We start from the raw sequence: 144,179 nt of genomic DNA on the forward strand, positions 1-144,179 counted from the left end.
TTGTGCTCTATCTCTGTGTCAAATAAATAAAATCTTTGAAAAAGCCGGGGAGGGGGTGGGGAAGTCTGCAAGATAGGACCTGTGTTCCAATCACAAAGAAATTTGAAGGTTTTCAGAGGGATGTAGATTTAAATGGAGTGAGCTTGTCGTTTAGAAAAGCAGTTTAGGGATCCCTGGGTGGTGCAGCGGTTTGGCGCCTGCCTTTGGCCCAGGGCGCGATCCTGAAGACCCGGGATCCAATCCCACGTCGGGCTCCCGGTGCATGGAGCCTGCTTCTCCCACTGCATGTGTCTCTGCCTCTGTCTCTGTCTCTGTCTCTGTCTCTCTCTCTCTCTGTGACTATCATAAATTAATAAAAATTAAAAAAAAAAAAGAAAAGAAAAGCAGTTTAGTGCCCTTGTCATGATGAGCCCCATGTGATGTATGGAAGTGTTGAATCACTATATTGTACATCTGAAATTAATATAACATTGTATGTTCACTATACTGGAATTTAAAATAAAAGAAAATCAGATTAGGACTTTGAACATGGTAATGGTGAGACAGTTGCTCTAAAAAGAACCATCTGGTACCAGCGTGTGGTGTAGACTGATTCTCACTGCACTTTTCTCACGGTGCCCACAGACCCGTGTGTCTCTAGTGGATAAAATTGCCTGTGCTCTCTCCTCACAGCTCCCCCTGCCCCATCTGCGTATAAAAGCACCAGTAGAGAAAGGCAATAAGGAAGAATTTTATCTGACAGCATTCTTACCAAAACTTGGGTGTTCCCCTAAGGGAAAAAAAAATTTGAAATCCACTATTTTACACAAACGGAATATAGAAGAGATCAACTTGCAGATCAGACTAGCTATTAATTAACTTAAAAATAACTGAATAACTGCAAGCAGCTTGTGCTGGGATGAGATTTGGGGGGTTTCATCAGCTTTAAGGAAGACTATGAGCACCTCAGTCAGGGTGGGGTTCTGAAGCCCCACCTGCTCTACAAGGAAAACACTTTGAAGCACCCCAGTAAACCTATCTCCTGATCTCACTCCCTCTCCTCCACCCCCAGCTATTATGATGGGGGTCTATTAAACAGACAAACACAGGAGGAAGTAGAGGGGAGAATGTGTAATAAGATCATAAAAGCACAATTACTATGGATCATTGGCTAGGGCTTGGAAATACTTTCATTATGGTGAATTGCATCTATCAGTTCAAAGACATTTTAGAAGTAAACAAATGAGTTAGCAGTTTACAGCTTAGGATCCTCCAAGTGAGGGTTTATCCCACCACAAGTTATTTTCCAAAACCCTCCACCCCCAAGCCTATGCTATCCTGTTTGCTAATTCACAGACCAAATGTTGATAATACTTATATATACATTGAACAAACCCAAACGCTGCCAAACCATGTGAAGGGCAAATGACAGACCAAGGGTGCTTTCACATCGAATGCACAATGTATTGGTGGTCATCTCTCACTGTAGGGACAGTGGAACCAACAGCTGTAATGGCTCAACATGTAGGGCAGGAAGCTCCACAAAGTAGTTTCCTTTCTTTTTTTTTTTTTTTTTTTGAAAATGTATTTATAACTGTTTTGTAAATGGAGGCCCATACCTCAAAGAGGTGCATGTATAGTCGGAAAACATTTGAATTAGAAAGTAGGAGAACTATGATCTGCCCCCAGCTGTCTCCTAGTTTCTATGAGATGAGGTCTTCTGGATTCTCAGTTTCCTCATCTGTAAAACAAGTTAGATGAATCAGAATATCTCAGCATTCCTAGTATTTGATTGATGAGTTCATCTAAGACTCATGATATTTGCAAAGCACTTATTCTAAATTTAGTGGGGGCTTTTTGTTAAAGCTAGTATGTGGTCAAGATAGGGGATTTAGATTTGCCTAACATTTTATCCCCAACACATGCAAAAGGTGCTCTATTACCAATTGGTTTGGAAATCCTAGGTTGCACCAAGTTAGGCTGATTTCTTTTTGCAGGACTTCTCAGGGTGTATAATGTGTTGATAGAAATGGGGACTTCTTAAAAGATCTCTTCCTACCTAAAAAAGCAAGCAGCATGCCTTTGGCAGGATAGTTACCTTATGAGCAGAGGTACCAGTCTTCTCTTCGAACCCTAACAAATGAACCTGAAGAACAGAAATATTGATCACCTGTTTCCTTACCAAAAAAAAAAAAAAAAAAAAAAAAGATAATAATAGCTCTTCTGAAACTTCCCTGCTTTAAAATCCCAGGGAATCCCTCTGGACAAAGCCTCAAACAAAAAAATCTAGAAATGTACCTGCTCTCTGACATTTTGTTCTTGAGTTTGATCTCTGAGTTGAAAGAGAGAGAGGGAGGGAGGAAGGCTTATAGATGAGTGTGAGGAAAATTCATACCATAATGATAGTTTCTTGCTTCTGGTTATTGGCTAGCTAAATTTTGTATGGCAATATTTATGTAAACCATATAAATAGGAGCCAAAGCTATAATATTGAAGTATTTGGCATTAGACTGATTGGGTTGAAACCCAGCTTTCCCACTTACAAATTGTTACAATTCTGTGCAACGTAGTTCATCTCTCTGAATCACACTTTTCTTGTCTATAAAATGGGGGTAGTGATGGTAGCTACCCCCATAGAGCAACTGGTACTCTTATACAAGATGTATTTTTTAAAGATTTTATTTATTTATTTATGAGAGATAGAGAGACAGAGACACAACACAGGCAGAGGGAGAAGCAGGCTCTAGGCAGGGAGCCCGACGTGGGACTTGATCCTAGGTCTCCAGGATCAGGCCCTGGGCTGAAGGCGGCACTAAAGCACTGAGCCACCTGGGCTGCCCTCTTATACAAGATGTATTGAAATTTATTTACCATGTGAAAAGCATAGAAATAGTCAGCCTTTACGTTTAGAAATGGAGGCTCTGTTTGGATCCTGGAGTCCTGGGATCGAGTCCCACGTCAGGCTCCCTGCGTGGAACCTGCTTCTCCCTCTGCCTGTGTCTCTGCCTCTTTTTCTCTGTGTTTCTCATGAATAAATAAATAAAATATTTATTTTAAAAAAAGAAATGGAGGCTATGTTAACTGGTTTGTGCCTTAAATCCCTATACCCAGAAGCCTTATTATTCCAAGTCATTTCACTCAGTAGAAAAATAAATATGATCCAAATTTAGGGGTGAAAGACAAATTGCTAAGTGAAATTTATTGGTGTGGGATAGCTAATAAATGTTGATCTAAAATAATAAAGTAATTACCTAGCCCTGGTTTTTATCTTAAAACTCTTTACTATGTGAGCTTTCTCTCTTTCTCTGTGGAAAGTTACTAAATATACTACAGATTTGCATAACAATCTCTTCCTTTTAGTGAAGTACATGATATATAAACCTTAGCCTTACGGCCCATCTTCAATGCTAAAAATGAATATTAAATACATTCAGCATTAAAATGAATAAAACCTAAATCTTTTAGAAACAACTATTCATCCTGACCCCTCAAATTCTTCCAGATGAATTTTATACTAATTGTTTTAAGAAAACTCTTTCTCCTGGATTATATTTCAAATACTTAAAAATAAAATAGGTAAACTTTATTGTACATTATCACTTGAATAGACTAAATAATTTTGGTGCCTCCATAGACAATTGGCTTTCAAATGGAAGCACAGTGATTTATTTTTAAAAATAAAGAGAAATCATCAGCATTGAAATGATTAAAATAGATGTCTTATTTAGAATTATAAAAGCAGTTCATTTTTCATATGTCACATTTAAAGCCTGGTTATTATTTGTAAAAAAGTATTTCAGACTGATAATATGGGTTTGCTAACAAAAAAAGCCACCATGTAATAATATACAGTGATAAAAGATGGAGTGAAAAAACAAGCATAATATGTATTTTACTTTGTCTGTTTGCTTTAAAGAGAGAGCACATGCACAAGCAAGAGGGGCAGAGGGAGAGGGAGAGAGAATCTTTTTTTTTAATATTTATTTATTCATGAGAGAGAGAGGGAGAGAGAGAGAGAGGCAGAGACACAGGCAGAGGGAGAAGCAGGCTCCATGCAGGGAGCCCGACATGGGACTCGATCCCATGTCTCCAGGATCAGGCCCCGGGTTGAAGGCGGTGCTAAACTGCAGAGCCACTGGGGCTGCCGGGGATAGAGAATCTTAAGCAGACTCCATGCTGAGCACGGATCCTGACTTGGGGCTCCATCTCACAACCCTTAGATCATGACCTGGGCAGAAACCAAGAGTCAGATGGTTAACTGACTACACCACCCAGGCGCCCCTATTTTACTTTTTTAAAACCCATCTAAATGAAAATCATTTATTAAGACGAATGGGACCAGCTATGAAGTTAACAGGGCCACCTATTATGCTATAATAATCAGAAGTCACATGAAGAAGACACACACGAAAGTAAGTTCTCAAGCGAGCTGGAATCATTTTTAAAACTAGAGTTTCATATACAAGAATATTAAAAGTTTCCTCGATGTATATGGTTGAAAAAAATATTTCAGATTTTTAGTTCAGCATGGCAGACCAAACAAATGTATTGTCCTTCTTCCTCCAGTTCTACCAAAAAACATTTATTGAGCATCTACTATGTAACAAGCAGTTGAAGTGGAAGTACATATAACAAGGTGAATATGCTAGGGGTCCAACAGGATACTAGAATTTAAGGTAACTTCCCAAACTTGGAAAGCTGATAAATTAACTGATAAACCAAGGGTTTTCCTAGCCTATCTTAGGCCCAGGGAAATTTTATGGTAACAAATTTTCCCTGAGGAACAATAGAAAAAAATCCATATATGTCTATGATATAGACAAATGAAAAGATTTTGAAGGAAACAGGCCAGAATTTTATACCCAGCCCAGCCTCTTCTCTGTACCCTAGTCCTGTCTGATGGCCTGTCCCCACACCAGGGTATATTTCCTGCATCCCTAGCATTGCTGCTGTTGATATGAGGTGAATCCTGGGAATAAATCTTGATTTTTTTTTTCTTCTCCACTCTTATCTTGACCAACAGTGAACTCCACCTGTTTCACTTAAGTGATTCAATTGACTATTGTCCCTCTTTACTGCCAATGATGTTAGCAGAAGCCCCCTGGACCTGCCATCAGATCCATCTTCATTCACCCTATCCTACCTGCAACTTCTTCTCCACATTCCCAGTAATTTGTTCAGCAAATACTTGTTGAGTACCTACTATGTGTCAGGCACTCTTTCAGATGCTGGAGATAAATTGGTAAACAAAAGACATTAAAAAAATTTCTTGACCTCATAGAGCATATATTCTGGACTATGTGTAGGCTATGTGTAGGTGAGACACAATGGGACAAAGCAATGAACCTATAAGTAAGTAATAGAGTATGCTAGAAGATGGTCAGTGCTATAGGAGAAAACCAAATATGCAAAGTAGAGTAAGGGACTCTGGATTGCTGGGGCAGTTGCAAATTTAATTAGAGTGATCAGGAGAAGCCTCTTTGAGAAGGTAAGATTTGAGCAAAAGGGAGTCAGTTGCATTCTTGTCTATTTGGTGGAAGAGCAGTCCTGACAAAGGAAGTTTCAGGTCAAAGTTCCCATGGTGGGAATATGCCTGTGTGTTCCAGGAGGCCAAGACAACTGAGCCAGCAGTAAGACAAGTGGTAGTCACAGTGGATGAAGCTGAAGATCTCAAGTTTCTGCAAGGGAAATGGGAAACCACTGCATGGTTTTGAGCAAAAGTTCTGAGATATAGATAGATAGATAGATAGATAGATAGATAGATAGATAGATAGATAGATATAACATATTATATATATTTATATATATAGCTGAGATAATATTTAAGATTTATCCATTTATGACTGAGACATCCAGGCACGCCCTGACTTATATTGTAAAAGAGCTCAGGCAGCTGGGGTGATGATAGGATGTAGAAGGCAGGAGTGAAACCAGGGCACCAGGCAGGAGCTGATGGCAGCAATCCAGGCTGGAGATGGTGGTGGCTCAGAACAAGAAATGTGGCCATAAGAGAGGGCAAAGTGGTCAGATTCTAGAAATATTTTGAAGGAAAGGTCCACAAGATTCTAGGTAGATTGGACATGAGGTGTGAGAGGAAGAGACAGTCAAGGATGTCTCCAAGGTCATTCTCAGAAGGATGGAGTTGCCTTCAGCAAAAGAGGTTTGGGTGGGGGCCAGAAGGAGTTTGGCTCCGGACATGTTGCATCACACTGCAGTGAGTCTTCTTTACAGAAGCTCTTCTCATCATGCCTGGTTCATCTCCCTGGCCATATAAAGATGGAATTCCTCAAAGCGACCCTCCATTGGATCCCTACCACCTCTATTGCCTCATATTTGTACTAGATTTCTCTTTAGCTCATTCTTCCAGCCACTCTGATCTCTCTTCAGCTCCTTGAACACGGATGGTCTTTCCAGTCTCCAACATAAGCTGATTCCCCTGCCTGGAGTGCCCAGCCACCCTCCACTCATGCTGTTCCCCCTCTTCATCCCAGTTAAATCCTGTTCAAGCTTCAGAGCTCAGCTTAAGCTTTGCTACTTTAAGGAAATCTTCAGGTCTCTCCCTATGCCATGTCCTAATGCACTACATTTGTTTCCTGTAATTACGTAATTGTATGATTATTTGATTCATGGCCTTCCCACTAGACTGTACGCTCCCAGGGGGCTGGATTCACATCTGTTTTGCTCACCATTATACCTCCAGTGCCTCACACAATATCTGGCATATAGTAAGTATTTAGTAAATGTCTGTTGAATGAATGAATGATGGCTTATTACCCACCTCAAAGAAAATATCAGCTTATACATTTACGCTCTTGCAGAGTCTTTGTATAATTATAGCATAAGGAATACTGAACTAGAAAAAAAAACACAAAGGAAATAACACATTATCATTTATAATCATCCAGAGTTCAATATGCTCATTCAGGAATCCAAGCCACGGCAGATCCCTTTCCTATAACAGATGGCCTTGCTCACCAGATTTCTGGTTCCCCTCAGATTTACATTGTCCATCCCTTTGAAGACAGGCTGTCATGTGACTTGCTTTGGCTATTTCAATGTGAGGAAAAGTGATAGGTGTCAATTCGAAGCAGAGGCATTTGAAAGCTGGCAGGCAACCCTCCAGTTCCACCCACCTGTATTAGTTTCCAGTGGCTGCCAGAAGAATGTATCACAACTCAGTGGCTTAAAACAACAAAAACCTATTCTGTCACAGTTGGGGAGGCTAACAGTCCAACATCAAGATGTCAACAAGGCCATGCTTCCTCAGAAGTCTCTAGGGAGGAATCTTTCTTTTGACTCTTCCAGGGTTGGGGGGCTGGGGGCAATTCGTGGCATTCCTTGCCTTGTAGATGCATCATCACTGCAATCTCTGCCCGTCTTCACATGGCTGTCTTCCTGTGTGTCTCCTCGGTGTCTCTGCGTCAAGATCTCCCTTCTCCATTCTCTTATAAGGATACCATTCACTAGATTTGGAGCCCACCCTAGTCCAGGATGGCCTCATCTTAAATTGATTACCTCTGCAAAGACCCTACTTAGAAACAAGGCCACACTGACAGGTACGGAGGGTGGGAATGTGAACACAGCTTTTGGCAGGGACACAGTGGAACCATTCTATTCATGAAGCACATGTTGAGGTGGAGCCTTCATCAGCCCGGTTCCCTGGGTCATGCAGTGAGACAGGTTTGTGTCTCCCAGTTCACCTCGGTCAGTTCCATGTCCCCTGAGTTAGAGTGGTGGGCTGAATCACCCGCACCGGGCCAAGTATTTATCCCTACGGCTGTTTGGTGAGTACATTGCACTGATTCATACAAATTAAATGTGTCTGTGCTGTCTTTTTCTTGTGACCGGTCTCCAGACTGTGTTCCATATGATATATTCCTGTTGATCATTAATTATGCCTATCATTATGCTATGTGCCAAGAGGAATGTGTGGGAAATTAGACACAAGGAGCCCAATTATAAGGTTTATATAATCTAATCTGGTGGACAGAACAGAAGAAACTATCAGTGTTGGCATTTGAAACTATCACAAGGACACCAAATAATATCATGGAATAAGAGATCATACTAACAGGACTTCTGGTTTGTTCTAAGTACTATGGTAAGCAATTTACAAGTATTATACTCTTTCAACCCCATGGAGGTGTATCCCATTGGATGATGTTTTATAACTATTTTACAGGTGAGGAAACAAGCTTAGAAGTCTCAAGCAGCTTGCCCGATGGTCATTCAGGATTCCAGTGCAGGTTGGTCTGATTCACAAATTTGGGGTCCTATGGACTTTACTGCCCATTTAATTCAGCTCAGCCTTGATAGCCTGCTAGTATATGGTAGTCGACACTCTGAGCTACACCAAGTTTGGTTCTCCTTATGCAGTTAACCCTGGGCTGATTGATGGTTCGATCTCAGTTTTAAGTTGGCCTTCCCACCTGATTTTTATGAAGTAATCCAAACTCAACCTCCATCTTTCTCTAACTTTTTAATTTTAATTCTCTAAGCTGGCAACAGATACAATGATTTGTTATATCGGGGCCTTCATTTCTCCTCTAAAGCATTAAAAACAATTAAAAGAAACAAAACGATCAAAGGAAATGACATGAAACCAAACCAACCCTATTTTTAAGTGTTTCCAACCTTGTTTCAAAACAGCCTTATGAGGATTGTTTTCCCAACAGCCATGTATGAAGCCGTCCACTTTTGAAATCTGATTTTCCTATGTAGACATATCCTGTTTTCTATGCTTGGAGAAGCAGGGAATACCCAAGCTGGCATTCAATCGCAGCAAATATGAAATAGACCATTTTAAAAAAATTGTAGGAATGTTAAAATCCATGTTGACTGGTTTTTACATTTACCCGGCAGCATTCCCATGCTAGCGTTGGCATAGAAACTGGAAAAGGAAACTTTCCACCAATCTGTCACTTGCTACTGTTTCCACTTACTTTGCTGTAAGTCCAATTTTAACAAATTTCTTTTAAGTTAAAAAAGTTTACTTTTTTTTTCCTGTTTCAGGATGTTTCCCCAAACATAAAAACACGAGCAAAAAGAAAGATTTTAAAACTCAGTCAAAAATTTGGTTTTCCAAATATTCAGCTGTTTAAAATTCAGATAATTGCCTTGCTTTTTTTTTTTTTTTCTTTTTCCACATTTAGTCTGAATGCTTTGGCATGGGGAACCCCGCAGTCTGAAAGTAACTTTGTCCCGACTCTCCTCACTGCATTTATTAAAGAGACCAAAAGAGGCATCTGCTTTTCAACAGTTTGTGGTCCGAAGGCCACCAGGGAAAGCCAGAGAGGTTCTGACGATTCAGGAACAAATTCGGGTTTCCCCAAAACTTCGATGCAAGCAAGGTTGGCAGCGGTCACAGCTAGGTATTCCTGAGATCGTTTTCATTGGAGAGAAACAGGCTGGGATTCTCGGAACCAGGCTTGGGTCAGGGAGGGAGGGAGGGAGGGCAAATCTGCCACTCGTCCTCTCGTGCGTAGCCTAGAACCCAGTAGGCACTCAAGTCATGCCTCACGTGAACGAATGAATCCCAGTGATGCTGTCTGGCATCTCCCAAGACTGAAGGGTGATCTTCCCGGGGCTGGAGCGTGAAACAAGAGGGAGCTGCCTACCTGGGGCTCAAGGGGCCTCAGCCTGGCACCCCAAGCCAGGCGTCCTCATTTCCCTTTGGCACCATCCTGAAGTGCTCTGGAGCTGGCGCGATGTTCCAGAAGGGAGGAAATGCATGTGAGGAGGATCAGGGAGGAGAGCAGATGTGAGCATAAAGGGAAAGCATTAGAAATGAAAGAAAAGAACTTGGACTCCCACAGCTGGAAGGACAAACCTCACAATGTCGTCAGGGATGTGGGATTAGGGGTGATTCCGCCTGCCCTTTGTTCTTGTTTTCCCCCCTCCTGTCTTCCACGTTTCCCGGTTTATTTGTTTGATGCGTGCCTTTTCTGCTCGGTTATTGGACCACGAGGCCAGACCCCCCTCCCCCCAGGTGGCCGGTACCTGGCACGCAGCGGGCGCCCCAATGCAGGCGGCCCGAGGCTCCCGTGCCTCCCGTGCCTCCCGCGCCGGCTCCCCGGGGGGCGTCTAAGCGCCTGGCACGTAGTAGGCGCTCCCTAAACATCTGCGCAGCAAATGAGCTGCAAGTTTTCGGCGCCGAGCACGTGGAGCCCTGGCAAGCAGGAGCAGGACACGGCACGAGCGCGTCTCCCTGCGACCACAAAGCGGCTGCGGCGCGTGCTGGAGGCGGAGGCGAGGGGCGGGCGGCTGCAGACGAGGCGCGGGCCGGGAGCGGGGCGCCCCGTGGGGGGCGCTGCCTGCGTGGCGCCCGGGGCGGGGGCGCGGGCGCGGGCGGGGGCGCGGGGAGCCGCGCGCGGCACGTGCTCGTCCCGGGGCCGCCGGGCCGGGCCGGCCGGGGTGGGCGCGCGTGTGCGTGTGTGCGCGCGTGTGTGTGTGTGAGTGTGCCCCCCGCGCGTGCTGCCGGGCGGGCGCCGGCGTGAGTCACGGCGGGGCTCGCCTTTATAACGGCCCGGAGGCTCGCGCCAGCCGCCCGCCAGCCGCCCGCCAGTCCGCCCGCCGCGCGCCGCGCTCCAGCGAGCGCGCCCCGGCCCCGCGCCCCGCGCCCCCAACCGCCCCGCAACCGCCGCGCCGTCCCGAGGGCGCCATGAGGGGCCCGCGCTGCGCCCCGCTGCTCCTGCTGCTGCTGCTGCCGCCGCTGCTGCTCACGCCCCCCGCCGGGGACGCCGCCGTCATCACAGGGGTAAGCGGCCCCGGGCGCACCTGTCCGCCGCCGCCGCCGGGGAGGCGCGCCCGCGCTGCGCCCCTGGGGCTCGGGGAGGGCAGCGGCTCGGGGAGCGGCGCCCCCGGGCGGGGACGCCCGCCCCAGGCGCCCCGTGGGGCTCGGGGAGAGGTGCCGGGACCCGAGGGCGGCGCACGGCCCGCCGCCCTGGGCGCACCGTGGAAGAGACGGTGACCCGCGTGCCAGCCGCCGTCCCCCGCTCGCGCCCCTCTTAACCCGCCGCCAGCTCCCTCCGCGAGCCCGGTCTGCGTTTGTGTTAGCGCTGCAGGAAGTTCGCGTTCACATCTCCTCCGGCACTTCTTGGAGACTTCCAGCCTTGAACCTTAAGATTTGGGGAGGCCCTGCCTGACGCGCGCAGCGGCCAGAGAACCCCCCCCCCCCACACACACACACCCCAATCCTGAGACTTTAATCCTCTGCTCAAGGACCTTACCCCCCCCCTTGCACCCTCCACGGAAAACCCCTTGAAATAACTTGCTCTGAGGCCCTGTGTGCGCTTGGAAAAGCAATGGGGGTGCTTCCTTTTGGTTTCCACGGCTTTTTGCTTGCTTCTTTTTTTTTTTTTTTCTTTCTTTCTCTCTCTTTTTTTTTTTTTTTTTTTTTTTCTTTAGCGTCTTGAGGTTTTCCTCGTAAAAGTTTTTTTTTCCATTTGCAATTCCCTGATAAAGCACCTCCAGAGCTCGGGCATAATTATGGAGTTAGGTTACAATGTTGATGTTTGTTTCAACTTAGAGAAGTTGTCCTCCTCATTTTCGGAAGTGGGAACTGACTCAGTCCTCTCCTACTCCCACCAACAGTCCTGTGTGTGTGGACCTGCAGGACGAGTTTAGAGTACAAAATTTAAAACTCTGGTCGACATCCACAGTGCAAAATCGCTTACCATTGCCCGGCTCCTCGACTGCTTTACTCTTTTATCTTTTTTTCTTTTTTTTAAGTCTGAAATTTTTTTACACCTCCATTACATTATTTCAGTTATCCATGTGCGCATTATGGGATTTAAATAAAACCTCTCTGTTTGAACTGGTAATAGATAATGAAATAGTTAAATGTGAGGGAAGTCGGCCCTTGTCTTGAGAAAATAAAGCTCCGTAGTCTCCAAGTTAGTTAATAGGTCCATAGCATCTTGAAAGCCCTTGTACAATAACAGTATTTGGTTATATCCTATAGGTATAATAAACATTGTGGTACTTATTAAAATACAGATTTTTTAAAAGTGTATTTGAATAGCTTTGTCAGTGTGGTTGGAAAAAAGAAAAGTTTTTACAGGTCTTTCTAATATATGTGTTGGAACATGATTGGGCTTTTCCCCCCTCTTCCCCTGCTGGCTCATTTTAAATTTCTCCTAATCCTCTGAGCCCAGAATTCCTTTGCAATATAAGTATCTTTTTGTTCCATTCACAGGACAACACTATTTGAATAGGTCTGCAATGGGTTAAGGATGAAGGGCGTTAGGAAACAGCAGTCTAATTAAAATTATATAAACCCATGCATTTCTTTGTAAATATTTCCAAGAAGTGAAGCTTTCTGTTACAGAAGTGAAATTTTATCACATTGGTTGTTTGTCTGTTAGAGACATTCAGGGTGAACTTACATGGGATGTTTTTGTTGTTGTTGTTGTTTTAACTCAATGTTACAAAAAGAGAATTTTTTAAAATTTCTCTAAGCAACGTGGCAATAAAGAAATGTAGTTATGTCTTCATGACAGGAACCATCTGGAGCCAAATGAAAAACTTAGTAACTTATAGTCTTCAGGATGTTAAACATCCAAGTTGATTGATTGAATTTTTGAAAGATTTTGGCTGGATTTTGATTGTCTTATAAAAAGAGTTAGTGGAGCTTCAGAATTCCAGATCTTGAGCATCTGTTGACAGAAAATACTGCCTGAAACCTCCACCTTAAATATTTACATTTTTTGGTAGTAGGTGTAGTTATTTTGATGTTGATTTATATTCCGCATAGATTTGTTAAAATGGAAAAGATCATGTACTGAACCTCTCATTTATGGAATGTAATGGCCACGTATACATGATTTCTGGCGTACAGATAAAAATTGGAAAATGGAAATGTTTGGATGTTTTCCTGTGTATGTCCTAAGACCCCAAGGTGAAAATTGTTGCTTTTGTCCATATAGTTTTAAAGAGGCTGAGAAAAAAATTCTAATGAAGGAAATAAGCCAACTCTAAAGTAGGATGTTAGTAATTTTTAACAAAAAATAGTGAATAAGGGTATGCCCATATATTTATATTTTGAGAACTTGTGGCTGGCCCCAAAACTTTGAAGGAGAAGAACCTTGAAGGAGCGTTTCAGTTGTTTCCAATAAATGTAAAAAATTTAAATTTTTATCTAAACTATAGACTTTTTAGTTTCTTACTTATATAGTACAGGGTGTTTTTGCCTTATTGCTAGCAAAACATTATTACACACTACTTAAGCAAAGCATCCTATTTTTTGTTAGCTCTAGGAAGGAACAATTGTTTTTCAGATCTATTTTCATGCAAATAAATTTAGACTGTGTTATTTATTTCTACTTAGAGTATGAAAATTCCTCCATAGTTGATTCTTTAATTATTTATATTTACAATTTTTATATTGGGAACAGATGCCTTCGGTAATCATTGACGAAAATTGCATCTGCCATTTGCATTTCTAAATCTGATTAATCTTAAGTGTTCAACTGACTTTGTAATATACACATATGTACACTCTGAGCCAATAATTTCCTTTTTTGCATGTTACCTGAAAAAAAGTAACATAAGACAAAAGTCTTGGTTTGTCCATTCCCAACCTATGAAATTTCTTTCTTTAAAGAGGAAATGTGAAAATCAAGCCAGTGGTGTGAGAAACATCAAGTCTCATGAACCAAAATGCAAATATTTGAAAGGGAAAATGAGCACTTTTAAAATTTACATCAGTGCCTTTATGGGTCTGGAGCATTTCATGCCAGATTTAGAGACCATTTAAATCCCTTCTTAAATTTGGGCCCAATGTATTCTGCAGTTAATAGTCATAAAATCTCATGATTCAATTTATGTAGTTCCTAATGGCCATGTATGGTATAAGTCTAACGCAGACTCGTTTTTCAAATTCAAAGCCAATTCAGCCACAAAACACTAGAAAAATAGAGGTGATTTTCTGTGTGTGTTTATTTAAGATTTTCATAATGTGTAGGCCATTCTTCAGGCCATTTTTTATAAAACTAGGAAAATCTCTTCTCATCAGATTTTATGGTAAATATGTGCAAGCAAATGAAGATTACAGTTTTTTTTATATGTGTCTGATTATTAAAATCCTAGTGGTTGGTGATTTAAAGAGCATTTTTACTGCTAATTTTAGATTTCCTTAGCTTGAGTCTTCCCCACCATCTATATTTATCTGTTTGTTTGTTACATTTCAGGCCTGCGACAAGGACCCCCAGTGTGGTGGAGGCATGTGCTGTGCTGTTAGTATCTGGGTTAAGAGCATAAGGATTTGCACACCTATGGGCAAAGTGGGAGACAGCTGCCATCCGCTGACTCGTAAAGTTAGTATATATATTTGGATTTATGGTGGTTCTCGTATGTTGCAGTAACTCAGTAACTCAACTCCCAACAAGGCCTGTCTGACATGAAACCCAGGGTAATGTGCTTGAAATTATAAGTTAGAGAAGATGACAATGGAAAACCCCTCCTCTCCCCCTCCCCTCCTATTTTAAAGAACTGGATCCTCTATCATCCTTACTCTAGTGAATCATTTTTCATGTCATTACTCTCATGACAAGAGAAACATTTCATAATGATAATTTCAAATGCATGAATTTGCCTAAAATTATTTAGGACAGAAAAATGTATGCTGCTTTGCAGAAATCAGAGTACAGAAGTTCTGGAAAAGCCTTTTGATATCAGACCTACTGATAAGGCAAAAAGTAAATAACTTTGTGTTTTGTTTCTTGCAGAAAATCATCAATGGTACAGTTATCCTTGTATCTTTAAAGGTCCTTTATTTTCACTCTGTCTACTCAGTACACTGTTCATAATCCTAGAGGTTAAAGACATTTAAGTTTTCAGTTTATTCTGTATCCTAAAGACCTAAACAACACTTTTGAACAGTTTTGGTGGTAAGTGGCATGACCGTATATCGGCAGGATTGGATGGCACTTTCCAGGTTGTGTTGCAGACGCTCCTGTCTCCAAGAGCCAATCAGTGACATTACTTCAGGAAGCGGAATGGGGATGGGTTAGGGACAGGAGGGAGCAGAAAAGTGTGTGGAGCCTCAAGAGTCTTGGCCCTTCTGAATCAAAACTTGAAAGAGTGGGATGTCAGTAAGATCCCCCAGAGAGGCCAGGTAGCAAGCAATACCTTGCTCCCCTAGCGCCATCTCCTGGTTTCACCCAGTAGCAAAGTGAAGTCCGGGCCAGCAGAGGCCTTGTCCCAGGCCAGGTGGCTTGACTGGAGGCAGAACTCAGTCTCTCTGCCACTTTTTCTCTAGGCCACCGTTGTATACTCCTGTTTTGAAATAGATAGAAGGCTTTCAAAGCAAACTGGACGTACCTTCTACCTTTTTTTTTTTTTTTTTTTTTTTTTTACCCCACCTGTGGTTTAGGGTTGAAAGCAGCAGTAGAGCCCCTCATCTTCCCTATGCTGGACAATTGCAGATAACAGTTACTATTTTGACTTTCTTAGAGTGAAGGTAATGAAAGAAATTGGTGTATGTTTAGCTCTGTGAGCTGTAATAGGGACTCCACTTGTTTGAGTCTCTCTGAAGACAGAGCTTGTCTCTCCTGTGGTTTCCTTGAGAAATACTTCCTGTTCCGTTTAGACCATTGGTCCCCATGGCTTCAGTGTCATAAAACATGACATGCACCTTTTATTCTTAGCCACTTGAAGACAGAAAAGGTTGTAAACGGTTAGTTGTCTGTCTCAATGCCAAACTCCCAGGGAGGAGATGACACCAGCCCAGCCACCTTTGGCATTGATGTCAGTTTTGTCATCACCCTTATCGAGTGTGTCTCAACTTTTGTACATTTGAGCCACTGTCATTGCAAGGTTTGCTCTTAATCTTTTCCTTTAAGAATGTTTTTGTTTTTGTCCAGTCTTACCATACCCTTACACCCCCTGCATACCAGAATCATGCAGCCTGTTTGCTAAAACAAGCAAAGAGCAACACATTCTATGCAAGTGTTCTTTGTAATTGTGGCAAAGCCCAGTTGCCACTGGTTGAAGGCTCTGATGCACCAGACACTCTGTATGAAATGTTGTATATGCATTTCATATTTAACACAACAAGCCCGTGAAACGCATTTGTTTCCAGCATGTTCTGCATACAAACACACTAAGCCTTAGAGGGACTCGGTATCTGGCTGAGGTCACGAGGTGAGAGGTCTCAGAGCAGCACTGGACTTTTCATTTCTGTCTGATGCTCCATTGGTTGTGCGGTCTTGATCACCATACCCTTGTGCCACCTTGAAAGTGGTTTCATCTGAGCACTTTGGACTCCAGTTAACCAAAACTGGGTTGTGTAGGATAAGATAATGGTCCTCCAGGGGAATTTGTCACGACCTGTATTTCTGATGAGTTTTCCGAATCCGAGGGATTTTAATAAGAGAACCCAGTTCTGTTTCCCTGGGTGCCTGGACAGCTTCCAGTTCAGGTGTAGTGCAAGGTTATTTCTGAGAGTAAACAAAATCATTTTTCTCCCAGAAATCCAGATACATCTCTACAGCTTCGTTTTTAATCACAGTTTGAGTAATGAAGTCTTTAATAACAAATTATGCTTTTCATAGCAGAATTAAGTGATAAAAGAGCGAAAGGACTAAAAATAAAATAAAGGTTTTATGTCAGATCTTGACTCTTCCCCCATTCAGTTGCCCACTTGAAAAGTGTTACTAGAACTCATGCTTTACAGCTTTTCCTACTGGATACTTTTCTGTCTTGAAAATACATTTTCATATGTCATTTCTATTTTTAAAGTAGGTCCTGGAGTTGTTACTTATTCTAGGTGATATTAATTTATCCTGGTAAAAATCTAGTTACTTTCAGATCTTCTCTCCACTATATTCTATTCAAAACAACTTGAGAAGAATATTTTTTGCAAATATATCCTGGTGAATGTAATACACAGTGTTCAACTTCAAATTACAGTTTTAATGGCTCATTAGTATGTGGCAAAAGTATACACGCTGCATAGAAAATTTTCTTTTAATGTGATGTGATCATTCCTTTCTATTTTCTTCCTTTTTTTTGGTAAAGGGATTAACTGGTTGTGGTCACAGAGATTGGTGTTTTAAAAACACAAGACGGTTAATAAGTGGGGATTACACCTGTTTAAATTTTAAACTTTCCGTTCTGGCTCGGCTTAGACATTAGCCACAAATGTCTGTTTATTTTGATAAAGCGAGTAGTATTTGATGAATGAAATTGTGAACTTCAAGTAGGAATTGATAGTCACAGAATTCAGTCTACTATTTTATTTCAGATACATCAACTAATGTGTGGAGTTTATAGTAACTGCTAGGCTATAATTTTATAATTGTACAATTTTTAACTTTATATTTGATAATTGAAAAATAGAATGAAATATCAGTTCACCTAAGAAGAATAGTAAGTTTTCCAAACACACTTTTAGTCATAAGTTTTAACATGTATTCATTCTTAGCAATTTTTAAAGTTAGGGATGAATTATTGAATCATATGTCTACAAGGAATATTTTGCAATTTAAAAAAACAACACTATTTTGGGGTGCCAGGGTGGTTCATTTGGTTAAGTGTCTGCCTTTGGCTCTGGTCATGATCCCAGGGTCCTGGGATGGACTCCCACAGCGGGCACTCTGCTAAACAGGAAGCCTGCTTCTCCCTCTTCCTCTGCCTGCCACTCTGCCTGCTTGTACTCGCTTGCTCTCTCTCTGTTAAATAAATAAATATTTTTTAAAACCCCCCACTATTTTAGTATTTTTATTAATACCTAAACTTTTCAGAGTTTAAAAGATTGGCTATCTCCATCCCATTCTGATTACTGCTTGGCTTTGAAAGTTTATGTGATTAATACTTTCATTTTTATTACTTATCATTTTATAAATTATTCAATTTAAATGACTGTTTCCTCCCCCAAAATTGTTTTTGCTTCACTTTTTATGTTAACATTTTTAGTACCCGTTTTGCCTTTTGTTTTCTGGTAGTTTTTTTTTTTTTTTTTTTTTTTTTTTTTTTTTTTAGCTACACTTTAAAATTTGACCAATACATTTTCCTTTTCTGAAAAAAAAAATTTTTAAATTAAAACCTGGGGCTTGTCTGTCTTTTTTTTAAAAAAAGGAAGATTTAAAATTTATTAGTTTCTGTTTCAGAACTAACCTATGATGAAACATTGTAAACGTACTTTCAGGATAGAGTTTACCTTTAAAAAATATTTAAAAATATATAAAATATATAAAAATATATTTAACTAAAATGTAACTACAGAATTTAGTGGAAGATGGGTGGATGAAAGCTTAATACATTAATTTCCTCATCTTTCCTATCACAGATGTCAGGAGCCACTATCTACATTTTCTCTCTCTGGGCAGCATCATTGGTGTGAATACAAGTTCATTGTCAGACTCAGAGGAGGTAGATATACAGAGTTTCTCAGCCTGGGCACTGTTGACAGGATGGGCCCGATAGCTCTTTGTTGTTGGGACCACTCAATGCATCATAGGATCTTTAGCAGCTTCCCTGGCTTCTATCCACTAGATGCCAGTAGTCTCCCTCTCTCAGTTGTGACAACCAAATATGTCTCCAGACTGTGACATTTCCCCTGTGACAGTTGGGGAGATGGACGTTGCACTGCTTGAGCACCACTGGCCTAACACTACATTTACCTAGCCCCACAGGACACAGTGTAAGAGATACAGCAGCATCATTGCATTGTGAGCTCACAACTTCGCTTGCCCTCTCTTCCACATGGGGTACTTGTGGTTGCCCCAAATGAGAGCCCGAGTGTGTGTGGGGTAGGGTGTGGGGGGTAGGTCCCCTTGACTCACAGGAGCTACCATCCTTACTTCTTGCAAGTATTTGCCCAGGCTTGCATGCCAACAGCTTCCGCAGCCCAGATGAAGTTCCACACAACCCACGAGCCTGACTCCCCTATTCCTTCCTTTCTGTTATTCTTTCCAAGGACACAGTGAGATGGGAGATGAGATCTCATGTTAACCCTCTACTCACAAGGAGATAAATCCTTGCATTGTTTTGGGTTACATGGATATATACTTTGAAAGAATTTGAAGAGACCTCTTAAGACTTGACCAAATTAAAGTATGTTGACAATCTTCCTAATTACTAAAGCTGGAAACTTGTGGGAATGGGACAGGTACTGTGAGACTTTTAGTTTCTATTTTATGTGCTATTACACTATCTGAAATTTTTTGAACTGTGTAACTTTATTGACAAAAGTTATAACAAAACTGGCTTCATTAAAAATTGCACATTGTTTTGATGAAGTAAAATTGGTGTCTAAATTATATAAGTTTCAGGTATACAACCTGAATCAATCACAGTCACAACATTGTGCTTTGACGTCTGTCTGAAGTACAAAATGATCCTCATCCATCACTATTCAAGTTGACTCCCTTCACCCATTTTGCCTACCCCAAACCTCCGTCCCACAGTAGACCCGTGCGTGCTCTTCATGTGACACAACCAGGGTTTCCTCCATCAATCCTTTGTTATATTTTTTTCTTTAAAATTGACTGTTTTGAGAGAAGTCACAAACAATACTTTGCTTTGTTTCTGTGCTATTTTCCCTTTAAAAGTGCTGCAAATGGATCACATTGGATTGAGTTTATTCTAAAATAAACCCTCAGGTTGGGACTGAATGGTTAGCTCCTGGGCCATATTTATTTGTGCCTTTGAATATGCACCTTCTGTATGCTTTTTCATGTACCTGTGACTATAAGACACCTCTTAAGTTTGTCACACAAAATGTGTAGAGCTAGTGAGCAGGCCAGTGGAGGAGTTCCCAAGCATCTACTAAGTGTATAACGTCAGAAATGATGTTCTTTGTCATTAGCTCACAGATGGAAGGGGAAGGAGGAAAACCACTATGTGCAGGTGCAGATAACAGGACCTGGGAAGGCTACCCCTCTGCCTTTGGGCAGCGCACAGTCTTGGGGTTGGGGGCGTTGGAAGGATACCAGCTTTTAACTTGTATTTGCTTAAGTGCCTCCTGTGTACCAGGCTAAGTATCATGTGTTTACAAATAAGATGTCCTTTCTTCAAAGAGCTTGGCATTGGAGGGAATGGTGGTGTTTGAGAAAAGAGCAAAATCTGGAAGAAAGCGGGACTGCGTTTGATTGTAATATGTTCCCTTTTAGCTGGGTGACTGCAGTTAGCCGAGTAATTTCACCTCAAGAGGAAGCCACTTAGCTTGTGTCAAAACAAGGCAAAAATCTGGCACACAGGTTGGGTGTGACATTGACATGCAGTGCCTTATGAAGCCTGGGCATTGCAGGCTGCCACCATTATTTTTCTTTGCTCCTGTTTTCAAGGCACTGGGAGCCCACATGAAGGCCAGAGGCCTGGCCATGGTGTCTTGATGCACACAAATCACAGGACTGCAAGCTCCATGGGGGTGCCTATTCAGAGCTTAAACTATCTTACTGGTTATCTGTCTTCCATCATTAAAATTTACACCCCATGAGGGGCTGAGGCCTTTCCTGTTTTGTTCATCACTCTATCTGTAGCATCTCAACTATGGAGTGCTGTGTCAGTGGCACTCAGTATATATTAGCTGAATGGGTGAATAAAAGAAACATGCTTGGTGTTGTCCATGTGTAATGGTTTGACATGTTCATTATAGTTACATTTCACTTATCTCAGGCTTCTTTACCTTGGGTGTTGCTGTTGTATTTGTTTTTCTCAACGTTGGCACCGTTGGCACTTTGGGCCAGAGAGTCTCATTGTTGAGGTGCTGTCCTGTGCATTGGAGGCTGTCCAGCAGCATCCCTGGCCTCTACCCACTACTAACACTCCCTCCCCCAAGTTGTGACAATCAAAAACGTCTCTGGATATTGCCAGATGTCCCCTTGGGGACAGAAGCACCCTCATCTGAGAACCACATGCCCACATAGTGACATATGTGACAAAATGAGGCTCTCCACGTCTCAGGGCTAGAATAGATCATAAAGGTCAGGGATTATAACTTCTCGTACTGTCCACTTGTAATTGTCTGAGCCAGCGCAGCCAGGTCCACGTCCTCTGACAATAGTCTCAGTGCCAACAAATGAGCTAGCCATCCATGTGCCCTTTGACACACACAGTGGCAGAACCATTCTGAGCACAAGCCTGCATGGAGCTGACGGCCTGCATGGAGCTGTGGCACCCGCGTGTAGGCACTGTCATTACAGCCTTGAAAATAAGGCCCTTGCCAAACGGCAGAGGAACCCGAGGTGGCTCTGCCTCTTCACCACCTGCCTGTCAATGTCTGCCTGTTGCTTCCCTTTCTTCCTTTTGTATTTATTGATCTCAATCATTTCCCTGGCCCTTCCAGAACCATTTTGGAACTGGAAGGCAGGAAAGAAGAAAGAGGAAGAGAAAAAAAAGGAAAGAGGAGGTAAGAAGAACATGAGCATGGTACCAACCCAAAGATGATGCCCAGCACAATCAGCCCTGACCATTTCTGGACTACTGTACAGTTGGGTCTGTCCTATTAGTTCAACCCCAAAGTAAAGTTAGAATGGTTCTGTCACTGTCTGCAGACAACATTTTTTTTTAATGTACAGAGAAATCATTTAGAAGGCATCTGGAAGATGCATCTCAGACATTCTCATTAGGACAGGGATAATTGGCATGGGGTGGCCTTTTTGGGTGGAGTAGAATAGGAAATACACTAGAACGATAGTGAATAAAGCATCTGAGTTGAGAAACAGGATGCATTTTTCTGCCATGTGGAAACTGTAGAAGGATCTCTGAGGCATGAGTCTCTAAGTAGCTTGCCTCTCTCACATTACTGTGGGCCAGTGTAATTTACCATCCCATTTCAGTGACAATCTGTCACCTCCAGGGCTGGGGTTAAACTTTCTCCCTATACTTGCAAAGGGGATTCTCAAGAGGGCGCCGGTGGGGGCGGAGGGGGGGGGGTATTGGAGAGAGAATGAATTTTGTTCTTTGCCTCTGGAAAGTATATGTACTTTGCGGAACTCCACTGCCCATGAGACAGAGGACGACCATGCCAGTTTCTGGTTGACCATCCTCAACCCAGCTTCATTGGTGGCATGGGCAAGACTCAGAAATACCACTTGGATGACTCTTGGAATGAAGCCACCCGTTCTCTACTGGCTTCTCCCTAGGTCAGGGTTTGGTTTGTTCCTTTTCCATGACTCCAGCTTGACTTCTTCCTTAATTTCCCTTTTGTTTCTTCCCTACCCACGCTTCCCAGAATTTTGACCCCCCTCTGCCAATCTGTGTGCAAACATGTGTTTGTATATTGCTCATTGTCCGTGACTTCATATTTACTCATTATATCAATGTGGTCATCCCCTTAATGTCCGTGACTTCATATTTACTCATTATATCAATGTGGTCATCCCCTTAATGTCATGCCCTCCTTAAGGAGCTTCATTAGTAGGATGCTAGAGAAAGAATTGAAATGAAGAAGTAAAAGGCAGTATAGCTTGGTGGTTAAAAGCTTGGTCTCTCTGGTCCAGCTGCCAGCCAAGCTCCAAGTTCTGAGTTGGGACCTTGGGCAAATTACTAATCTCTCTGTGTCTCAATCTCTCACTTGGAAAATGGGCATAATTCAAGCATTTGTCATCTTCACAGAGCGGTTGTAAGGATAAAAAAGGATAATACATAAAATGAGCGTATTGCTTGATGAAGAGTTAACGTTCAATATAACACTAGCTGTTATTATTCAAAAAGAGTTCTGCAGAATAGTTTATTTCTGGTTTTTGTTTTTTAATGTTTCTTGCTCTGACTCAGTTTTCTTCTTTTATCTTAGGTTCCATTTTTTGGGCGGAGAATGCATCACACATGTCCATGTATGCCGGGCTTAGCCTGTTTACGGACTTCATTTAATCGATTTATTTGTTTAGCCCGAAAGTAATCACTTGAGAGCAGAAACTTTAAATGTGAACAGCCACATGATGTCTCTAAAGTCTATTTACTTGTGATTGTGCCAAACAAATAATATGCCAGAAAGAAATGCTGTTGCTTCCTCAACTATCCAAGTAACATTTCTATCTTTGATGTTTAAATGATGTTTTTTTTTTTTATTGAAAGAGGATTTTAATTTTGGATACAAATGTAAAGTGCAAGGCATTATGGAACCAGTTCTCATTTCCCTGTTTATGTTTTGGTTTGGCTTGGCTCTTTAGATGCCAAAAACTCACCCATTTTCACAGAAATGAGGAGAGTAAGAATTTGATCTTTTGTTACAGAAACGTTTTTTTCTTAAATTCCCTTTCCCCAGCCCTGCCCATCACACACACACACACACACACACACACGTACGCACACAGACACACACACCCTCAGGTCTCTTTTCTCTCCTCAAAGAATTTTAAGGCTCTCACGTTATTCTTCACCATTTCCCTCACCAGCCCTCTAGCATTTTAAAGTGGGGAACAGGGTCATTCCATATTCTCTAACTTGCTGGCAGAGTCAGTGTTAAGAATCAAGCTTTTTGCCTAATACTTAAACAGTGAAGGATGTGTAGTTGAACTAGACACTCCAGACTTCTCTAGACAGAGTAGAGGTTGGGGTGCTTCCAAGCTTTCATGGACCTATTCATGCAACATGACTTCAGGTCAGCTGTGTGGCAGGTGTGAGTAAGTCCAGAGGGAAATGGAAAGTCAATTTAGTCCCTATTTCTAGATTTGGGTTGTTTTTTTTTTAAGGTTCTCCAATACAACATTACATTTATTTCTCTTTTTATGAAGTTTACTTTTTTTAAGTCTCACAGTTAGAGATGTTCCAGAAAATGTCACTTGAAGAGGGATTGATTTTAATCTGGCATACCACTTGTTACCATTTTAAAATCGGTATGAAGTTGTAATTTAAACTCCCATTTGTAACCAGAAGTTCTCTTATAATGGATTACCTGACATCCTGCCATGTGTACCTATATCAATATTGCTGTGTAAAAATTCTGTATCAGAATAATGACAGTATTGTATATCATTTGATTTATTTTAATATTATATCCTTATTTTTGTCACAGTTGTCAGTTTTTATTACAAGCAGATTTCTATTAGCTCACGTTCTGAAATGGGTAACGCCCCCAAAGTTGGTAAAATAGCACTTAACAGTATGTTCTTGTGTTCACTTTACATACAGGAAAGTTCTGTTTGCATGAATTTTAAGGTAGTACAAAAAAAAACAATGTGTAAATCAGTGAGGTTTTGGAACACGAAGGAAAATTGTGATGTGCAAAACTGGTTGTAATCAGGAATGGACTCCTGGGATTTCACTGTATTGATTCAGCAAGTAGTGATAAAGCGTTTCTCACAAGCAGTTAGGCAGGATGCTAGGTGCTAGCCATACGGTGATGCCTGGCCTGGCCCTGAGAAACCCACCAAGTATTGTAAATGGAATCAACGTCGCAAATAAACAACTTATGAAATGTGTTTAACTGACTAAACTCAACCATGCCAACCCACTAACTGTTGCCAAAAAAAAAAAAATTGTCCATTTTGTAGGTACTTATTCAGGCAGGGCTCACAGTTGCACATTGTGTTTGACTTTACCCTAGGGGCTAACATGTCCCATAAATGTATGGGATTTTGCTGTACTAATTACCATACCTGGGCATAGGAGTATTATTTTTGGTTCAATTTAGCTTGTGTGCGAGAAGCATTCCTCAGTGAGTTTGTTGGAAAAAACATCGACTTCAGCAAGTGGAATTACGGGTAAAGAAATGCCCTTCTGCAGTTTTGGTAAATGTCACTTTCATATGATGTTTGAGACATCCTTTTTCATAAGTCGTAAGCACTTGATGGGGTCAATCATCCATCCTCACCCAAGTTAAAAAACATATAACAAACTATTATAAAATTTTAGTTTTACATATACCAATTCCACTTTAAAAAAATCACTACAAGAGGTAAACCATAGTACTTGTTCACTACCATTCAAAGAAACAGATCTTTATTATTTGGTACCTCTCCCCTTGGCTGTTGCTTTTATTGGGGGGAAGAGATCCTTTTTGGGGAACAGCTCTTTTTAGTGTACAGCTTTAATTGGTTAGTATTTTTTTTGTTAGCTTGTCACCAGAGTTAGCACCTGTCAAATAATTGTTTCAAAAAAAACCTTGTGATCATGTTCCATGGAGATTCTTTAAAATTGTATGCAAAGCACACAAAGTCTTGCCCTATAAAGACTGTGGTACTATTTCTTCCCACCCCCAGGATCCTCCTCGCTGAAGTTGGCCAGACTTCATAGGCCAGAATTTCTGCAAGATAAGGCAAAGTGAGAATTTACACATGAAAAGTTAAAGTCAGCAATCTACTTTGATGTAAATATTGTGAATGGATTCTATCCATTCTAAGATAGAAATCTTAGGCCAGAACCTACTGGCCAAACTCAAGTGGACCTTTGGATTCCTTTGCAAACATCGACTTTCACAAAAACTATCATTTCTGACTTCAACCTTTTTTAAAAAAAAGCAACACTTTCTTTTTAACTTGGAAAACTTTGGGCCAAAACCGTTTCCTTACAAACCCTCCTCTCTAACCGAAGGCCTGTCCTCCCAGCGTTTCAGTGTTGTTCTGTTGTCGGAGCTCTACAAAGTCAGTCCAGTGAGAGATGACACACGTAAGCCAATTTTCTTCTTCACTGGTTTTAATATCGGAAATCTCATCCAGCTGAGAATTTACTAACTTCCAATTTTTTAGAAGATTAAAGTTGGGGACCATTTTAATTTTAAAAACAGAGCATTTGGGGTATTCAGTGAGAATCACTGTCTAAAAATTCACTGACACCCTTTTCTGATCTTTCTGCTTGAACCTGTGGCCATATATTTCAGGTAATCCCCTCAGCGTTGATATTTCTTTGTTTCTTCCACATCTCGCCCCTGGTTTGTTAACGGTCAGTGTCCTCTTCGACACAAAAGGGGACTGTATTTCTTCTAGTATCTTTAACAGCATAATCCTTTAGTGAATTTAATACTCTCCCCTCCAAACCGCGCCCCTCCCATCACCCCAAATCAGGGCACTTTCAGAACACACGTCTCCCAAAATTAGAGGTGCCATTAATATGCTGTTCTTGAAGTACCACTGGTTTTTTTTTTTCCATCATCCATCACCCTCAGAGATTCTGGTTCAGTTTTGGGCTTTTTTTTTTTTTTTTTTTTTTTCTTGAAGCCTCTTATTGGACTCTATGGTGCACCAATGGTTGAGAGCCACGGAGAAAGAATAAAGGAATACGCTTGTATAGGAACTCTCCTCCTTCCCTGGGACACCCCTTTCTGAGACCTCTTTCTTGTTAGAAGTGGAGGGCAGCCTGGGTGGCTCAGTGGTTTAGCGCTACCTTCAGCCCAGGGTGTGATCCTGGAGACCTGGGATCGAGTCCCATGTCAGGCTCCCTGCATGGAGCCTGCTTCTCCCCCTGCCTGTGTCTCTGCCTCTCTCTCATGAGTAAATAAATGTTTGAAAAAAAAATGTGGAGTAGCTAAATGTCTGCTCTTGCCACCCTCAGAAGTTCTTATGAGCCTCAAGCATAAGTGAATCTGTTTGGGGATTTTTTCCCCCTCACCATAACGCTTAACTAAAAGGACAGTCACAGAAAGGTCCCACTTGAGAATTTTAGCAGCAGTTCCATAGCTCATCTGACAAGTCTATTCAAAGTTTCTTAGAATTAGATTTTAGGGAAGTAGGCCTGGTTGCAGCCTCACTGGTCCCTTGGCTCTCATGCTAGCCCTGAAGCAGTCAGGGCATGGAGCCACTGCTCTCTTTCACCAGGCAAACCCTCCCAGGTGACAGCTTCTGAACTGCCCCCTCTCCCAGGCCCACTTTCCCATATATCTCCAGATTTCATTCTATTTCACTGGGCCCATAAATTATCAAAATGCTTTAGAAAGTCCAATGTTGCAGCAAAGTGTAACTGAGTAACTCACACTACTAAGCATTTAAATAAACCCTGTATATTAAAAGCCAGAAAGTGGAAAATCATGGTGTGGGCATGATTTCTGATGGTAAAAGGCATGGTCTAATCTATACCGTGTACATAGAGCATATCTACCGTTGGTTGTGTCCATGGCGGACTTCATGATTTTGAAGGAAGACTCGAACATCCACTCATTAATTGTGCCAGCCAGGTAAAAGCATGGCCTGCCCCCTGGAATGGCTGCTGTGGGGGATATTTCCAGGCATTCACTCGCTTTAGTTCAGGATTTCTCAACACTGACCTTCCGGGCCAGGCCATTTTTTGTTGTGAGGGTCTGTCCTGTGTTTAATAGGCTGTTTAGCAGTACCTTCTGTCCCCTACCCACTAGATGCCAGTGGTTCCCCTGAGCTGTCACACCCAGAAACATCTCTGGACATTACCAAGTGAATGAGCAGGGGTAAACTGTCCCCCTGTGAGAACCACTGGGTTGGTCTGAAGATACTTTCCATCTGTTTATATAAATTTTGTTTTGGTATCAAACGGAATTTGAGATGACAGTATTAAAGAAAAGTTAAACCTCCAAATAGGGCTCTACAAAACAGTTATCCTGAAAATAAGATAAATATAAAAAGTACCATTTGTATTCAAAGTCATGGAAGGGTAAACATTGGATACATTTTAATACCCAACCACAGAAATATCCATTGTACATCAGCTCTGTTGTTTACTATAACAAGGAAGCCGTTTTTTATAAGCTCTTTAAAGCTTAAGGCAAGGGGCTCAGATAAAATAACCTTGGTCGTAGAGGAAGGATTTCACATCTTTGGGGTGCATTGCTGAGCACATTTCCACATTGTTTATTTAAATCTAGATTTTCGCCATCTTAATTAAGATATACAATTTTTTAAAAAATGTTTTTGTCATAGAAACTCTACAGCTGTACCAGAAAAAGTTGGAGAAGACTGTGTTTTTTATTATGTTAGATTTGAATAGCTACTGAAGAAGCTTCACAAATTGAGTTTTCTCAGTGTCACCGGACATGGACCTGTTCTCTATCAGCAGAACTGAGGCTGGCTTGAGCGTACGTGGCCCATCCAAACAAGACAAAGACTTTTTACTATGAAAATTTTTAAATATGAAAGTAAACAAAATTGTGTAAGACAGCCTCACCTACTCATCTCCAGTATCTTATCAGCAGTTCCCATCTCAATGCCAGCTCTACTCCATTGCCCCTCCTCCCGAGACCTCCAACTATCCTGTGTTGTCTTGAAGCAAAGCAATTTGGTTCTGGATAGCTAGGGCCCCTGTGGGAAAGACAGCCACAGTCTTATGTATTACCGATGATACCAATCCTTTTAATGACCGCTCTTTGCTTGGATCTTACTAAAGTCTTTTCACTAACCAGCCTGTGCTCCTAAAATACTGACTCGAGTTACATTTTTGAAATCCCGAGTTGGAGTTCAAAATAGAGGAGCAAAATATTTCAGGCCCAGAATGTGAATATATGAAAGAATATTTGCTCCTGTATAAAATTTTAAAAGAAAATATTCACTGCTCAAAGTAAGGGACTCACAGAAGAGTAACGCTAACTATGGTGTTGCGATTGGGATATGGGGAGTTGAATGTTGTCTGCAACCAGCAATCCTTTGGACAGCACATATTAATATTCCCTATTTTCCTGGATTTGGTTAGGAGGGGGAAAATCCTTGAAAGGAAGACATGGCTGGCTGATGGACTCTGTCTTCCATAATTTATTCCTTCATTTTCCCATTCTCTCTCCTTCCTTCTTTCCTTCCTTCCTTCCCTCTTCCCTCTTTCTCTATTTCTATTTCTCTCTATCTCCCTTTCCTCTTCCTCTTCCTCCCCTTCCCTCCCGAATGTTTTTGCTAGGCACATGGCCACTCATCTAGACATCTAGAGCCTTCGCTTACCAGAACCCTTGGCCAAGTTGACCATATAACTGAGTTCTTAGGAATGGAATGTGAGAAGAAGTCCTCTGCCTCACTCACTCAAAAAAAAGTTATACCCTCCACTTCCTCCCCAATAGGAAGATGCAACAATGAACCTGGCTACTTTGGTCCCAGAGACTGGAAGGCACTTGGGGAAGATAGTGGAGCCGTCCCACTAGCCAGGTCACTGGATGATGCCCTGAAGCAGTCATCCAGAACCCCAGAGAAATAATCAAGCCACACTTATTTCAGGTCTTGTACACTTCTACCTCTGCCTCAGCCAATACAGATGGAGTCCTTGTTTTCAAAAGTGCATCATTGTGTTGTACTTTATACTTGATTCTGTGATCTTAAAAATGATGCTTCTGTGTTTTCCTTTAGTGACTGTTCTGCAGAGAGTAGAATCAACCCCCTACCCAAAATTGATTTGCATTTTGTGACTGATGATGGCACACCCCCCAAAGGACATGACAAAAGTTATTACTCACATCATGGGATTTTTCTGGTGAGAGTAGAGCAGGTGCAAGTCAGCCTAGGTGGCAGTAGGCAGGCCATTTGCTTGGTTTTAGCTTTCACTGTGGCCAAGAGGCAGGGTCCACATGAGAATTCCTACCTGCTGGGGCCGGCTAGTCCAGCTGTAGGGCGAATAATTAAGGGGAGTGTGAGGCTTGAGAGCAGTCAGTGTTCAAATATCCAAATTGGGGTTTTCCTCTTTATTACAGTCCCGAAGTGCTATCTTTATGAAAACCCGATAGCCAAATGGAGGAATAATCTTCAAATCAGAAATGGTCAAACTTACTTACACACTTTGGCCTTGAGAATATTAATATTCCAAACCTAAGAAAATGTGTGTAAATCCATTTCCTGCTGCCACCATTCTCAACTCAAATATGTCATCTACCCATGGATTAAGAAATTTTGAAGACAGGGAATGTCACTGAAGTCCATTACAATTGTAAATTTTCTTAGGATATGTAAGTGAATTTTAATCTCACCAAGAGGTGCTGGATAAAAACTTTAAATGACAAACTTTCAGTGAACAACATTGTTTTTTTCCAAGTAGCAAAAAGTAAAGTAATATGCCATTAGCGGAAAACTAATTATGCCTTTGTATAATTGTGTTCCTTTCAATAGAGGCAGGTTATTAAATATATATCTAAAGGTGTTTAATTCTAATATCTTTATAAAACTTATAAGGTAACTTAGAAATTAAAAAAAATCTTTTGTCAGACCACATGTCACCATATTCATAAAGGATTAGAACAATTATGCAAATCAAATTCTAGAAATAGCTCTGGGTATCCCATAATTCCTCAAGATAGATATGCTAATTAAACGGCTTGTGACTGTGGGTTGAAAGAATTACACACTGTACAGTTTCACTCTTTATGTCACTCTGCCAAATGAATACCTGTGACAGGGCTTCCTCCCTCTCTCCTTCTTCATCTTCTACTGAGCACACTGCCATGTAAATTGGTCAGCACTCAGGAAACACATGGGGAAAATACATGGAGGAATAAAAGGAGAAAAGTGAAAAAGACAAGGAAAATTTTCATCGCCTCATGCATTTTCCATTTCATGATCTCTAGAGACTGTTCTAATAAGGCATGTATTAAGTCAGCATCGAAACTTTAATAATTTTTCAAAGCCTTTTGAAATTACAGCACATCTGTATTTCAAGAAAATGAAACCGTTTATTGCACTCTCTAGGTTCCAACACACGTCCTAACCAAAAAACAGCCTGTGCATCTCAGATAGCATACTCTGGCAGAAAATAAGATTCCCCATCCTAGAAAGCTACACACACTGGCATAATTCAGGCAATAGAAACTAATCAGGGAAATTTTAAGAGACATATTTAACCAACAGTTTACGTGTTCACCTACTGTAGACTGGCCACTTAAATCTTAATTTATAAATGACCAAATTACTACTCCTAGAAGCTAAATAATTATAGCTTTAATGTACCTGTCTCTTTAATGTTACCAAGAAGGAGAATTGCATTTATGCCTTGACATTGCAACTTAAAATATTTTCACATGTTTTCACTGCATAATTTGAAGTGACTTCAAGACTTGGGACTTTTAGATAAAAATTTCAAGCTGTTTCTTTATCTGACATGACTGGAAGCAGGACACGGGGTGAATCAAAAACCTACTAAGTTTTTCCCTCCTCCCTTTTCCTTGACCAAAAACACAAAAATACCCTTTCTGTAGTGTCAACTGGTACTCTATCATTCTTTTGGGAGGGAAGTGGAGTGGTCTTCTTAAGGACTACCTGTTTGATTTCTCTTATGTTCTGACTCCTCTGATCAATAATGTCTTTGCTGGCTCTTCTTGAGGTGAGATTTTGTGTAATTTCCTCCATTAAAATGACCACATTCTTTACTGGACTTGAATATTCAGAGACAAGTGGAACAAAAAATGCTGAGCAGAGAATTATGTGGTTTTATTTCACTTGGAGGAATTTACTTTAAAAATGGATACCAGGGCAACCCGGGTGGCTCAGCCCAGGGTGGGATCCTGGAGACCCGGGATCGAGTCCCACATCGGGCTCCCTTCATGGAGCCTGCTTCTCCCTCTGCCTGTGTCTCTGCCTCTCTCTTCTATCTGTGTATTCTCATGAATGAATAAATAAAATCTTTTAAAAAAATGAACACCAGAGTGGGGAGAATGTGGGAGTCAGAAGGTAATGCGAGAACCCAGGAGGAGGGGGAAGATGGAAACTGGAAAATTTTTGTTCCAGTCTTCTGGTTTTTCCTGCTTTCCTCATTTGGGTAACCAGAGATAGAGTGACTACGGCCTGTCACAGACAATTGATTATGATGTCTGATCTCATTATCCCCAAGCTCTTTATCTAGATCTCCCTTTTGGCATCTATTATGTTCTGACTTGATTTGTGGTTTGGGGCATGTGTGCTACGTTCCTCCACTTGGCTTGCTAACTCATTAGCATGAGAACTGGACCTTCCACACTCCTGTGTCCTCCTGCCCTGCCCAACACAGAAACTGGCTTCCTATTAGCTTACAATATCTATTGATTATGGTAGATGGAGTCATTCAAGTGGTTTTCCATTTTCTTGTCACTAGATTTATGAAATCAAAATCTTAAACATGCACTGACCAAAACCAGCCTAGTGATAGGTATTTTTTTAATTTTCTAGATTTATTTCATTCTAAGAAATCAAGTCAAGTATACTTTTTCCAGAGGCAAGTTAATTTAACAGTAAATAGGCTGAATGACCTGATGGTTGGAAAGAATGAGTTAAATAAGTACACCTGGTGTACTTATTTGGGGGCACACCTGGGTGGCTCAGTCGGTTAAGCGTCTGCCTTCAGCTCACGCCGTGATCTCAGGGTCCCGGGATTGAGCCCTGCATCAGGCTCCCTGCTCTGCAAGAAGCCTGCTTCTCCCTCTCCTTCTGCCTGCCACTCTGCCTACTTGTGCTCTCTGTCAAATAAATAAATAAAATCTCTTTTTAAAAAGTCTAATTTTTTTGACTTTGTAAATACAGTTCCAGGATATCTAGCATATCTGTCAAAGGAGTGAAGGGTATTGAATATTTTAAGTATTGTTGCAGTTAGTTGTTGCTTCAGAAAGGAACAATATTAGTGCCTGATGCAATAGTAATTTTTATTTCAAGACCAGAAGTTTGTAGATATGAGCTTGCTTGTTTGGTTAAGCAGCTCAACAATGCCAAAATAGTTGCCTGCTCTTTTTATCTTTCTGGTCTGCTACCTTGACTATGTTGACAGTATCTTTTCTCATGGCTGCAAGATGGCTGCTGTGGCTCCAAGCATCTAATCCTCACCAAAAACATCCCAAATGAAAGGAAGTGGTGGGGGTGGAAGGGAAACAAGAGAGCTCTATTCGTGGGCTAGGCTGGCCCCAAATGTCTTGTTTAGTTGGACAAAAGGCTTAAAGAACCACTTGGACTCAGATTGAGTTTGCTTTAACTTCCATTCACTCCAGAAGCAACTAAAAAGTAGTGCAATAGTGGTCTAGTATGTGGGTGGGTAGAGAAGGTTTCCCATTACCTCCTTTACCCCTCATAAAGGGGATCCTGAAACTCAGCAGTCTTGGTAGGTGACACAGAATGACACATCTGCCAGGTGACTGGAGAACAGCATTTTTCATCCACTACATTTTATAACCTCAGCCATGTTGGCATGCAGACAACTCAAAATGCCAGTAAGATAGGAAGTTTGCTATTCAACCCACCGTGGCACTCAGATCTAATGAGTGGGTTTGGAGATTTGAAAATTTTTCAGGGTCTGCCCTAGAATGATCTCTCCCTCTCCATGGAAGCTAGTTCACCTTTTATGTCTTGGAATTAACCTCTTATATCTGAAGGTTTAGTAGCAATTGAGTTGGGGAACAAGGGAGTGAGGACTTTGGATCCAAGGAACAATACATGTAAAGCCATGTTGGTACGACACAGTACAATCTCTTCAGGGCACTGGCAGTGATGGAGTAGCTGGAGGACAGTACCTGGGAAAGGAATGGGAAGAGATGAGACCCAAGGGAGCTGGAAGTCACCGGCATGCATGAGGATTCATGCAGGTAAACACATTGTGCCAAGAGAGTTCAGAGGAGGGGTGGCTGGGCCAAGAAGGGCTTGTCTACAAGTCTTAGATCTGGGTTCAGCACAAACCCAATGGTCAGCCAGGATCCAGGGGTATGGATGTACAGGCAAATTATGCCTGTGCCATCCCAGGTCTTAAATATTGTGAATATTGCCTCTACTCTGGAGGAGTTGGTGAAGGATTCCCAGACAGAGAAGAGGACATGGGCTTTCCAAGGAGAGCTTATACAAAGGTCATCAGAAAAGGAAGAGCTGGAAATGCACAGAGACGGTGATGCCAAAGTCGTGGAGGGGCCAGACAATGAAAGGGTTTCAGTGGCAGGCAAAGAAGTCCACGCTCTATCATGTACGTCTTTAGAAATATTGAAGAGGGTAGACCCAATCCCGCGCATCCAATCATCCCCTGCAAAAATAAACCGCTAACTCCGCCCTAAGATCCAGGACCCTTTTATCTCTTAGTGGGCAGGGCTTTTGAGAAGGTAGGGGGTGGGGGTGGGACCAAAGACTTGGCAAAATAATTTATTTCTCTTTAAAAGAGGGAGAAAGAAAGGAAGAAAGGAAATGGAGGGAGGGAAAAATGGAGAAAGGGAATAAAAAAAGAGGAACAAAGAAAAGAAGGAAAGAAAAGGGCAGCGGAAACCAATATGGTGAAACTGACAGACTTGTTAAGGTTGGATAATGGATACAGAGATTATTTGCCATTATGCTTATTGACTTATATGCATCCCCACTTGAGATATTTTTTTAGAAAGGAATACAGGTGGAAATGTGAATACCTAATCCTTTCTCTGCAAAGCTTTTAGACATATATCAAAACACCTAAAAATTCTTATTTTTGACCCAGTAGTTCCATGCCAGGACATGCTGATGAAGATTTATACACAAGAAATTTATTGCTTCAAGTGCAGTGACAACGTGTTTATCTCGTGGGGGGGTGGGGTGGGGGTGGGGGAGATGTGCTAAATTAACTTCCCAAATAAACAAATGAGCTATTTCAAAGGAAGTCTTCCCCCAAAGACCTTGTACCTGTCCTGGTACAATGAGTAGAGTATTCTGAAACACAACTAAACTTGTTCTTGATGCTGTCTTATTAATATAATTAGCAATCAAAGTACATGTTAATAAATTCATTGATCCAAAAAGCTGTTGAGGTGTGAGGAGCTTTTTGCCTCTACATGCTATTCCCATAGACCGCTCCTTTCACTGCCTCTCTTTGTTCTTCTGTTCCCTTTACAGTTGGCTGTCATTTCTCATTATTCTTCACCTGAACACTTATTAGAAATCATCCATCTAGTCAGAATAAAACACAACAAAACCAAAACCAGATAACTAAGTTTGTAGACATGGCATCTAAAGTAAACCTTTGGGCAGCCCTGGTGGCTCAGCAGTTTAGCCTGCCTTCGGCCCAGGGTGTGATCCTGGAGATCCAGGATCGAGTCCCACGTCGTCGGGCTTCCTGCATGGAGCCTGCTCCTCCCTCTGCCTGTGTCTCTGCCTCTCTGTGTGTCTCTCATAAATCAATCAATCAATCAATATTGAAGATATTTTAAAAAAATAAAAAATAAAGTAAACCTTTGTCTGAACAAAGGCCTGTTGGGATATCTCCAGCCAACTGGTGCCCTTTTTAAATATGTTCTTTCTTGGGTCCAACCTCAACTCTTCCTAATAAGAATCTCTGAACTCTGCAAGCACTTCATGTAATTCTAATGAATATTAAAATTTGAGAATCATTGGCTTACGGATTATTCCTATGAAAAACAGATTCTGGGCAGCCCCGGTGGCCCAGAGGTTTAGCGCCACCTTCAGCCCAGGGTGTGATCCTGGAGACCTGGAATTGAGTCCCACGTCAGGCTCCCTGCATGGAGCCTGCTTCTCCCTCTGCCTGTGTTTCTGCCTCTTTCTCTCTGTGTGTCTCTCATGAATAAATAAAATCTTAAAAAAAAAAAAAAAGAAAGAAAAACATATTCATGAACTTAAAGCCATATATACACAGAGCCAAAGGGTGTCTCAACCATCAGACTGTGTGTAAGGCTGGATGTGTTCAGGAGTCAGGTGACTTGGTACCTGAGCCATGCCAGGTGCTAAATATTCTGAAAATCATAGAATGACTAGTGACTTCTATTTTTTTTAACTTGGATCCCTGGGGGTGGGGGCATTAGATTAAGTTTACTTCCTGGGCCTGTGTTCAGGTTAGCTGAGATTTCTGACAAGTGGCCCTTGGATAATTAACATCTGGTCTCATGACCTGAGGAGAAATAGTGTAATAGTTACTCATATTTTCCAAATATGAGACCCTCTTCACAGAATGATTGTCTTTTATAGACAAAATAATGCATTTCTCAGAAATAAATGAAATTGGCTACACACTCTTATTATGACTTAACTCTCTAGGACTGAACACGTATTAGTTGATATTATGCTCAACTACAGTAAATTTCAACATATTTACTGTACCCTTAGCTATTTTGATTAAAATGCTCAAACCATGTTTTTGTATGTTCGTTTTAAAAAAGTCATAAGAACAGTATATACATCTACTGCTTCTTTCCTTTAAAGAGAACATTTGCAGATTCTTACCCTGCATTTTAAGACTCCAAATGTCTTAAATATGCTGGTGGTCAACTAAACTAAACAGACATGCACTAAAAGGATAATGGAACATGAATACCACATTTACAAGTGTCTTAGTACCAGTCACAGCCTCAAACAACAGCAACAAAAAACCACTCCAGAATGAAAATACTGGTATATTTGTATAATGCAAAGAGAAATACAGATATAAATCCTCAAAACGGAAGGTACATTAATAAAAATGTAGCATCATAAGCAAAAAATATTATACAGTACTTGCAGAATTTAGTCTTTCCATTTAAGATTGCAATGTGTCTAACAAATATTTAAAATTATGGTTGTCATTATTAATTTAAAATATCCATCAGATGAACAGCACAGCTTAACCTAGCAAACATTTTAAGGAAATGCTTTGTCTTGTAGAAGTAGAGTATCATTATATTCCATTCATTTATACCATGAACAAAAGAACACTTTTCAAAGTGGAAATTAGTTTCTTAAGACAACAAAACTGGGCTTCTCAAAGCACAAGCTGTTTCCATACATGTATTTTAAGTTTTATTGGCAAAAAATACCTAAGCAATTCTGATTTAGTACTCTGCTTCTCAGAGCCTTCCCATTCCGTGAACCACAATCAGTACAAAAACATGCAATACTGTATTTTCTCCACACCATCACTAACCAAAACACTTTTACTCTTTTAAAAGTTACAATTTTACAGAAATGTTTCCACTCAAGATTGGTATAATACAGAGAGCAGTTGTTGATGTGTATTTTATAGTAGTAGAAAGTAAGGTAGGAAACAAATCCTGTTACCGCTTAAAAAACACTGCCTTGCTACTTTACACTCCCATTTCTGCTCTTTAAATTCATCATCAATTACCGAACAAAGTTTTCAACACTTTCAAAGTACCAGACCTGACTCCACGGCCGCTGGCAACTCAGAGGGAACTCAAGACAATCTCCCCCCTTCCTCCTGCTTTCCAACAGAAGACCCTCAAGAAATCAAACTCGTGAAGTCCCCCCTAGGTTCCTCTACTTCACTGCAAAATGTAATGCCACTTGAGGTTGTCAAAAATAGCTTCTGTAGAAAACTGGCCATGGTCTTTAGGAAACGTTGCATGAAGAAAATTAGTTTAGCCTTTATTTAAAAAAAAAAAAAAAAAAAGGAAAGAAAGAAAAGAATGAAAGAAAGAAAGAAAGAAAGAAAGAGAAAGAAAGAAAGAAAGAAAGAAAGAAAGAAAGAAAGAAAGAGAAAGAAAGAAAAAGAAAAGAAAAAAGAAGAGAAAGGAAAAGGAAAAAAAGGAGGGGGGGAACACATGGAATAAAGGATGTCAGTACCAGTACAAAGACTCCAAGGCCTATTGTCAGGATGAAAATATACTTAGTAAGACAAATGCACGGAGCTGGGGTGGGGCTGGAACATTGAAACCCATCCCTCCCCCCAGTCCACCCCCCCCCCCCGAAAAAAAAGTAGTCTGTACAGTCCAAGTGCTTATGCACTTTGGAGAGTCATTTTGAAGGCAGCTTAGAAAATTAATTAGGGGGGCTAGGAGAGGGAGCAACGACACCACGGTCCGAGCCAAAAGGGAAAGGCGGGGTGGGCGGGTGGAGGGAGGGAGGGGGGGACACCCCCTTTCATAAGCCGATGCCTTTCAAATCGCAGGGGAGGGTGGCCTGGGTGGTCTGCGGGCTCTGGCAGCAGGGGAACTGGGCCCTGAAGCAGTCCCGCAGCTCCCTGTTGAAGAGGAAGCACACGACAGGGTTGATGCCGGCCTGGGCGAAGGTGAGCCACACGGAGGCCGTCAGGTAGGCCTGGGGGACGGCGCCGGGCCGCACCAAGACCCGCAGGTAGCTGGCCACGACGTAGGGCCCCCAGAGCAGCAGGAAGAGCAGGGTGACGGCGTAGAACATCTTGCACAGCCTCTTCTCGGTCTTGAACTCCTCCAGCACGAGGAGGCGGCGCGCGCCGCGGCCGGGCCCCGCGGGGCGGATGCCCACGAGCGCGGGCGGCGTGGGGCCGCGGCCGAAGCCCGCCGTCCAGTTGGCGGCCGCCTGGCCGGTGGCGCCGGGGCCGTGGAAGGTCCAGTCGTGGCTGACGGCGGGCACGAGGCGCGCGGGCCGCATCTTGCGGCGGTCGTGGATGAAGAAGAGCAGGCGGAGGTAGATCAGGTGCGTGGCGCCCACCACCACGGCCAGCAGCAGCAGGAAGCCGAGCGCGCCCGGGGCGCCGTCGGGCCGCTGCTCCAGGGCGCAGGGCGCGTCCTCGTCGTCGCCGCCGCCGCCGCCGCCGCCGCCGCCGTCCAGCACGGGCGGGAAGGCCGCGGCCAGCGCCAGCGCCCAGGCGGCGCACACCAGCATCGCGGCGCACGGCCAGCCGGCCAGGCGCTCGGCGTAGAAGCGGTGGTGCGCGATGGCCAGGTAGCGGGTGACGCCCACGCCCAGCAGCAGGAAGGCGGCGTGGAAGCAGAAGAGCGCGGCCAGGAAGGCCAGCAGCTTGCAGCCCAGCGCGCCCGGCGGCGCCCCCGCCGCGGCCGCCGCGCGCCTCGCCGCCAGCATGACGGCCGGGAGGCAGGCGAGCGCGCGCAGCCCGTCGGCCAGGCACAGGTCGAGCAGCAGGTAGTACGGCGCGCGGTGCAGGCTGCGCTCCCGCACGATCAGCAGCGCGAACAGCACGTTGCCCGCCAGGCTCACGCACAGCAGCAGGCTGAGCGTGGCCAGCTTCAGGCCCAGCGCCGCCGCCTCGCCCCCGCCGCCGCCGCCGCCGCCGCCGCCCGGCTCGCTAGCGTTCGCCATCGCGGCCTCCGCAGGCCGTGCGCTCCGCCGCGGGGTCGCTCCGGGCCTCGCCGCTCCCCGGGGCCGCGCGGCCGGGCTCCTCCGCCGCCGCCGCCGCCGCCTCCTCCTCCTCCTCCGCCGCCGCCTCCTCCGCCGCCTCCACCGCCGCGAGGGGCCCGCGGCCGAGCTCCCGGCCGGCGGGGCTCAGCCCGCGCCCCGCTGGCCCCTCCCGGGCTCCCCGAGCCGCCGCCGCGCTCCCGCTCCCGCTCCCGCTCCCGCCGCCGCCGCCGCCGCCGCCATCTCAGCAATGATGCGCGCAGGAGGCGGCGGCCACTCCCTGCACCCCGGGCGCCGCGGGCTTCACTGCGGACAGGGCCGCGCCGCCGCCCGCAGCCCCCCGCATCCTCCGCCGCCGCCGCCGCCGCCGCCGCCGCCGCCGCCGCGCCTCTAGGCTCTGCCCCCCGCCGGGCCCGCCGCCGCCGCCGCCGCCGCCGCCGCTGCTCCCGCCGCTCCCGCTCCCGCTCCCGCCGCCGAGCCCCCTCCCCTCCGCCGGAGCGCGCAGCGTGGCCGCCGCCGCCGCCGCCGCCGCCGCCGCCGCGTCCGGGCCGGGCCGGGCTGGGCTGGGGGCGCCGCCGCGGCAGCCGCGGGCCGGGAGGGAGGCAGGGCCCAGGACGCAAGGCGGCGGCGACCAGTCGCGTCTGGCCCCCCAGGTAACGGGGGTCCGGCGGCGGCGTCCGGCGCCCGCGCTGGGGTCACGGGGGCCGCGCGCAGGGGGAGGTGGCCAGGGCGGGCAGGGTCCGGGAGGCCCCCGGGGCGGGGCGGGGGCGGGGGCGGGGACGGGGACCGGGCGCCGAGCCGTCCGCCCGCCCGCTAGTGATGGGCAGCAGCGGCCGGTACCATCGCAGTGTCCCGTGGCCGCTGCCGTTCAGGTGAGCGCTGACGGGGGGGGGGGGGGGGAAGGGGGAAGGGGGGAAGGGGGGAGGGGGCGGCAGTTTCCTGGGGGAGCTTCACAAGCGTTATTTCCCTGACGTTCGTTTACAGTCACCGCAAAGTTGGTCCCATTCGTAGCATCACTTGAATACCCGAGGGCGCAGAAGCTCGGGGGCGCCCGGGAGTCGAGAGCCAGTAAGCGGGCCCGGGCTGGGATTCAGATTCCACCAGGTCTGATGTCCGGGGCCGGACTCCCAGCGACGCTGCAGCGCGCCCTGGCTCTGGGCCTCACCTGTGGTCCCCGGGAAGAATTATATGGCAGGGGACAGAAATTCAGCTTTTTCTCCGAAGTGCATTGGAAGGTGCACCCCGTGACACCTTCCCGCCCCCCCTCCCCCCAACAGGAGTCTGTTTTCTGGATGATCCTGCAAGGGCAGCCCCTGTTCCCACCCTGAGACACACCGGACCCTCGCAAGCCTTTGCACGTGCCATTCCCTCCGCCTGGTCCAGCCCCACAGCAGGCTTCCCACGGTGTGGGCCATCCTTCTGACCAGTCCGCCCCCTTCCATATCCCTGCCTGCTCATTTTCTTCAGAGCCCTTATCGTTTATCATCTCATAGATTTATTTATTTAAAAAAAAATTCTCTCCTTCCAATCAGTCTGTAAGCTCCATGAAGGCAAGTGACCATGTTTGGGTTTTTGTTTTTTTGTTTTTTTTTTTTTTATACTACTGAATTCCCCAGCCTAGCAAAGTCAGAATCAAGGAATATGTTGTTTTTCAGGTACACTCTTTTTTTTTTTTCTTTTATGCAGAGCATTATTTATTGTCCACCGACTGTGTGCACCCCACGCAATTTCATGGGCATTTCCAAGACAACATAAGATCATACAAGGCCTCGGCCATCAGGCCTAAGGAGTCTAAATTTCAGTCTAGGCAGTGAGGTGACCTGAAGTGTTCCAAGAAGAGTGACATTGTTAGAGCTGTGCTTCAGGAAGATTCTGGTAGCAGTAGTGCTTAATTAAGAGGAAGGACAGGGTAGAGCTTGGAAACAGGCTCAGAGCCCCAGACTTTAATGTGCACAGAAATCACTGGGATCCTGTTAAAATGCAGATTCTGACTCAGTAATTCTGGGATGGAGACAGAGATCTTGCAATTCTGACAGGTTCCTAGGTGACACTAATGCTACTGGTCCACACACCACACTGAGTAGCAAGGACCATGAGGACAGTTTAGACCTTTTGTAAAAACAAGTGATGACCATGAGGACAGTTTAGACCTTTTGTAAAAACAAGTGATGACCAATGACAGTCTGACTTAGGACCCCTCAAGGGCGGGGGTGGGGGGGCGCGCATCCCTGGAGCTGAGATGCACCAGGAACAAGTGGGTGCCTGACCAGGTAGGTCTGCAAATATTTGTTGGCAGAAAAGAGAAATATATTATGGAGGATATTTTGGTTAGGAATTGGATTTTGATAATGGTAGCTTAAATGTGAATGTGCATTTATTTTCCTCATGAAACAAGAAGTCCAGAGGTCAATGGTTGCTGGCATTGCATTATTGGCCCTAGGACTGAATTTCTGAAATGCTTTTAGCCCTTCCCTTGTGATCAATAAGCTGCTGACACTCCAGCCATTGCTTCAGCATTCCAGGCAAAAACAAAGGAAAAGAAAGAAAGCGTAAAAGTGATCCTGCCATCTAAGTAGGCTCCCTCTGAAGAGCTTTTTAGAAGTCCTCTGTTATAACAAACACATCATTGGCTACCACTAGCAGCAGGAAGGGAGATTGAGAAATTGTTTTTGTTGCTGCTGCTGTTGGTTTTTTTTTTTTTTTTTTAACAATTTTATTTATTTATTCACGAGAAAGAGAGAGAGAGAGAGGCAGAGAGACATAAGCAAAGGGAGAAGCAGGCTCCGCACAGGGAGCCTGATGCAGGACTCTATCTCAGGACCCTGGGATCTTGCCCTGAGCCAAAGGCAGACGCTTAACCACTGAGCCACCCAGGCACCCCTATTATTTTGTTTTTTATTTTTTTTTTTTATTTTTTTTTATTTATTTTTTTTTTTATTTTTTTATTTTTTTTTTATTTATTTTTTTTTTATTTTGTTTTTTAAAGCCAGAAACGTAGCCAAGAATGGGATCCTACCTTGATACGGACCTTAGCACCTGGGCTACTTCTGCCCCGAGGAAGGGATGCCTTCTTAAAACCCAAACAAAGACAACAGATTTGGTTCCTTTACGGTAATATTAAAGGCAACCTCGGTTGACTGTTTGCTATGTGCTGTGCACTGTGTTGATTTCCTGACGTGTGTTATTTCATTTAATCATTTTAAGGGCCAAATGTAGTAGGTACTGTGACAGTTCATTTTGCAGATGAGGCAGACAGGTTAAGTAATTTGTTCAGGAATCACATACCTGTGACGGGATTGGGAGGCAGAGTCTGACTCTCAGAGCCCAAACTCATAACTTTGATACATATTGCCTCTTTATCATAACTGCAAAGAAAGTTATTGAGTTTCTAGAAAGAAGAACAAGCAAGAACCACCAACGTTCATGCTCACAGCATTATAGCCCCTTCAGAGAGGAAAGGACTTTTCAAAACCATCTGACCCAATGCTTTCATTTTATAAATAGAATCACATTAATGGCTAAGCGCAAAGGAGAATCTGAGTCTTTTTACTCCTAGGTCAATACCCTTCCTGCTTACTCGAAATCATAATGTTATTTGTCTTAATGAACACATGACTTTGGACTCACTTCACTTCATGGAATCTGAGCTATTGACATTTACAAAATCAGACAGTGGATCAACTGATTTCAGAGCTTTGTCAGCAATGACGTTCAGTGCATCTATGAGAAAATGAAAGTTAAATGTTTATATAATCCCAAATGCGGAGAGTTTATTCTTCAGAAAAGGGACCTTCATCTCTTATAAGTTAGATTTCCCGGTGTTTCCTCCTTCTCCCTGTGGGTTCAGTATGCTTCTTTTTGGGATTTGAGATTTGGTTTAGTCATTTGCCCGGGATCAAATAGCAGAAGCAACAAAAGAAAATACATAAATCATGGCTCCCACAGCATTTATATGACTGCTGCTTTCATTCTCAACATTTGTTCAGTAGATTAATACTTAAGGAAAAACTATTAACATTTTATTGCCAGAATCAACTTATTTTCCTTTTATTGTTTCTAGGAAGCATCAGACAAGAATTTAAAATAGTTTCTTAGGCACGGGCTTAAGTTCCTGCATCTCAGAACAGCTCTATGAGATTTTTCTCTACAAGCAAAATGTTTGTTTTGCTTATAACCAAATTCTTCCTTTTGTACATAGATAGAAAAGTTGAGATTTCACCCCCAAATCAACCGTGTCACTTCTTTTGCTGCACATGTAGATGGTGTCAATGGTAATGGAAATCCAGACCGTTGGGAGGAACTGGTGGACCCATCTTGACAAATACAGTCAAAGCCATGGGTCTCATTGTCAAGAGAGCCAATTTGACTCTCGTCTCTTGTCCAGCCTCAGGCCCCTGGCCAGTCATCTCGCAATGAGTGCATCAAATACCAACTTAGAGAAGACTGGTTTGACTTAACCCCATCGTAACTCTGAGAAAACATGAGCCAGAGTCTATATCCAATGGATGTTGGGTTATCAAAGGATGACACTCACATTAGCCTCTCTGTGGGAGGGAGATGTAACTTCAGCAATGAAAATGGACCCGGAGTTAGTGTGCCTTGGTTCATATCCAAGTCCCACACATTGCTAGTGTGCATCCTTAGCCACGTCCTTTGCCATCTTTAAACCTCCGAATCTCAGAGGCCTGTTGTGAGGAAGATTCCACTAAATGCAAACCATTTACAAGGAATATAGCACATGGTGTGCACACAGGTGATGTGTAATGAGTAACTACTACAGTTATTCTCATTTGCTCTTACCAGACTATAAATGCCTTGGCTAACCATGTCTTGATTAACTTCTATATTTTCTTCCCCGACTTAGACTAACAGGATGCCCTATACATAGTGGGTTCTCAGTATTTATGTGGCAGGTATGAATGTCAGTCTATAAAATCAAGGGCACAAGAACTGTAACTGCTTCCTAGAAACCTAATTTCTGACTCTGAGTTACTATTTTGCCTTGTTGGTGGGGAAAGAAAATGTAATCTTATAAGTGCTTCTTGGGTTTCATCATGGCTCCTTGCTTCTTCAGATGTTCCATAGTTCCACGGTAGTGCCCAGACTGCACAGTATGCAAGCATTAAGGATGTAGCATGTGCAGGGACACCTGGGTGACTCAGCAGTTGGGCGTCTGCCTTTGGCTCAGGGCGTGATCCCGGAGTCCTGGGATCAGATCAAGTGCCCCTTCGGGCTACCTGCATGGAGCCTGTCTCCATTCTCCCTCTGCCTATGTGTCTGCCTCTCTCTCTCTCTGTGTGTGTGTGTGTGTGTGTGTGTGTCTCTCATGAATAAATAAAATCTTAAAAAAAAAAAAGGATAGCGTGTGCATGTGTATGTGGGGTATTCCATTCGACGTGTGGTCAGTTGTTGCCATATTGTTCCTGTCCTTATAAACTATTGTGGTATAGTGATTCTTATTTGCCTCATGCCAGACTTAGGGTTGAGAATCTGAGGTGAGATGCACATGGTATATAGATGTATCCACACATCCTCTCAGCAGTATGCCTGGCAAACCAAGTACAGATCCCCTGTCTCTCAGTACCGCCTTCTCCTCCCTTCTACTTATCTCTGGAGGCTCCCAGTCTACACTGTCAAAGGGAAAAAACAGTTTTTCCTTCTTTTTCTTGGATTAGATCAATTCCCCTAGGGATCTATAGTTCCAGAGCTTAGGTGTTTGGGAAAATAGCCGAGAGGCTACCCTGACATAAACCTGTCCTAGGCAAGGAAGCCTGCTGGCTATGTGCTTGAATGTAGGGAAGGAATAGGGAAAATAGAAGAAGAAAAGTGTCAGTTCATATCCCAAAATATTGTTCTTGCTGCATGTATTTATTGAATGATTATCTTTTTGTGTCTATGAATGGTGTGTTGTAGCACTGTAGTGAAAACTCTTTTAATGGTTGGTGTTCTGCATATGCAAAAGAATGAAGTTGGACCCCTGCTTCACACCGTATACAAAAAATCAACTCAAAATGGATCATAGCCCTAGAAGTAAAACCTAAAACTATAAAGCATTTAGAAGAAAATATAGGAGTAAATATTCATGACTTTCGATTAGGCAGTGATTTCTTTGATGTACCAGAAAAGAGATAAGTAACAAAAGGAAAAATAGATAAATTGGATTTTACTAAAAAAATTTTAAAGTTTGTATTTCAAAAAATACCTTCAAGAAAGTGAAAAGACAACCTACAGAATTAGAGAAAATATTTTTAGGTTACATATCCAATGAGGGACTTATGTACAGGATAAAGAACTCTTATAACTCAACAGTAAAAAGACAAATAACCCAATTTTAAAAATGGGCCAAGCAAATTGAATAGGCATTTCCTTAGAAAGATACACAAATGGCCAATAAGGTCAAGGAAAAATGCTTACCATCATTAGTCATTAGGAAAATGCAAATCAAAACCACAGTGACATACCACTGCACACCAACTGGGAAGGCTATTATCAAAAAGACAGACAATAACAAATGTTGGTGATGATGTGGAGAAATTAGAACCTTCCTGCAATGCTGGTGGGAATGTAACTTGATTCAGGTGCTTCGGAAAATAGTTTGGCAATTCCTCAACAGTTAAATATAGAGTTACCATATGACCCAGTTAGACTCCTAGATATATACTCAAGAGAAATGAAATAATGTCCACATAAAAATTTGTGCGCAACTGTTTATGGAAGCATTTTTCAGAAGAGCCAGAAGGAGGAAGCAATCCAGATGTCCATCTGTGGATGAGTGGATAAAGAAAATATGGCATATCCGTACAATGGAATATCCACTCATAAACAGGAATGAAGTGCTGATACTTGTGGCAATATGGATGAACCTTGAAAATGTTAGGCTAAATGAAAGAACCCAAAATACAGAAGACTACATGTTATGTGATTCTGTGTATACAAAACGCCAAATAGCCAAATCCATGTAGACGGAAAGTAGATCGGTGGTTGCTAAGGCCTGCAGGTAGAAGAGATTAGAGAGAGTGACTGCTAATGGGGTACTGGGTTTGTTTGGGGAGATGTGGAAAATGTTCTAAGGTCAGATAGTGGTGATAGTTGCACAGCTCTGTGAATGTCGAAGGAAAGATAGAATTGAAAAAATTCATAATAAATTCAGATCATCTCCGTGTCCTTTGGCAGTGACCTTATTAAAAAGTGGATGGCTAGGGGCATGTAGGTGGCTCAGTCAATTAAGCGTCCGACTCTTGATCTCTGTTCAAGTCTTGATCTCAGGGTCGGGAGTTCAAGCCCCATGAATGAATGAATGAATGAATGGTAGCTAGGGCCCTGGAAAGTAACGGGGATTTCTTGTTAGTTCTTTCTGAGTGAATATAGGCCTTTGAGGTGTGAATTCATATGTCTGTTCCTGGGGTTGGCCACAGAGATAACTCATGCCTTGCCCTGTGGTCACATGTTGCCTCTTTGGTCCACTTCAGCATTTACATGCTTTGGTGCAGACGTGAACTTGAAAGGAGGGGTTAAATTCTTAATTTAGTCAGTTGCCCTATATTGCACTGTCCACTAGAAAACTATTCTTTTTTAGATCTGCTAATGCTCTCAGGTGTTTTGCATACATTATGTAATTCACGCCTACAAACCCTGTACCCACATTTTACAGAAGAGGAACCCTGAGTCTCATGTTAATTAGAGCAGATAATCACACAGTCTGTGGTCACACAGCACAAAGTGGTGAAGTAAGGTCACAATCGAGACTATCTGGCCTGCAAGCCTGAACCCTTAATAAATATATACAGGGCTGCGTCGATGAATACATAATGAAGGAAAACCTATCATTATCATATAAATATTAAGCTGGGGCTTGTACTACCTGACAGAGTTGAGAAAAACCACTATGCTATAGGCAATATTTTAATCACCCGAAAATGAACACTTCCAATCTTGAAAAAAAAAATCGACGCTAACATGTTATCACCATTTAAACTCTGATTTTTTCTTTTTGTATTTCTATCATAATTTTTTCCTAAGAGTTACAGACATGGCTCTAAGTGAGAAAAAAGCTTCCTTTTATATGACCCCCTCTTTTTCCCATTATGTTTAATAGCTGTTTAAACTCCCTCTAGTGGTTAAGTCGTGGCGTGACCCTAAAGTTTGCTCCTTAGAGATTGAATGTGACCACCCGCCTGGACAAGGTTGCTACTGTGAATGTGGAAGATTGTAGGGTCACACCTGTTCCTTGACTGTCCTCCTCCTGTGTATGGACTAAGGGTGTGAATAGCATGTATCAAAGCTCTACTGCTATAATCCTCTCTCCAATCTCTGTCCTATTTGCTCAAAAGTTACATCATGCATTGATTATGGTTACTCTAGAGAATTAGAGATGGTACTTTGTAAGATAACAGATTTGTGGGGTACATCCCTATAAAATGCACGGAGCTGTAGAACTGAGGCCCACAAGACAGATCTCTAGGGATATACCTACTATTTCTTGATTTTCTCTTACCTATTATGCAACGACTTTCTTGTAAGGAAAAAGGAAACTATTTAAAATACCCACCCTCTCTACCCGTACACATCCTACACGCGTACAAATTCTCTCTCCCCCTTACCACCAGCCTTTGCACTGGGTGTTGACTTAGATAAGGTAGAGACAGGCTCTTTCATTGGCCAGAATTTTTACCGTTTTTGGGGAGAGCATCTGCAAAAATAAGATCCCTGCTTATAGACCAGGCAGGCCGACTTGAATGGTGAAACAGGTCACACAGAAGCTATGATTTTGGCACATTTCTTATTTGACATTATGGTTAAACAGCTACATTTCTCTGAACCCCCATCCCCACCCTGACACTTTCATAACTTTCTAACGTGCATAAAGCTCACTTAATGAGTACAAGTCCGCTTAGCATTAGTGAGGTGTGCAATCGTGAAATTCCACGTGGCCTAGTGTACTTCACAGCTGAATCACGTAATGCATTTTATTAATTGTACCACTTTTTTGTTGTTCCTTAACGCGAATAATTGTCTTTTCTTCTCCCTCCCCCTTAATGTGTGGTATGTGCCACTTTGACCTTGGGCTTTCTGACAGAATCTTGTGGTTTCTCATCATCCATCCAGTCGATCGGTAATAGGGTAGGGGTTTTTTTTGGTTTGTTTGTTGTTGTTGTTGTTTTGGCTTTTGGTGTAATATTTTTGTTTTTTGGTTCTATTTTGTTTTTTTTTGTTTGATTGGTAGTGTTTTCATCCTTGGCGACCTCTCTCCTGAACCTTCCTTCTCTTCTCTCTGGTCTGGACAGTTCTCTGCACAGCTGTTGCCCTGGCACTTTCCATCAAAATCATGCTGGCCTCTTTACTCCCCTGCTGTGTGAAATCTCCCATTTCCTGAAACCTGCATCTTCCTCTTTCTTGTTTTGTTCTTTCATTTTATTTTTAGGTGGTTGTATGTACATCAGGAACTTCCTGAGAAAGGTGGCTTGGAGGTAATTAGTTTTAAGATTTTACACACCTGAAAATGCCCTTATTTTATCTTAATTCTGTAATAGTTTGGCTGGGAATAGAATTGTACCAGGTTGAAAATAATGACTAATGATGTTGAGCATCTTTTCATGTGCTCATCTGCCATCCATATATCTCCTTTTCTAATGAGTCTGTTCAAATTTTTGCCCATGTCTTTTTAATTAGGTCACTAAATTTTTTTATCATTGACTTTTGAGAGTTCTTTATGTATTCTGGAAACAAGTTCTTTTTCAGACACATGATTCGCAAATATTTTCTCTTGGTTGGTGGCTTGTCTTTTTATTCTTTTGGGTTTTTTTAAATTTTTTTTTAAAGATTTTATTTATTCATGAGAGAGAGAGAGAGAGAGAGAGGCAGAGACACAGGCAGAGGGAGAAGCAGGCTCCATGCAGGGAGCCTGACATGGGACTCGATCCCAGGTCTCCAGGATCACACCCTGGGCTGAAGGCCGCACTAAACCGCTGAGCCACCTGGGCTGCCCTTTTTATTCTTTTAATAGTGTCTTTTGATGAGCAGAAGATTTTAATTTTCACCAAGTCCTGGGTATCAATTTGGATTATTTTATAGATGTGCTTTTGGTGCCTTTTCCAGAAAGTTCTTGTGTACACCAGAGTCACAAAGATTTTCTTCTATGTTTGCTTCAAGAAGTTTGATTTTTTTTTAAGTTTTACATTTAGTTTTATGTTCCATATGAAGCTAATTCTTATAAATGGTGTGAGATATGGCTTGAAGTTTTTGTTTTATTTTTGGCATGTAGGTATCCACTTGTTCCTGTACTCTTTGTTGGAAGACCGTTATTGTTCACAGAATTGCCTTTGCTTCTTTGTCAAAGAAAACAAGTGTTCATACATGTCTATGTCTATTCCTGGGCCCTCTATTCTGTTCACTTTCTCTGTCTTGATGCCGATACCACACTTTATTGATTACTGTGGCTTTTTAATAAGGTTTAAAATCAGGGAGTGTTATTTTATTTTTCCAGGTTTGTTCTATGTTTTCAAATTGTTTTGGTTGTTCCTTTTTTGTTTTTGTTTTTTTAGCTTTTTAAAAATATTTATTTGAGAGAGAATGAGCAGGAGAGAGGAAGCAGGGGGAAGAAGCAGAGGGAGAGGGAGAAACAGGATCCATGTTGAGCAGGGAATCTGATGTGGGACTCGATCCCAGGACCCAGGGACCACAACCTGAGCCGAAGGCAGACCCCCAACTGACTAAGCCACCCCATTGCCCCTATTTTGACTGTTCTAAATCATTAGCATTCACATATGGATCTTAGAATCAAGTTGTCAAATTCTACAAAAAGGCCTGTTGGGATTTTAATTGGGATTGCGTATAGATCAATTTGGGGAGAATTGACATTTTAACAATACTTCACCTTCCTGTACATGAGCATGGCATATCTGTTCATTTATTTACATCTTCTTTAATTTCTCTTAGTAATCTTCTGTAGTTAGTATATAGTTCTTTACATTTTTTGTTGGATTTTTTTGTTAGCATTTCATATTTATCAAACTGTTATAAATGGCACTTTGAAAAACTTTAGTTTCTAATTGTTCAATGCCAGTATTTAAATATATGATTTATTATTATTTTTTAAAGATTTTATTTATTTATTCATGAGAGACACCTGGAGAGAGAGAGAAGCAGGCTCCATGCAGGGAGCCGGATGTGGGACTCCAGGATTGATCCCTGGGACTCCAGGATTACACCCTGGGCCGAAGGCAGGTGCTAAACCGCTGAGCCACCCAGGGATCCCTACATGATTTGTTTTTGCATGTTTATCTTGTGTCCTGGAATTTTGCTAAGTTCATTTATTCTAGTAGCTTTCTGGGGTTAGTTCCATGAGGTTTTTTACATAGATGACTGTGTAATCCCTGAATAAAGACATTTTTATTTTTTATTTTCCAATCCAGATGCTTTTATTTATTTTTCTTGCCTTATTGTACTGGTTGGAACCTCCAGTACAATGTTAAATAGAAGTAATGAGAGCAGACCTTATTGGTCTCTTCCCCATATCAAAGTAAAGGCATTCAGATTTTCACCAGTAAGTTTGATATTAGCTATAGGTTTGTGTAGATGCCTATAGTTGAGAAAGTTCCCTTCTATCCCTGCTTTGCTGAGAGTTTTTTTTTAAATAAAATATGATTGTTGCTTTTTGACAAATGCTTTTTCTGCATCTATTAAGATGATCACATGGACTTACTAGCATATTTTGTTAAATGATGAGTTGTATTGATTGACTTTCAAATGTTAAACCAACCTGTATTCCAGAGAGAAATTACATTTGGTCATGATATATTATCCTTTTTATATAATCTTATATTCTATTTGCTAAAATTGTTTGGAATTTTTGCATCTGTATTATTGATACTTTACTTTTGATTGATACTTTTCTGGTACTGGTTTTGTCTGTTTGGTTTTTGTTTGTTTTTAGGATGAGGCTGGCTTAATAGAATGAGTTGGGAAGCATCCCTCCTTTAAATTTTTTTTAAAGGTTTATTTATTTTTTTTCAGTGTGGATGGGGAGAGGGATGGAGAGAGTCTTATACAGACTCCACGCTGAGTATAGAGCCCGATGTGGGGTTCAGTCTCATGACACTGAGATTATGACCTGAGCTGAAACCATGAGTCAGCCACTCAACTGACTGTGCCACCGAGGTTCCCCTACAATTTTTTGAAGAGTTTTTGTGCTTGGGGTATTATTTTTTCCTTAAGGATTTGACAGAATTCACCAGTGAAACCATTGAGCAAGTTTTCTTTGTGGGATGGTTTTTAACTACATGTTCTATTTCTTGCATAGCTATATGGCAATTTGAGTTATCTGTTTCTTCAGTAAACTTTGGTAATTTGTGTCTTTCAAGTTATTTTTCCAGCTCATCAGTGTTATCAATTCACTGTCTTAAAGCTAATTTATCTTCCCTCATTATCCTTAGAATTCCTATAGACTCTGTGTTGATATCGTCTCTCTCTTGATTTTGCTAATTTTTCTTCTCAGTTTTTTTCTTGAACAGTCTAAAGGTTTATCACATTTTTTTAATCTCAAAGAACTATATTTTTGTTTCATTGATTTCCTAGTTTTCTCCTTATTGGGTTCTACTCTGATCTTTATTATTCCTTTCTTAACTTGAGTCCAATTTGCTTTTCATTTCTAGTTTTTAACATAATTCAATGATCAAGTTCACTGATTTGAGACCACTATTCAAGCATTTGTATTATAAATTTTTCCCTAAATTTGTATTATAAATCCTATTATGAATTTACTGCATTAGTAGTATTCCACAAATTTGATTTATGTGTTTCATATTCATTCATTTCAGAATACTTTTTTCTTTTTAAGATTTTATTTATTTGAGAGAGAGAGCGAATATGAGCAGGCGGGAGGGGCAGCCGGAGAGGGAGAAGTGGACACCCCACTGAGCAGGGAGCCAAGTGCAGGGTTCCATCCCAGTACTCTGAGATCATGAGGTGAGCCAAAGGCAGACACTTAACTAACTGAGCCACCCAGACACCCTTCATTTCAAAATACTTTCTAATTTCCTTTCTGATGTCTTTTTAAAACCATGGGTTAATATAGAAGTGTTTTATTTAGTTTATAAATATGTGGGGATTCCCAGAGACATTGCTATTACTAATTTTTCATTTAATTCCATTGTATCAGAGAAATTACTAGTATGACTTGAATTCTTTAAATTTGTTGAGAGTTGTTTCATGGCCCAGAGTATGGTTTGTCTTGCTAAACATTCCATGTGCCCCTGCAAAGAATATATATTTTGTGGTTGTTGGGTAGAATATTCTATAAATGACAATCAGATCAATTTGAATATTTTTATATTCAAAGAAAGTTAAAATACTTTATATTCTTACTGATTTTCTGTCGACATTCTATCAGTCATTGAGAGAGGAGTGTTAAAATCTTGGACGAAAAGTGTGGATCTGCATATTTCTCCTTATGCTGTAATAGTTTTTTCTTCATTTATTTTAGAGCTGTGTTGTCATGGGCAAAATGTTTAGAATTGTTATGTCCTCTTGGTGGATTGACTCTTTTATATAATTAATTGACCTTCTTCATTCCCCATATTCTTTGGTCTAAAATTCTCTTAGTGTGATATTAATATAGCATTTCCAGCTTTCTTCTTATTAGAAGTAGCACAGTATATCTTTTCACTCTTATTTTTTTATTTTAAAAATTATTTTATGATAGGATATGTCCATAAAGTCAAGCTAAGGATCAAGATAACTTACAGTTTTGTTAACAATTTAAACTTAGGACTTAGGGGGTGCACTCATGTTTGTGCATGTCCTCAGGTGTGTGGTTTTGAATGATACAGTTCTTTTGTTGTCTTAATCGTTTTTCTCACATATTCTTGGCTCATAGTAGGTGCTCAGTAAATATTTGTTAAATTGAAAGTTTTCATTTACTACCTGCAGAAAGGGAAACATTCTAATCCTTTTACTTTTCACCTATTTCTGTCTTTATATTTAAAGTGTGTTTCTAGGGCAGCCCTGGTGGCTCAGCGGTTTAGCGCCACCTTCAGCCGGGGGTGTGATCCTGGAAACCCGGGATTGAGTCCCATGTCAGGTTCCCTGCATTGAGCCTGATCTCCCTCTGCCTGTGTCTCTGCCTCTCTCTCTGTATCTCTCATGAATAAATAAATAAAATCTTTTAAAAAAAAAAAGTGTGTTTCTAGTATGAAGTATTATTGATAAGTCTTGCTATTTTATCCAATCTAACGATCCCTAACATTTAATTAGGATATTTAGACTGTTAACATTTAATATGATTATTAATGTGGGAAGATGAAAATCTGTCATCTTGCTGTTTTTTTACCTGTCTTACTTCCTCCTTGTTCCATTGTCCCTGTTTTTATACCTATTTTGGATTAATTAAATATTTCCTAGGATTTCTTTTTTGTCTCTTTTGTTGGATTATTAGCTATAATCCTTTGCTTTGTTATTTCAGTGCTTTATTTAGGGTTCATAGTGTAATCTTGGACTTACCATGGTCTATCTTCAAATGATACTGTGCTTCTTTCCATAGAGTATACAAATTTACAAATAGTGTATTGTCATTTCTCCCAAAGTTTGTGCTATTGCTACATATTTTTGTATGTGTGTTTTACACCTCATATTAACTTGTTCTTATTTTTTGCATAAGCAGTCCATTGTCTTTTAAGAGATTTTAAATGTAAGGAAAATTTTCACATATTTACCCGTGTGATTACCATTCCCAGTGCTCTTCACTCTTTTCTATAGGTATAAATTCCCTTCTGGTATCATTTTTCTTCTTCTTGAAGAACTTCATTTGACAGTCTTTGTAGCACAGGTCTGCTGGTGGTGGATACTTTCAGCTTTTGGACATCTGTAAACACCTTTTTTTTTCTCTCTATTTTTTTCCCTTCCTTCTTCTTGATTTGGTTTTCTTTGCTCTTCTTTTAGTTTATTAATATAGAAATTTATATTATTGATTTCAGAGTTTTTTTTTCTTTTGTAAAGTAAGCATTTCACACTGTAAAATTCCATTTCAGCAGTGTGTTAGCTGTATCTGACAAAGTATAATATATTGGTTTTTTATTTTCATTCAATTCTATGTAGATTTAAATTTCATTTGAGACTTCTCTTCAGCCGATGGGTTAATTTACATGTGCAGGGTTAGTTTTAATGTGTTTGGAAATTTTCCTGTTGTCTTTCTATTAGCAGTTTCTTTTAAATTTGTTGAGGTTTGTTTTATGTCCAGGATATAATCTATATTGGTGAATGTTCCCAGAGCATTTGGGAAAAAAATGTGTATTCCACTAAAGCACAATATATGTCAGTTGCATACTGTTGGCTAAACTTTGTTGTTCATTTCTTCTGGAACTTTCTGGAACCTTTCGTGCTGATTTTCTACCTAGTATTTCTGTCAGTTGCTGAGAGTGGGGTGTTTAAGTTCTGAATTGTAACTGCTCATCTTCTTTCCACTCTTTCAAGGTTTGCTTTGTTGTGTTTTGAGGCTCTAGTGTTGAGTGCACACATATTTGAGGTCATTATGTCTTTCTGAGTTGATTTGTTCATCATTATGTAATATCTTTCTTTGTCTCCAGTAAGCTTTGCTTTGAAGTCTACTTTATTGGATATTAATATAATGATCTTTAACCTTTTTAGATTAATGTTTACATGATATATCCTTTTCCATCCTTTTATTTTCATCCTATCCATAGTGCATGTTTGAAGTGAGTTTTTTTTTTTTTTTATGGATAGCATATTATTGGATCATGAGGGGGTTTTGTTGTTGTTGTTGTTCTTGTCATTGTTTCTTTGTTTACTCTCTCCCATGACAGTAGATGCCTACACTCCCATGTTGGCCTTGATGACTTCGGTAGGAGGTGGGGTCATCGTTGTCCTGTGATGTTTGGCTGGTGTACAGCAATTCTTATCTAAAAGTTTTCTTTCTTGGTAGGCTGCTGCTTTTCTGCTGCTTTTCTTGTCCTTTGGCCAGAGAGGAAGCCCACTTCTCTTGGGCTTTTTCTGCCTCTGCTCACTGGCATCTCCAGGATACCAGCTTGTCCAGCTCCTCGTCTGGGGTGTATAAGGCACAAAGAAAACCCAGGGTGCTCACCACCATGTTGTTCCTTGGGTGCCAAGTCTCCTAGCTGGTGTGCCACCTTCTTGCCACCTGTTACAATCCTATTCTGTTTATTTCATATGTAATATTCAGGATTTTTCACTGTACCAAGTGTAAGGAATTGAGAAAAACATATTAACTCTTTCTAGAGGCAGAGTTCTTTTTTTAAAAAAGATTTTTTTTTATTTATTCATGAAAGACAAAGTGGGAGGCAGCGACATAGACAGAGGGAGAAGCAGGTTCCCCGCCAGGAGCTTCATATGGGACTCCATCCCAGATTCTAGGATCAGGACCTGAGCCGAAGGCAGACACTCAACTGCTGAGCTATCCAGGCATCCATAGAGGCAGAGTTCTTCTCCGTTGTTTCAGAAGAGATATTTCACTGCATCTAGAATTCTAGGTTGGCATTTTCTTCCTTTAAGTACTTGAAGGAGATTGCTTCCCTATCTTCTTGCTTTTATTATTTCCTATGAAACGTCTTCTCAAATCTTCATTTTTGTTTCTCTGTTTATAACGAGTCTTTTTTTTTTTTTTTTTTGGTATTGAGCAATTTGATTATGCTCTGCCTCAGTGTAATTTTCTTTATAGTTTTTGTGTCCTAGAGTTGACAGAGATTCTTGGATTTGTGGGTTAATATCTCTTAAACAGCCCCTCCCCAAAAGCAGATGACTCAACCAGCCTTATGGCAACTGCCAACCCATTGTTAATTTGTAGTTCAGCTTCATTGTCTATCAGGTGCCATATTGTTATTAAATAGGTGTACATATGCTTTGCACACCAGATACACAGGCCCTTTTCCACAGTGTTCTAGTTTTAAACATTTGGGGGCATAATTTGAATACTTCCCTAAGTCAAAGGCCCATCTCATTTTTCAAATGTTTGAGAGATGACTGCAGGGAGGTGAAACTTGTCCTTGAGAGGTGAGTATGCAAATGTAGGAACACAGGCTTGAAACCAGGCTGACTTGGGCTGAACTCCATACCTCTTGCTGTGTAATTGTGAGAATATTATTCAACCCTTTTGAGCCTCCAATGTATAAAATAGGTATGATAATCATACCTACTTATAGGGCTGATATGTGGAATAGCTAAGTAAATGTGGAACATAGTTAAACACACATGAAATGATTCCTATTGTCATTGGTGGTATTTTTTTAATAGTCTTTCTTTTTAAAGCAATTTTATGTTCACAGAAAAATCAAGCAGAAAATACAGAAATTTCCCTTAATCATGCACAACTTCCTCCACTATCAAAATCCTTTACCTGATTTGTACATTTATTATAATTGATGAATCTACATTGAGACATCATTATCACCTCAAATCCATAGTTTACATTAGGGTTCACTCTTGGTTTTGTACATTGTATGGCTTTTGACAGATGTATGATGACATGTATTTGCCATTATAATATCATACAAAAGAGTGTCACTGCCTTAAAAAATCCCCTTTGCTTTGTCTGTTCAATCTCCTTTCCCCTGACCTTTGGCAGCCATCATCCTTTTACTATCTCCATAGTTTTGCCATTTCCAGAATATCAATCATATAATTTGACCGAGTACAAGGCCTTTTTAGATTGACTTCTTTCAGTAATATTCACTTAAGCTTCCTTGTGTCTTTTCATGGCTTGATAATCCATTTCTTTTTTATCACTGGATAATATTTCATTTAATGGATATACCATTTCCATTTATCCATTCAACTACTGAAGGACATCTTGGTTGCTTCCATATTTTGGCAGTTGTGAATAAAGCTGCCATAAACGTCTGGGTGCAAGTTTTTGTATGATCATGTTTTCAACTACTTTGAGTAAATACCAAGTAGCCGTATTGCTAGATTGTATGGTAAAAGTATGTTTAGTTTTATAGGAAACTGCCAAACTGTCTTCCAAAGTAGCTGTACCATTTTGTATTCCCACCAGTAGTGATGAGAGTTTCTAATGCTCCATATCCTCATCAGCATTTAGTGTTGTTCTGGATTTTGGTCATTCTAATAGGTGTACAGTGGTATCTCACTGTTTTAATTTTCAGTTTCCTATTGATAGACGATGTGAAGCATCTTTTCATATGCTTATTTGCCATCTGTATATTTTCTTTGGTGAGCTGTCTGTTCAGATCTTTGCCCATTTTAAAATTAGGCTGTTCATTTTCTTCTTGTTGAGTTTTAAGAGTTTTTTGTTTGTTTTGGAGCTGTTGGCATTTTAATTTGAATTATTATTGTCTTCAGTACTATAAGGGTTTTCTTGACACCTCAGCATTCTGGGCTGCAAAAATAAAAAATATATATATTTTCTCTTTTTTGAGGGAAGTAGAGAAATTATCTTTACCTGAAAAAAATTAAAAGAGGTTCTCCCAGGATTACTTTGATCCGAAAAGAATTCCAGACTGCCTCTGAGGTACAACTGTGGCCTCATGGGGCTTCCATGCTTTAAATCCCTCTCTACAAAATTAGCTTATGCCATGTGTTTCTTAATTATTTTATTAAGTAGTGGGAAATACATGCTCAGCACAGCATTGCCTTTCTTCTGTGTCTTCCATGGACATGTGTAGATTAACAAGGGCTTCTGCTGTAATCAGTGGCAGTGACAATACACTTAGTAGCAAATCACCCTAACTTCTAGAGAACTGTTCTGGCCTAGATCATTCTATAAAAAATAGTCACTAATGCTACTGAAGACAAATATGTCCCATTGCAGGTGAAGGATGTATTATATTATCTGATTTCCATTCTCCCACCCTTTCACTATGCGTCAGTAGATTTATATCATGGGATTCATTTTCATTTTATGTCTTTTTATTTACGCACCAGTTCCTTTGCAAGTAATTTTAATTCTCCCTTTTATGAGAGTGAGGCTTTGTGTCTGTGTATTCCTATATAAAATAAAGGAAATGATTGTTTTTAATGCAGATTTGAAAGAAATATAATGGATTTCAGCTACAACAATTTCTTCCCATTTAGAGGAGATGAACACCTAGTTAGATGAAGAACGTCATTTCTCGTATAATTTGAATACATCCTGTTTCCATGACAACTTGTACTTACCAGCTTGCCTGGTTAAAGAAGTGTTTGAATTCTTTCTTGGAGAAAAGATTTGACCAAACACTGGTTATCCCATTTTTTTAGTTCCAGTAATTTAATTCCAATTTGGGGGTATTTCTCTTTTTAACATCGGCTCCTTTTGAAGGAAAGAAACCTAAAGGGCATTTGGTGGCATACCTCCACCTTCACAACAAAAGGAGAGGATTCCCAGGCCAAATGCTAATGAGCCTAGGAAATGATATTGTTGAAGGTTGTACTCATTTTCTGATATCTTCCAGTTAAATTAAATCAACAGAGCTGATGTAACAACTTATTAAGATGCTATTTGATTTGACAGAGAATGATTCAGTTACTCATTTCCATCTGGACACTATAATCATGAGGCTTGTTTCCTCACTGCGAACTTCTGTCTTGCCTTTATGGGTGGTCTGTGCCCTCTTAGTGCTGAATTTCGATTCTTGCAAGGAGTATGATTTTATTAATGATTTTCCCTCAGAATGAAAGATAGGAAATTATTTGCATCATTAACTATTCTTGTGCAAAACATGAGGAAGATGGTACTGTATTTTATGGGCAAGATGATGTTTCATGCCATATGAAATATTTTAGTTCATGAGACAAGAAAGAATGACCCTTGGGCATTTTAGAAATGATAGAGAGTTAACTCCAAGTTAGGATAATTCAGAGTTTAGTTCTGAGGTACCTGGAAGTTTTTGAAAGGGCAAAAGTGACTCTTATCTATCTCCAGGATCATGCACAATGATGATAAATATTTCTGACAAAAAACACATGTGCGTGATGGTCTGTGGGGTACCAGGCTTATCATAACCCCTATTAGAAACCATGTTTTATAATGGGCTCTGTATGAGTGAAATGTGCATATTTTTCACTTCCTCAAATAAGATACCATCTTATCATAAAAACTATGGAACTTTATTTTTATATCTAAGCAATCTCTGCATCCAATATGGGGCTTAAACCCAGGACCCTGAGATCAAGAGTTATATGCTCTTCTGACTGAGCCAGTCAGGTGCTTATTTTAAAGATATAACATGCAACTTAATATTATGTGCATAATATGTAAAAACTGAAAGCCAAAAAAGTAAAAACCTGAAAGCCAACAGGAAAGAGGAAGAAAATGACAGTATCTTTCTGTATTGGGAGTATTCAATTCTAGCACTTGGTAAAAGAAAGGAGATTAAGTAACCACAGAGCTTTCTTTGGCCTAAAATTCTGTTTGCAAGCATCTTCATGATTTCTAGTGTAGTACTTTGCCTAGTACTTGCAATTCTGAAAATTTTATGCAATTATAATTTTTTGAAAACAAATAATATGGCTTTATTCCAAACTTGCTTTATTTTCCTTTTCTAATTGCCCATCAATTGATAATAGCTTCTCAAATTTCAGAGGACTCAGCTCTTAAGAAGTAAATGACTTATAAAATATTTTAATATTCACTTTAATGAATGTTTTAATCATAGAGGAATTCATTATCCAGATATTTATGGAATATTCACTACATGAGCAATCTTTAAGATAATCTCTGAGGAACACAAAGAGTCCCCCCCTCCCCCATGGAGCTTAGGCTAGGGAAATAGGGAAATAAGGTATAGGTAGGTAGTCATTTTGTTTTTAACATGACTCATCACCTACTAATATTTTGCTGAGTAAATTGATATTTTCTGTATGATGATTTCTTATGCCATAATATGATGTGATTATTTAAGCTTAAAAATAAAGCTTTGGAAAGCACAATGCCTTTTCTCAAGAGTACAGGCTTGCACAATGTTCCCCTAAGTGATTTCTGAGCCATAACTGAAAGCTCAAAATCAAATCTTATACCTAAAGAACCTCTTAGCTATAAAGAAGTAACCAGCTTGCTGCTAACTTATCCCACCATGCAAGCAATTGTTATCTTGCAGTGGGGTTTGGAGGCCTCCAGAATGGATGCACACTACCAATAGAACAAGTGGTGCTCTGTGGCCATGGTCCTGGCATGACCAACCACTCCAGGTTGTCTAAGACTGAGGAGGGATTTTCTAGGACATACATTGCTGAACTCCAGATAAGTCTCATACAAATTGAGAAGGTTGGTTCTATACACTCTTCTCTAAATCTCCAAAGAGTGCAGAGGAGAACACCTGTATTCAAATAGCCTAGAGGATGTCCATGTTATCTCTGTAAGGAATTGAAATAAGGAAACCAGAACCAGTAATTGTGTGGCATTTTATTTATGGCTTAGGCCCTCCCTTACCTCCAGGCAACACTGTGAAGCCAGTATTAATAGTACACTCATTTTTCAGTTGAGAAAAAGGACTCAGAGAGGTTAATTGATTTGTTCCAAATCACACAGCTGTTAAGCTGTTAATGGGCTCAAGCACACATTCGGGGGTCTTCCTCCAATCAAACTGCCCCTATACTGGCCATCTCTTACTCCCTTTAAAAAATTTCCAAAGGCCAAGTTGAAGGCTGCTGGCTTTCCTCTTCAGTTGCATTCTCCAACCTGAGCCTCCTCACATCTTTGGTTAATTGACAGGCCAGGGGAGCGTTAATAACTACTCTTTGATAGGGAGCCAGTGATTTGCAGAGTATATTTATTGCGGAGTTGTACTTAATAGGGACAAACTTTGGTAACAATCTGAACGCTAACAGTAGGGGTGAGTTATGTTTACCTTAGAAATAAAGCCTCCAGGGGATGCCTGGGGGGGTCAGTGGTGGAGCATCTGTCTTCGGCTCAGGTCATGATCCCGGGATCCTTGGATCGAGTCCCGCATCAGGTTCCCCGCAGGGAGCCTGCTTCTTCCCTCTGCCTATGTCTCTGCCTCTCTCTGTGTGTCTCTTATGAATAAATAAATAAAATATCAAAAAAAAAAAAAAAAGAAAGGAAGAAGGGAAACCTCCAGTTATTTATTCAAGAATAGCAGAGAATTGCAATCCAGAACACACAAGCTATGGCCAAACCATTGGCAAGTCCAGAGAACAAAAAAGAGTGTTCCTCTCTCATAGAGGAAAGAGGGAAGTTGGAAGGCTATCACAAAAAATCCACTGGAATAAACTCTGAGTTCAGAGTATAGAGGCTGCCCATTGGCTGAGTTGTGACTGCATTTCACTGGCTGGGCTGTCACTGGAGGAGGAGGAAAGTCTGTCTCCTGCCCGGTAGTAGTAAAGGAGTATTGATTTGCCATGTGCCTCGTTTCATGTTGGGTATGCAGTTAACTACAGTGGTAGCTCTGAGAGCTTCCCCTTCTGGCCTCCTGACTCCATTTTAAGTGAGGTTTCCTGTATTAATTTTCACAGTTGCATGAATCCTTTTTCTTCCAATCAGTGCAGTACAATGCTGTCCCAACAAAGGTCCCTTAATCTGAATTATTAGACTGGCCACAGAACCAATGTTTCTGAAGTCATTGTGGCTTTTTTTCTTAACCAAGGAAGAACATGTCATGGTAAGTAGTTTGGGCACCTGCTCAGCCATGGCTCCAGAACTCTAGGTATCTTGCCCCTTTCTGGAGTGTATTTGACGACTGATCTCCTGTGACAGCACTTACTGTGGCCCTTGAAGGATGGAGAATTTGGGTGGGCAGAGAAGAGAAGAAAAGGCTCAGGAAAAACTGGGGAGATGAAAGTGCACATGGTGTGTTTAGCGAGAGGGGAGTCGACGGATCATAGATTCAGGCAAGTTGAATCTGTGATGTGCCAGATGCTGCACTAAGGACCTGAGGAGGCAGTAGTGGAGGAAGGGCTCATAAGCCTGCCTTTGGGAGCTCATGCTGTGGCAGAGATGAAGATGCACCAGGGGACGAGGATGCACCCAAATATATATATTTTTTTCAAAAAACGTATACTCTATATTAGTATACTTCCAAGTATATGCAAATTTAGATTATATAATTAAATATATTTGGATATACTTGCAAATGTATTTGGAAAGGTGGGTCAAGTAGAGAAGATTGCAAAGGCTAGACTGGAGATTTCAGACTTCAGCCTGTGGGAGACAGGAAACCATATAGGTTAAAAAGGTGCTTTTAAGGAAGAGTAATATACCATCCTCGGAAAGGAGAACTGGCAGAGGAGAAAGACTAGATAGAAACCGGGAAACAAATTCACTGACTGTTCCTTTCAGTCAACAGATGTTGTATACCCAGTTCTTTTCCTTCCCAGATATTGGTGGCATGCCATGCACGTGGCCAGACTAGGCTGGGTCCCAGGGCCAAAGACGGTCCTGGTCCTCTTGGACTGGGTGTTCCGGGGTGGGAGATGGGCAGCAGATCTGTATTAGGAAAATCATCAGTGGGGAAGAGGACGTGCTCTGGAGCCTGACGGTGGGGAAGCTCTTGCCCAGGAGGCCTGAGTGGGAGAAGCAGCTAGTCGTGCAGAGCAGAGACTGGCAGTTCAGCAAAGGAAACAGCTTGTGTAGATGCCTTGAGGCTGCAGAGAAGCTGTAAGGACGGGGGAGAGTGCAGCCATGTGGTTGGAAAGGCAGGAAGCATGCAGGAGATACTGAGCCCTGTTTGCAACCAGAAAGAGATCTTGAGAGCAATAGGAAGCTGGCGAAGCAAGCGAGGCATGATTGAATTGGTGTTTGGAGACAACTGCTGAGACTACTGTCTGGCACCTGGTTGGACAGGCAGAGAGACCGGACAGAGGATGTTGTGATTGGCTGGAACTCAGGAGGTGAGGACTGGGAGTGGGTGTTATTGGTGGGAATAAAGAAGGAAGACCAATGCCAGGGCTGCAGGAGGAGCCAAACAAGGACTCGGTGGCTGGTGGGTGGATCTAAATGGGAGGGAGGGGGTCAACTGAAACTTGATGTCATGTTTTCCAGGCTCAGTGGGTGGGAGGACTTCACTCTCCTCCATGCAGATACTCAACAAATGCAGTTTCATTTACCCCCTTCCCTTCCACTTGCAGCTCTGAACCAGACCCTCAGGGGTCTCTTAGATTCTCGACAAGTAACATCCATCGAGCTTTTCCTGCGTGCGGCTTGCAAGGTGTAGAAACATGTTTTCTCACACAGGCCTCAGAGCAGCCTACGGAGGGAGCTCTTGTTCCCCTCCATGTTCTGAGCAAGGAATCTGGCATCCAGCAAGGTTAATAACTTCCCAAGGTGACACAGCTCACCCATGGCAGGATCTTGGTTAAGCAGGCTTCACTCTCGCTAAAGCAATAACTTTGAAACCACATTACAGCCTCCCCCGACACCCTCAGTGCCCCAGGGGTGTTTCAAGCTTCCCCCAGTCCTCCAGGCCCCTCCTGGGACGGACCAACTGCAACACCTGCCTTTGCTGGAAGCTTCAGCAGGGCCTGGGCCTGCTGTCCCCTGAATCTAGAGAGTCTGAGGTCTGCCATCTAGCGGCCACTGCCTTCCTTTTTATTCTGAGCTTTTAAAAGAAAGGAAACTGGGAGTTCCCACATACAAGACAGGCCTGCATATTTATAGCATCACACCCTGTAAACAGGAAACTTCTCAGTCTTAGAGAAGGAGCCTGGTAACATAAACATAGCATATTGGCAATGAGTTCCTCCGCCCATTCAGCAAACATTTAAATATATATGTAATGCATATATATGTATATACATATATATTTAAGTGTTTGTGTCTATATATATATTTTTTTCATTCCCCTGGAAAGTAAACTCACTGAGACAGGGATTTCTTTTGTCTGCTAACTAATGAATTTCAAGAGCCTAGAACAGTGGCATTTGTATAGCAGACATGGGATAAACATTTATTGAATGTCAAATAAATGAACACCTAACATTTAGTGCATCTTTACTATATACCAGGCGCCTGACATGGGTGTTTTCTCATTTACTCCTAATGATGACTCAAGAGACAAGGAATGTCAAAATGCCCGTTTCTCAGATGTAGAGACTGATCCATAGAGGGACAAGAAGCTTACGAGGTTTGGGGAGAGCCGCTGGGTTTTGACTCAGGTTTTCTGATTTTAGAGACACTGCATTTAACTGCTGTGCATGATACCTTTTGTCTGCTCTGGGTGCCAGGCCTTGTGTGCAGCATTGCCACCATTTAGACTGGTGGTAGAAGTGCCTCCACAGGACGACCAGCCATTTCCCTCCTGTGTTTTGACTTTATTGAGTGAAGTCTTCCATCCCACGGTGCTATGACAGAGAGAGCAAATGGAGGGAATTCAAGAAAAGCTGGCTGGCCGACAACGAGTCCCTGTCACTAGCCAGCTGTGTGGTTGTGTGACCCTGCACGGTGCCCCCACACCTCAGCTTCTCCATTAGTCAAAGGGGGAGACTGGGTTAGGTTCCCCGCCTTCCCTTCCAGCTCCAATATTCTACTATTTCTGTGACTCCCAGGGAACTGGATGAGAGTGAAGAGAGAGGACCACTGGTTCCTAGGCAACCAGTACCCGCCTCACCCATGTTGCCATGGTGATGATGGAAGTTGGGCTGATGGGATTACCAGCTCCTGCTAATTGCATATGAGAGCTCAAGGTCTCTGTCTCTTGCTTGCTGGCTGGCTGGCTCATACTTTCTCATTCTTCTAGGAACTGTGGGAAGATCTCCTTGCCTCCATCTGTGGCATCCCCAAGGCAGCCATAGTGCAATGGAAAGCAACTGGAAATGGAGCCTAGCTGTTCCTCTGAGTAGCTGTGTGACCTTGGGCAGGTTACTCGGCTTCTCTGAGCCTCCATTTCCCATGTGGAAAATGAAGGTGTTGGAATAGGGAGCCCTGTCTAAGGCTCTTCTCAGCTCTCAAATCCTTTGATGCCTAGGGAGCATGTCAGGGGAGCAGACCACATTGTTACTAGGCAACCAGCAGGCACCCTGCCCAAGTTGCCTTGGTGACTGGATACTAGAGGGGAGGGGAGTCGCTGCTGCAGCTAATTGCTTAATTATTTATGAGTGCCTCAAGTCCTTTTTGTTGTTTTCGTTGCTAGGGGCTGTGGGGTCACCTTCTCTTCCTCCCTCCTGCTACCCCAAGTCGCCTGAGGTGCACGTTGCACAGTGGGAGAGCACGTTGGCCTGGATCTCAAGCTACTCACCTTCTAGTCCTGCCTCTGTCATTTCCCAGATCTGTGGCTTCGGGTAAGTCACCTCACCTCTCTGGGCCTCAGTTTCCTCATTTGTAAAGTGGGGGGTTTGCTTAGGTAATCTCCACATTTCCTTTTTACTGTGAATTTCTAATTCCTGCTGTCCAGTTGCAAATTGGGGAAGAAGGGGAATATTCCTAATTTTTTACCTTCTAAGGATGAGTCTGAGGAGCAGTAACAATAGTTAAATTTCTTACATGTCAAACAGGAAGGGGATGAAAATTAGGCCCATTGTTCTCTGCTTGCCTCTCCCCTTAGCCATGTTGCCTGACCCATTTTATTAATCTTAAGGTCATTCAACGTTTATGTTTTTGGACATTACCTACTTCCAGCATGGATCTGAAGGGTTCACAGTATAAGATGCATCTGTTCAATTAGGCCTTTAAAATACAAATTAGGAGTCGGTTAATGTAAAAATAATGCTGCTGCTGCTTCATTGGTTACTACCAATGTTGTGATTAATCATCAGATGTAATTCTGAGCATCCTGGAAGCCAAAGCAAGAAGAGAGGGAGATAGACAATTGTTATTCAATAAAGAAAAATTTCCAGATTGTTCCTTGTCCTAAATTCTGGAAGTGATTTATCTTGTGGTGCTTACTCTCTTTTAGAAACCACAGACAAAACTTTTTAAATAAACCTTTACTGTTGACAGTATTGTTGAAGGACAGATTGACGAGTTCTAATCTAATTATAAAGCAAAAAGTCCCTTTCTACCTTAGGATTTTATGAAGATAAATCACTTAATAAACATAACTTCAGAATCAACCACTATTTATAAACCAGTTATATATAAATTCATGTAACCACTTTGCACACAAGTAATTTAGCAACATGTGTCAAATTTTTTAATGCAGACCAAAATTCTACTTTTCCAAACTTATTCTGAAATAAACTTGTGTAGCTGAGGAAAGACACTGAATATAAAAATGCTTATGGTAGCATTATTCATAAAAGAAAATGACTAAACCACATAAGTCTCCAGGACTAGTGAATTAAATTATGTTACTTTTTTACAATGGATTATTTTGCAAGCCCTGAAGTAGATGTATATGTTTTGATATGGGAGAAAGTCTTCAAATATATAATCTGAAGTAAATAAGTAAATAAGGAGGTTCAGCAATAGTATAAAATGCTTCTCTTTTTCTTATGGAAGATATAGATAGGTATACAATTTCTGTATCTAGATACATGCTTTCATGTGCCTACTTGCATCTTTCTGGAAGGAAACTGTTAACAGTGGTTTCCTCTGGGCAGGAAGATTGATAGCCTTAGAAGGGAGGGAGACTAACTATTCACTGCCTTATTTTTACTATGAGGACCTGTTCATTTTTCAGTTAGGCAGTAGAGCCTGGCAGTTAAAAGCCTTAGGGTCTGAATACCTGTGTTCAAATCCCAGCTCTGTCACTTACTAGCTGTGTGACCTTGGGATTAACTTAACTTCTGCATTCCATATCCATATTATGGATAAATCCATAAAATAGTACCTCTCTCTTTGGATTGTTGTGAGGATTAAATGAATTAATAAGTATAAAACAGAACAGCCTAAATAATACCGTCTATGCCTTTTCTCGAAAAAATTAAAGGAAAAATTAAATAAACAAAAAACTCTGCATCTAAGCAAAAGGAGCCCCAGGATCTCAGAGTTGGAAGGACTTTATAAATATATCCCTGCTTCCAGCATCATGCGTTGTATACAAATTATCTTTGAAGCAGGGATCACAAAGCATTGGTCTTATTTCTTGTCATTTTATCTGAACTTGAATAAAACCTTTTCGACGTGGCACCTATCTGGCATTTCATAATAGGCATTTAAGATGCCCGTGCAGTCCCTGAACCCATCTGGTCTTACAGCTCCTGCTCTAGTCCATCCCATGAATGCTCAAGCCAAGAGCAGAACATATGCTCCGCCAGGTAGAAAATCTATGAAAAGCTGGAACTCTACATCTGTTAAAGGCCAGCGAGGGACTCTTCAAAAGTCAAGCTTCGAGAGGGCATCCGTGCCCATGCCAGTTATGACATGTGTTCACAGCTCCCATGCCTCCCCTTTTCTTTTAAAAGAGGATGACAGAAGCCTGGCAAGGAGCTGCACTAGGACGATTCCTCTTACTTTGGACTCAGGAATCTTAGGGCCGCAGGGATTTCCTGTCTCTTCTTCTTCTTCTTCTTCTTCTTCTTCACACATCCAGAAAGGCGAGGGTTCCCTTCTTCTTCGCAGGCGCTTTGGGGGAAAGTCTGGGAACTTAGGCCGACTTTGGGAACCTTCCTTTGAAGCTGGCCACGCTTTGGGCCACACTTGTAGACCTACGGGTGCCCCCATCACCACCACCAAAGGGCGGGATGGGAGGAGCTCTGTTGCCTTAAAAATTAGCAGAGTTAGGAAACAAGCTCACCCCGAGGAATTCAAAACTGACCTAGTAACACCTCCCCACCTCCGCGCCCAGGTCGCCGTCCCCGGCTTGTGCCCTCTGGCCCTGTGTTCGGGCACTCTTGGGCATTCCGGGCTCTTCATCCATTTGGGCCAGCGGTTCCACTTGCCGTCTCTCCGTCACACCCGACTGTGCCTCCATCTGCCCTTGTGCCCCTCCCTCCTCCTCCAGCCATCTGCCAGCTCTCCCAGCCATCCTTGAGACTGCTGGCATCTCCTGCACCCGTCCTCCCCTCCCACCATGTGCGCCTGAAATTCCGTCCCGCGGTCGGCTCGTGCACCCCGGCCTCGCGTCTGCGTGCAGGGCCCGCGGTCGGTGCGGCCCGGCCGGGGGGCGCCGACCCCGACCCCGACCCCGACCCCAGGGCGCGCTCAGCGGGGCCTGCGGCTCCCAGGCCCGGGGCGCGCGGGGCGCGCGGGGCGGGGCGGGGCGGGGCGGGGCGGGGCGGGGCGGGGCGCGCGGGGGGCGGGGCGGGGCGGGGCGGGGCGGGGCGGCCGGGGTGACTCAGCCGCCGCTCGCCCCGCGGTCCGCGCGTCCGCCGGCCTCGCAGGCGGGGCGGAGAAAATGGCGATGCCCCCGGCCGCCGTGCCCCCCGCGCGCGCCCGGGAGCCGCCGGGGCCCCGTGCCGCCTCCGCCAGCGCCGCCTCCGCCAGCGCCGCCGCGCCGCTCGGCCTCGGCCTGCAGCAGCTGTCGGCGCTGCGGCCCGAGCCGGGGGAGGTCCCGCTGCACTCGCCCTGGACCTTCTGGCTCGACAGGTGAGGGGCGCGGGGCCCGCCGCGTGCGCGCAGCCCGCTTTGTCCCGGCGCCCCCCGGCCCCCGGGCGCCCCCCGGGCCCGCTCCGCCGCCGCCCGTGCGCCCGGGGCGCGCAGAGCCGGGGCGGGGGCCCGGGCCCGGAGAGGCCGGGGCGGCGGGGGGCCGGGGGCGCCCGAAGTTCCCGCACCACTTCGCCCCCCGGCTCCTCCCGTCCCGGGGCCCCGACGACCCCGGGTGGGCGCCTCCGCCGTGACAGCGCTCGGGCCGGGGGCCGGGGGCCGGGGGCCGGGGGCCGGGTCCGCGGGGAGCGCGCCGGGACCGCCCGGGACTGCGCCCGGCACTGCGCCCGGCTCCCCCTGACCGTCCGCGGCCCGCGGAACTCGGCCAGCAGCCCCTCGCCTCTCGGTGACAGCTTTCTCCCCGGGGACCGCGCGGGGCGCCCGCCCTCGCCCCAGAGACAGCCCCCGACTACCGCACCCAGGGGGCACGCCCGACCTCGCGATCACCCCGCGTTCCCTGCCCGCCCCTGTTCCCCTGGAGGGCGTCGCGCTGCCCTGGAGTGTTCTGTGCGAATCTGTGTGTTTTGTGCGTCTCAGACCCTCAGTGCCTCCCCTCGGTTGGAAGCCATTGAGCAGGGACTTTTTTTTTTTTTTTCCTTTTTTTCTTTTCTTTTTTGGACACCTGTTCTATCCCAGCACCTATAGGACTGGACCTGGTACCTAGCAGGAGCACAGCAAACTTTGATGAATAAATGCACGAATGCAAAGCCCTTCTTAGTTAGGATCCGTTACCCAGGAGGGGTGCCCACAGAGTATTATGTACGAATCTGTTTCTGTGGCTCAGCCCCCTCATTTCTTTCCCTCTGTTGAAAGCCATTGAGCAGGGACTTATTTTTTCCTTTCTTTCTTTCTTTTTTTTTCTTTTTTTTCTTTTTGGACACCTGTTCTATCCCAGCACCTAGGACTGGACCTGGTACATAGCAGGAGCACAGCCAAACTTTGACTAATGAATAAATGCACGAATGCAAAGCCCTTCTTAGGACCCGTTACCCCGGGGCGGGGGTGAGCGGTGAGTGGGAGTGGGGGTGCCCAAAGACGATACCTCAAGGTCGTCCCAGAAGCTTATGGAAATGTTGATGACACTTGTAGCTACAGTGAAATATTAGGAGGAAAGGTATATATGACTGTTCTCTGTGAGATTTTCTTACAAGACCCAAATCTGGTGTTAAAAAAAAAAAAAAAAAAGCCTTGCATAAAATGCTGGAAGGATTTTTTAAAAGTGATTATTAAATCATCCCTTGAAGGAAGACCACTTCATTCCTTCCTTCTTGTTGTAGTTAGCACCCATCTATAAGAATCTGTAAGAACTGACATTTGGAGTCACTGTCTTTTCCGGGGACCTAAAGAAGTTGGGGGTGGAGTAGATGACAATGAGTCTCGGTTTTGAAAACATTTTCACTTTCATTATGGGATGCTAAGAAAGCATTTTACTGTCACAATAGGAGTGGTTTTGGCTAACGTCAAGGGAATGAAATCTTGCGTCTGTTTTCAAAGGTGTGCTGTAACTATTGTTGCTACCTGCTGTTTCCAAGTTGTTAAAGAGGGGCCTCTGGTCTGTGAGGAGACTGTGGACTGGCAGAAACAGTGTTGAGAGAGTTAAAAGGGTCACAAATTCGTCTCCTTAAAGGCACAACATTTTAAGAATAGATCTGAGATTTTAATACCGCATAACAACAAATAACTTTTTAAGAAAATCCGGTAGCATCGAGGATAAGAATATAGGAACTTCAATGAAGGCACAAACTCGAACTTTCTTAGTATGTATTTGTGCAGTTTTGTTCTCTGAAAGCTGGCACTCAAGTGAAATGTTACTGCAGTAGTGTTGAGGTTGGTAATAGAAATAATTACATTATGTGATTATTATCTAATTTCTATAAGAAATTAGAATTACTTGCAGAGTTGCTCATTTGAATTCATTTTGCCCCATCAGTTGTCCCATAGCTTTTACTGAATTGTCTCCACTTTTCTGAGAGGCCATTGCATTCATGTAGACTGGCTCCCGTCCCCTTTGGGTTATGAACACATTGTGTTCTAGAAGTTTATTTGTAGCTTCTCCCCCCTAGGGAAACAAGGTTCTAGAGAGAGTAGTAAAGCTCTCAGGAGAGCCCTCCAAGGCAGTCTTCTCCCCAGCATAGCTGATGTCTGCCCCTGAGGGCATCAGTTTGAGTTCCACAGCATCCAGAGGGCTTCTGCTCCCTAAAACTTCCCTTGGCACCTGCCATCTGTCCTGTCCTCCCTTTCAACCTACTCTGTGACCAGAGACAAGTGATTTAGCCCTACTAAACCTCAGTTTCATTGTGTAAAATGGGGAGAGTCATAGATTGTATCTCATGGGGGTAATTCTGAGGATTAATGGATGAATATAAAGCACTAACATGGGTGCCCAGCCTAGAATAAGTGATTAATAAATATTGATAACTAACATCGTTACCCGAAGCTCCCAGACTACCCCCCCACAACACACACACCCCAACAGTCCCTGGAGCAACTTATCTGACCTTAGTGTCAGGAAGCCAGCAACCTGAATTCATTTTCCCCCACTGGATCAATTGGAGAGTCCCTTAAGTAGAGTTATTTGCATTTTTCAATAGCAAATTTCAGTAAGTCCGTATTTGTTTTGTTGTTGTTGTTTAACTAGACTGTATGGCTAAGAATGTAAGCATTTGAGGTATAATTTTGGTTGGAGACACAGAATGAAGCATTTTCCTCCCTGTTTTTGACTCTTAAAAACCCCATCCTGTCTCAGTCTTGATCTCAGGGGCTGCTCTGAGCTGCTTGTCTCTGAGGACTTTGTTTTCGTCTTGCGGTGACCCTGTTTCCTCGGAGTTTGACCCGCAGGACTCAATCCTCAGGCCTCGTGTCCCTGTCCACACCAGTGATAGCATTCAGTCACAAGGCATTCAGTTCAGTTCTCATCACACTGGTGATTCCCACAATTTTACACTTGTGAGTGCAGCTCCTCCTCTCCGTCTCCATATGGATGTCTAATACACATCCAAACTCAACACATGTCAGACCACCTCTTCAGCTTCTCTCCCAAATTTGCCTTCTTCCATCTGTCCTGTCTCAGATAAGAGCAGTTAACAACAGTAACTCCATCCTCGCAGTTGCTCAGCACCCACATCTTGGAGACCTCTGTGGCTCTGCTCTTCTCGTCTTCCCCACTCCTTCTCCCTCCCCTCCATCCACTCTCCACAGACACTGCTGATTCTACCACACAAATGTGTCCACAATCCAGTGCGCTCCCACGACCTGAGCCACACGGCCTCTCTCCCCTGGACCACTGCAGGAGTGTGCTAACTGCTCTCCCTGCTTCTACCCTTGCCCGCCTTCCCCCCGCCAGTCTTTTCCCATCACAGCAGCTGAAGTCATACCTAAGTTAAGGCCTGTCGCTTCTCTGCTCTCCTTTTCACTCAGAGGCAAAACCCAAAGTACTTACAATAGCCCATGAGACTCTGCAGCATTTCCTGTATCCGCCCAATATGCCCCCCCCCCCCCCCCCCGTCTCCCTCTCACTCTCTCTTCTGCCCTTCTAGCTCTTTCTCTGTCATCCCAAGCATGGGCCTTAGCTACCAATAGTCCCTCCTGCCTGGAATACTCTTCCCTCAGTCATCTGCTAGGACTTTGCTTTCCTCTCTGTCTTAGGGAGGCTTTCCCTAACCACTGATACTAGACGGCATGCTCATCCTGACACACCCTCCCCATGCCCCTGACCCTGCTTTATTTTCTCCATGGGATTCTGTGTTTGTACATCTTCTCTCCCTGGAACATCGGCTTCATAGGGTTCTTCCTGCATCCTTCTGCCCTCAGCTCCTGGATCAGCACCTGGCACAAGTCATCCCACACCAAAGAGTTCAAGATTATGGAATTCTACTCCTAGTGACTTCCCCTTCTCCCATAGTGGTTCGTGGTACTTGGAGTGTCATTTGTAAATCTGCATCCCCAGCCCTGATCTCTCTCCCGAGTTCTGGATACCATGTCTGCCACAGGCTGGTTAGCAATTCCACTGTCTAACGCATTTTTCAGAGTTTGAAGTTCCTTTTGTTCCTTGAGTCCTTTCTCGTGTACACTACTCCATGCAGTTTTGTGCTTCAGATGTTTGATCCCCTGTTGGAAGACTTGGCCCAAGCCAAAGCCACCCATTCCTCTCCACGTGCCTGCATCTGTGCTCTCTAGCCCCAGGTACGTGCTTCCAGCTTGCCTGCTCTCAAGCTCTTCCCTCCTCTCTACATCCCCCACCTGGGCTCCTGGGCTTAGCCTTCTGACCTGCACCTGGTCTTGTCATCCCAAAAACTCCCTGCCTTTTTCCTCTGCCCCAGCAGGGGATTGTGACTCTGTCTCTCCTCACTTAAACATGCCTTTGTTGTGGGCTCATGTGCTCCAGGCTGGTGGGATTCTGGATCTCCACCCCTGCTTTCATCACAGCAGAGCTGATTGGTTTTGTTATTGTTTTAGAAATGATCCTCTCTCCTTTGAAAAGAGCATTCCCCAGCTTAAAAAAACAAAAGCAAAAACAAAACACAAAACCTAAAACAGCCTTCAGAATATGGTGTGAACTTCTATATTGCTTTTTTTTTTTTTTTAACATGAAACTCATTTTTTTTTTAGCCTCATCCTCTAGGTCTCCCCAACTCCAAAATACCACTCACTGTGTTCAGTCTCACTAATAACTGGATTTCTGGCCCTTTTCCTGCATAAGCCATGGATTTGCCAGCCCCTGGGATTTGTCTTCGGATGTTCCTTCTTGTTGGGATGTCCTTCTCTCCTTTGTCTACCTGAAAAGCTTCCATGCATCCTTCAAGGCCTTGCAAAGATACCAGCTCTGTAATTGTCCTTAAATAGCCCTTGGCCCAGGCAGGATTGAGCCCACCTCCTTTGTGCTCCTGCAACATTTTTTAATATGCCAGTATTTGTATCCGGGGTTATTGATGGCTCTTCTGTCCCTCCCTCTTGACCATTAGACTTGGCCTGCCTCATGCCTGGCTCTCCAGGAGTGGACATTACAGTGCACATAGTAGGTACTTAAAGAGTATTTGTGTTCTTGTGTCTTTAGTCACAAAGGTAGGCCAGTCATGTATGTCTCCCACCAACCCACCTCATCGGGGTTTACCTCTACCCAACCAGTGTTTCTCAAAATGTCATCCCTTGCCACTTCCATCTGCATCACCTGGCTCTGCTTCTTCAAATACAAGCTCCTAACCCTGCCCAGGACCTGCTCTCTCTCAGACCTCTTGGAGTAGAATGCATATTAATTAAGTAACATATGCATATTAAGTAACAAATGCTGTATACATCACAACTGGAGAATTACTGCTCTGTTTATTGATCAGGTCATTTGAGCATCTTAGTTGCCCATCACTGTTCTCAGCGCTAAGAATGCAAACACGTTGACAACATGGTCCCAGGCCTCCCTGGAGGGATGTCTCTCATACCGCATGCTACCATGGCATCAGTGGAGGTACCAAGTTCCAGAGGGACCCCCCTCCCACACACACACCTCCTTCACTGTGTGATGCTTTTGCACACATTCCTCCATAATAACAGACTTGATAGAGAGGATCCCAAGATCATCTTTGTTCATAGAGTGGCCCTGTTGGGACTAGGCGAGGGTAGAAGGCTGTATGGAAGGATATAGTTGACAGGATACAGTGGCTGGTATCTGTACCTGTTTCCCTCATTTTTGCCTTTCTGAACTCACAGGCTCACTCAGTGGCTCAGGATTTTATTTTCTGGAAGGGGGAAACAGCCTCCAGGTAGCACAGGCAGGGAAGGGCTCTGACCCAGGGGCTCACAGCCTCTCTACCTCTGCATCAGTGGTCGTTTCCTGCAGTTGGGCCTGAACATCCTCACTCAGAAAAGTACCAGTCCCTCCCTGGCACTAGCTGCTCAAAAATCTGTTTTCCTTCCTCTAATATTACAGATGCTGTTTCCTTATTTCCAAACCTAAGACAGCTGGCAAGACTTTAGCGGTCTGGCATGGTGACAGTCCAAAACCTGGCCTTTGTCCACTGTCACCTCTCACACTGTTATAGTTCTCTTCTACCCAACTTCTGTGTATGGAGGGATTAGTTAATATAGCAAAAGGAAAAGAGTCCCAGTTGCTAGTGTCAAAGGAGCTTATACGCTAGGAATGAAAATAGAAGGAAACCTGGAAAAATAAAAATAAATGTGCAAAAATAAAGCATTTAGATTATGAAGCGTGTTTCAATAGATGCATTATTAAATGTTAATGATAGACTGTGGACTATTTGTGTATGTGACTCTCCAATAGGAAGCTGATATAGCCACAAGCCACAGATCTATCTAAAAGTGATTAAAATGAAATCAGCTTTAATGGAGTAAATGATATATGAGGGATGTTCTTCATCGCAGAACTGAGCCTGTCCATATTTTCCCTCTGACAGCTGAGCCCAATCTTAGTAAATTCACCAAGACTGGCTTTTAGGAGATGTATCCCTCTCTAAGGCTGTTCTCTTGGCTTAAATGAAGTGGTCACTCATATGAGATGGAATATTGTCAGTATTCATTTCTTCCACTGATAATCTATTGTGTGTGTACACTGGGCATGTATGTCCATTACTTGAGTATATTGTACCATATATAAAATTCCACATTTTAGCCTATCAGTATTAACTAACTATCCTTTACTTCGCTGTGCTAGGTACTCCACTGGTTGCTGTACCCATGAAGTCCTCACAATATTTTTTTTTTGAGATTTTTAATTTATTTATTCGTGAGAGACACACAGAGAGAGAGAGAAAGGCAGAGACACAGGCAGAGGGAGAAGCAGGCTCCATGCAGAGAGCCTGATGTGAGACGCAATCCCAGGTCTCCAAGATCATGCCCAGGGCTGAAGGCAGCGCTAAACCACTGAGCCACCTGGGCTGCCCAGTCCTCACAATATTGAAGTAGGATATACCAGCAACGTTTTACAGATGAGAGAGCTGAGGCCCAGAGAAATGACTTGACTAAGGTCACACAGCTAACACAGACTGGAAACAGGATTTGAGCTGAGGAGTGTGTGACCCCAAGCACTAGTGTCCCTAACCCTGCTGAACACCACTCCCCTGTGAATATGGACAATGAACGAGATTCAGTTCTCCCATATTTTCATATCCTGAAATGAGAGGTAATCTGGGCCTACCGCTGAATTTCACAAATGAGGAAATCAGTCTCCTGTTTTCCTGGTAAAAAAAGTAAGCCAAAATTTACAAAGAAGAGACCCTTGCCTAAAATCCATATTTAAGAGCCTGTGTAGGATTGTCCTTCACCTTTAATGATAGCCTCATCTTGATAATCTTTTTGGGTGATGACAAAAAATGCGTCTGTGAGAAAAGTGATTTTTATGTGTTTTTTATGATGCTACCTATAGTTCATTAGCTTTTACTTGCCAAGTTGTTAGCATTTCTTATAGGGACTTGATTTAGATGACCTGGCCCAGCACATCTCAAACTTCAATATGTATACAAATCACATAGGATTCAGCAGGTGTCTAATGGGCCTGGAAATGCTGTAGCTCTCACAAGTGCCCAGGTGATGCTACTGGTTGACCGACCACACTTTGGCAGGGACACAGACAGGAGTAGAGGAAACCTTTCCAACTTCTTTTCTTTGAAAAAAGCATTTCCAGGTGTCCAAGTCACTGGTAAGTGGTGCTGTGGACCTGCTAAGAGCTAGCTAGCTAGGTAATGGTGAAGAGAATTTCCTTAGGTATTTACAAGGGCTTCTGTCTCCATGAATTATTCATGAGCCTTGCTCACCTGTAGTAAACATATCTTAAAGGGTGGGGTTGAATAGAGAAGGTACATTTGCATTGCATGGAAGTACATTGAGGATTGCAAGCTACAGGAGAGTTGAGACTGCTTGGTGCAGAGCTGTGTTCATGGCACCAAGCAGAGGATGTGTCATGTAGTAAGTGATCAGTTTAGGCTGGTGACTAATAGCAAGGTTGCCAGCCACCCATGGTTTGAGTCCAGGTCTGCCACTAGCCAGCTCTGTGTCTTTGGCACGTCACCACCCTCAGGCTTAGTTTGCTTATCTGCAGAATGGAAATGCATGATATTTTAATGAGGATGAAATGAGATAATGCATGTATGTAACATATGATACATAATTTTTTCAGTTATTGGGGGCTCAGTAAGTATTTCTGGGATAAGAGAGAATAAAATGCTTTGAAGCATTACAGACTTAAGTTGAGCTAAAAGAATTCTGTCTCAGGGACCTACTTTAATGAATAGATAAAGATGATTTGTAAGTAACGTATTAACTTTTTGCATATAAATGGTGCTTAGGTGCCTGGAAACCATTTAAGCAGAACAGTTGGTCCAAACTTATGGGACTTTCTGCTTTCTCCTAACTCCCCAAATGAAAAGAAATTTTAACCAATTTTACACAGAGTGCCTTAAGGTGCATTTCCTGTTATTCTGTTACGCAGTTGAAGACACACAGGAGTGACATAAAGCTGGATTTGGGAGTTTGGGTCGTAAGTAACCTTAAGAGTTCCCCTGACATGTTTACACTCATCATCTAGTTGGCACACCTTGAAGGATCCCCTCCCACTTCTGCCTCAACCATCACCACTTCTGGATTAGCCAAGTCCAAGTGGAAACAGCCCTCAGTATAGCTGTAGCTTTAAGCCCAGAGACATGGGCACCTGATGGGCTTTCTTTTCTGAGGACAGAATCTAGGAATTTCTCAGCCCTGTGTGTGACTCTTACAGATTTCTTGGGATTCTTACTCGCTGTCCCACAGGTAGAAAATGTGATCAGTGTCTCTTAGTTCTAACTGCGCTCTTCTCTATGCCTGTTTTTTTTTGCCTCCGATGGCAATGATGATGATGGTGGTGTTAGCAACCGTTGCTTATTAGGTCCCAGGTGTTGGGTAAATGCTTTGTAGAGCATTCACTTATGTAGTCTAAGTAGCAAAGCAGTGGGTGACATAGAGGACCATGTTCTCAGAAAGAGGGAAGGAGGGTCAGAGAGGGTCAGGCTTGTCACACAGCTGGGAGGTAGCAGAGCTGGGACTTGAACTCAAATACCTTGATTCCAAGGGCCATCCTTGTAACCCCTCTGTTTTCCTGCCTTTCTGCTACAGCCCATTTGTGGCTTTTGTTTGGTAAAGTATCTTCTTCCCATGCCCAGCCCCAGAAAATGATGACCTATACATGTGTTCTTACTGAATTGTGTTCCTTGTATCAAATTTGGGAGTATGTTATTGCCGGGGATCCTTGGTAGCCTCCAGCCCAGCTCTGCATCTCTGCATCTTCCCCCTCCCAACAGCATGGCCAGATGGAGAATGGTGGAAGAATAACAGGCCAGAGCAAGGAGTGGGTCCAAGGAGGGAGTAGATAACCTAAAAAGGAATGGGAAAGGGATTTGCCCTAAGATACCAGGTGGGACCTTCCCATGATGACGGTGACATCTTGGTTTTTACTGGGAACCATCCTTGTCTAAGAGGAAAATCATGGGAATCAGAGCTAGACAGACCAGGGAAAGAGTGCAAATCTGCTACTTAAAAAGCCTCACTGAGCCTCAGTTTCCTAATTAGTAAAGTGGAAATAATGACACCAACTTGTCAGGGTTGCTATAAGGATTAGAGATAGCATAAGCAAAAACCGTCCCATATAACACATCCTCAATTAAAGGAGGTCATTATTACATTAATATCATTAAATCAGAGGGAAGATTCCTGGTGAACACTTCAGACTCGTTATCTTGATCCATCCGGGGTGTATTTTTTGTCCTGCTGATGTGTCCTCAGCCACAGCTACGTACTGGGAGAAGGTGGCATCGAATTCAGAGAACATGAAAACAGGTTCTGATTCCAGGGTTCTTTTATTTCCCACAACTCTGGTTGTGTGTCTTTCTAGGAAGGGTCATCATCAATACATATACCCCCCTCACGGCTCGCTCTCCCAGGCAAAGAAGAGTGGATCTGATCAGAGTTGTTTTGCCTTCAGGAGTCTGGGGAATTCAGAAAGCAGGGGTATTGGTTTTAGAACTCCATGAGAACAAAGGCTTTGTCTAGAATGACCACTGATGTATCCTCATCAGCTGAAAGAGGTTGTGCAATGAACCTTTGTTGATTAAATAAATTGTAAATCCTCTGAGATTGTTATATGTCTGTGTCAGGGTTTCTTGGCTTTGATTCTGGTGACATTTTGGGCTAGATAATTCGTTGTTGTGGGGCTATCCTGTGCCCTCAAGGAGGTTCCATAGCTGTCCTGGCTTTTACTTACTAGATGCCAGTGGCATCCCCCTCAGGTGTGACAACTGAAAATGTCTCCAGATGTTGCCATCTGTACCCTGGGAGGCAACATCTCACATCCAGATGAGTACCTTTGGACTGCAGAGTGAGGGTTTGGTTAGGGTTGTATTTGGAGGTTTAGGGTGTAACATGAATACAGTAAAAAGACTTTTAGAAGGTATGAGAATATACTGTGTACCTGAGATGAGTAAAATATTTCTTTGCTTGAAATCAATGGCGAGCATTTTTCTTCCAGTTGCTACAGCTCTCTTTCAGAGTAACAGGGAGGAGGGGATGTGGGGCTGGCTCCCAGGGCTACAGCTTTGCCACGAGCAGCCTACATTGCTACTTTAAGAAACGGTAACAGTAGACGCTACAGCTTCTGGTTCAACTTTGAACCGGCAGGCCCAGGACAGACTGACCTGCTTACAAGACAGATTATTTTAAAATCTCAGCCTGTTTACCCTGTTAAAATGGATTCTGTGGATATGGCCCAGTTTTGCACGTTAAGGATGTCCCAGGTCAGGTATGAGGTATTTTTCAGTGACTGTTGGGATCAGATTTGGCTCATAGAAGAATGCTGTTCCCACAGCTGGCCAAGGCACCCACTTACTACCATCAGAAGTTTCTGGCACCGGTTTCGTTACTTTGAAACTTGGACACCCATTAAACTGTCCAGCAGCTAGAAGAGATCCTTAAGATCTCAGAATCCAACCTTCTCCATTAAGGAATTAGGAAGCCAGAGGCGCCCGGGTGGCTTGGGTCATGATCTCAGGCTCTCTGCTCAGTGGGGAGTCTGCTTCTCCATCTCCAACCTGCTTGTAATCTGTCTCACTCTCTCTCTGTCAAATAAAACAAAATTAGGAAACCAGAGTCCATAGTAGCTGACATATTTCCTTCAAACGCCAATACATCAGCATGAAATCTTAATCAGAATTGACCTATTGAGGGTGATCCTGTTGGTTTTAGTGAGAACCTTCTCTACTCATGTCTACTGGAAAGACTGTTCTTAGAGAGCTGGGTGGCCAGGATTCGATGCTGTAAAGGAGATAGAATGTTTAGCACACGAGCAGCAATGGAGTCCCTGCACACTAGCTCTTGATACTATTGTCTTACACAGATGGCTCTGCCTTGTTTTATTCTAGAGTCCCTTCTTGGACTCTGGAAACTAGATTTGTTTAAAAGAAAAAAAAAAAAAAACTTGGACAGTGAAACTGAAAGGCCCTAAATGATTTTGTATGATTGTTTCCTACGCTAGAATAGAATCAAAAGACCAGAATGTAGGGACAAAGCCATTTAAAAAGCATAGAAAGGAAATGTTCATCAGAAACTTTTTCCAGGTTAAATGGTATTGTCCTCACATTGTATTAAGTTGACATATGCTGTCTGAGGCAAATATTCAAATACTCATTCTACAAAGTTACAAATTGAAATGTGACTTTAAGAAATAGTAGAAAAAATTGATATACACAGTTTTAAAAAAGGGCAAAGTACATTTCCTTCCTTTGGACCCTAACAGAGCCTGTATATACTCTCCTATGTGCTTTGGGTGATCCAGAGATCATATTTGAGCATATTTGGCATATTTGGTGAGCATAGTGGGCATATTTGGTGGAGAGGTCAGCTGAACTTTTCAAAGAGGGGAAAAAAACTCAGCATTGGAATTGTGCCAGTAGATTTTCATATAAAAGCAAAAGATTTTCATATGAAAATCTACCCAGAAGAAGTTCAAGGTCTGTTTTAGGGTCTTTTTTTTTTTTTTAAATATTTTTATAGTTGAAGCCATAAATAGAGTAAAAACCTGCATTAAATAGTAAATTAATATTTATCCAAGTCAAAACAGGCTCTGGAGTGATGGATAGATATATCTGGGGCTAGGTGCTGATTGAATACCTCACGATTTACCACACTCTTCAACATAGTTATTTAGGCTTCAGGTCTGCCAAGATAATGTGATCATGCTAGATATTGTGAATTTACTTTAAAGAGAAATGATATCCAGCATATTTATAAACAGCTAGAAAAGAGTTGTAAGCCCAATGCATTAGGGTAGCTTTATTTATCAGAGCTGACCAATTTAACGCAGTCCTTTGTTTATCCCCAGACTAGTTTACAATTGTGCTTCCTTAGTGACCTTCAAGCAAGGAAACTGTATTGAGAAGTGTATTTTTTTTCTATTCCAGTTAGATACCAGGGAGCACTTATTGGTTTATAGTTGCAGCAGTAAGAGTCTGTAGAGCCCTGTCATGCATGTGTCATGCACACCTCATACCTGGGTATGACCCTTTTCTTTTCTATCCTTTCTGTCTCTGAGCTCTGTGAGTTTTGTATGTATCTCTATTGTGCAATGGTTTTATGACTTTCTAGAAAGTACAACATCTTGAAGTTCCATGGGATCTGTGTCTTTGAGGGTCAGTGGCTGGTAAAGCTCATTTTTTATAGGTTCTGGATCCTCATGGGTTGACTATGAGCCAGTCATGTTCTCTCAGCAAGGCTCATTTCCTACCTCACAACCAGACATGGGGCTTTCAAGCATTATTTGAGTGATGAATTTTTATCTTTGGCCTGACATTCCTGAATCCTGACAGTCTCAAGTAAGAACTTCAGTATAGGGAGAAGGAAAAGGTAGCAGGACTTGGAGAATCTTAACTTCTAAGGATTGATGAGACTGTGTCATGTTCCCCCTAATCCCAGGCAATGGTGCGAGGTAAAGCCTGTCCCTAGTGCCCGATTTTTCTGGTGAATAAACCTGTAGTATGTTGCCATCTAGTGGACCATATGGCAAACTAAAGATTAATGTATTCTGACCACAGGGTTACTCAAAACTAATTAAATCAGCCAGAGAAAATAACCGAAAGAATTTTTCTAAAAGTAAGTGTTGGGGAAATACATGCAAATTTCACGTGAAACTAAAGTTGACCTTTAGTAATCATGTTTTCTGAAACCTGTCAACAAAAGGTTACTCTTTCTTAAGAGTTGGTGACAATTTACCACCAGGGAATTGACAAGTTTTTCTAACATGTAAAGAAAGGGTCCAGGATCCTGTGATTTCACTGTAGCTGTACGGTGGGCACAGTTTCATATCCAAAGTCCTAGAAAAAGGCTTGGTTATTACAGGGTTATTTCAGTATTTTAAAAAAAATTTTAAGATTTTATTCATTCATTCATGAGATACACAGAGAGAGGGAGAGAGAGGCAGAGACACAGGCAGAGGGAGAAGCAGGCTCCATGCAAGGAGCCCCACGTGGGACTCCATCCCGGGACTCCAGGATCATGCCCTGGGCCAAAGGCAGGCTAGGCTCTAAACCGCTGAGCCACCCAGGGATCCCTAAATGTTATTTTTTTTAAGTTTCCAATATCTTTCTTATGTGTATTTCCTTATTTTAAATAAATTTCCACAGAATAAATATGCTTACTTTTAGGAGAAGCAGATGCATGACTTCACAAATCAGGAATTTTACATTTTAAATGCTAAATAACATCCCAGTAATGTCTGATTCTGTGCTTTCAGACCTAATTTGTATGAAAACCTGCAAACTGACTTTCATGAACATTGACTATTTTGCTTGTTTCTCTGCTCTTTTGCTTATGTTTGCCTAGATCCCTCCCTGGTGCCACAGCAGCTGAGTGTGCATCAAATCTGAAGAAAATCTACACAGTACAAACAGTACAGGTAAGATCAAGAAATGGACAGGCCAGATTGACATGGTATGTGTTGGAGATGTAATCCTCCAACCAGAAAATGGCTGTCTGCTGGGAGTCCCCACCCAGGGCTCTGTCCGGGTATCAGTTCTCAGGTCCATTTTGCTGGAGCTGTGCTTAACTAAGTGTAACCCAGAGCACACATCCAAGTGGCCTGCTAAAACTCATTAACTACTTAAATATTTCACAGACCCTCGGGAGCAGCAGACTATGGTGTGTCCCCACATGGATCTTTATCTGCACTCAAATACCAGCTCAGACACTCCCTCTCTGAGCTCTGTTTCCCTTCTCTAGGAGGCAGTAGCACCTCCTCTGCAGGGTTATCTAAGGTTACATAGGAAGAGCAAGTGAGTGTTGGACGTGAAAATGGAAGGTATCAACCCTCTTACCTACTTTACATTTAGCTTCCATTATCCTAAATTGAGCAAGTATCAACCCCTTTAGTTTCCATAAAGTTTACAGAAGGAGGGCACCCCGTCTGGAATCGTTGGGAAGAGTGAGTAAGAAGATAATGTGGTTTCTGTGCTGAGCAGAATATCTGATACGTAGTAGGTTCTCAACACGTGTAAGCTCTTCATTCTATCAGTTCTTTCTGTAGCCAACCCTTATGAAGAAAATTTCTGAAAAACCTGGTTGATTTAGTTGATCACATTTCCATTTTCCTCAAAAGCAGAGTCTATCAAGTGTATCCCCTTTTTGAGGTTAATGCACTGTTATAGACAGAATAAGGATTTAAGGCTGATTTCTACTTGCAGTGCTTCTATGTTTGATACTTTCTAGAAGGGCCAGATTTAAAGTTTTCCTGTTATGCCTCTAAATCTTTTAGTCAGTCTTTCAACAATTTTGTTACATGGGCATCTAGATTGTGTCCCTTAGACAGTTTCTCACATTTAGAAGTAGCACAAAGATCCTTCTTTCAGAACTTTTCCCAATATCTGGTTCAGAAAATTGGATATTCTTAGGTGCCATGCAAGGCCACTGAGCCAGGTGTAAAGATACAGTCCAGACCATAGGCCATTTCTGATCTCGTTGGGAAAATGGCATAAGCATGTGGAAAGCAAAAGAACAGTGGTGCTGTAAATAATCATGCGGTGCCAAGTACAAGCAGTGTCACAAGGCAGCACGTGGGCCACTGTCCAGAGGGATAAATGCTCTCAGATTCCAGGAAAGACTTCCCCTCACTTGTTCCCTGTGGTTACCTCTTCACAGCAGTCATTGTATAAACCTCAGAGCACTTGATTTTGAAGCCTGTCTTCACATGGAAGTTCTTAGATCCCTTGACTTTTGGAGGTACTCATTAGATTTTTTACATTCCATTATGACATTGGGTCATCAGAGCTCTGCCTGGGATTCTAGGGCAGACATTGGTAAAATCAGATCAAGGTGTCCGTTTGTTTCCCTGAACCTGTATGACCAGAGTATTTGATTGAGCCTTGGCATCCAGCAGCAAGTTAGACAGGGTCTTCAGGGACCAATTTTTAAAGTTCCCAGGTGCACACATATTAGGAAATACTTTCTTAAAAACTATATTGGGGGACACCTGGGTGACTCAGCGGTTGAGTGTCTGCCTCCATTTCAGGGCATGATCCTGAAGTTCTGGGATCAAGTCCCACATTGGGCTCCCTGCAGCAAGCCTGCTTCTCCCTCTGCCTATGTCTCTGCCTCTTTACCCATGTCTCTAATGAATAAATAAATAAGATCTTTAAAAAAACAACCTATATTGGGAGATAATTTGTACTCAGTAAATGTAGATTTCATAAGTGTGAAATTTGGTAAGCTTTGACAAAGGTATGCAGAGATATAATCATAACCCAGATCAAGATAAAAAGATTTGCATCATGTCCATGCCCTTCCATTCAATCCTTCTCTTCCAGAAGCAACCTCTATTCACATTTCTATCCCCATATATTTGTTTTGTTGTTTATGGAATGTCCTATAAATGGAATCATATAGTCCCATACTCTACTGTGTCTATTATTCCTTTCTCTCCTTTCAAGGATTGGGGTACCTGGGTGGCTCAGTTGATTAAACAGCTGACTCCTGATTTCAGCTCAGGTCATGATCTGAGGGTCCTGGGATTAAGCCCCCCTCCCAGGCTTTCCACTGAGCAAGGAGTCTGCTTGGGGCTTCTCTCTCTCCCTCTCCCTCTGCCCCTCCTTTCTTCATTCTCTCTCTCCCTAAAATAAATAAATAAAATCTTTTATATAAATAAATGCATACTGAAGGATTAAAGGAATGAATGAGAAGTTAATACATGAACTGCTTTCCTGAACCACAACAGATACTTGCGTTAAGGATCCTTTAGGCTGTAGGCCATGTTCTCAGTGGAGGCAAAAACTGATCCTTGGTGGGGTGAAAAATCCTACTGTTCTTATCGTAGGTAAAGCACAGATACATATCTAGTACATAAACTAATATACAGCTTTGCTATGGTATTAACATTTCACAAGGGAGTGATTAGGAAAAAGGGCTCTTTGGGATGGGCTGGAGGGCTGTGATAATGAAACACTGCCCTGACTGGTCAGGAAGTTCTTTCATATCTCTGATGCCTCTGCCTGCCTGGGTTTCCTTATCTGCCAGACAGAGATAATAACGCTGCCTTACTCCCTAAGATTGAGCAAGGGTTAAATGAGATTGCACGTGGTATTGGATGCTACCCCTGGGCGTCATCAGTTGACTGGCGAGGACGTGGGGAAGGATGTAGAGTAGCCTCACTGCCTGGGTTTCTCTCCCAGATCTGCGACTTACCAGCCCGAGCAAGTTGCTTAACTTCTCTGTATCTCTTACTCATCTGCAAGATGGGAACAATCTTGATACTGATTATATCATGAGGCCCTGAGAATGAAATGACACAAGGAGGTGAAAAGCCCATAGTAAGGGTCCAATAGCAATAACAGGCTCATCTGCCATTACTCACCAATTTCTACTGAAGCATCCTTTTGTGTTTTCCTCAGTCATGTTTACTGTCAGACAGCTGACAGCTGTGCAATTCTACTTTTCAATGATTGATTTCAAACAGTTATTCCCCAGACTATGCCACTGCTGATACCCCTACTCATGAAAACACATTTAACCAATTGGTAACTTTTGGGATTCCAGCCTGTGAGTGTCCTGAACATTTGGGAATAGTCCTTAGTATTTAACAATAGGTTTTGGTGCCAGTTTTAAAGTCATTTGAGGACATCCTTTGGTTCCCCTGTGTTTTTATTCTTTGATTATATAGTGATTCTTGGACCCTTGCTCTTTCAGCACCAAAACTACATCCATAATTGTGTCCATGATTTTTCCCCATCTCCGTTTGGGTGAAATAGAATCATGGGTTATTAAGGACTGCTTTATATATAAGGATATCATATGTCTTTTTGTACTTTGAGGCCCTTCAGCAAATCAGAGTTGTGGATAGGGGTGGAGGAAGAAGTGTTATTCTCATTTATTAGCTACCGAGACTGAGGCTGAGATGTATGTGCTCCAGAATATCCAGTGGAAACGCTAATCTTGCATGTCTCAGGGACTAAAACTCCCACCCCTTCTAGGTCAGTTTTCTTCCTTTCACTCTGCCATGAGTGAGAGATGGGGGGGCGGTGAGGGGAGGCGCGTGCCTCCAGACGGCCCACTGACCCCTACTGAGGACACTCTCACTGTAGCCAACAATAATTCTCTTTGCTTTGAGTTAAATTTATTTCCTACTTTCCTGCCTTTCTTGGAAAATTCCATTTTTCATCTAGTTGTGTTTTCCAGATGCTTATTGATTCCTTTTACTCTTTTGTAAACATTTCCAAATTTTCCACATTTCTCCTGTGTTTTTATGTCCTAAATGGATGCAGTACAGAATAGAGCAAGCCTGATTTTTACCTGTGGAAGAATGAAGAGTTACCTGCCAAATATGATTTGCAAGGGAGGGCTCCCTCAGCCCCACTCTCTTTCAGCCTTGCTGCCACAAAACCAGCAATCCCACCCCTGAAACCTCATTCTTCTACAACATTCTATCTTACCTCGGTCATTTGTGTTATCCCCTTCAAGATTTTGCCACACTGTGTCCCACTTGTGCTGTGTTCTACCCAGTATTTCCCATAAATTGGCTGACTTTTTACTTAAATTTACATAATACAGAAACTTCATGTTTTTTCTGTAAATGGATATCCGGCATCGTTTATCATAAACAGAAATCTTCGTCAAAAATACATACAATCTGTTAAAATGAAGAGGATTCTCCTTCTGTACCTGTGTACTGCCAGTGATAACAAGACGTCATCCCTCATCAGAAGGTGGGAAGTTGTGCTATTATAGATCATTAAGTTAGGATGACAGATTGCCTTCCAAACCTTTAGGGAGTGAGGGCTATCCCTTTCAGAGAAAGAGGCTTATGTTATAGGTCAGTGCTGGTAATGAAGAATGATGTAAAGACTGATTCAAATTTTGAACACAGTCGGGCAGCCCACAGTGGGTGGCATCCTGCAATAGAATGACCTGGAATGAACCACTTGGGTGAAAAGAGGGGACCAAGGAAGGAAGGGAGACGCACTGTATTGAAGAAACAGATAAAAGGACTTGCAGCCAGGTCTACTTCATAGATCTGTTGAACAGAGACTTAATTTTGAGTAAGACAGGGTTCCTTATCATTTAATTTATTCATTATGTGTATAATGAGATCAGCATTTGTTGTCCCAACCCATTTGTGCAAAAATAGAATCGCAGTCAGGTTACCCACATCCTCCCTCTCTGCTGGCTTGCCAGCACAGGGGATGGGGAGAGGGTGGGGGTAGGTATTGTGTGGGTGGGGCCAAAGGGGGAAATTAAGCCTTGCACAGTGAAAGAAATTTAGTCACTTCCCATGTAAAACTCAGTCCCCAAAGAGGATCAGAATATGCCACCCCCCAAAATGCCACTTTAGTGTGAGAATTATGTTGAGCTGAAGGTGATGGAGAAACAGCAGCGAAGGATCCCTCTGTTCTCCTGTCTGCTTAATATCAAGGCATAAATTTCCCTTTTAAGGGTAGCAAACTTACCTGTACAAACATCCATTTGGACAGGTAGCCCCCTCTCTTGCCACTCGAGTCTGCACAGCAGACCTTACTGCACAACTGTTTCTACCGTCTGTGTCCTAGTCACCTACCCCAACTGACCACCTGTAAGGAGTCCCAAACCCCTTTTCCTTTATCCATTCACTTTTTAGAGTTTATTACCCTTTGTTATAATGGTACGTAAGCTTCTGAGTCAAACCACTTTCTTTGGGCTTTCATGTCCATTCTCTGAAGCCCCTGTGCACTTCAAAGTATTAACACTAATAAAGAAACATATACCATTGTGCCTTGTTCAGAAAGCAGGGTGCACACTGCTCTGATGTGTTTCCCCAGGCTTTTCTCTGGGCTCTCTCCTCTCAAAGTTTGAATTCCACTTAGCTCTCCAGTTCAGACTTCGTGATTTACTCAGTGACTTCCTATGCGGTGAGCGATTACTCTAACACCCTATCCTTTGTTTTATCTATGTGATGATCAGTTCTCCAGACTCTGGTTCTCTCTTTAAGTCAGGCCCTTTTGGAATTACAAACAAAGCCCATTTCTCTCTCAAGTACCCAGCTCTTGCAGATCAGAAGCACTTTGCTTTCAGCCTACTGTGTCTGCTGTCAGTTAAAAACATCCTTTAAGTTCTTGCTTTGTTTGTTCTTGGTTCTTTCTGTCCTCCCCACAAATATCATTGATTCAGTTGATGGGAAGCAAGCTCCAGACAACTAGAAATTCATTCCTATTGAATGGAAATATTTATTTATTATTTAAAAAAATATTCTCCTGCTTTACATGCTGTGACCCTCAGAAGAAATTCTGGACTTTGGGGTTTTTTTTTTGGTGGGGGGGATGGTTTGCTGGGTGTTTTTGTTTTATTTCACACCTGCTTGTCTGTCACAACATGACATTTTTTTTTCTAGTATTTTCAAGTATGTTCTCTTTTTCTTTTTACATTCCAATAAAAACTTGAGGAGGATATTTTTCAGTTTTTCTGGTAGTGAATTATGACCTATTTGGCAGAAGACTAGCAGGTAGAGCATAATTGCTCCAACCACAACCAGTAGATGAGGGCTTTATCAAGGGGTCACACTGTCCAGTGATTCTAACTACATCTTGCTTCCTTACTTGAGACATATCACAAATTCTCACTTCACCTTTAATCATTAAATTAATCCAATGAAATAGCTGTATCTACCTGCTACATAGAGGAGGAAATTAGGTTTCAGAGGCTCCATTAGTTGTGAAGGGATCCTGAGAACCTCCGTCCTGAATCCAAGTTGATTTTTTTGGATTTACAATTCCACTGGGCAGCCATCATCCCTGCCTCCACTCTTCAAGGATGGTGCCAGAAGGATGCTTGAGAGCTTACCCATCAAGCGCAGACCCCATAGGCAAGGTGTAGACCCCATGGCCCTCATACATCCAGTTCAGTTCCCCAGGGGTGCATCACAGTGCCTGCCTGTAACGGGTGCCTGCAAATGTTGACCAAATGAGCAATGCCCGACTTTTATACCTTTTGTCATCTGGGGGGGATCATTTAGGCTTTTAAGAAAAGCACTTAGCCATTATTTATAAATGCTGTGCTAACTTTTACTTCAACCTACTATTTGCAGGCCACTTTGAATTAATTCTAAGAATTCTAAGAATTAATTACAAAGCGATTAGGCTTTTGAAATCTATTGCAAGTTTCTATCTATAGTAAAATTTAGGTATTTCAACAGAGATAAAAATGCATTTCAGAGAATATGATAGTGAATTCTCAAGCTTCCAGTGAAATAGCCCTTTTACTTTCACAAAGTAGTAGGGGATAGTCTCAGGAGCTCTGTGATGCTGGATTCTTTCCTCAAGTTGTTTGACCATCATGTGTATAATCGTCCCCCCCTCATCCAACAGGGGTGCATTCTAAGACTCCCAGTGGATGCCTAAAACACTGCATAGTACTGAAGTTCATACATAGTAGGATTTTTCCCCCATACATACATACCTATGATAAAGTTTAATTTATAAATTGGGCACAGTAAGAAATTAACAATAAAAATAAAATACAATTGTAACTATATACTGTAATAAGTGATGTGAATGTAGTCTCTCTCTCTCTCTCTCTCTCAGAATATCTTATGGTACTGTAGCCACATTTCCTATGATGATGTGAGATCATGAAAAGCCTACATGGCAAGGTGAATGACATAGGCACGTGATGTAGTAGTAAGCTACTATATAGACCTTCTGATGTTATGTCAGAAGGAGGATCATTTGCTCCTGGGCCGCATTTTACCATGGATAACTAATTTAACAAATATTCCACATATTGGTTGAGGCTTGCAACAAGGAAACAGACCAATTTAGTGCTGCATACTTTTTCAGTGGGGCTCTTTTCAGTGATGTCACTGGATATTTTGCTCCTGTTTTATGTTCATGCACAAATGTATAAATATGTGCCTTAATAACTGCCTTAAGTCATTCTATTGCTGTACCTTCTTGGGCTGTAATCTCCTCCTATCAGATTTGCCAAAACTAAAAAAATCATTTGTCTGTTTATTTTCAAGAGAAACTGTTAAAGCCATGAACTTTAGCATGATCCTTAGAGTGTTTTCTTTTTGGATGAGGAGAAGCACTGTGTCACTCTTTTTGAAGTGCTTCAGATACTCAGTGAAATGCCAGGGCCCAAGAACTTTGGCAGGGAGTGGTGAGGGTGGGTACTCTGGTTGAGGTGCTCCATTGCAAGGCTTGAAGTGTAACAACACCAAAGTCCTTTTAGTTAAAGCAGGGATTTTAATTCTAGCATAATTTTATCCATAAATTCTACACAGATCACTGCCACACCATTGGAGAAGTCCCAGACTAGAGCTAACCAGCATACTCAATGTTGTTAAGCGAATCTCCTGACAGGAAGACATCTTCAATAGGCATCCTTCATTCTGTGACTCCTTGACCTGGTCCATGGCTTCCAAGAGGAGAAAGATGTGCCTAAAGCATAGCAGTCAAAGGAAATGGCACAGTGGTTAAGATCACATTTTGGAATCAAACTGTGTGGCTTCAAATTCCACCTCTCTCTATTCACACTCACACCACAGGCAAATATTGGAGTCATGTTATCATTTGCACTAATGGTAAACCATTTATTAGGTAAATACTTCTATAAGGACAGATACTTGTTTGAGGATGTGCTGTTACTACTGATTTCAGCTATTCCCTGTATAGTGCCATGTTAGTATAAGGGATCAAAGTATTTTTTTATTTTAATTTATTTGAGAGAGAGAGACAAGTAGTGAGAGAATGAGCAAGGAGGAGAGGCAGAAGCAGGCTCCCTGTTGAACAGGGAGCCTGAGGCAGGGCTCGATCCCAGGATCCTGGGATCATGACCCGGCCCAAAGTCAGATACTTAACCAGCTGAACCACGTAGGTGCCCCAGGGATCAAGGTATTCTTGATCAGTCTACTGTCAGGTGGTTTTCTGATTTCAGTTTTATCTTACATGTCATTGTTGCTTTCCTTGCAATTAATTCAGCTTTAATTTTTATACCAGATAGGCTTGAACAACTCAGGATTATCATTCAGCATACATGAAATTTAATTCCACTGCTCCACTACAGAGGCCCTGGGACTTATTTTTCTGGTTGTTCTTTTGTTTGTGCTGTTTTCCTCAGATCTTCTAGGACACCCAGACTTCACTTACCCTATTATACAGAGTGATACTTCTTATTTGTGTAGTAACTCTATGCATAGAGTTCATAATGTAGTGGTATGATGGCCTATTCCAAACAATCTGGGAGGGGCTTTTTATTTGTAAACTCAATCCTTGTCCTAATCCTTGTGGTCATACCAAATGCTTACTTTTAGACAGATTAGTCTCTGTGCCTGCATTATGTATAAAACAAGAATAATAATTGCACCCCCTCATGAGGTTGTCAGTAGGGCAGATTACATGCATATGTAGAAGTTCATAGACCAAATCCTGGCACTATTAGTACCTATACCTTTACTATGGTTACTATAATTCTTTTTTTTTTTAATTTTTATTTATGATAGTCACACCACAGAGAGAGAGAGAGGCAGAGACATAGGCAGAGGGAGAAGCAGGCTCCATGCACCGGGAGCCCGACGTGGGATTCGATCCCGGGTCTCCAGGATCGCGCCCTGGGCCAAAGGCAGGCGCCAAACCGCTGCGCCACCCAGGGATCCCGGTTACTATAATTCTTAATCTGTTTTTGTCCACCAGCTACTCTGTGTCTGAGTTAGTTCCAGCTGCCATAACAGAATATTATAGGCTGGGGAGCTTGACCAGTAGATACTGATTTCTCACAGTTCTGGAGGCTATAAGTTCAAGATCAGAGTGCTTGTATGGTTGGGTTCTGGTAAAGGCCATCTTCCTGGTTTATAGACAGAAAGACGGTTTATAGTTTATAGCTCTCTTGTATCCTCACATCATAGAGAAAAAGAGGGCTTGTTCTCTTCTTTTTCGTGTCAGGACACTAATCTCATCGTAGGGGCTCTGTCTTTCTGACCTGATTACCTCCTAAAGACCACACCTCCTAATACCATCCTATGGGAGGCTAGGGTGTCAGTATATAAATTTGGGGAGGACACAAACATGCAGTCCTATATTTTGGACAACTTGTTTTAGTAACTACTCCCTGTTCCTTCTAGGAGGGGAATGGAGAGAGTACATAAAGTGATCCCTCTCTGCCTCCTCCTCTGTGAGCCATCCCCTAATCCAAAGCAGAACAGTTTCCTTCTGGGCTTAGAAAGAAGACAGTCTGTGTTAAAAGGAAATATGGTTCACTACATATATTCAGCACTTGAGTCTGTGTTAGATACCATCCACTTGCCAGAAAAGTCAATAGCAAGGTCCATGCCCAGTTTTACATGGAGATACATGGCATAGGGAGGTTTGCTTAATAACTATTGCTTCCTGTGAAGCATAGAACTTGGCCCAACATCAGCAAGGAACGTTCTTTAATGCTATGTTACAATTTGTAACAGAAAACTAGAAGGATTACTGAAAAGGAAATCTATTTTGAGTGGATAGGACTTAATGAGAATCTGATTTTCTTCTTGTTTTCTTGAATGCATTAATTTTATAATCTAGTGGCATAGCGAATCAATACTGGGTATATTAAACAAGGTGTTTTTCTTTTGAAGATATTCTGGAGTGTGTACAATAACATCCCTCCTGTGACTAGCCTGCCTTTGAGATGTAGTTATCATTTAATGAGAGGAGAGAGGCGACCACTTTGGTAAGTGTATAACTTGTAATTTGAGGTTAAGGTGGGAGGGAAATGGTTGTGAACCTCATAAAATATTTACTTCATGCCAAATTGGAATGCCAAAGTCATTTTCTCCCAGTAATGATGGAAAGTAATTTTAGCTCTTACTTAATTATGAACGAAGCCGCTGCCCACTTTCCCCTTCACCCTGGGATCCACAATGATGAGTAGGTTTCTCAGTGTTCCCCACTGAACACCCCATTGTGGTCTCACCAAAAATAGGCCATTGTTAGCACGCCAAAGTTATGATGCAGCTCTTCGTATGGGGTGTTGCTTCATTTTGGTTTGTTTTCTCATTTGCACGATAATGGCCTGGATAGTGAACTGAAAAAGCTTCTAGGCTCATGGGAGATGAGGAACAGATGGAGTATCCATGTCTATACTGTATGCTTGAACTTCAGAGACATCTCTCACATGGACCACATAGAAAGTGTGGGAGACAGGTCAGGGCCCAGGGTCTAGATCCTTCTTTAATACCTTGGTGTAGTGATGAGGGTAGAAGATGATAAGCCAGTTTGTTTAACTGGAGTCCCAAATAAAGATATAACATATAAGAATTTATTCTTATGTCCTGTGTGTGTGTGTGTGTGTATTTAAGATACATTTATCTTGTATGTATATAAGAATATATCTCTTATACGTAAATTTATATATATAAATATATAAATAAAGAGTAAATTCTTATATTGTGTCCCTCAGCCATTCTAAGTAACTGAGATGTCCGTTCGGTAGGGCTGAATTGTGCCATACCTGAGCACTCAAATTTCATTAGGAATCCCATGCTCTCCATCAGGTTTGCTTTGCTTTCCTCTGGGTCGCTGTAGTTTTTCAGACAGGCTCTCCCATTTGTGGTGGCAGAGTGGCTTTCATGAGTTCCAGTCTTACGCCCTCCAAGTTTGTCACTGTTAACCTTCACCAGACCCAGTAAGATGCCAGGGCTGGCTGTCATTGGCCAACCATGGATCCTTTACATCCCTGGCCAATCACAAGGACAGAAAGGGGTGGTATTTTCATAGGCAAACCTGGATCGTCAGCCCATCTTTGAGGCTAGGATGCGGAATCAACCCTATTGGAGTGGGTATGATGAAAAGTAGGGGACAAGTAGCTCCTTAAAGGGAAACTGGGGTACTTTTACCAGACAAACAAGCAGATACTACACAGGAAAACACAGCAGATGCCCACCACAGGGACCAAGTCTCCTATAAGGCATACAGTGCGAAGTTGATATGAGAATCAGACAAGGCAATGTCATGAATGTGGTACTAAAACAGAAAGTCCTTCACGCATGTAAAGCACTTGCATTAATTTGTTCATCCCCAGATAGCATAGGGTACCTCTCATCACCACCTCTTCAAGGTGAGAGGCTAATATCCCATTGCCCACCCGCCACCACTGTGTGGCCACTGAATCCCACTTTCTTCCCTCCCCATCTTCACCCCCTTTCTCTTTCTTTCATTTGCCTCCTTTTCCAGTGAAAGGACTGGGGGGAGAGTTTATTCTAAGAATGCTCCATTGTTTGTTGATTTTAATGTCATCTGCTGTTAAACTAGATGCATGTAGAATTACTTAATCCTTGAGTGTAATTTTAAACCTTGGTCTCCAATCCAGGGAAGAGGAGAGTAATGCCAAGGGTGGCGTATGGAAGATGAAAGTCCCCAAGGACAGCACGGTAGGTTTGTTCTGATCCTCTTCTAGAACTGGCTGTGGTTGGGATTGTTGTTGACTGCCTATGGTGAGCATCTTGTACTTTTTAGGCAATCCACTTGGTAGTCTCAGAATAGGACTGGGGATGAGAAAGTCTGTTCTGACCGTCATGATTTTCTGCCCCCCAGTGTCACCTTGAAAATGTAGTATCATATTTCTTTATACTACTATATATGTAGTAGTAGGACTATTAAAAATTCTGAAGAGCTACATGCTTCTAAACTTGACAGAAAGGCTGATTGTGACAGTCATTTCCTCACCAGCCATGACTAAGATGTGGACGTTGGTATACATGGTGAGAAGCAGATTCCTGACCACCAAAAGCTTGTCCTTCCTCCACTGAAGTTGGTGCAGAGACAGGGGATGCTTAGGAGGCTATCTTAGCATTCTTTGTGGCTCATGTGGGGCTGTACCCAGCCTCTCTGAGGGTTTCATGAGAGCCTTGTTGGTAGGACGGCCTGTTGAGACAACTAGTTTCTAGTGGCCAAGCTTCAGAAACTGAGATTTTCTAGAATAGGCTCAAATTTATCATACCGACAAAAGTGAACGTTCAAACCCATTCTTAAGCTTTGGGAAACCAAAACAGTTCTTTGAAAATGGATGAAAGGGCAGAAGCTACGAGAGTCACCTTTTCATGGTTTCTTTCATGTGGATAAGCTCAAAGAATTGCAGTGTCTCCTGAGACCCATAGGTTTGAGTCATTTCCCTGTAAGTCATTTCCCTAACCTCTTAAAGAGGTGACCAGATTTATTTGTTAATGATGCAGACTATCATCAAGATGCATAGCTCCAGGATTTGCCTGTTATTTGGCTTTCATAAAAAATGTCAGGGGAGTCAACAACCAGGCAAGGCCTGTGAAAATCCTCCTGTCACTCTTTGAAAGGAGAGAACATAAGTTGTTTTTAATTTCAATGAGGGCACGGTTTCCTTTTCATGTGCTTTATTGACTCACCCCAGACTTTGAGTTCTGGTAGAGACAATTGTGATGTCAGCATGTGGTGAGCAGTAGCTGACGGGCACATTTGCCCTTTCTCTCCTTGGCCATATGCAGTCACAAATAATAACATGTCCATGTCTGTACAAGTGTCCTCTTCATTCACTGTCACTTGTGGAGGAGTGGGAGTCTGGTGGGCCAAAGCTGTCTGATGTCACAACGGGGAAGGGCACTTCCCCTCCCCCCTAACTTCCTTGCAACGCCCTCAACTTCATCATGAACAGTGTAAGACACCGCAGGTGGGACGTAGAAAATGGAGAGGATGATTTCCAGAAGGGAGACAAGCAGAGCCAAAGGGAGCATCTAGGAAAGGGAAAATAAAATCCTCCTTGAGGACTGAAAGGTCATGGTGTTTAACTGCTGTCATCTTGGTTAAAAATTCAGCTAGGCTGCTTTCAGCTTATTAGAACATAGTAATAAACACTATTATTAATAGTTAATATGTAGCAAGCACCTGGCATAGAGCAGACATGCAGCTATTTATGGAACGGATCTTAAATGTTAGCTTTTTTTGCTGCAGTCACAATGCTAAGCCCGTTGAATGCATTTGTTGACTAATTTCATGGTCACAACAACTCTGGGAGGTCAGCTCGTTGTTATTCCCTGCTCACCTACAGAAACTGATGCTCCCAGGGGTTGATAACCTGTCCCATCACAGACTAAACAGCCTGTCAGGATTCAAATTCAGTTCTGGGAGAATTCAGGGCCTGAAAACTCTGGCAAGGAATATGAATGGAACCAAGAACTTTTCGAGGGGGAATAACTGGAAAAACTTTCAGGCCTCCAGTTACTCCTAGGTGCCTGCTGGCTGGTAACTTGATGGCCTTAGTAGATCTTGGGTAGAAGGGACTCCAGGTTTCTCACTTGGGCATGTGTACCAATTCTTCTAGGGAGAGGCATGCATACCCACATCAAATTCTACCTCTTAACGTAAATAGTCTGTCTCTGGTGGATGGAAATTTCTAAGTATTCACTAAACCAGAAATTTCCCTAAGTGCTCATCACTTTGGTAACCTTTTATAAGTACCTCGTAAACTGCAGGAAAACAAAAGGAAGGGAGGGTTTTGGAGAGAATGATTTTACTAATAGCATTCAACTATAATCAATTGATACATTTTCAATCAGTGAAAGCTAAAGAAATTGGAACATGATAAGTCACTTGAAAGCATTCCCCATTCTTTTGAACTTCATCACAGGTTTCCCTAGAGATTCGCTTTGTGGCTTTGGACACAAAGTTTTATGGACACGGTTTGTGACTTTGGATCCCTCCTATCTATCTGTGGAAAGTTACTTGTAAAACAATACAGTATATGCCACGATTGTGAGTGTTGACACCTGTGACCTGGGGATGTCTGCGGGTGCCAAATATGGGCATGAACAGTGCATGTGAAGCTGAGGAAAATGTGACTTCAGCTCCTGAAGATACTTGTCTAAAAATATATGTGTTGTTATTGGTTTTTTTGTTTTTGTTTTTTATTTTATTTTATTTTATTTTACTTTATTTTATTTTTTGGTTTTGTTTGTTGTTTTTTTATTCTTTTCCCATGCCAGTCCACAGTTTGGAAAGAGTTGTTGTTAGCGACAATCGGGGAACAGTTCACAGACTGTGCCGCTGCAGGTAAAGAAGCTCATGCCGTCAGTCACCCACTCGTGTGTGCTTGGCTTGTGCTTGTCACTTGGAGAAGTTTGTTTCTGTGTGTTTGACTTTTGACATCTTTTGAAGTCATTTACTTGGTTAACTGTGAAGTTACAGGGGTTTTTTCATGTGACCATAGCGTTTCATGTTATGTGTGTGTGTACATGTGCATGTTTCTGTGTGTGTATTACATGTATATACATATGTATATGTGCATATATCTTTCCCCACATAGCTCATCTTAATAGTATCCTCAAACATTTGTCCAAAAGAAATAGGCAGAAAGAAAAGAAAATTTGGATCTTAACACAGTTTGGGGTGGGTTTCTCATTCTAGTTCCTCCAGAGGGGTAAGTTTTCTGTGGTGTCTGGCAGCGTGGGGAGTGAGGCAAGCACAGTTTTTTCTGTACTTCTTCCCAACCCCCACTAGTTTTTCCTCCCTCCTGTCCTACTCTTGGGCTCCTGCTCAGAGAGACTCACAAAGGCTAGGTGGGGATGTGCTCAACATTAGGACTTATGACCCCACAATTGAAGCTAAAATATAAGGTCCTCAGGCATTTTCAAATACTGAGTGAACTTCTCAGAGCCTCTGTAAGTCCATTTTAATTTTGCTTTGTGTTTATCATGAAACCATCCAAAAAGGAGACGAACTGAATTGCTTGTGTAACGTTTTGTTTTCTTTGTGGCTAATGCCTTCAGAATGCTCCTGAGGTAACATTTAGAATAACACTTTACCTATTTAGTTTTCAGTTAAAACATTTTTTTCTTAGCTAATTAGTACTGATTAATTAGTCCTCAGATGTCTCAGACGGGGCCATGGCAAGCTTCACATTCACCTACTAGCAGTTTCAATAATTCTCCTTTTGTTTTGCTTCCTTATTACACCAGCATTCATTCCCTTAAGACAAAACCTGGGTTAAGATGAAATTGTCTTCAAAGTACACATTCCTTCTGTTTTAACAGGGAATGGTTAGCAACTTCACAATATGGAGCCAAAAATACGTCCTAGGTATAATTATAAACACATAAATCCCTGGGAGAGGAAGTTTCCTGTGCGAATTATTCCTGTTTCCAGAACCAGGGAAAATAGTCTAAGTAATAATAAACAGGCAGGATTGAGTAAAGAAGGCCTGTTGTTCCATGGTTGACTTAGGAAATGAGTGCACCATTAACTGTCTGTTAAGCATTAGCTCTTCCATTACCCCAGCTCTGCCACCTGGAGCAAGTCAGCCAGTCTCTCTGGGCCTTGCTTTCCCCATCTTTAAACAGTGGCTCCTCCTAGCTCTTATACTGCCAGTACCCTAAAATAATTAGGGTTTTGCTGGTCAGTTCTACTTTAGAATATTACATGTTTGCTGACGGATCTGCCTTTGCATAAGAGTTGCAGCCTTTTACCACGCCGTTTCTGAAAGTGCTCTGCTAGTAGGAGCCGCCTAGTTACCAAAAGCCAAGCCAAACTGAAATCCTGACGGCTCAGCAGATTCAGCAGCCATCCATTACAGCACCCTCTGGCCAATAGCGTAGAAATGGGCTATCCCCAAAGACAGGAGAATGCTGTTTCCCTAAAAGGCTGATCTAGTGTCTTCATGGCCATTCTTGAGAATGCTAATGAAAATGGCGTGAGCAGGGCTTCCCGCTTCACTTGCTGATTTTCTGTTCACATAGAAGTTCTGATTGTGAGCTCAAGCAAGTATACATTGAAGGCATAAATTCAAAAATAAGAAACCTGAACCAAAACGGAATTTTCAACCCAACAGTGTTTCTTGCAGCTAAGGGATGGCTGTTTTTTTAGAAATTTTGATTTTAAGTGTGACATATCTACAGAAAAGTACACAAATTGTAATGTGTATAACTTGATAAATATTCACAAAGTAAACATCCAGATCCGTAACTGCATCCAGATCAGGGAACAAGCAGAACATTACCCACTGCCCCAAATCCTTCCTTGCCCTCCCTCCCCGCAAAGGTGGCCACCAATGGTCTGCTTCTGATACCATAGGCTGATTTTGCCTGTTTTCAAACATTTATATAAGTGGCATCACTTAGCGTCAAGTCATACATTTAGCCAGGATCAAATTCATTTTAAAAGAAAAGAAGGAAGAAAGGGAGGGAGGGAAGGAAGGAATACACAAAGGAGTTACTTTACTGAAGATGAATGCCTTTGGTAAACTGGATGGGCCCTCCTTTAAATTGTATCAGAATACTAGGATGTTTTAACCCCCAGGCAGAAAACTGGAAAAATTGATGGTATAAATATTTAGATGCACAGATTGAGAGCAAATTAGGCAAATTGCACAAAGCATATTAACTACAGCAAAAGTTCCGAATTTTGATAATGCTCATCTTCTGCATTTTACTTATAGATGCTGAGCATGCAAGTACAGAGGGTCGACCCTGTATCATTAATAGGGCATGAGCACATAAACCAGGAGTAAAAACTCTTTACTCCTGTCATTTTGCTGCAAAATAATGTACACAAAGTAGGAGGAAGGAAGCATATGAACGGGTACAAAACCTTTTCTATCCAGCCACCATTCTCCCAATATCTACAAAAGAGGCCCCAACCCAGAATTTAAAAATAAATTAAAAACCTACATTAATCAATATCAATGAATGCTTTCATGTCCATTCACAGAAGCACTAGAAGAGCAGAGCTACACTCAGAAGATATTTACTCGTATTTTATATACAGTGCTGACAGATGGGTATTGGTTCCTTAACTCAAAGTTCAAAATGCCAAAACCTGGCAGGGAATGGCCAGAGAGGGAGCACTGGAGAGCAATAAGAATTGAAAGGACAGACAAGCAAACCACAAAAAAAAAAAAAAAAAAAAGAAAAAGAAAACCAGCATGAGCAACTTGGAGAACAGAACCTACAGTCTGGGTCCAGTTAGTATTGGGGCAAATAGCACTAACCACCCCACGATCTCTGAACATTTGGCAGGCAGTCAGGAGAAATACTTGCTGTTCTTAACAAAGACAGTCAAGCATCGAGGAAAAAGTTCATTTGAGTTCACTTGGCTTTCAGAGGACAGAGCATTATGCAACCCATTTTAGAAAAAGTCTCATCAAAACAGGCTAAGAAGAAATAAGTCAAAAAAGCTTTGGTAACACGTTAAAAAGGATAAATTACTTATCTGGAAAAATTCGTTTGGCTGGAACATGATGTTTATCTAAGTCCCTGGATCAACGTAATGTGCCTGTTACAGCTTTTTTGTCCACTAACTTGCTTTTGTCCAGAGGCTTCCCTTAGAAAAACAGTATTTATTTTGTGTTCTCTTGTCCCACCTTCTTTTTATGATCTTATCCATAATTTACAGCTAAGATGAGAAGTGCTTAAAAAACAACACAGACAGACCGGGAATTATCACCCATTTCTTTCTTCTCTGCCTTCCCCCCAGATGACGAAGTAATAGGAGTCAGCGTCAGCGTTCGGGACCGGGAGGATGTCGTCCAAGTCTGGAATGTAAATGCCTCTTTAGTGGGTGAAGCCACTGTGCTAGAAAAGATCTATGAACTTCTGCCCCACATATCTTTTAAAGCCGTATTTTATAAACGTAAGTCTTTATTTTCAGTTATTAATTTCTAGCTTATTCTATCAGTACTCTTAAAGACGGAGTCGATGTTGCACGTGAGGTAAAGGTAGAATCACTCCAAATTCTGTAATCCAGAAAATAACTCCTAAAATACGCATAAGTGTTTCAAAAGACGAAAGTTCAAGTCTCAAGAAATTAAAATGAGATTTTACTGTCACCTGAACACATGGATCAGAAAAGGTGACGCGTATTTTATTTGTTATTTCAGATTTTTAAAACTGATCTTAAATTTGTCATGCTCAGGAAAAAAAACTACCTTCTATTTGAAGCAACAATAACAAAAATGTTATTGTATGAGCTGGCAGGTAAGACATTCAATCATCCCTTCATAAACAGGAATTTATAATGTATAACATCTGTATTTGTGGAGGAACTTGTTCTGAGCGCAGGGGTGATTGAATGTCCTACTGAAATGCTAATACTTCCTCATTACGGGAGACCGTGACACAGAACGAAAGAGAATTCACGCACGGTGGTGAAATGTTAACAGTATGAATAGCTGTGTGGACCCATTGTTTCCATCATGATTCATGTTCATTGCTTTTGTGTGCTCTTTTGAAAAAGTCATCTTTTTTCATAATGAAAACAGCTTAGTGCTATTAAACCAATGTTTGGTAGATCAAACTGCAGGTTACACTTTTAACAGTGGGTTCGAGGAAAGTATTGACAGCACTACACATACATCTGATAAATTCCTATTTCCCAAACTGTTCCAAGAGTCAGTAACCCAGTTTTTGTTAACTGTGTGATATTTCATTGATTCTAAGATGCCTTTGATGATAAGTATTATTTTACTATTACTAAGAAAGAAAAATAAAAGGCTTCCAATTAAACTATGATGCATTATTGATTCTAGGGTTCTTCCAATGTGGGCTGGGGAGCGCATCTTAGTCTTATTGAAATACACTCCATTATCGTTTAACTTTTCCCAACCCCTTGCCAAAAAGAGAAAAAAAAAGCAAACGTTCTTTTGGGATCATCTTGGTATGATAGAGGTTATTAAAACAAAGGCCTCCCTCAAAGGAATCATAAAATCACAGGCTAAATGATTTAGATTTTAAGCAACAAGACTGGTATGTTGCTGCAGATATTCAGCAGGTGCTTAGCTTCTGAATTTTCAATGAAAGTTTAAATAAAAGAGACAGGAAGATGGCCCTGCAGAAGTCGATTCTTAGCTGTACAGTATGGAAATTGCACATTTGTAGATGCAACTTTCAGTTGGGGAACATTAATTGTATTTTCAGCCTAGATATTAATTAAAAGGTCACCAAGGGTCTTTTCTTGTTTTTCTACTTCACAAGACTAACTTTCTGGAAGAAAATGTATTTCATGGCCATTTATGAATGGGGCTACAACATTCGTTACCACCTTTGAACCAGCTCCACATTTGACTCAAAAGGAGAGAGAAGCAATTTGGAGTCATCAAGTCAGGCACTCTGAATTTTTGTTCCCCTTCAACTGTGTGACCTCAAGCAAGTCACACCTTCTCATCCTTTTACTTACTGGTCAAAATATTGAGGAGGTTGGTCTTAAATGATCTCCAAGGTTCCTTCTACTTCAATATTCTCTGATTAAATTTCTAAGTAACACGGTTAGCAGCAGGTCCAAGATGATAGGAGTATTTCACTAGAAAATTAAGCCACAGAGTTGTTAGGCTAGTTGTTAGGGCAGTGGTAATAATCAGGTAAGACGGAACAAGGATGAGTCACTGCTTAGTTGTGATGGCTTGGAGGGAGGGGAAAGGCAAGCCAAATAAGGGGGAGAAGTTGCAACCTGGCCAGTTGAATCAAGCTGAATAGATGCCCTAAAGATAGATGCCATTGTGAAGTTTGTGAGTAATGCAGAACTGGCTAGGGTCTCCGTAGAAATCCATATTTTAATGGCATAAATTAACATTTAAAGACTCAGAGATTATTCAAATAAAAATTTGAATTGGAAAAAACAAGCAATTCTCTTTATTTTATATAAAGCAGGCAGTCCTTTACTCAGTAGGATTATTGTACACCACGTGCTGCAGAATTGATTTGGAAAAATGAGGTTTGGGCAGAATTCTTATTCACAGCATGATGAAGAACAGTCGTAGGGTGAGCTAAGTTAGCAATGGCCAACTCCATGCTTTTATTCTGTCTTGTTAAAAGGATCCTGGTGTAAGTATTCACAAGGGTACAGAAGCCAGGTGACATGGCAGGTTTTCCATGTAGAAGGAGCCCAAGCGCATTTGGTCAAGGCCTCCAGCAGGGGAGATGAGGAGTGGGCTCTTGTTTGGTTATACATGATTTGGATACAGATGAATTATTTGACTGAGATACTCACAGTGTACAGAGGACGCTTCCCCCCACCCCAGCCCTATGTTTCCCCCATGCCGATTCTGTTCTGTTCTTCAGAGCAGCTGAATGACATCTTTTCTGATGTGAGAATACTTAGAGCAGAGGTTGGCAAAGTATGAACCTTATGCCAGACCTGCCCCCTCCTTGTCTTCTTTGGTAGGGGCTGCAGCTAAGAATGGTTTTTCACATTTTTAAATGGTTGGAAAAAATCAAGGGAAGAACGACATTTCGTAACACATGAAAACTGTATGAAATTCAAATTTCAGTGTCCATATATAGATAAAGCGTATTGGCACCTAGCAGTGCCCATTTGTGCACATTTCGCGTATGGCTGCTTTAGTGCTAACAGTGGCAGAGTTCATCATTAGGACAGAGAACCTGTGGCCTGCAAAGTATAAATTATTTATTCTCTGCCCCTTTCCAGAGCAAGTTCTCTTGACTCCTGGTTTCAAGAATTCTATATTCTTTTTTAGCCAAGGCTCACCTAAGGCTGAAAGAACGTCTATCTCGCAGGCCTCCCCTATTTCTGAACGTTCTATTCTGTCTCCACAGCCTGTCAGTCGCAGGACTTCAGTATCTCAGCCATGACCGCCCCAGACTGTCCCTCACATTTAGAGTAATAAAAAATCTCTGGACAGTCCATATCTCTTGATTTATCCCTTGGAGCCCAGCATCACTGAGAGGTCTGGGGCTTCTCCTTTGACTCTGCAACACTGTATATTTTACTGCAGAACAGCCCATGTTTGCTTCGGTCCTGGCTCTAAAAGTCTGCTTTAAAAAGAAAAAAAAAAAACATAAAAGGTTAAATATTTGTGAAGTTCTACATGCAAAAAGCATTCTGTTAAATCATTTTTGGTTGTAGGCTATCCTTAGGAATTTGGCCAGCCCAGGGTAACCCTGGGAGCTGTAGGGTACACTTTGCCCAGGTTTCATCCAACTGAAGAACAGGTTGGGGTAAACATCCAGGATGAGGGGGAGATGGTCCCTTGCCCACCCTTTCACCCCTTCAGACACTAGTCTGAAGAATCCAATCTATATTCAAAGCAGAGAAATAGGAGGGGCTTGACAGGTGAAATGGGCCAGCCCATCGGTGCCTTCCCAGGACATGCCATTCACTGCCCATAGGGGGAGGGTGTAGGGAGACAAAGCACAGAGAATTCTGAGTTGCCTTTGGCTTTATCAGACCCAAGCCTCAGGGACCTTTCCCCTCAAAAGAAGAGGATCTGCCCTGCCTTCATGATGATGCTTAGCCAGATTCTAGGAAAAGAAGGACTTTGACACTTGGCCTTTTTTGCCTTGGAGAAAATGTTATATATTTTATGAATGTCTCATTTCTCACTTCTACTTTATAAAATTTTAAGTCTTTGAACAATATTTTTGATAGCATATTTTTTTTAATTCTAGCATTCCTAACTGTATTAGTGATTTGCAAGCCAGACAACAGGACTGGAAAAAAAAAAATCAAAACCATTGGAAAAAATAAAAAACCCATCGGTTTTAGGAAATTTCACTTCCCACAGAGAGGGTTCTCAGAGGTGGGGGGGGGGGGCGTAATACGATTGCTTACCCCGTTGTGTTCTTTGCTTTGCTTTATTTTTGTTTTATTTTATTTTTAAAGATAGGTCTGTGCATGGCCCCGGCGTGGGTAACATTGGGTTCCCCTGCCCCATGCATCCTGTGGGGTGCATCCCCCACCCCGTAGCACTGAAGGCCCCACATATTCTCTTCATCAGCCCGTGGGGATTACTCATCCTCTCGGCACAGCAAGAAGAAACAGGCAGCATGCCCATTGCTTGTTTATTCCTTGTTTTAATTTTCATGATTACGTTTCTCAGGAAATGCACGCCTTAGCTAACAGTTACTGGCACAAAAAAAGGTATTTGCGTTCTTGCCAGCCTTTGGGAAAACTGAATGAGATGCCTTAGAGAAGGGTTGCCCCATCCTTTGCTTAAAGTTTTCTTTCCTTTTTTTCTTTTTTGTTTTTTTCTGTCCTTTAGCCCATGAAGAGCATCATGCTTTTGAAGGTGGACGTGGAAAACACTAATTGCACACTCTGTAAAGAATTCTTTGTCCTTTGCTGATTGGTTTTGGAAACGGTCTTAACAGGAGGGAGAGTGAAGAGAAGACTTGCCGAAGCCCGATGCTGGTCCATTTAGAGTGGGTTTCTGTCCTTGCAGATGGGGCAATTAGGGCTCAAAGTGGCAGGTGGGGTGGGGGTGGGGGGCTGTGTGGGTTTCTACCGTCACATTACTTGCTTTTTTTTTTTTTTTTTTTTTTGGCTTTCTAAATTCTCTGTTCTTTCCACTCTGGGTTTTATTATTTTTTTTTTTGTCCTTTTAAATTTCCTTATTCAGTCTAATTATTGTTTTCTACACTCCCCTTTCATTGAGGCACAAGAAATCGGTTTCCCTTTAAGTAGCTCTGCTGTACCTAGTTAATGAGAATATGCCTAATCGTGACAATACTGCTTTTGAAAACCACAGTGTACTTGCAGGAATACTAGCTTGGTGAAACCTGTCTTGATTATTTGTTGTGACACATTCCTACACACTGTGCACTGGGCATTGTTTTTTTCTGTCCCAGGGAAAAGAAAAACCATACTTATTCTGATTTTGCACTGACAGCACACACATCTTTTATTTTTCCTTTTTTAAACTTTTTTTTTTAGCGATAAAAGGAAAATAATAGTTGGGTTGCCTAACATGAAAACTATAATCACGGTTGAACATCAGGATATAAATCAAACTCTAGGTCTTCACAACCTCTATGGAAGTATTTCTAACCAGAATTTCAACTTGGCCTTTTCAAAGGATAGGCGTAGAGTGGTAGCAAAGGATTTTTCCTGGTAGGAAACCTTGTATTTCTGATTGGAAGAGGGAGTGATATTTTAATTGTTTGAATTAAAGCTGCTTCTGAATTTTGGGGTTGTGTGCCCACTGAGGGCTTTCCACATCCTCTCGAACACACTTTGTTAGATTTTCCCTTTTTCCTGCTCACACAGTATGTCATTTCCAATAATCAATAGCCCTCCTGCCTGGGCAGCTCTCCCCTGCCTTTTTCATTTAGGAGCATCAAGGTAAACCTCATTTCCAGGATCAATGTGAACATTGACAAAGTGGAACTTTTGAGTGCATTCTGTTGATGCTAATTTTTTGGAATTGTTAATATATGTTGCATTATGTTACCAAAGAAATATTGGTTTTAGTAGAAGGAAATGGCCACCCTCTAAAACACTGAGACTTTTTCAAAATGTGTTCATTTCCCTCTCTTGACTCTGCCAAGCTTCCTACTGCTTTTACCTGAAAAAGGCAGGGCCACTTGAAGACACTTCCTCCTGCTGGCTTTTTTCTGAAACCAGGGAGCTAGTGCACGCTTATATATTTCACAAAAGGGCCCAGTGCTCAGAACTTCGTTGTACCCAGGGTTTTTAATCCCTCTTGCAGTATTGACCAGCAGAGAGAAATGGGGTCACTTTAAGCCTCCAACCTGCATTTGTAAATAAAATTTTCCATTTGAACATCCTAAAAAGACTTTCAGCAATCTCTTTATGAAAGTTGTGCCATTCACTTGCATTACTAACCACATCAACCATAATCTCAAGGATTGTAGTTTTAAAAAAAACTCCTTCATTTCTAAATGAGTTTCTTCAGTGATTTCAGAATGAGGCTATAAGGGTATGAGACCCATTTTTCAAAAGCCTGGAACTTGCTTCTCTAAACATTGTACTAACATCCAACTTATTTTTAAATTATTCATCAAGGATTTTTTAAAAATTATTCTGAACATGAATTTAAATTCTTTTTTTATAATATAAGTATTTTTCTGATAGATTAGAAAAAAAAGAATAATTGACCTATCTTTGTTTTAATTGTCATATATTTCCATAAGTAAATGGATTTTGAAGTATTTTATTTTTTTGAACTTTATTTAAAGCATTGTGATGACATGTTCAGCTTCTGCATGTATGTAGCCTTTGAAGAAAAAAAATAAATAGGAATGCTAGGCTCACATTAACGTTTTTGAGTTTCTGTTGTTTGTGATCATGGCACACGGCTTTACGCACAAAGTAGGTTTTTACCCCAGAGAACTTCTGCACCAATTTCTGACCCTGCGGAAAATACCAACTGTGAGAAGGACTTAATTTGCCAAATGTTAAGAACCTATTATCTAAATTACTTTAAGAGTGGATTTTGTCAGATTTTGCTTTGGAAATTGTTTTAATTGAATATTTAGTTCCTAATAGACTTTGTATGAACTAAGCTGATTTAATCAGTCTAAAAACCTCTCATTACCTTCTTGGATTAAAGAAGCTAATACTCTTTTAAGATACAAGGAAATATCTTGTGGGGCATGTGACTTTTGTTTAGGGCCGTGTACCCATGCTGGGGAAGGTGGCAACTTGCAGTAGGATCCTGATTTTTCAGTCCAGTCCTTGCAGGGGCATGCAGCCTGTCCTCTCTACAGAGAGCCATATGGAAGTCACAGTGCTGACTTTCTTACTTCTGTTGTTTCTTAGGTCTGGATGCACAGCCAGGGTCTCTGATGGAAACCAGTATGCATTTTCTCCTCCCATTGTCCCACACTACATCATAGGCACTTGCTTCCATTGGGGAGGCTTCACCTATTTAATTAGGATAGATAATACCCACTTAAAGTAACTTTTCTCCTGTAAGCAGTTCCTGAAGTGTTGACTTACTCCACTTAAAGATTCCCTTCTAGACTTTCCCACATTTCTGAAATGAGGGGATAGTTTACAGTGAACTTGTCCATTTAATATAATGTGGCTCTTAAATTCATGGTAAAATTGACAGCAAAACAAACAAAACCACACACACACACACACACACACACACACAAAAGGAAAAACACAACTCTAGTAAACTTTAAGTACTTTGAGTCATTCTCAACTTTCTTCTTGACTTCAGCTCATGTCTATACCATACACACAGTTCTAGGACTTCAATAGATGAATGAAACTTTGGGTATCATTGAGTAGTAGACACAGTGTGCAGACTACTGCAGAGCCTTGACCAAACCCATCCCTTGTGAAAGGACATGGGGTAGCAAGTGACAGAGCTGGGCATTAAAGTCTGCAGGCTACATAGCCAGTCTAGGTTCCTTGAACTGAGAACACTCAAAAGTCTGTCAACCTAACCCCCAAATAGCTCACCCAGATCAAGTACTACATACCTGATCCAGTCTGGCCATTGATAATGCCAGGTATCAATATATAATCAGATATCCTCTCATTTTCTCCCTGTGACTCTCAATGACTAAAGTGATGCTACAGTTTGGGGTTTGAAAATAACCTTATTGGAACAGGAGGGGGGGTCTTTGCTGTGAGAAGCCCAGCTCATAGAAGGTCCTGTCTTTTGTACTTAAACAAAAGTGACAACATTTGGAGCGATCACATGGTGGCGCTGCCTTCCAGCCAACAGTTCTGGCTCAGCAGCATAATTTATCCAGCTATGTTTGTGTAATTATTTTAAGATTCAAGTGCATTTTGCTCTTCTGGTTTTATAAAAAATTTGGTTAGATACTACCAATAGAAGTTTAGCTCTCCTATACCTAATAAAAACGTGTGAAAGATAGAAGTCTCTGGATGTGCTTTAAAAAATCTCAAATCTTAGGCTCTCAGTGAGCTTCTGTGCAGTTATGAAGAGAAAGAACGAAATAAACTAACATATAGGAAATACCAGAAATATTTCATCAAATATTATGCCCAAGGGGAGAAGTAAAATTAGGGTTTGGTTTTGGGTTTTTTAAGGGCTTTCTAAATATGGAACTCCCCTTTAAAAATGTAAGTCTGCTGTTCACCTTTCCTAGACTGTATGTTTCTGTAAGATTTCACTCATTACAAATGAAAGTAGAGGACTGCCTGTAGGTAGTTTATTTCTTAAAAGAATATATGCAGACCAATTAAAAATTACTTAAGAGTTTGGCGGCTCGGGATTGTAAGAGCCTGGGTAATTGCCTCGACAACTGAGAGGGGTCAGAAGGTGGAGAGGGAAAAGATGGGAATGGAGGTGGTGGTGAAGAAGAGCCCTTTGAACCTATGCTTTTGCGTGGCAATTAGAGTGGGTTCTCCCACTCATACTCTCACACAGAAGAAAGCTCAAATAAGTACTTTACACATCTGATTATGCTGTTCTGTTTCTGTTTTCTATTTTTACATATACATCCAAATCTGTGAGTACTTCTTACTTAGGTTAGTACATTCAGGCTAAAAGTCACCATCTTGTGTTGTAGAGATACTCTCATCTTGCTGACACTACTCTGTTTTTAAAAGAAAACTCACCGAATCTTTGAATTTTAGAGTGGAAGGGACCTTCGAGATCATCTACCAGTGCTTCTCACCCCTTAGTGTGCAGAAGAATCATGGGATGCTTACTCAGTATGCACATTTCTCAGCCCTAACCCTAGAGATTCTGATTCAGCAGGTCTGGGAGGCCTAGATATCTGCCTTTTTAGCAAGAGCCCCAGTGATTCTAATGTGGATGGTCCTCAGACCTCCCTTTGAAAACCCCTGTTCATATCTACCCACCCCCTCAAATGACAAATGAGGCGAGCCTCCCACTCCCCAAGCTCTCAGGTGACCTAATTGGAATTACAATACCAACAACCCTAGGAAGGCTGGAGAAAGCCATTATCACTTAGACTTGAGAAGATGATGCTCGTAAATAAGAACTTTATGGCCAGGACCACAGTGGTAATAAGTAGCCCATCTCTGGAAGTCCATGATATAAAACCTTTAATACAGAGTGGTGGCTTTTCTCTTTTCTAAATACCATTTCAGTGTGTTAAGAGAAAAGAAATTAATGTTCAGAAAAAGTAGTTACTCCATATGTGCAGTAACTACTTTTCTATAATATCTTATGGCATCTGGGGTTCAGCATCATTGAACAAGATTAAATGAACGTTATAGAGCTATAAAATTGCATGTAAAATAACGCAAAACTGTTCAAATGACTATCAAAGTAGCCTGGGAATGAATTTCCACTAAAATTGTCACTCCTAGATGTAGCTTAGCAAAGCTGTTACTAAAGTGGAAGGATTCTTTAATACAAAGAAGTGTCCAAAAAATCAAGTAAGTATTCCCTAAACCATGTGAGTGATAATCAAAAGTCATTGTGAAGTCAATATTTTTTTGTCCATCATTGCTGCTAAAATTTAGAGTCCCATTGTATATGTGTGTGTTGAATGTACCAATTAGAATATCCAATGAAATAGCCTTTTGGATATTCTATGCTTTTGTGTCCTTCAGAAATCATGAAGTTGAAGAAATCTGTGTTAAATGTTTGTTTGGGTTGCTGTCTTTTAAAAAGCAATCAACTCATTTAATGAAATGCAAGATTTCTTTGTGACAATTTCAACTCCTAATGTTGAAGTGAGAGGATTTTTCTGAAACTTTTATTTTGGAACAAGTGTTGGAGATTTATAAAACTGTCAACTTTGTATTAGAGAAACAATCCTGAAGTAAATATGAGCATTTCTGAGTTTTCTGTAGAAAATCAATGGTACCTTTTGTCTTTTTACCTAAGAAAGTTTTAAAAAGAGGTGAAAATTTTAATTTTAGCACTTTACCTTATATGATGAATGGGAACTTTGAACATTTTAATAAAATTTGTAGGGTTTCTGTTTTCAAATAGAGCTATTAATTTTGTGAGCATGCATTAAATTCCCCCTGAATTTCTCAGACCTTAATCAGGTAATATGGCTCACAACCACAGTATGGTTGGGGTTTTTTTTTTTTTTTGTTTGGTTTGGTTTGGTCTTTTTTAAGTTTTAACTACTCGGTTATCATTTAATAACAAGTTACCATCCCTTTGTGTATATCATACTCCCTGAGATTTTAGTTTCATTTAAATTATCATACAAAGGATTTCAGAGCTTAAACCGGTGAGCACGCTTTAGCTAGGGACATCTAGCACCAGTTATCCCAAGTTTAAAATCTTATCAGTTGTGTTTAGAATTATTCATTCTTTCAAACTGCCTTACCTGTGTATAAGCCGAAGCAGGTTTATTTGCCTTATGTTTGGGATCTGCTGGTGCCCCCCTCCTCCCCATTGTATACCATCTGTGCCCTGTGCAGTTGGGGCCCTTCCACATATGGCTACAAGCTGGTGTAATGCCCTTCCTTTTGATCTGGCTTCATCTAGTGATTTGCTCAGTATTTTTAAGGTCAGACTGAAAACTTTTCTGTTCTAGTTATTTTTGATTTTATATTGTGTGTTGTGTTTGATGTTCAGATACATGTGAAAGTTGCTTCTATGAGTCAGTAAGTTTTATTCCAGCCCTTTTGCCGCAATAAGGTAAGACTAGTCTGTACTTTTCTTTCTTGAAAATGTAGTGATTTATGTGTTTAGGGTGAATGTTTAGGCTTTTCACCTAAAAGTTCTTGCAGTTTTCTCACTGGGGACTAGACTGCTATGAATCTGTGCTCCTTTCTTCAAGCTATAACTTTGTGGGGTTTAAGGGTCCATTAGTTTGCAGAACTTTCTATTGAGATTTTTTTTTTCTCATCTGTTGCCACTAATTCTCAGTCTGTATTGGGATTCTGTAGAACAGAAATGTCATTCTCCTCCATCAGGTTTCAAATTTTCATGCCATTTTGTTAAGCACATTGCTTGAGCTTAACTAGGGTCCAAGTATGTGTGGTGATGGTCATAATGCTGTTTATTCCAGCTCCTATTGAAATGTGGTGCCCAGCTAGCATTGTGTGTGTGCGATGCTCCCAGCATGGTGTGTGGCACCTAGTAGGTTGTCTGTGGTCCTCAGCCAGGAAGCAGCCATGGCTTTCTATACTCCCCTGTTGAACATATTTGGTGACAGGGCTCATCTTTGGCTCTTAGAAAATGCATTTCACTTTTTAAAATTTTTTTCCTCGACTTCTGGCTGAGAATGGTCTCATTTTAAAATAAGTCAGTTACTCTCATTTCTCTCATGTCCTCCAGTTTGCTGTTAAGATTTGACTGTCCCCATTTAGCCAAGTAAAGTGAACTTACCCTCCTTTCTGGTTGTCCAACATAGCCCTTTAAAAACAGCAAACTCTTACTTCTCCCATTTATCCACACACTTTCCTATCTCTCACTGCAGAAGCGGACAGTTACGTCTGTGATGTCCAGTTACCTTGCACACAGCATAATTTTATGAAATCTTGAGGGGCCGGGAATAACACCCTAAAGATGTTAAGAAGTCCTCATATCTCCTTTTTTTTTAAATAAGATTTTACTTATTTATTTGTGAGAGAGAGAGAGAGAGGCAGAGACACAGGCAGAGGGAGAAGCAGGCTCTATGCAGGGAGCCCGAGGTGGGACTCAATCCCGGGACTTCAGGATCATGCCCTGGGCTGAAGGCAGACACTCAACTGCTGAGCCACCCGGGCATCCCCTCATATCTCCTTCTATTGGAGTCTGATTACTGCTGCCACGTATTCTGTGTATGCTTTATGGTGTAGTGGTTATTCGTGTGCTTTTGGGAGTCCTGTTCCTCGGTATAGGCTCTGCCTTCCGTTAAGGTACAGTTTTTTCGAGGCCAACCCCAGTGATTCTTTTGGTCATAATAAACCGCTGTTACAAGACTTGTAGCTGCTTTCATTAATGAATGTATTTTTAAAAACTTTCTGGGATCCTACAGGAAGATAGGTCTTTTGTTATAGAAAGAAAAGAAAACAGTAGCATTTACTGGGCTCAGCAAGTTAAAATGTGTACCACTGAAATATGTATCTATTTCCCATCATCTGGCTAAGCTGTGGTGCTGACTAGGTTATTTCTTGCCAGAGAAAATAATTTTAAATCATAAGCATATTTAACTAGCAAGCATAAATCATAAGCCCTTCTAATCATAAGCATGTTGAACTCTGGTACCATTTGTACAGATGGTATGGTTAAATGTGTGGGCTCCTCCCAGCCTCAAAGATGTGGACAAGCTCTTACTGCCCAATTTCCTCTTTCACTTGGGGGAACTTAAATCATTTGTTGTTTGCACATATAGAATTCTAGAAATCACAGACCAAGAGGAAGGTTTCAGGTCTTAGGAAAGTTTTGGGTTTTGTGACTCACCCTGACTGAAGAATGGTGGAAATGAAGGGTAAATATTAACGCAGCATTCCCTTTTTGAGGCAAAAATAATTGGTGTTTCATGAAGATAGTCAAATTATGAAGGACAAGACTTTGATTTTCAGAATGTGCCTTTAAAAAAAAAACAAACGTCATGGAATCATAAATAACATTTTAACAGAAGCCTGTTGGCTTTCAAAAAGTGTTCTCCAGGTGGTTGGTTCTACAGAAATACTCTTAGATACTGCAAACAAAGCTCCTATTGTAAAGTATATTTTTAAAAGTATTTTTAAAAGTGTAGTAACACAATAACACATCCATACTGACATGCATTGCAAGGCAAATTGTTAACATTTTGGAAGCCAGTAGGCATCATTTACATACTCATTGATTTTGTTTTATGAAACACCACTTCTAAGAAACTTTTTATTGTAAAAATAAAACAAACGATATGGAAAGCCACCCAAAACAAACGTGTAACTTAGCGAATCGTTACATGGAGAACACTCCTAGAGCAGCACCCAGGTTGGGAAGTAGAACTTTGCCGGCCACCCCAGGAGCCTCCTTCATTAGTTTCCTCACAATCCCAGCCCCTGCCTTCTCCACTAAAATAACCCTGATGATGACTTACAGCAAGCTCTTCGTTGCACTTCTTTCTGGTTTTATTCCTCGGGTGATAAACATCCCCAATTATCTTTTTATATAGAAACTCCTCTATTTATGAAAAAAAAAAAACAAAGTTATTTATAAGCTCTTTAAGTGATAAGTGCAGAATGACACTATCAGTGCTTGCTACCCCCATAAGTCAGTGAGCGGATAGAGTTTGGCAGGGTTCTGCGGTGCCACGTGGCTCTGTTCATCGCTGTGACTCAATAATAACTAATGGCGTATGGAGCTCCAGGCCATCTAAGCTCAGAGACTCACTAACTTACTTCTCTCCCAGATGCTAGGAGGTACTGTCACAATTGTTGCCTCCATTTTCTGTATGTGAAAGCTAAGGCTCACAGAGGTGAGATGCTTGCCCATGCTCACACAGGTAGCCCATCACAGAGCCAAAGGACACCAGTACTGCGGCTCCAGCCTGTTCTCCTGATGCTAGGCTTGATGGGATGTGCCGACATGTAAGGATTTTGAGACTGCTTAGAGGAGTTTGTTTATAAAGGAAAGGACCTACAGCTTTAAGGAAAGCTCACTGACTGGTCTGGTTCAACCTTTTCATTTTACAGATGAAGAAATGACCCAGAAAGCATAAAGAATTCGCTTAAGGTCACACAAGCAGTTGGTGGCAAAGTTGCAGCCAACTCCCCAAATCTTCTGGCTGTTAAAATCAACGATTTTTCCTTCATTCCATACCTTATGTGGAAAAAATACACATTTCCTAATCCGCTTCTTTGCATCAGTTCCACATGAGCAGATTTGACTCAAAACCAGTGTACGACTAGGATACACCATCTACTTGCTTACTTTTTCAAGGTTTTAGCTGGGAATTAAAAAATTTATATTTGAAGTTTGCTTTTCTGTCTCACTTATTGAGTGCCCAATCTGTAGATACACATGCCTAACACTCTCCTCCAAAGAATGTACAAGAATAACACATTTGACTGGTGTGGATGGCAGGTGGAAAAGAATTACTGGTGTAGTGTGTAGGCCCTTCAACATATTCACGGCCAATTCTGGATTATCCCAGCACAGATGGATCAGGCAAATCCGTCTTCTACTTCTTACTGGTGACCTTTAACTATTTGTGTTTGTAAATGCTTCTACCGGAGATTGGGGGGGAGAAGAGCAGAGAAGATGGAATTTGGTTTCTTGTCCAGAGTATTAGGTGTCCTGGTAAATGGTATGGTGGTTTTTGTGGGAGACTGTGGGATTCTCTCTGGGTTGAACCACTCTGGGATTTCCAAACCTTAGCCTTGGATGTCAACAATCGGAAGGGAGGCAGACTGGCTCAATGCAAAGAGCTTAGCTTGGAATTTGTTTTATTGGGTTGAAATCCCATTAGCTTGCGCCTCAAGCAAGTTACTCATCCTCTCATAGCCCCAATTTCCTAATCTACAGAAGGGAAGAAGACAGAGCTTCTTCAAAGCCAATGACATAGTTAAGCACTCAGCTCAGCACTTTATTCATGTAGAGAGCTATTAAATGGTACTTCTATTAGTTGACTATATTCATACATCCACACGATAAAGAGGATGAACTGATCCAATGAAACTTTTGCACTTTCCTCTTGATGTAGTTGGTCTAGCTTATGTTGTTTGAGGTCCTGCAAGCTGGTGGCAGCAGTGGGCCCAAACCCCCTGGTCTCATAACTGCTTATTTACCGATCTTTCTACCTCTTCAAGCCATAGTGGACAAACAAATCTGCCTTCTTCACTGGAGCTTTGAGTACCTGACCTCTGGGTTGTTTGCTGTGAACCAATTAAAAGCCTGAATGAATCTTCCAGTTAATAATTTTCTAAGGACATTATTGCCATTGTTACTCAGGAATATACAAAGGAAGTTCAGCTAATAAAAATGTTTTCCAGGCTTAACAAATTATTGTTGAAACATAAGTCCCATGTTATGCTCTGTGGATTGCAGTCACTCAAACTTCTCATTGGAGGAGGACCGTAGGAGGCTCCTAAGAGTTCCTTATATTCCACGCATATTCTTTTAATGTTGGATGCCTTAAGGAAAGTCGATAGGCATCAGTAGAGCTGAGATAAGGATTATATGGGATATTGACTCATTCACTCGGAAAGTATTTATTGAACAACTATGATGTGCTGCTAGGCACTAGAGATAGAAAAATAAACAAGACAAGATCTCATCCATTCTTCAGGGAGCTTACAGTTGAGTGCATTGGTAACTATCATTAAAACAGGAACTACTAGACCATAAGAAAGGCAGGAAGTATATCTTAAATATGTTTGAGCTCCACATGCCTGCACATACTACAAACGCAGTGCATGCTGGAATGAAGGTGTGATTGAGTGTTGTCGTAAGCAGATGTTTGTTTGTTTGCTCTTTTTTAAAGTTGTAGTATCCTTAGATTTCTAAAGCTGAGTGCTTTTACTAATCTCATTATTGTTTTAAAATTCTCTAATAACAGTTTTGATACTGAATTCAGTAACCACAAAGGCTGTTTCCAATTTGTTGGTGCTTTTCAAACATCTTTAAAAGCCATGCGAGCCTTGGACTTTTTGCTGGGTAATTCACTGTGTCTTTATGTATGTACCTGAGGGGTAACCATCATAAAAAGGCCTGTGTACCAACATGTTCAATATGGGGATTCTTACACTGTGGAATGTCTAAAGATTGCTTACTCTGTAATTTTTAAAAGCCCTGTAATTCCATATAAAGCATATATAGCATCTGAACAAGAAATATGACACTAAGTCTTGGATTAAATAATATCTTGGGGCTGCTACCTTATGCATTTTCAGCAGTTCAAGAACTCCACTAAGTGCAGGTTAACAAGACCAGAGCATCGTAAATGAGCATCTGTCCCATGACCCAGTTGGAGACCCCTTCCGATTATTCATTACAGAGACACGTGCTGACACTGAGTTCAGCCCTCTCGAATCTCCCACTCGAAGTGGTCTTTTAGGATTGGCAGGAGGTCAGAGCCTTCCACTCCCACGCTTTGTGGCTAAATGTTCTCCGGGTCTTACTTGCCTTGCAGCCCGGATAACTCTATTTTCAAAATTAAAGTAAACAAAAGGAGACTTGGGATGGGGAGCAATCCAACTCTGAACGCTTATGTGGAAAAGGGTTTTGTTGTTGTTTTTAGAGTGTTTTAAACGAGAACAGGCAGCTCTGCACAGAAGAACGTGTTCGATTCGGCACCACTACCGCCACCATTTATCCCGCTGACCTGGGTTTTTGCAGCTCTAGTTCAGCCTTCCACTTCAAAGGCCTGGCTCTGAGTGGATCACACATTTGCCTTGATGACAAATTAATCAAACTTGATTTCTTGGATGAGATGGATACAAAAGAACTACAGCTCCCCAAGGCCTGAAAGTCACTACGGCCCTTCTGGCTCTGATTAGAGCAACAAAAGGATGTCTGAGAGCCATCTTCCTCCCTGCTCAGGCTGTGGGACAGAGCTGAAAGCAGCCGGCTTGTAAAGGAGAAAGGCCTGATTAAAACACATTTCAGCTGCGACCAAGTGCTCGGCGAGCCCTTCTGACAGAGAAAATTGCTTTTTAGTAGATGCTCACCTTTTCTCAAGAGCAAAGTTTCCACTTAGAAGAATGAGAAGAGGTAGTATATTAGCAATCTGAAATGTTTATAAATCTCCCCTTTTATGTTTCTGTTGGGAAGGTGAAGTTAGAAAGAAAGAAAGAAAGGAAAGAAAGAAAGAAAGAGAAGGAAAAGAAGGAAAGAAAAGAGAAAGAAATTGGCCTGTGATATCTGGCAAGCGTTAGGGATAGGCAGAGTTTGGGTAAGGAAATTTACTTGTACCTGGTTAAAAAAAAGCAAATTCCCCGGACCAGGAGATTTATGTACCTTTAAGGCAGACCTAGGACAAGGCAAAGAATGGGATTCAAAATGCGACTGCTGTGGGTCTGCTCCGGCAACCCACTCATGCGAGAGAGCGAAATAAGCCTTCTGCTAAATCGGGGAGCGCAGGATTTCGATGCAAACCCTCTTAGCAGCTTTGTCATCCGCCTGTTCTGCGGAGCATCCAAGGACACTGCTCGCATCCCTCTTGTGATCGCTGTGCGTTCTATATTTAGAAGAATTGCTGTTGCACAAAATATGGTCCCCTGACTGTCCTGGGCGTGCTTTACGCCTTTCCCAAAAAGACTTCAAAAAAATGAAAGGTTCATACCTTTATATTACAGTTTTGGAAAGAAGAACCCAAAGGGGTTTTTTCTCCCTTTAATATGGAGGCAAAACACACAAATCCACATACTGTGAGTTCCTATTTTATTTGTAGGATCTCCTTGCACGCAGCCACACCACCGCCATCCGGTGACGGATGGCTGATAAACATGTGCGTGGTGAAGTCGGGTCACACGGGCTCATCTCTCATTTCTGACACTTGGTTTGAAGATCCTTCCTCCAAGTATCTTTGTGATCCTGACAGGCAGTTTTCAGAAGTTTGTGGCATTCCAGGATCCTTAATAATTTAAAGCTGTATTTTAGATTCCAGCCATGAGCAAAGTATACAGCGGGTTCTCCCTCCCCTCACCCCGTGGGCTGGCTGCAGCGCTGACCCCACTGCTCTCTGACACATGTGCGTCGAGCTGCGGCCAGCCAACCCCCTTGAGTCCCCAGCCCTCTGCCTCCATCCCTATCCGCTCACCCCTTCCCAGTCTCCCGTCATGAACCAAGGCCTCCCCCTCCAGGAAGCCAGCTGAGCTTTCCAGCTGGAGGTGAGCCCTCCTTCTGGCATCATAGGAGGCCCTTCAATTTTCTTTTAGCTCCTCTATGGCACTAGGTGCATTCTCATTCTGTGTGCGTTCATTCATAAGTGTGGCCCTAACTCAAGAATCCCAGACCTTTCACACCCACCTCATACAGCGTCTTTCAAGCAGAGGCTCTGCTGTTTATTGAACGGAGGAGCAACATTGCCGCAACCCAACAGGGATGCCTTGTAGGATCCTGGGGAATTATTTTTGTGGTTGGAAAGAGCACTGCCATTTGAGTGAGAAGACTAGCTCCTGCCTCCCTACACCCCAACCTGTGAGTATTGTGCCCTTGCATGGGGCTCCCTGACCTTTCTGAGCTTCAGTTTCTTTCACCTGGATGCCAGGCAGAATGAATGCTCCCATCACTGGGTGGGAAGATGAAATGAGAAAATACGTAGTGAGGCCCTTTCCAGAGGCTAGGTGCTGTTCATGCGAGGTCTCGATAATCATACTTTATGGTACTACAGTGTTCTTGTCAAGGTAGGCCTGTTATGTTTAGAAACATACTGGGTGTTTTAAAATCACATTCTAAAGTAAAGTCCAGGTGCACCTGGGTGGCTCAATGGGTTAAGTGCCCGACTCTTGATTTCAGCTCAGGTCCACGATCTCAGGGTTGTGAGATGGAGTGCTGCCTGCATCAGGCTCCATGCTGAGCGTGGAGCCTGCTTGAGATTCTCTCTCTCCCTCTCCCATTACCCCTCCCTCCCAAAAACTAAAAATAAAAATAGAGTCCAACGACTTTTTATGTTTATCAAAACCCTCTCTTTAGGATAAAAGTGATATATGTTCATTTTAACAAAAGCAAACAATAATAGCTACCCTCCACCCCTGGCCAAATACTTCTTTTTTTTTCCCCCAAAATGATACCTGTGTTTATAGATAGGCAAGAAAGTGGGACTGCTTAGGGCTGGGCCAGGCCTAGAGGAATGCCACAATGGAGATTTCAGGGAAGTAAGGAGACACTAAGCAGAAAAAAGGAGAGACCAAAGAATAGTAAGCCTTGAGGAGCAACCTGGCCCTACTGAGGTGGTACCGTAGAAGTCATTTATCAGCATCTGCTGTCTCCTCCTCATGTTCATGAGATCCCATAAAGGAAACGTAGCCATTATGCTTCATTTGTGTGGGTCTAACACGTGGAGGGCTTTCTTAACTCTGCACCTGGAGGTGAGGTCTAAGGGCAGATGACTGACTTTTCAGAGTTCAGACTTGCCCCTATAGGTAATTAAGTCGGCACTCACCTTGATCAACAAATATGTATTATCTCCACACCAAGACACACGGACTGTTGGTCCTGGAGAAACTTCAGTGGAGGTTTGTGGTTTTAAATCTAATTATTTTTCTTGCCAGTGTTGTATCTTGTTCTCAAGAATGGTTTATGCCTCTTGTGTTTATGTAGCTGAATTTTAGTCACTGTGACAGGAGTTGGGCACTGTTAATAGTTTTCTACTATTAGACATTTTGCTGGTGTTTGAGTAAGTGTCAGATTCCAAGAGTGTAAAAATAGGAGTTACTTTGGTTTTCTTCTTTATTCCCCTGAAAAGTCTGTTGTGGCTCTTGGGCCACATGGAACCTGTGATAGGGTAGCCCTAGAGTGTCATTCAAATAAGATGGGAGAGGTCAAAGTCATGTGAGGACTTCACCAGGACTTAAAGAGAGCTTGTTTCCTGGTGCTATCTGGGTGGAGGAGATAATTTCTGCCTAGCATAAGGGCTCCGTGACTTCCGATTGTACCATGACCTTTTCACCAATGTCAATAGCCATTTCACACACCTAGTTGTATATTTCGTTTTTTACAACACAGAACTTAAAATCTCACATGTTGCAGACCTGATTAGCTCATAGTCTGAATCATTAGAGAACACGTGTATTTATCTGTAACAGAATACAGGTTTTAGAAGGGGACTCCTAGAACTCTGTTATAGTGACAGGCTTCTTATCTCCAATAATTCGAGATGCCTTCTTCATTGTATGAAGTTCAAAATAGGTGAAAAGTATCTATTTCTAAAAGTAGAAATTCTAAAGTTTATTTTTAGCAGAATATGTAAATAAAACACCGGCCCATCAGATTCTTTGAAGGTCATGACCCAGTGCACTAGCTGTGTGCAAACTGCCAGTGTCAACCTGGTATAACAACTAGTGTGGTTTTTACAGGTTGGGTCCCTGTGGCCTGCTTTCCAGGTCACTGGCTGGTGTCATCTTTTGACGACACCAGCTGCACTGGCAGACTCATCATAAGGGTTTGTAAGAGCGAGACTCCATGATGGTGGAGAGCAAACTAGAAATGCCCTTTCTGTTGGTGGGGTGATGGGATAGTCACATGTCTTGATCACAAGACTCAAGCCCAGGCTGGACCCTCTCCCAGGGCTGCCCTGAGAGATTTCCAAGATCCAGGACAAGTTAGGTTCTCTGGGGCTTGTCAGTTATGTAATTCCACTTCCCTGAACACAAGCTCACTGCTGAGCCTTTCTCAGCTGCACCTGCCAGATACAAACAGGTGTGAACTTTCTTGAAGATAAACCTCCGTCTATGTTTAGATGTGAATGGGCCTCCTAAATCTGTGTTAGTCAACTTCCGATGATTCAAAAGCAGCTAGGTAGCAGTCACCAGCCTGAGCTGTGATACACCCTTATTCCATAGCTTGATGGTTAGAGAGCAAAGGTGCCTTGCCCGAGGTCACAGAGCTGGTGAGCTGCAGGATCTGTACTTCTGTACCTCAGATTCCCTCACTCTACATCTAGCCTCCTTTTCCTGGGAAACTAATTTTACAATTTTTTAAATAATACATTCCTGTACTCTGCCTTAATTTTCACAGCTCAATTTTTTCCATGCTCACAATTTTCACTAAGATAATTTTTTTAATGTAAGAAATTAGCAAAACACCAGAGCAGTTTCAGCAGCATGTAACATTAGGGGTACAGTAAGAGAGGGCCACCATAAGCCCCATTGCGTTAGGGCTACTTCATTGCAAGTGACAGAAAAACCAACTAAGAAATAACCTAAGTGAAAAGTTGTGGAGTATTGTGGTTTCAGGCAGAGGTTGATCTAGGAGACCTAATTTCATGGCTCTCTGTGCTGTCCTCATTTGCCAGCTCTAAACCTATATCCTCCCACTTTTAAGAGATGGAGTAGCCTTTCTCTCTCTCTCTCTCTCTCAAGATTCCCAGGAAGTCCCAACATTGTGTGCCATTGACTCTAACTGGCTCTCATTCTTATTCCTGAGCCAGTATTGTGGCCAGAGGATGTCAGTGCTCCACCACGCCAGGTATAAGTTATATACCCATCCCAATAGCTCGAGTGAAATCATGGAGATGGAGTCTTAGAAAGGAGGTGTTGATCCTGGATGACAAACTCAGAAACCTCTACTACAGCATCAAGTCCCAGTAGCTGGATGACCTACAGCGAGGTACCTCACTGCTAAGCCTCCATTTTTTCAACTGCAGGATGGAGATACTGGCACTTCTCTCATTTTGTATAGTACCCTAAACTTTGTATGTGGTCAGGTTCAATAAATTTTTGCCTTAGCATAAGCTAAGCAGCAGGTGGTGGTGCTATGGTTCCCAGTTGCTCCGTGGATGATATCCTAACTCCTTGACTAGCCTGCCTAGAGCTAAGTCTCTAGTCTTTCCTCCTTTCACTCCCAATGATCCTCCCTTTCTGCTCCTCCCCGGAGGTGAGTGACCCCTCCACCCCACAGGGTGCCATTACAGTACCGTCCATCCCTGACTAAGTGTCCCTCCTGTGTTCTCTCTTGGAGCCCACACTCATCCGAGGAGAGCAGGAGCACACTGTGTTGTGACAGCCTGTTTGTCTGTCCTTCCCTCTAGACTTTGTGAGGACAGACACCATGATTGTCACTCAGGAGGCTACCATGCCTGACTTGAGAGCAGGCGTACGAAGATCTTTGGTGTAGAAATCAATGATGGATGAATGACAGGCAGGGCATCTCCCAGGTGAGGGTCTGGTTGACCCTGTGTGTTCGATGCTCCAGTGGATAAGGGGGCTTCACTCTGACCTATAGCCATCACCCCCATATCTAGGCTGTTGCCTTGCAGAACCCAATGCACCGGGCACAGAGTGGGTTCCCCTCACCGCAGGCACAATCCCACCATTGGGAAACCCTCAGAGCCTTGCTAGCTAGTGTGGGAGCAGTCACTTTGCTTACTGTGCACATGCTTAACACTCCTTGCCTACATTGTAGACAACATTGTAGTTTGGTAACCCATTCTTATTTTTAAAGGATGAGGTGCTTCTTGATTCAAAAAGCAGATTTTAATCCACAAAAGAATTTAGCCATATGTAAAAACGGACTTTGTGGGTTAGAGCTCCTCGAAGTAAAAATGTCCCTGACTGCAGTTTAAGGGAAACTTGCTTTGGGAGGAGACTCAACAATGCAAAAGAAAGCCAAACTTGGCAATCATACAAGGGGGGACTGGACCCACCCTCTGCCTGCTGCCCCCGCCCTTCTCAGGTCCGAGAGGCTACTGTTCTGATCTTCCCATGGGGTTGGTAGCGTGCCAGGAGGCTCCTGGCAACATTGAGGTATTTAATATAATTCCTTCTAGTCAAGTTTGGTTTTGACGTTTCGTGGGTTAGTACCTAAGAAATGCCTCCTTGCTGTAAGTGTTAAGGTGAGCTGAAGGAAGAGACCGCAGCTGCAAAATGCAGGCCATCCTTCTGAGAATGAGTACCCAGCAACCCAGCTTATCAGGCTCAGCTTGCAAGCCGTCTTCCCTCCTTTCCGGCCCCAAATTTTCTTTTGCGGAGCTGGTCTCTCTCTTATTGAAGTATTTCCCATGTGTTTGCTAAAGGGAAATCACCACCAAGACATCTGCAAAGTCTCCAGGCTTTGAAGTACCCACAGGAACTCAGCAAAGAGAAATCCAGTTACTTTGAGTCTCCTGGGTGGGTGGAAAGATTGTGTGTTGGCTGTTACAGCAGCTGCTGCTGAAGCCAGGGTGGTGGCACCACTGGAAATTAAGGTATCTTCATTCTTTTCCTACCTGAGACAAGAGCTTTTTCATTGTTTTTTTTTCCCCCCAAAGGGATGAAAAATAAAAGCACGTATACTAAAAAGGGTTCAGTTTGCCCTTGTTCAAATGAAAATTTAGATGTTAGTGTGCTTTTAAAGTGTGTGTGTTTCTGAATTTATAACCCTTTATTTTTTTTTTTTTTTTTTAAATTTTTTTTTTTTTTTTTTTTTTATTTATGATAGGCACACAGTGAGAGAGAGAGAGGCAGAGACACAGGCAGAGGGAGAAGCAGGCTCCATACACCGGGAGCCTGACGTGGGATTTGATCCTGGGTCTCCAGGATCGCGCCCTGGGCCAAAGGCAGGCGCTAAACCGCTGCGCCACACAGGGATCCCTAACCCTTTAAATATATGTGGCATTTAGGAATTTACCCAGCACATTTGTGTATATTAGTTCAAGTCCCCTGTTCAGCTTGTTAGTCAAGTTGTTACATTATTCTACAGATGAGCTGACTTCACGGAAGACAGCAAACTTACCCAGCATCCCTGAGCCAGGGAGGGGCGGACTGACGGCCTCTCTGATTCCAGAGGGAGTACTTCTTCCGATTTACTGGGGGGTGGCAGCCTGGCACAAACTATTTTCCCTCTGCATCACCCTCAAATTATACAGTAATCTCTCTCCATGTGCATGGAGGCCAGTGTTCATGGTTCCACAGACAAAACAGAACAAGAAATTAAGCCATAATCATCGTACCATTGATACTACCATTTATCAAGCATAGACTTTGTGGCCGGTTTTGTTATAAATTATGTGTATGAACTTACTTCATCCTCATGGGAACCTACCTTCTCCCGTGAGATGAGGTAGGTGACTTGCCTAAGGTCTCTGAGCTGGAAAGAGGGGGGCCAGGATTCAAATGCAGACAGTCTGACAACAGACTCCTCTCCAAACCACCATATATATACATACTGAGCACTTGCTAGTGTTAGCTCCTTTATATGCATTATCTTATTGAACCGTCACATTAAAAAAAAATCATCCGTTTTACAGAGGAGAAGATCCGTTCAATGTGGTTAAGTGACTTGCCCAAAGTCATAGGATTTAGCAAGTGTTGGAGCCAAGATTTGAACCAGGCTGTCTATCTCCCAAGCCCAATCTTGAACCCTCTTGCTTCATTCCACGCCTAAATATGCCATTTACACTGCCATGCACAAAACTGTCTTGTGTGTAACACTGCCAACAAGGGGCGCCTAGATGGTGCAGTTGGTTGGATGTGTTCCACTCTTGGTTTCTTCTCGGATGGTGATCTCAGAGTTGAGATCAAGTCCTGCCTCAGACTCCATGCTCACTGCAGAGTCTGCTTGGGACTCTCTCTGCCCCTTCCCCCTGCACTCACGCTGATGTGCGTGCTCTCTCTCTCTCTTTCAAATAAATAAGTAAATCTTAAAAAAAAAAAAAACTGCCTATGAGCCCACTGAGGTTGGATTTGAAAGGCTGTGCTCCCAGGAGCCCTGTCCTAAGCAGCCAAACAGTCCTTACTGTGTCACAGCACCTTTCTCATTGAGGTATCTCATTGAGGCATCTCACAGAGGCATTTGACAGATGGGGAAAAGACTGAGGCCCAGAGAGGCTAAACGGCTTGCACAAAGTCTTGTCTTACGGAGCAGTGGCACCAGGATCTGAACACAGTTGCTCCGAACTTAGGGCCCTGGCGGAGGCAGTTGTGCTCTTCAGAGGACAATGAACTTGGCAGCAGAGGACTGTCTGGGGGAACGAGGTTGGCAGCCCAATTTCCATTTCTGCGCCGTCCCCAAATTTCTCCAGGCACCTTTAACCTCTCTCTGCTTTTCCCTCTCCTCAAGAAGTGTAGAGAAACTGCCACCCACCTTCTTCACAGGAATTTTGCAAAGATTAATTGGATAATTTCAGAATAGTTCTTTGAGCTGTTTGAAGGAAAGGTGCCATCGAGAAGAACAAAGTAAAATAACAATAATAATTATTATATTTAAATGTATTTATGAAAATCTCTGTGGGGGCAATTAAGAGGAGACCAGCTTGGACTTGTGGGAAATCCACAAGTTGTTGGAATGCTCGTGTCCCTGCCCATCCCCCACGGTCCCCTGGCTTGCCTGTGGGGTGACAGAACGATGGACCTGGGTCTGAAGGATAGGCACAGGAGGCTGGGGGCTGTGCAGCCAGAGCCACCCATTCTTCAGTCCCAAAATAACTTACCCACCCATCTCAGGCCCGAGGGAGGCGGCACCTGTCATGACCCCAGACTGGCTACCTCGAAGTGCTCACACAGCTCTTTCCAAAACCTCCACTCCCTTGTCATCGGCAGTGGAGAACTTTGTCTTCAGCCTTCAGCGTCTGTCCTATAATTAATTACTGCCCATTTACCACAGGGACAGAAAATTCCTACCGCCTCAGCCGGGCGCCTCGGAGGACTTCTCTCACATCTGCCGTGGAACCTGTGTTTGTATTTAGCGGTGGGCCTGGCAGATAATGAGGTTTTGATGCCACAGAGCTATTTAAGCAAGTTTATTCTAGGCTCTCAGGATCCCTTGGCTGCTAACATCTGGTCTATTCAGACATCGCCCTCTCTCCATTCGGAGGGCCTGGGTTTGGTGGGCAAGATGTTCTCTTTTACAATCGACTTGCCTTTGATCTTTAAGACTGGCTTTCCTGCTTAAACACCTGGCCATGCTTAGCCTCTGTAGCAATTCCACACTCCTGCACAGTGTTGCTTTTCTTTTTATACACAGATGGCCATCATGCTGTGTGCAACTGCAACCACAGCCTGCTCATCATCTAAGAACAGATTTTTTCCCCCTGCAGCCGATTCAGACAGGATAACCTCTTAGGCAAACACTCGGGTCCCTTCCCAGCTCTTACAACTTTATTTTCTGTTCTGTGCCAACCCCCACCAATTTCTATCCACCACGTGTGAGCAGAGGCTGGGCCCCCAGGAACAGAGCTTCTCCAGCGGAGATGTGCATATGAATCGTCTGGGCATCCGATTAAAATACAAATGTGATCCGTCAGACAGGGTGGGTCTCAGACTCTGAATTCTGATGGGCTCCCAGGGGATGCTGATGTTGTTGGCCCATGAACCACATGTTGAGCAGGAAAATCTTCAGTTACTTCTGGAATAATCTCACACTGGCCTCCCCCTAAAATGTTCCTATTCCTTTCCCTTGCTCTTTTTTTTTTTTTTAAGATTTTATTTATTTATTCATGAGAGACACACAGAGAGAGGCAGAGACATAGGCAGAGGGGGAAGCAGGCTCCCTGCGGGGAGCACCATGAGGGACTTGATCTGGACCCTAGGATCACACCCTGAGCCAAAGGCAGATGCTCAACCGCTGAGCCACCCAGGCGTCCCCCTTTCCCTTGCTCTTAACCAAATGTAACCATCTTGTGTTCTATTCCCATTGAAGCACTCTCCTGTCCACAGGTGACTATTTCATACTCAAGTGCTAATAGCTAATAGAGAAGCAGGTTAAATAATTAGAAGAGAGCAGGGTATAGGAGCCTTGTGACTACTATATGAGGATCACATTCCTAGTTGTTGATCCATTATTGTTTTTAATCTATCCTGACAATATTCTGCCTTGATGAATGTTTTTAAAGTAATAATTTTATTGGCTATATGAAATCACATATAGAATCTTTTTATACCAATTCTCCCCCTACTCTCCAAGAACACAGGTAAAGCTCAGTACTTACTCAGAGTACCCAGACATAAGAATAGCATCGTCCACTTGTGGTTGAGAAGACCAGCTCTGTAACTGTCAAACTCCATTCTGCAGCTAGGACCAGTTTCTTCCATTCACTCTTGAGAAAAGCAGTTGTCATGTAGTAAGTCTGATAACATAATTAAAACATTGAATCTATGCTCACCTTTTTAATGAATCCTTAGGGATGATATTCAAGAAAAGCATGGGCATCTGAAATCTAGCTGATGGAATGGCTCTCTCTAGGAGGGACACTCTTTTCTGCCATTATTAAATGGGCTGTTATGATTCTCCTGTTGTTGCTACATCATAGTTGATAGGAAGATGAGAATCTATGATATGATACAATATGACCCTAGGTTCATATCCTGGTTTCATATCATGGCTTTTTAACTTTATTACTCTAGTTTTCCCCATCTGTATAATGGACATAACGACCATCATTTGGCGTTCTTCGTATGATAGGCTTTGTAGAATCCATTCCTCCCCTTGGACAGCCTTATGAAGCTATCTAACAACTGGTATGAGATGGGTACCAGTCACTGAGTGCAAACCAGCCCTTACTACTGGACAGGCCCTAGAGGCTCTACTCTGCCCACATCTCCCTTTAGCTCAAGATTGCAAAGTAGCCCACAGTGGGTGGGGGTGGAATCCAGGGACAGGCTGGTCAGCCAGGATACTGGGAGGGTATGTGTGCTCCGGGGACTTAAGGCAACTGCTCCTGACTGGTAGGAAGACATTTCAATACTGGAACTGGTCCATCCCCACTTGGCCAATGAGAATATGGAGAATCAGATTAAGCATGTTCCCTAAGACTACACACCCAGTGAGTGGCAGCTCGGAGGTGTCTGTCCCCAGCCCCCCTGGTCTTAACCCCTGATCAGCCCTACTCAGTATGACACGTGGTGATGGATGTGAATGTGGATGATACAGTATGAGACATTCGGTCAGTTGGTACTCAGGAGATCGTGATCTTCATCCATACTCAACTCCTGTAGGTTTCTCTACTATGTTCAGTGTGGTCTTCTCCTGGGGAGGAGGGTGGAGTGGATGAAGCTTAAACCTTTGACCTCCTTCTTACCCAGCAAGGCCTGCTTGGTGCTGTGACTCATGGTTTCCAGTTCTCCTGGCTGCACCTCTGCGCACGGGAGTTTTCTAGCTACAGGTTGGTGAAGTATTCCAGGGCAGGATGTTTACATCCCCTAGAGGAATGGCACGGAATCAAGCCAGCCCTTGCTTGGCAACCCCTGGCTGTTCTTTCCAGCCCAAGGCGCCCTGCCAAACCCACTCAGGAGAAGGAAAACATAACAAGTGCTGATGTGCTTCCATTTTACATAGAACATAATAAAAGTTTTCAGGATGATTTATTTTCCTAAACAAGAAAATACAATGGACGCCATCCATTATTCAACATGCTAATGATAACCTTTACTCTGTTGTCGAGGATGATCTAAGGTGGTATTCAGCTAAAGTACAAAGAACGCACAGAGAAAACACACACACACACACACACACACACACACACACACAATCATATGATCCTACGATACTCCATGCCATGGCAGGGGAAAATTAATTGTGGAACAAGGGGATTCGAAAGTAAGAGGAAAAACATGTTTCCCCATTTGCAGTTTCCAGGCATCATAAGAACAGGAGCTTCTTTAATTTTCGGTGATTCACTTGGAAGTGTCCCCCATCCAAAGTGAATATTGATAACTCAATGCATGCTTGATTGTAATATTTATGAAATATATTTCTTCCAGCTGACATTATTGAAGCCACATAGAGCAGAGGGCACGGAGTTGTATCATTTCTCAAGACCCTTGCTCATGGCCCAGTTAACACAAGCGTGGGAGGTGGGGGCAGGGTGACCTGGAATACCACTGCTCCCTTTTCACCTGAGAAAACATTGAAGGGCTTTTTCCCTGCGAGTTACAGTTAACCAGGAAAATGTGGAAGTTTGTTTTGATTCTGAGCAAGTTTGATAGAGCAGGAGAATCTCCACTTTCTGATGAGTGATGACTTTTTCCAAATAGAAAGCAAATGGTAATTACAGTTGTTAATACAGTTGTTAATTTCCAAAATGTCTAATGATGCTATGTGTGTTCTAATGGGGATCAATAAAAATTAAATCGGTCCAGATACCTTGAGAATTCACCCCGTAACTCAAGTATGGATGTCACTAGACAGAAGTTCATTTCTAAATTTTCCTTTATATTTTAAGCGTTAGTTTGTGCTCCAAGGGAGGATGCTAATCGGAGAGCCTGGAGAATGGTTTAGAGCTAGGCATTCGACCCTAGTTCACATCTTCCAGGAGACTCTATTTATTAAAGAAATAGTCTAAAAAAAACAAAAACAAAAACGAAAGCTTAAGGTTTTGCTGATTCCCTAAATGGTTTTTTGGCTGTGAAAATGTAAGCATCCCTAAAAAATTTTAATGGCCTTAGCCATTCTCCAGAAATTCCTCCATTTTGAGTTTTAGATTTATGAGTAAAAGCAGAAGACAGCATTTCTCAATTCTGAATCATAGCAGAACAGGCCATGTTTGGGAGCAGTTGGGGCTTGGGCTCGAGTCGGTTGGCTGGATGACCCTGGACTAGTTGGTTAACCTCAGGCAAGTTATTATTCCATTGTAAGATGCGAAAGATTGTAGGTTGTTGTGAGGTGGAAATAAAGCAACACAGGTGAAGTATTTAGGACAGTACCTAGCACAAAGGACTCCTTCAAGAAATGCTGCCCCTCCCACACTCCCCCCAAAAAGAAAAAAAAACCTTATATATGCCAAAGTTAACATAATAAAATGGAAAACTGAGGGAAACTTTCTGAAAAAATGCATCATCATATACTTAGGAATCAAAGAAGTTCTGTTTTTATTCTTTGATCCTTCTCACTAAATGTTGGTTGAGTGCCTATCATGTGTACAGTGCTAGAAACCATTTCCTTCGACCCCAAAGCTGGAGGCACCTAGCTATGCAAGCAGTCATGTCTAATTTTAGAGGTTCTCTCGCAGGAAGAAATGGCTAGGGGCAAAACCGACAGGAGATAAAGTTGAACCGCCTGGTCTCATTCTAGAGATTTCCAAGAGATAGTTCTAAAACTATGTTCTTCTTTATGAAGGAGCTTCGAAAATTCTTAAGGCTTAACTCCACCATTCCCTACTTGCAATATCATGTTTAGGATTATTCTAAATGCTTCTGAGACTTTCCACAACTATGTCTATTTCAAGTCTGTTCTCAGAAAATGGAACTCCACAGAAGGCAGTTCACGTGATTTTTAGTCCGAATCTATAAATAATTGGTGTATCCATTTTAGCCCTCAAAACTCCCATCTGGTTCTCTGTTCACATGAGACATTAGGCCAAAAGCTTGGAAGGGTAACAATATCCTGCGATGCATGAACATCGTAGGATAATTGTGATCATAGTAGTGCTCCTCACTTCCGGTTTTTTGAGGACTATAGCTTGGGCTTCCCCAAGGTAATTTGCACAGGATCAGCAGGCTGGATGAGGGGAGAAAAACACTTGTAGGAAGGCATTTATCTCGTCTTCCCTGTTCACTTATCCTGCTTGTCTGCAGGCATTAAAACTCTTCATGGTTGAGGATCAAGAAGGCCTGACCTCGCCCCTGCTCCTACTGCAGACTTTTTATAATTCATGTCTGTGAGAGGCAGGAGAACACAGCTTGTTTGGGGGATCCCAGATGGAGTTTGCAGGATGGATATTAGAAAAATCATCTCTTTGACTGGTAAACTGAGAAATTTAAATTGGAACAGCCATGAAAAGCCATACGTGTTGGGAGGTGGGGTGGGGGTGAGGCGGGCCAGGATGTCGCTTTTGCATCTGTAAGAGTCCTATTTTGTAGAGTCGGTCTGCACTTTAAGAATTCCTAATGGGTACAGTCCGTTCAGAATCTCAGCTGAATGTGTTGGAGTCTCTGATCATGTACTTTTGATTAGGGGTGGGGGGAGGGAAAAAAACAACAATGACACACAAACACACACTTAACAAAAGATGGGGAAAATGTGGGCACCAGGCGTATCTCTGCTGATCTGAGGATGACAGTTGAAGAGGGAACATTTCAAGTACAGGGATTGACGCAAGAGCAGCCCCCAGACAGGAGGGGGAGAAAGGTCAGCAAAGGTAAGTTCATAAGCAAAACAGGCTGGGGGGCGGGTGCGGAGGGAAGGCGAGCTGGTGTCAGAATAAGGGGAAGCTGAAACCAAGTAAATGAAACCCACTATGACTTATTAGGAATGTTTAATTTGAAATTGTGATCCCTACAATTATTGAAAATGGTGCAGTTAAAAGGAAAGCAGTTCCATTGTGACAGGGCAGGAAGAACCCGAGAAATGTTTGACATTCAAATGCCTTTAAAAAAAAAAAAAAAAAACGGCCTTTGTTCCAAAGTTCTTGTTTTGCATCTGGTGAAATGCATATTAATTTTTCTTCTTTCATCATGAATCGCTGTGTGTTCTGTATCTTCTTTATGGAGAGAAGACGGGGTATCCATAGATGGAAAGCGGAAGGGCACCCACCCCCCCTGTCTTGCACCCTCAACTCCACCGTTTCATCTTGGCCCTATAGCATTGGTGAAAAAACAATGGGGCAGTCTGGAAAGGAGATGGAAATCGAACAAAAGAATTCTTGAATGTGGGAGTTAGAAGTAGATCACTCTGCTAGCTTAGACCCTTCTGTCATTAAAGTGGGGAGGGCATTTACTTCTAAAACCCTCCCGACCACCCCAGATCCCCCAGGATCCCCGTCTCTTGACCTGATTGATCCATAACCCCTGCCCCCACCCCCAACAAACGCAGGATTGAAACGGGGTTTTTCCTTGTGCCTTTCCGAGAGTGACTGGCAGTGCAGCCACAGAACTGGCAGGTTCTGATTAGGAATTAAATTCAGGCCCATTCACGATGTACGTTAACTTTGTGGGTGGAAAGAAACCTGGAGAAGAGAGAGGAAACAAGCCTTAGAGCCTCCAAAAATTGGCAGGCAGACTTCCGGAATGAGGCTTCTCCAAGGAATCTTCTCGAATTAAACCTGGGACTGAAATACATTTGCAAATGATCAGGCTTAAAAGTGGGGTTGAGTTTCCTTGTGTCATGCTGATATGGGCCTGGAGAGTTATGTGGGTTTTTTTGGAGATGAGGAGGGAGAAATGATGCACCCTGAGAACACAGAGCAGAAAATTTTGGGCTGCAAATCACTTACTTAGGCCGGGCTCTCCATCTGATATTCTTCCCAGATACGTCATGGCATTCATGAAGAACGCTTGCTGCTTAAATGTCGGATTATGCAGTAATAGTCCCCAAATGAGAACCTAAGTGCCTTAAAAAAAATTCATCAGTTGTCTTTAAGGTTTGTGTGGCTGCTCAAATATTCTCTGTAGCGTTTGGCCTTTAGCAGACCACATTGAAACAGCTTTCTTATTTACAGACCATCATTTCTGACACATTTATCTGGTGTGATTAATTAAAGATGATATTTAAATCCATATTTTTCTTTAAAAGGCTGAAGAGACAGCCCTGCGTTTTTCCATCCGCAAATGGAGGTCCTAAACTACCATAAGATGGCACTCTAACATAAATTATGGCAGGAGTCAGCTATACAGTATAAGGACTGAAAAAATTAAAAAGTAGACGGCCAGATTTGCAGGTGAGCATACGGGAATTATTCCCACGGAGATACATTAACTAGGAAATGTGCTAAGAGCGTGTTATATTCGTATTGGACTTTCATCAGTGAGACGCTATCCAGGAATTCAAGGCAGACAGGCCCTTTTACATTTTCAGAGAAAATGAATTTAAATATAGCCCGAAAGAAAAGATTTAAAAAATAATAAGAAAAGAGAGAAATCAGACAAAACCACAAGTGTAAAAATGGAAAGGTGTTTTCCACTCTTGGTTCTGTCTCAGGAATATAATCACTAAGGTCAAAATGAAAACCTGGTTTAACCATTTTCCTGTTTTTTGCTTCCTTGTCATTATGGGAGGGGGGGTGATGTAGCCAATCTCAGTAAAGTGGCCAACCCCACAGGGCCTGGCTGTGGAGTCTCAGTGTCGGTGCCAGCACATTTATCCCCTTGTTTTGCACAAAGCAAGCATTGCCTTTTACAGATGGGCATTGGGGAATAAAAAGTATTCTCAGATACTGATGCAGCAGGCATCCTTTTTTTTTTCTTTCCGCCATGCTCTGTTTGAGAAGGGCTCAGTCAGTGCTGCCTGTGCCAAAGTGGTCCTGGTTTAGTGGCAATCCCTAAGAGATTAAAAGGAAAGAAGGGAGGGGAAACCTCATCCAAATTCCTTTGTAGGGGCTCCATAGCTTCAGGTGCAGTGGAAAACGGCAACATCGCCAGCCTGTTCTCTGGCTTCATAGAAAAGCTTAAAAAAAAAAAAAAAATCACCGTTTCTTGGCTATCTTAGGCTATTGTGATATCAAGTGGGTAAGCTCTTGGGGTTGGCATAAAACCAGGTACATGCTTTTCTCTGCTTAGCAAGCAGGTATCCAGGTCCTGTTCAATACGGTACACTCCAGGGAGAGGTATGTGTGCTGCTGGAACATCCATGAGATGGTTTTCTGAAGCGCTTTGCATCCCTGCAAACGGCATGGCTACACTTGGCTAAGAGGGGGTCATTGGGGAACCTGGCTTTATGCGGAAACATCAGACTCCTTTTCCTGATGATTTTCCTCCCCACCACTCCAGTAGAGAAAATAGGTGGACCATCAGGCAACTGACAATACTGGTCATACTCCATTCAGAAATGCCTCGGCGGATTGCCATGGTGTAGTCTAGAAAGCCTGCACCTGGTCATGTGGGCTCAGAAGCCAGTAGAGCCCAACTTCTAGCTTGTATAAAAACCGATGGTTTTTTTTTTTCTCTCGGGTGGGTTAAGCCTCCATTTCTAGGAAGCCCAGCTTGGCTAGTCTCTCTGGCAAGCAAGCCACAATCCAGAGAGATTGTGGAACACAAAAGTAGTAATGACCAACCTTACCTAAGTAACCATTGCAGCTTCTCACTTCCCTTTGTAAAATCACTGTGGTATTAAGATATCTTTCTTAGAGTGTGAAGATCATTAAGTGGAGGTTTGTCTGGAAATGGAGGGAAGAGAAGTGACTTGCCTCTTAATAAACTTGTGTCCTCTGCTTTCTGCTGGTAAAGATTTGTTATGAAATTTCAAGTGTGCTGATTACCTGTTTATATGCAAATACTGGATTACCCGTCCCACTTCTTGCTAATTGTCTGCATGGATGTTGTTTTGAATGTACTGTTTTAGACATCCTCTCTGTCTCTTTTTTAACGGCGTACTTTTTTATTCTCAAATGGAGAAAATTATATCTTAGCTCGCAGGTGCATGAACGTTGATGGACAAGGCTCCCAATCCCTTACCTGAAACCCTTAGTGCCAGAATATAGAGTTTGGGGGATCTTAGCAAAGTATTATGATGCACAGACCATACATTTCCTACCCTGTGATGTTACATTAATATCTCTGCAGTGAAATGTGTGACTATTGATATTAATGGTTTAAGTAAACTCTGAATATCCCATATCAGGTCAGATCTAGCCAACATTGAGTCAATTAATTAAACAAAACTTTGAATTTCAAATTTGTGAATAAGGGAATGTGGATCTGTATTTAGATTGTATGTGTGTATTTCTATTTTAGTAGAAATACAATATACAAGTTGCTTTTAAAATATATGATTACAGAAGAAAAAGATAGCCTTTGAGATCTGACTGAAATTGCCTCGGATCATAATCTCTTACATATTCATAGGCTTCTTGTTTTTGCCTCCTCACTGACTAATTAGAATCTCTGGCCCAGGGGTTGCAAACTCAGGTGTTTCGGAAGACCAGAGAGATAATATAAGCTGGGTGGGTTGGGATAGGCAACAGGGAATGGTGAGGACCAGGGTACAGGAGAACCCCTACAGCACCCAAAAGGAGGCACCTACCACTAAGTGGTTCCTGATAATTGCTGCCAAGTGAGAGAGTGCCTAGTGCCCTGGCACCTAATTCACTTTTTAAAAAATTCCATGTAAAACGTATCACTCATGATGTTTTTATTACCCTCAAAACCACATATACATCAAAAGAAAACAAAGTGAAACAAAACCCATATATATCTGTCTTCTTGTCCCCAAGTGGTTTCTCCCTGGTGTCTGGTGGTTGCTGTCATTTCCATTCTGGCTTTGATGGCCTCCCTACTCAACCTTGGCCTCCCTACTTGACCGCAACTCCTATGGCCAGCTTTTTATTTTTATTTTTTTAAAGATTTTATTTATTTATGATAGTCACACAGAGAGAGAGAGAGAGGCAGAGACACAGGCAGAGGGAGAAGCAGGCTCCATGCAGGGAGCCCGATGTGGGATTCGATCCCGGGTCTCCAGGATCGCGCCCTGGGCCAAAGGCAGGCGCCAAACCGCTGCGCCACCCAGGGATCCCTAGCTTTTTAAACCATGTACTGGATATAATAAAAGCACCCCACTTTGTGTAGACCTTGCATTACTCCTCTTATTCTGCTAACTAGCTGTTGAAAATCTCAGTCCTACATTAGCCCTCTCGCTTCTCTACTTTCTTCTTTACTTCACCTGCCCCTGTCTCCAAAGAGCCACATGGATTATGGCCTCTGGATATTGTCCCTTCTCCTCATTTACTTTTTTTTTTAAGTGAAGTATCATTGGCATATAGCATTATAGTATTTTCAGGTGTACAATATAATGATTTGATGTTTGCATACATACTGCAAAATGATTATGATAGTAAGTCTAGTTAGCGTTCGTCACCATACATACCTACATAGTTTTTCTCTTGTCATGAGAACTTCTAAGATCTGCTCTCGGCAACTTTCAAATGCGCAATATAGTATTATTAACTCTAATCGCCATGCTGTGTTTTATATCCCTATGACTGATTTACCTTATAACTGGAAATTTGTACCCATTGACCTCCTTTACCTATTTCACTCACCCCCTACTCCCCACCTTTGGCAAACACCAGTCTATTCTCTGTATCTGTGAACTCAGTTTTGTTTTGTTTGAAGATTCCCTATAAAAGTGAAATCATACAGTATTTGTCTTTCACTCTCGGATTTATTTCACTTAGCATAATGTCCTCAAGGTCTATCAATGTAGTTGCAAATGGCAAGATTTTCTTAATTTTTTTTTTTTTGGCTGAATAATACACCATTGTGTATCTGTATATTTTTCCCTTCTTGATTAAATAATGCTACAATGATGGGGTGCTTGGGTGGCTCAGTAGGTTGAGCATTATGAGATTGAGCCCCATATCTAGCTCTGTGCTGGGCATGAAGTCTGCTTAAGTTTCTCTCTCTCCCTCTGCCCCCCTCTCCCTTAAAAAAAAAAATGCTGCAGTGAACATGGGATGCATATATCTTTTCAATATGGTGTTTTTTTCTTCAGATAAATACGTGCAATGGAACTGCTGGATCCTGATAGTCCTATTTTTATTTTTTATTTTTTTATTTTTTTTTATTTTTTATTTTTTTTAAAGACATTTTCTTTTTTTTTTTTTAATTTATTTATTTATGATAGTAACAGAGGGAGAGAGAGAGAGGCAGAGACACAGGCAGAGAGAGAAGCAGGCTCCATGCACCGAGAGCCCGACGTGGGATTCAATCCTGGGTCTCCAGGATCGCGCCCTGGGCCAAAGGCAGGCGCCAAACCGCTGCGCCACCCAGGGATCCCCTATTTTTATTTTTTTAAGGAACCTTCATACTATCTTCCACATGGCTGTACCAATTTACATTCCCATCAACAGTGTACAAGGGTTCCATTTTCTCCAACTCCTTGCCAACTCAATATTTCTTGTCTTTTTGATGCTTACCCACTCTAACAGGTGTGAAGTGATATCTCATTGTGGTTTTTATTTGCATTTCTATGATGATTAGTGAATTTGAACACCTTTTCATATATTTGTTTGTCATCCTTGTGTCTTGTTTGGAAAAATGTCTATTCAGATCCTCTACCCATGTTTTATTGCTATTGAGTTGTTGGCATTCTTTATATATTTTGGATATTAGTCCCTCATTGGATATATGATTTGCAAATATTTTTTCCATTTCATAGGTTGCTTTTCATTTTGTTGATGGTTTCCTTTGCTGTGCAGAATTCTCATTCACTTTTAATATGATCTAATAGATATAAGCCAAGCCCCTAGTTAGCAAACCCAATGCAATTTTACTGTGTTCTTTTGTTTTTTTTTTTAAGATTTTATTTATTTATTCATAGAGACACACAGAGAGAGAGAGAGAGGCAGAGATACAGGCAGAGGGAGAAGCAGGCTCCATGCAGAGAGCCCGACGTGGGACTCGATCCAGGGTCTCCAGGATCATGCCCTGGGCTGCAGGCGGCGCTAAACCGCTGTGCCACCGGGGCTGCCCTACTGTGTTCTTTTGAACTAACTCACATCATTTGCAACTTTTGAAATTCTCGAAAGAAAGAAAGAAAGAAAGAAAGAAAGAAAGAAAGAAAGAAAGAAAGAAAGAAAGAAAGAAATTCTCTCCTCCCCAGTATCAATGTCATTATGTGCTTCAGATTTCCCTCCTTTTCCCCTATATTTTCACTCCACACACTCTAGTCTCCTACAACCAGATTCCAGCCTCAGCTTTCTTCTTCCCCAACCCTCCAGCTTTTTTGTTCTCTAAATATTACCTCCATCTTGGCCATTCCACAATCTAGACTTTTAGGTGTACTTTTTCTTATTAGAGGCAAGAACTAAGCTTCTAGGTGGATATTCCACAGGATACTCAAACTCAGTCTGCCCCAAATAGAACCTCATACATTCCACACTGGTCAACACCAGCTCCTCTCACTCAGCTCTGTTTTCCTGTCTGTGAATCAAAACCAGCTATCTGTGACCCGCGTACTTTTCCATCTCAGTGGTCATTGAAGCCAGTAGGATCCGTCTCCCTCATCATTCTTTTTTCATGCCCACTAATAGTGCTTTTCTCTCTCTCTCTCTCTCTCTTATTACTACTGTTCCCATTCTCAGGCTTTCATCCCTCCATTGTATCCTGTGACATTAGAGATTATAGTTCCTAAAATCCAACAACAATCATCCCATTCACCTAATTGCTTGCTCCTTATTGCCTTCCAAATTAAGTTGATTCTCCTTATCAAGCTGTGGAAACTCCAATAACCATAACCTACCTTATTTTCAATCTTATTGACCATGATTCCCATTTGTGTACACCATAAATTTAATAAACTGGACCACTTGTTGAAACCATCTCATTTTTCTAGAAGGAAATAATCTCATCCTAATCTATAGCAAAGGCTTGCTTGAATGCCCAGAGGCTAAGGTGCAGTTGATATAGTTTGACCAATTCATGGATCATCTCACACAATGTAGATATTTTACAACTTCCATTTTGACTTCCTAGAACATGTGGTGTCTTGTATGTACTCCCAATGATAAAATGGTGGAAGAGGAGTTCATGGCCTCTGAATATATTTAAACCCCCTCTTATTGCATTAATTATTCCCTGATCAAGTGCAAAAAGGCTATGAAATTTAGCCAAATAAAAATAATCTGTATGGCTGAGAGTTAACAGATTAGCAATAGATTATGACATAAACTGAACCATGGTAACTGAAAAAGTCAGGGTCAAATTCTCTGCTAATAGTAGTCATCAGCAGCATATCTAATAGGGCCATAATAACTTCAAAATACTTAAAAATGGGGCACATTATTGAAAAAAAGGTTTTATATCAAATATATGGTTCATACAAAATCCCCAAGGCAAGTGAATTTATTCTGTCTGTTGGAAAAGATTTCTGACTCTCAGTCTTGCAGTGGAATTTGTTATAAAGTGCTATTGGTGCATCACCAGAGACATACTAGTTTTTTCATTGGCTACATTAGAAATTCAAGTCCTTTGTATTTTGTCAACACACAGATTTGGGAATTTAAGCATTCATTTTGATCCTTAAGTCTTTTCATGGTACAATAAGGATGAAATGCTTTTTTTTCTATCACCACTGAAGACAAGTGGAAACCTGTGTGCCCCAAGAAAATTTATACCTGGAAGAAAGTGGTAACCCAACATAGCACTAGGTTAGGAAAGCATTTCTAAACCATTCCTGAATGTGTTTTTCCAGTCTGAAGAAAGAATATGGAGAAATACTGGTCTCTTCCTCTGAATTCAAAAGGAAGTTCCAAGCCCCATGCTGAAATTTGGGGAAGGAGGTAAATTCATCTTTCCCCACAAAATTGGATTTGGATAACCAGCCTTTTAAATGGAATAGGCTCTCTTTTTTCAATGTAAGCAAATATATCCTAGCTTTCAAAGTTTAAATTCCAACTCAAGTAATTGGAAATTCTCACATGTCTTCCAGAAATTGTTTGGTTTCTTAAAATATTATTAATGCCAAATTCAGATACTTCAGTTGTGATTTGAGAAGGTATGATGCCTGAGAGAAAACACTAGTGATTTTAGTGTAAACAGGTTTCGTTTCCCAATAAAACATTGACACTAGGGTAGATGAGCACTTGATCATCTTGTACCTCTCTACTTTGAGTTTCAGAGTCTCAACTTACACTGAGGAGGCCATTCCAATTCAACTTCAAGGCTATAGCCAAGGCATCAGTGGTTTAATAATCTGTGGTTAACTATACAGGTGTTATGAAGCAAGCGTTAAGAGAATGTAATACACACCTGAGGCTCTTGAAGTCTTCTCAAATCGAATGTGTAGCCCCACATTTCTACACTTGTGGCTGTCTGGCTAGAGAAGATGATTGCAATGTTACTACCCAAAGATAAATTCCAATATCTCCCACAGCCCAATTATATATTGCACACACTGATACGCCGAAGGGTTGCTGAACATAGGATCAGCAGAGCCTAGATACCTGCATGTAACTGAGATTATCAAGATCTGGCACTCGTAGGTTCTTCTGTGTAGATAACATTTGTCAGCTGAAGATAAATCACTGTCTGAATCTCATCTTGGTAGTCATGATCTTACCTTCTTGCACAACCACGTTTTTCTTTAAACATCACCAGGATAATTTGAATATAGGTGGGTGATTTTGAAACACACTTCGAATGCCTGGTTTTAGACCAAACTTCGGCTCCTGCTTTTCAAGCTCATTGATCCTCGCTGTGACATGCCACATCTGGTTTTGTCACTCCCGTTCTGTTGATGTAACATAGCGTGGTATCAAGTGGTACTGGATTTGGCACAATCGTCAGCCAAAGAGATCACAAATCAAACATTATTTCTGAAAACTGCAATAGAAGTGCCAGTGTATTTTAAAATTTGTTCAGACTTCTTTTTTTTTTTCCTCAAGAAATAGAGCTATTTGTTTTAAAGGGCTGTACTTCTAAAAATTCTTGTTCAAAGAATCGCTGTTCCCACAAACTAGAGGGCAAAGAGTTTAGTTACTCACTTGAACAAATATTTATTGAAGAGTTACTATATGCCAGGCACTGTGTCTGGCACCATATTCGTTTTCTGGGCTGCACAGAAGTGAAAGAAACTAAGTCAAACATTCATTTCGATAAATGGGAATTGTGTGCCAACTGTTCCATATGCTGATGACTCCCAAATTTATGTCTCTAGTTCTCTTCTCTCCCTTTCACCCCAGAATCAGTGTGTCTAGGTGCTTTTCAGTATCTTCACTTGGATGTCCAGTAGGCCTCTTAAATATACGTCTCCACTAGAAAGGAGGTAGAACAGGGATGACCAGCGCCTGGGGGAAGGGAGCTGGGAGGTGGTATTGAATGGATACAAAGCTTCCATTAGGGATGATAGAAAAATTCCAGCAATGGGTGGTGGTGACGGTCACAACATTGCCTGTGTCTTTCATGCCACTGAATTGTACATTTTAAAATGCTTAAATCATAAATTGTACCTATATTTTGCAACAATGAAAGAACTGGTACATATCCAAAACTAAGCTCTTCATTTCCATTCCCTGGACCAGTTGCGCCTCCCATCCATCTTACCTCCCAGTAAATGGCACTTCCATTCACGCCTAGGCTCCTGTTAAAAACTTGATGTCATCCTCAGCTCTTCTTTTTCTTACATCCAATGTGCAATCCATTCCTAAACCTCAGTGGCTCTACCCGACAGTGCATTCAGAATCCAATCACTTGTCATCACCTCCACCTTAACCTCTCGGTCCAAGTCCTCTCTTGCCTGGTCCACAGCTGCCTCCAGCAGGCTCCCAGCTTCCATTCTTTCTCTCTAGCTCATTCTCCACACAATCCTAGAGTGCTCTTTTCAGGAGACATATATGATCAGGACAGTCTTCTGTACCCCCTTCCCCACACCAGTACTCTCCCATTGCAGCAAAACCAAACCGACAGTCCATCTGGGCCTGGAAGGCCCCAAGTGATCTGGCCTCTGGCTACCTTGCTGAAGTCATGTCCTCTCACTGTCCCCCAAGCTTCCTTTGTTTTGGCCATGCTGGCCTCCTTGGTGTTCCTGGAGTGTGCCAAGGGCATGCTTGCAGCAGGACCTCAGACTAACTGTTCTCTCTGCCCGTGACACTCAGCATTGCTTCTATGTCACTTCCTCAGAGAGCTTTCTGGCCATTTGCCTAAAATAGCATCACCTCATCTGGGTGGCACAGTTGGTTAAGCATCTGACTCTTGGTTTCGGCTCAGGTCATGATCTCAGGATTGTGAGATGGAGCCCCATGTTGGGCTCTGTGCTCAGTGTGGAGTCTGCTTGTCCCTCTCCCTCTACTCCTCCCCTACCCCCTGTCTCTGGAATAAATAAATAAATAAAATCTTTAAAATAGTATCACCTCTCAAGCCATTTTCTTTCATTTTTTCCGGCTTTGTTTATATGTTTGGTTTTTGTCCATTTTTCTCACACTAGGATGTAAGTTCCATGATTATTTTTCTGATTCCGTTTAGTGCTTTATCCCCAGTAGCCTGGGACTTGGTGGGTTTTCAAGAAATATTATATACTATGCAAGTCACTAACTACTTTTTTCTTAAAAATTAGTGCATTAGTTGGGCTTATTACAGAGAAATGTTTTATCTAATACATTGCACTTGGGAATAAAAATGAGTTTTTCCCCTTAAGTTAAAATATTGAACTTCTAGGCAACATATTTTTTTCAAGTATCCTCCATGACCCATGTGGCATCCAATGTTGGGGCTTGAACTCCTGGTCCTGAGACCAAGACCAGAGCTGAGATCAAGAGTTGGACACTTAACCAACTGAGCTGCCAGGTGCCTCTGGGCAAAAGGATTTCAGAGCATGAAGTTAAAAAAATAAAGGAAAATTTAAAAATCTTTAAATTTTAAGTAACTTGATTACTAAGGTTTAGGAAAACATAGGAGCAATTCAGGGCAGGTAAGTATAACTATCCAGAACACAGGACTGAGTCAATAGTATTACTCCAGGCTTTATTGATAGGAGATTCAGAGATCCTACTCAATTTGCTTAAGAACACAAGGAAGCGGGATCCCTGGGTGGCGCAGCGGTTTGGCGCCTGCCTTTGGCCCAGGGCGCGATCCTGGAGACCCGGGATCGAATCCCACATCAGGCTCCCAGTGCATGGAGCCTGCTTCTCCCTCTGCCTGTGTCTCTGCCTCTCTCTCTCTCTCTCTGTGACTATCATAAATAAAAAAAATAAAAAAAAAAAAAAAAAAAAAAAAAGAACACAAGGAAGCTTCTGCCTTTCTTTGTAACTATAAGGTCCAAAATATAGACTTCAAGTAAGGCTACATCCAGGTGCTTGAATAATGCAGTAAGTGTTCATTCTCTTCTCCATTTCAGTAGCTCTGCCGCCTTCAGTGGTGGCTTTATTCATAAGCAGCTCTAGGATTATATCCTCTTTATAGCTGATAATCTCAAGGGAAGAAGAACTTCTTCATATCATTAGTCTGGCAAAAGCTCCTGGATTGAGTCACATGAGACCATTGGAGTGGCCAACCATGAACCAAATGTTGTAGGTAGAGGGATAGAAGGCATTTATTTGGCAGAACTGAATCACGTGCCCATTTTGCACTTAAGAAGAAAGGAAGAATTAAGGTAACCACCCATAGCTGCATGGACCAAGCACCAGGAGGGGCTTATTCAAAGGGGAAGCAAAACAAGTGAAATGGATGCTATGATGGGGGCAAAACATCTGCTGTTGACTAGATCAAGAAGAAACAAAGGTTCTTGGCTCTGTCATGTCACTCACTGCCCTTTGACTTAAATATTTTCAACTGGACTTAAGTTGTAATGGGTTTTAAGTTGCTTATGAATAGGTTTGGATGGTTTGCAGACCATGAGACGGCTGACTTTAGGACACAAGAGATTGTATGTGCATGTTAGATCGTAGTGACAGGAGATTAGAGTGGTTTGGAACATGGAAGCAAGGGGGATGGGGAAGATTGAGCCCACTTCTAGAACTTTTATTCACTCAGACAAGATTTCTCCTTAAATGAGGCCATTTCTGTTTAGTGGAAAAAGTCATTGAATAGTGCAGTGGCTAATGGTTTATGTAGCTGTTGTCCCCAACCATGAACTAGCTTAGCACACATTGAACAAACACAGCTTTGATTCAGTTCTCCTATTTCCTTTTGCATGAGCTCTAGCAACCTGGTTTTTAATCCCTGCTGGTGAGCCAACCGTTCAGTCCATTGGAGACCGTGTGGTACAATGAGAGCAATTGCTTTGGCCTCAAGAAGACATGATTTTCAGTCCTGACTGTGACACTCATATATTTATTTTCTTTGGAAGTTACTTAACCTCCTTGAGCCTTACTTTTCTCATCTGCAGAGTGGGCGTGATACTTTCTACATCAGTGTATTGTTGATCGCTGCAAATAAAAATCTAGAGAAAAGATGTATTACAGCTCCCGGCTCACAGAAACACTCAGCAAATGTTGAATGCATGAATGCTCCTTGCCAGCGGCTGTGCTTAACTTTACATCCTGGGCTTTCAGTACTGCCCTGTGTCCCTGTAGTTAAATTTTCTGGGCTTAGCCATGTCACGAATTGTACAAACATGCCAGTTAGAATGCGGAGTACTTTGATTGCAGGCAATACAAACCAGCTCTGGTGCAGTTGAGCAAAAAAGGTAATTCAGTCTTGAGATGGTAAGGAATATCTGAGAAACCTGAAGGAAAATCTGAACATCTGGGTCTGGAAAGTATAGGAATGGGGGTCAGGCCTAGGATAAAGTTCGCAGCCCCTCTGGGGCACCATGGCTAGGATGAATCGGCTCTAGAAAGCTTCTGTCCATGTGTCATTCCATTCACGTACCCAGGAGAGTGCCTGATTGGTCTAGGTTAAGCGCACAATCAGGCTTGCCCAATCAGGGCACTTCCTAACCACACAGCAGCTGCAGAAATCGTTACATTGATATATTATGCATTG

At 42.3% G+C, this 144,179-nt stretch overlaps 3 protein-coding genes across 6 annotated transcripts; 2 read left to right on the top strand and 1 right to left on the bottom strand.

Annotated features, from left to right (window-relative positions):
* The first annotated feature begins 10,605 nt into the window (after positions 1-10,605).
* On the top strand, positions 10,606-24,344 carry PROK2 (prokineticin 2). The gene is made up of 3 exons (XM_038565852.1): positions 10,606-10,735; positions 14,169-14,294; positions 22,718-24,344. Exons 1-3 carry the CDS (start codon positions 10,640-10,642, stop codon positions 22,820-22,822), a joined length of 327 nt encoding a protein of 108 aa, XP_038421780.1. The 5' UTR covers positions 10,606-10,639; the 3' UTR covers positions 22,823-24,344.
* Positions 24,345-36,080: 11,736 nt separating this feature from the next.
* On the bottom strand, positions 36,081-38,720 carry GPR27 (G protein-coupled receptor 27). Its single transcript, XM_038565853.1, has one exon. The coding sequence runs from the start codon at positions 38,718-38,720 to the stop codon at positions 37,563-37,565; it is 1,158 nt and encodes a 385-aa protein (XP_038421781.1). The 3' UTR covers positions 36,081-37,562.
* A 25,614-nt stretch (positions 38,721-64,334) lies between these two features.
* On the top strand, positions 64,335-114,191 carry EIF4E3 (eukaryotic translation initiation factor 4E family member 3). Of its 4 annotated transcripts, none has more exons than XM_038565856.1 (8): positions 64,335-64,355; positions 64,802-64,949; positions 82,039-82,111; positions 92,285-92,379; positions 94,018-94,078; positions 96,659-96,725; positions 100,143-100,298; positions 113,949-114,191. In XM_038565856.1, the coding sequence occupies exons 1-8, from the start codon at positions 64,343-64,345 to the stop codon at positions 113,972-113,974; spliced, it is 639 nt and encodes a 212-aa protein (XP_038421784.1). In that variant the 5' UTR covers positions 64,335-64,342; the 3' UTR covers positions 113,975-114,191. The 4 variants fall into 4 exon arrangements, with proteins under 4 accessions (XP_038421784.1, XP_038421785.1, XP_038421783.1 ...); XM_038565857.1 differs by lacking the exon at positions 113,949-114,191 and adding an exon at positions 101,639-104,646 and having other exon boundaries at positions 64,337-64,355; XM_038565855.1 differs by lacking the exons at positions 64,335-64,355; positions 113,949-114,191 and adding an exon at positions 104,662-108,255.
* Positions 114,192-144,179: the final 29,988 nt, after the last annotated feature.

The sequence above is a fragment of the Canis lupus genome, chromosome 20, assembly GCF_011100685.1.
Source record: "Canis lupus familiaris isolate Mischka breed German Shepherd chromosome 20, alternate assembly UU_Cfam_GSD_1.0, whole genome shotgun sequence".
Lineage (NCBI taxonomy): Eukaryota > Metazoa > Chordata > Mammalia > Carnivora > Canidae > Canis > Canis lupus.

What these genes read in the sequence shown, in the direction of transcription:
- EIF4E3 (XM_038565854.1), top strand. Translation starts at nt 67,946, where the DNA reads ATGGCGATGCCCCCGGCCGCCGTGCCCCCCGCGCGCGCCCGGGAGCCG. An exon ending in GGAGAGAGGCGACCACTTTG is followed by an intron (nt 92,380 to 94,017) that starts GTAAGTGTATAA and finishes TCTCCAATCCAG; the next exon opens with GGAAGAGGAGAGTAATGCCA. An exon ending in CACAGACTGTGCCGCTGCAG is followed by an intron (nt 96,726 to 100,142) that starts GTAAAGAAGCTC and finishes CCTTCCCCCCAG; the next exon opens with ATGACGAAGTAATAGGAGTC.
- GPR27 (XM_038565853.1), bottom strand. Translation starts at nt 38,720, where the DNA reads ATGGCGAACGCTAGCGAGCCGGGCGGCGGCGGCGGCGGCGGCGGCGGG.
- PROK2 (XM_038565852.1), top strand. Translation starts at nt 10,640, where the DNA reads ATGAGGGGCCCGCGCTGCGCCCCGCTGCTCCTGCTGCTGCTGCTGCCG. An exon ending in ACGCCGCCGTCATCACAGGG is followed by an intron (nt 10,736 to 14,168) that starts GTAAGCGGCCCC and finishes GTTACATTTCAG; the next exon opens with GCCTGCGACAAGGACCCCCA. An exon ending in GCCATCCGCTGACTCGTAAA is followed by an intron (nt 14,295 to 22,717) that starts GTTAGTATATAT and finishes CTTTTATCTTAG; the next exon opens with GTTCCATTTTTTGGGCGGAG.